Here is a 139,756-nt window from a genome sequence, read left to right as displayed (position 1 = left end):
CAAATATTTAATCAATGGATCATTAATTAGAAAAATGCGAATTTCTTACGTATGTCATTCAAATATAATAGGAAACGTATTGCCTTATCAAAGAAGTGGTATAGTCACTTGTTTTTTAAAACATTACAAATCTAATAATTTTAAATCTGAGGTGGAACGAACATTCATCACATTATTAAAATTCATCTAATTTAATATTTTATCTCAAAGAGTTCAATATGAGGAATAATCTTTGGACTGACATACGTGTTTATTCAAACACGGAAATGTTCTTAAACGATATCTTAATATCAAATATTATATTTTTCAGCCCAATTTAATGAATCCAGGAAGCGCTGCAGGAGTGAGTCAACTCCAGGCTCGTCTCACACAAAGAATGCCAAATCCTCAAATGGGCAATATGGTGGGTGGTCATCGACCCATGATGCCTCAGCAGGTTCTTACTTATTAGTCACATCTATTTATTTTCTCTTTTCAATTATGTTTTATTTCATGAAAATGTAGATGGTACCTCAGGGTGGTGTGAATCCTCGTATGTCACAAATGGGGCCTGGTGGAACTCCAATGATGTCCAGTGGCGGAGGAATAATAACTCAACAGCGAGGACCTCCTCCCATGTATATGAATGCAAATACGAGCAACGCCAACACTATTCTACCACCAGGAGGATCTCCCATGATGATGACTAATTCTCCTAGTAGTGGAGGTACGACACAGCAGCAGCAACAACAACAAGTCCAGCCACAACAAGCTCAATTTCTCCAATCCCCTATCAATCAACAGCAACAGCCGCCACAACAACAGCAACAGATGGGAAGTATGCTTTCTCCTGTTAACAATGCCAATAATACCAGGGGGTTGGCCCCTTCTCCTATGTCGACATCTGTTGTAACACCTCACAATGAACCTCCTGGCTCGGTAGAAGATCATCAGTATCTAGAAAAAGTAAGGGAGCTGGGCAAGTACATTGAGCCCCTACAAAGAATGATTGCGAAAATTGGGAATGAGGATCAAGTCAAACTCAGCAAAATGAAACGTTTAATGGACATTTTGTCCAATCCCAACAAGCGTATGCCGATGGAAACCCTTCTCAAATGTGAAACCGTTCTGAAACGAATTATTGTTGATGATAATATCGAACAGGATGGATCCACCGGAGACATGTTTACATCTGCAAACATTAATCCACTCCTTGAGTCTGTTGTTAAACTACATAAACAGCTTCAACAGCCCAATGCAAGTAGTGCATATGTTCCTCTCAATCATTCTCTTCAAAGAACTCTTGGAGCCCCATTGGAAACAATGTATGGTCCAGACATTGGTCCTCCTGTCTATACAAGGAAGCGAAAACTTCTAAGTAAAAAGAAAAGAGACGGAAACGAGTCCTCAAATATACCAGACGTACTACAAGGTGAAATTGCTAGACTTCAGCCTCATTTTAAAGTTAACTTAGACCCTGCAGAAGCATCAAGTGGAGCCCCTCCACTTAAACTTATATGTCAACTCGACGATCAAGATTTACCTCCAGTTCCTGCCATCAGTGTAACTATTCCTAAAAATTATCCAATTTCCTCTTCTCCCCGCCTTTTCACTAACCCTAGTTCTAATGAATATAAAATTACTCCTTTTTTTCAAATGGTTGAAGAGGCTCTTAAGGATCGCTTGGTCCGTATGGCTCCTCATCATACATTAACTCAGCTTCTTAATGCCTGGGAAATGTCAGTCAGAGCATCTTGTTCGCCAAATGCCTTATCTACTATTCAACAAGCGACAAAACAATCAGTGATTCTTGGAATATGATCAGTAAAGATCCATTATCTATTATATTTGTATTTATTTAAATATTATCTACGTATACAAATTATTGAAGTCTAATAAATAAATAAAACTAAGGTAAGGAAATCAACTAGTGAAGACATATTCTTATTAATTTAATATATTTAAGTTTTTAACATTAGATATTATAATCAGTTTACTATATAAATATCTAGAATTTAGGTGTTTCATTTAAGAGTTAGGAGACTAAATTATACTCGTTATTGCATTCTATTAGTCAAGATCTAACAGAATTTTTTATTAAGGATATATATTCCGCTAGATTAATTAAACAACTCTAAATTCCAGGACCATTCACAGCATTCCGGCTCTGCGATCAGTAATAAAGAAAAAATCATTTCATCCCTTCATAAATCTTAACAGATTCATAATGAGTTAATATCATAATAATTCTAAGTTCACATTTTAGTTTCTAATCTTTCTTTCTGTATAATTTGTTAAAATAATACATCGTCACATCATCATAGACAAAATCCAAGAAGAAAACTTTTTGCATTTGATAATGAGAGGGGGGAATTCAAAATATAATTTAGTCTCATGGTAGATAAGTAATTAATTAAGTATACTTTGGATGAATACCTGGAATCTTTGTTAGAGAGTACATTGATATGAGAAGCTTTGTTCGAGATTTTTACTAGTAATTGGTATAGCATTAATATAATGCAAGTTAATTAAATGTACCAATTTTACGCTATATGTCCGGACATCAATTGTTCTACGTTTTTAAAAGTTATATTTATTCTTTAGATTTGTGTATGTATTTTTAGAACTCGACTCGATCCACTCTATGGCTACATACGATAATTTTTTGATCACCCTTAGTAATAAGTGACGATGCTATTCAAACATCCCGTACATTGTACACACCAGATGGATAAAAACTAGCATTATTCTAGCTAATTTGATCTTTTCATCAGTAACTGCTGGTCACACGATGTGCCTCGCTCAATTGTTAAAATAACTGGTTCGAACTCAATGATTTCGAATAGGGTTAATAAATATTTTAAGAATCACTAAACCTCTGAAGGGTAGTCTCTTCCGGTTAACTAAAGCCTCTTTCTCTTTACAACACATCTTGTGAATTGTGCCTGGTATTTTGATTTAGTAATATAAAATAAATTGAAATTCTAAAAGAGGGAATAGCATCATGGACGGGGATATTGATCGTCGAGACCGAGATTTCGATTATATGTCTGATGGAGATTATGGAGAAGAGCCTGACTTTTCGGATCCTGAAGATTATAGTGATGATATCTGTGATGAGGAGCTCTTGGAAGATATTTGGGATCAAAAGCCTAAGGAGTCTGACGGTTTCGACTCTGTGATCGTTGTGGATGGAATCCCTTGTATCGCTCCTGATCGGCACGATAAGCTGAAGAACATAATTCGCAAGTTGTACTCCAAGTTTGGGAATGTGATCAATGAGCACTATCCTTTGGGGAGCAAGAACGAGACGAAGGGCTACGTTTTCCTTGAGTTTGACAATCATGAGTCTGCAGTGGAGGCTGTTCAAGCCACGGACGGAACTTGCCTGGATAAATCTCACACATTCCTTGTGAATCTCTTCTCCGACTTCGTCAAGTATGAAACTATCCCTGAAGAGTGGGAAGAGCCCAAGCCTGAGCCATATCAAGATCAAGGAAATCTTAAGTCATGGCTCTTGGACCAAGATGCTTGTGATCAATTCTCTGTCGTTTCTGATGGAGGCAAAATTGTATCTGTTATTAGCAACACTGTTCCGGAGGCAAAGACTCTTCATACTCGTACTCGATGGACAGAGTCCTTTATCAAATGGAGTCCACTGGGTACATATTTGGCCACGCTTCACTCTAAGGGTGTGGCGCTTTGGGGAGGAGAGGACTTTCATCAAATTGCTCGCTTCTCCCATCGGGGTGTGCAATATATTGACTTTTCTCCAAATGAGAATTACTTAGTTACGTTTAACGCTAGGGCTGTAATGGGCACTGAACCATGCATTGTCATATGGGAAACTCGTACACGAACGAATAAGAGAATATTTAATGTTGATGCCAGTGTTTTGAATGATTGGCCAATTTTCCTTTGGTCGCATAACGATAAATATTTTGCTAGGATATCAGAAGGGGTTTTGAGTGTATATGAGACACCCTCATGTGGTCTATTAGACAAGAAATCAATCAAAGTTCCTGGGATGATGAAGTTCTCTTGGTCTCCAACAGATAATATTTTAGGTTATTGGGTTGCTGAAGATAAGGATGTTCCTGCTCGAGTTACTCTTATTGAGATTCCTTCTCGTAAAGAAATCCGTGTTAAAAATCTATTTAACGTTGCAAATTGCCAAATGCATTGGCAAAAATCTGGAGACTACTTATGCGTGATGGTTGACCGCTACTCCAAATTAAGAAAGGAAAAGGGTCATAAATATGCTGGAATCTATTATAACTTTGAAATTTTCCACATGCGTGAAAAACAAATCCCTGTTGATGGTATCGAGATCAAAGAGACGGTTTCTGCTGTTGCCTGGGAGCCTGTCGGTGACAAGTTAGCTATCATTCATGGTGAACAATCCAACATGAATGTAAGCTTTTATGGAGTCAAGTCCACTCCTGTTTTACTCAAAAAATATGAAAGGAAAAGTGTAAACCATCTGTTTTGGAGCCCTACGGGCCAATTCGTAGTCATTGCTGGTCTTAGAAGCTTAAACGGAGTGATGGAATTCGTCGATACGTCTGATTTTACTAGCATGAACAGTGGAGATCATTTCATGTGCACGGATATCGAGTGGGATCCTACTGGAAGGTATATTATGACTGGCGTATCCTACTGGTGTCACAAAGTTGACAATGGTTATTGGCTTTGGTCATTCCAAGGAAAGATCCTTAAACGGTTTTCCATGGATCAATTCTATCAACTTTGTTGGAGACCTCGACCACCTACGCTTCTCAGCTCGGAAAAAATATCGGAAGTCAAAAAGAATTTGAAAAAGTATTCTGTTGTCTTTGATGCTAAGGACCGTACAAGAATGAGCACTGCTTCTAAGGAGCTCATGGAAAAACGACAAGCGAAGTATAAAGAATATGAAGAGTATCGCTCAGCTAAAATGGAAGAATACATTGAAATGCATGCTCAACGTCTTGAACTTAGAAATGGTATGGATACGGATAAGATTGAAGCCGAAAATGCAGAAATGGAAGAAGAAATTGTTGAATTTTTGGTTAAGGAGCAACAAATCGTTATGGATTAAATTGTTCTATGGAATCATTTTTATAGGAGCTTCATCGTATTTATAATTTAAGTGTAAATGAATCCTATTATGAATATATGAGACATCAACTAAAAGTTAATACTGTTCAATTTTATTGATGAGTAGGGGAAAATAAAAAAGTTTGCGTGCTTCCTAACAATTATTATACAATGAATTTGAAGGTTATTTACGATAGATACACCACGTGATAACGTGACTTGACTTGACCTAGAAATATCTTTTTACAAACGTTTTAAACTATTTGAAGACAATTAAGATGTTTCATGAATATGTATACATATTTCTTACAATTTTGTAAACATATAATTGGATCTACGCCTCCCTCATTAATTGTTAATCGCTGTTACAGCAAAAAATTAGCACTAATTTCCTCAAATGCTATTTCTCTTTAATTCTCGCTTGTAATAAGATAGATCCTGTAGTTAATTGTTGATACCAAAAAAAAAAAAAACCTAATATGGAGTAATTAATTTCTGTTGCAATTCATAATATTATATTATTTGCAGAATACACGTCGATTTTAGCGATACATGATTCTTCATAATTTTGAAGAATATTATTAAATTTGTCAAGCTACGTCCTCAAACCTGATATTTCTTGTAACAATTGATCCTCCCGCCATGTTTTTTTTCTACTAAAAACAATCAAAATAACTTACTTGTAAATTTGGAGCCTATTGATCTATTTTTGTTACGGTGAAAGTCATTTTAGTTTGTTAAAATGGTTTTTTTGTATCAAACTTGGCCATTTGTAGGTATCTTGTACCGTTATGAGTCAGAACTTGTACTTATTATATTTTAGAATATTTGGTTTGTGACTAAAAAATGTTTACACCTTCCCTTTAATCATTCTAAGGGTCAAAGATGTGTTCAATCAGGGGCGTCCGTAGGATTATATATATACCGGTGCGACGAAAAAATATTTACACTTTCAATCTAGAACCAGTTATAATAGGGTATGTCAATAAAATAAAAATAACTAAAATGATGTCTTGGCTACCCTAATCATCGATGAAGCCCCCCTTGGCAGCAATAATGGCTTCCAGGCAGCCAGGGAAGGCCTTAGACTCGTCATGCAACCAAAAAGTGAAGTCCAATGGGTTGTCATCTGCTGAGTAGGGGGGCCACATTTTCTTCGGCCAGAAAGGCAAGTTGTCTTCCTACCACGCCCCTGTCAGGATTTGCGATTCCCTTTTTTTATCAAAGATAATTTTGGTATGTTATGTTAGAAAAAATAGGGAAACCATAAATAATCGAGCACATCTTAATCATCTAGTGTATATATATTATGGACGAAATTTATAAATCTTATCTGCGCCCCTAGTGTATTATATGTTAATTTTATAATGAAAGTACATACTAGTAGAAAATGAACTTATGTATTCATGTCATGGAATGAAGTTATGTCCTAAATTGACTACCTTAAAAAAATCATAGAAATCCAATGTTCACCACCCACTGAAATTCTCAATCCAAAAAATAGTAGTAATGTAATATATTGATATTATGCTAATAAAAAGTAGAAAAATAAAGTTATTACAGTGTTAAGTATAGCCGTTGTAAGTTAATAATATGGGCATTATTTTGATTACCAAAAAAAGATGACACCAATGGATCCGACCCCGATTAAAAGCTCAATGGCTTTACAGTATCTAAAATAATGATAGATAGTACAAAAGCAGGATGATGGAACGAAATTATACTGATAGAAAATAATTATTTAATAGGCACTCTAACTATAATAATCTCGATCAATGGAGTCCCGGACGAAAAGTACAAAGAGGACGGTTAGTCTAAGGCAGTGGTTCTCAACTGTGGCTCCATGTGAGATTATATAAATTAGTGATTTGCCGCAAGCTGAATTTTACTACATGAGTATTTTCGAGTTTTAAAAAAAATCGAGGAATTACGAGCTTTACTCGTTACTCGCTACTTGCCTGAACACTCTAACACTTTTTGCTCCCCAAAAAACTGGTCTGTCAAAAATGTCATATTTTTAAAGTAAAATTGAAACTTGCCATTTTAAAATTTGTGTAGTTCTCTAGAGTATCTGTAACTGAATATATTATATATGTACATATAAAATGATCTTATAATAACAATACTACTAGTATACCAGGAGGACTATAATATATTTAATATAAGGTACTGATGATCATACAATTTTTTTTTCATAATTTATGTTTCATAGATTAATCTAAAATTAAGTTTAACTTATTTTAATCGTGGTCACAAGGTTAATTCAACAGTTTATATAGTCAATAAATCAATATTTTACTATAGTCTTGTTGTAACTTGTAACAAATTTGTGACACTCATTAATAATAATTTATAGAAAATTTAAACGTCTAAGTAATTCCAAGCAATGTCGAGTACTCCCGCTAGTCTAAAAAAATCAAACAAAGATTATTTTTAAGAAGAACTGGGATTATTATGAGTACAATGTAGATAAATCAACACAATTTCTTCCCTTGGAAAACATAAATTCTAAATTTTGCAAAGAAGGAGCAAAGTCTAGGAAGATTTACATTTTATAATAGGCTCGAAAAAAAAAAGAATCTCAATTTTTAAGAGTTTCGAGTAATACTCAGCTTTTTATGCCCACGAGACGAGTTTTGTTTTTTTTAACTCTTTTTTTATTTACTTATAAAACTCGAGTACCAATTTACGAGTTTTGCTAGTTGTTATTTCTATTCACATAATATTATAAAAATATCTTTATCCCTCAAAAATTAAATTATTAGGAGCCAATAAGAGAAACAATATGGATAAGAAATATTATCAGACTTTTGAACTACTCATATAATGGGTAGTTAATATTTAATGTTTAAGAGTTATTGATTATTCTTATAAATAAGTAACTTATAACTTTTAAAGCAGAAATGTGAGGTTATATTATTATTATATATATATTATAAATTATATATGGGCGGCTATACTGTATTTATTCATAAAGCACTAATAAATAATACGCAGCCTGCAGATTTCCCTACTGTTTGGTTGATATTATTTTATTCTTTAGTTCTCTTTCCTCCTTGGATCTTCCCTTAATTCAAATTGTACGGATGTACTGTATTAAGCTAAAACAGAAGCTTACCGAAACGCGCCTTTTAGTTTGAGGAGATACATGGTCCATAGGAACATGGACGGTCGTAGATACATATTTTTACCACGCAAGATGTCGCTTTTTATGATACAACAGAGACGTCACTCTGTCATTTTTCCTTATGCCGTATGCAACTTTTTCTTCCCTTTGCAGAGTTGACTTTTAAAAAGATGAATTTATGGAGCCTGCGTAGTCAGTTATGGAGGTTTAGTCAACACTTCTAGCGGACAAAAAAAGTATCGCCCTGACAGCTACATTTTAGAAATTATTGACCACGCGGCACTGTGCGAGTAGTAGTAGTACATGTTTGTCTCTCGCTCGCTCGCTCTCTTTACGTTTTTCTTTCTTTCTCCCCCTCTCAGCTCCCTTTATATTTCTTCTCTTGAAAGAATTAATAATATGCTGCTGAACAAGAAGAAGTTTTAGCAGAAAACAAAAAAACAAAAAAGAGTTCATAGTTTATTTAGAGTCGATTCTCACTTCTGTAACGCGAATGAATAAGAAGACTTAAGTTAGGAGTTAGGGTTTTTTCTTGTTGGGGATTTCGAGTTGGTTGTTGACTTGCTTGTCGTTGTTGTTGAGGCTGTTAGAGACAAAAAGGAGTGCCTTGTTTGGAATCCTTATGAATGGAACTCCTCTCGACATAGTTGTTAATAAACGCAAGCCTTCTCTCCTGAGCGCCTGATCCTAAGAAGAAAGAGCTGCCTCGCCTCCTCATCATGACTGCTCTCAACTCTCCTTCTTTGGTTCTAAATCGAGACCGTGCCCCCCGCTACTCCTCCTTCCCCCGACATTCCTCCTCCAATGAGAGTGAGTCACGATCCAAAAGCCTTTGCTCCAGACTCACTGCTCCGAATCTACAAACTCTGGAGGCTTCAGCAGAGGCCACTTCCTACTCCTACAACACTGGTCCAAGGATTAAGGGCGGCACCTTGAGGCCTGTCGATCCTCTTAAAATACCTCCGGAAGCACTTGCCTCTCAATTAACGCTATTAGGTAGTAGTAGTACGATCATCATGTCATGTATATTCTCTTTAGAAATCTCGAATCTGAACCCCCTGCAGTCATGTATTTCCTCCCTCACTCACTGCAGATTCGCCTGGAGGTCAGAATCAACATTTTGTCCCCATTTCTTTTTTCTTTTTTTTTACATTTTGTCATATTTTTCAACAAAAATAATAAGACTTAATTTCAACAATTCAATATACGACTTTTAGTAATAATAAAAGATTCATTCCCCGTCTTATCATAAGTAGTAATATATTGCTTCAAAGAGAACTTATTTTTAATATAATGCGTATGATCCGTCCAACGGAAGAACCGTTGTCTCCTCCCTCTTTCAATATCAATGCTAAAAAGTTTTTAATTTGTTATAAAAGTATGAATTACATATTTTGTATAAAATGATTGTAGCAGGCCATTTGACTGCAATCCAATTTTTTATTTTATCATAGATGTTCATATAATGAAGGCTATTTATTAAGGAAAGCAAAATTAGTATGTATAAATGTAAATGTATTTTCTTATTATTTCAGATGCTCCAGTATTTAATGCTATTGCTCCAGAAGAGCTTTCTTCTTGCTCTTGGACCAAAAAAAACAAGCACAGCGTGGCTCCAAATGTTGTAGCATTTACTCTTCGTTTTAACCATGTCTCTTTCTGGACAGTTCAAGAGATATTACGTTATGAGACTCCTAAAACCCGTGCTGAAGTCCTCTCACATTTTATTCGCCTGGCTAAAAAACTTCACGAATTAAATAATCTTCATTCTGAGTTCGCTGTTTTATCAGCCTTACAAAGTGCTCCCATCTATCGACTCAACAAGACATGGAATTGTTTGACTCGAAGGGATAAAACCTCTTTTGATAAACTCGTTGATCTTTTTTCGGAAAGAGATAATTTTTCGAAATTAAGAGATCATATGAATACTACCGCTTTGAGGCATAGAGATTGTATACCATATCTAGGACTTTATTTAACGGATCTTGTTTATGTGGATATGGCTCATCCTCATTCTGGAGGAATTGAACCACCTCAACGGCAACTCAAAATGAATAATATTTTAAGGTGATGATAGGATAATTAAAATTAAAAAAGTATATTATCTATGGTATAAATATGAATGGTGTATTTTGATAGATATTAGGCTAATACTTGATGATTCAGTCTAGTTTATTTGTACTTACAAATTTCTATCATTAAAAAAAAAACACAAATTTGCAATTACGCGCATACATAAGTCATAATATTCCTTGGTCTTCCTCAGTTCCCTTGTTTATCAATGAAAATGAGAGGAATTGATTTTTATATTTATTTAGACTTGTAATCATCATATATCCATATTAATCTTGCCAAGCCTGATACACATGATTGAAAATGAGATTAATGCCATGACCTTTAATGATATATATTTTCTATCTTATGTACATACAATCAATTATGTAATAATAATCCTAATTATAAACTTTTGATTAGTCAGAATGAAGTATACTTAATCTACTATTATTTATAATTATAGAATTGTGTCAGAGCTCCAGCAATCTAGTTACTCGCATCTACAATGCATTCCATTTGTTCAGCAGTATTTAAAGTAAGTAATTGTATTCAAATAATCAATTTGGTTAGTTCATTTACTAATTATGATTGATTTTTATAGGTCTATTCGCTATATTGATGAATTACAAAAATTTATTGAAGATGATCACTATAAATTATCTCTTAAGTTGGAGCCAAATGTATCTCCAGCTGCTTCAAGCTCAAGTTCTAAAGAGTCAGTTCGCACAGATCCTAATTTAATGGCGGAACTTAATCTCTCTCCTGCAAAGGGGAGTTTCCGAAACTCTCGCCCCTTTGTACCGGGTCATAGAAAGTCAAGATCGGATGGAGGAAGTATTTTTCTTGCATGTGGAGGTAGTAGTAGGTCTGGACTTTCAGATGAATCCTGGAAACGGACATCGGATGAAAAAATACGAAATTTATTGGATGACTCTCTAGTTGAGGATCCATCTCCTTGCTGGTTGAAACGGAACGATGATTTCTCGGCATCCAATTCAAATCTGCATATTTTAACCTCAGAAAAGCTTTGCTTAACAGATGTGAAAGAATCAAACTCCATTAATGGAGACGAGGATTCTACTCTCGTGGAAGCAGGGACTAAATGCACATTGCAAGTGAGTGTTTCTAGTACATTGTCGCCCATAGGTATAGCTATCTAATTCCTTGTATATGTATATTTTTCATCATTTCAGGGCATTATTAAAAGAAAAACATTGATTAAAGAGGGTCGTCGACCCACCATGCCAGTATGGCAGAAGTACTGGATCCAACTCTGGGGCTCCTCTCTTGTTTTCTATTCTTTAAAGAAGATGAGCAAGGGACTAGATCGGAGAGACTTCCGTACAGATCCATGCAAATATCAATCTATAGCTGGGTGGATCGTCATGGTCTCAGCTGATCCACATGACTGCCCTGCCTCTTTTCAATTATCCGACCCCTTTCGTAAAAACGTTTATCGATTTCGAGCTCCTAATCCAGAGATTGCTCAATCTTGGTGTAAAGTTCTTCACGATGGTAGTCGAAGAAATCGAAATGATACCTCATCTCCACCTGCGAATCTAATTTCCTTCGAGTAGTGAAGTAGCTCGCTCGCATTACACAACATGCTACTATACATGCCTCTACTACTATTCTAGTTCAATTATACACTATTTCCTTTCTTCCTATCTCCTTATAACCATTATGGAAGAAATGTCCTTTTTAACAATACCTTATTACATAGCTTTACCGACAAATTGAATACTTATGCTTTTTTTTTTCACTTTCCTACTTTTTAGAAAATAACAGTTAGTAGTCTTTCCCTCATTTGTTCGACATGGACTATTTTATGCGATGATAAAAGCAGTTTCTTTTTCTTTGTATATATAAAAAAATAATACTAAATGCTGAGCAACACCATCAAGTTGTAATATGACTTTAAAATTATAATTTAATAAATTCTGAGTTGTTTTTTTCCCCCCTTTCATTGCTGGACAATGACTTTAATCAGAGGTATGTCTACACCAAACACAGTATATTTATATATGAATTAAAATCCCCCCATGGCCTCCTCCTCAGCTCATTGTTTGAGCATATATTTTTATATGAAGGTGAATATATCGTACAAGTTATAAAACAAAAAGAAATACTGCTTCGTCTACATATACACTACCGAGTATTATTATTATATTTATATTGCTGAATGAGTAATTATTATTAGCAGTACGAGCTATACTAGTCTTTTAAAAATATATATATATATAATTATTTATATCCTTGTTATTTATTATAATAATAATGTCTTAAATTAAGTGTGTGCAATATTCTGTAGAAATAACGATCCACCATTTTCCTTTATTTAGGACTCCGTGTATCTATAATCAACTATATTATTACTGTGTCTATTAAGTATTGAGGAAGATTATCTCCAAGAAAGAATCCTCATGTATTTTAATGTCAAAAAGTTCTCTCTTTTTTATATACATATACTATACATACACAATACATACATATAATATTCAAATAATCCGAAGATGAACTCTCTCTCTCTCAACATCACGTAACATGTCTCCTGTACTATTTGTAATTAAACAAACAAACAAATTTTATGTCCATGTTATTATATTGTTCAGAGTGAAAAAAAACAAAAAAACGATTTTGGATTTAACAAAAAATATATATACGCATTGTAAGAAAGAATGTTTAATTTGAAGGATACGTAGGTACACCTCTGAGATGATATGACAATGTTATGAAAATATACATACATATTTGTATTCAATTCCAAATTCAACATAAAACAAAACTAATACTTTATGAACATCTATCGTTTAGATCGCTTCCTTTTTATCATATCCTTCCGTTTCTTAAAAGGCCTATTTCCTGATCGACCACTCTCCCATTTCAATTGTTTCAGTCCTGAATTGTCTTTATTAGAAAGGGCTTGAGACCCACCTGCATCGAGAGTCGTTTCGTCGTTTTCAATCATTTCCGCAAATTCTTCTGCAGATGCTAAAAGTGATTGGAAGCCGCTATCCCCTCCTACTCCACTCATGGAACGTTTCTTTCCACTTTTCTTTTTAGGAGCAGGTCCATCTTCCTCTTCAATATCAAATCCTTCCTCATCAAGCTCACTGGAATCACTTTCTGAGTTGGATTGGTCTTCGGATTCCATATCGCTTTCTTCCTCATCATCATCTTCTAATTCGTCAAATGAGTCATCCCCTTTCTTCTTCTTCTTCCCTGGTTTCTTAACTTCCTTACTTAAATCAGAAGCAAAGTCTATGTCATCGTTTTCTCCAAAATCTGTAGCCATCTTATCCAAATATCTATCAAATTCTTCTGAGGTAACTGAATCATTATCCCATGTATCCTCTTCCACATCCTTTGACTTATTGTCAGCTCTCTTCTTCAAGTATTTGTAAATGAAAAGCTCATCATTTGGAATTTTCGATTCATTCGTTTGAATATATTCAATATCATCAGGATGAACAAATTCCGTAGTTGAGTCTTTCTTAGCCATGGGATGCTTCTTGTTAGAAAGGGATGATGAGCTTTGCTTTTTGGGATTACGAAAGACAAACCTGTCTAAAAATCTAATGAGAGTGAAATCAACCAGTGGATCACCAGAGTAGGAAATAGGAGTATTGCAGCATATATTTGTTGCAAAAAGTGAAACAGAAGGATGGTAATGAGTATTAAGGTAATTTAACTCCCATAAATGGCTCATTTCAGCTCCAGCATAGAGAGGATTTCTAGAAAAGGGATTGTACTCCTTCGTTTTTGGTCTGGATGAAATATTTTTTGTATGGACCCAAGAACTAGACTTATTTTCCTTAACTTCATTTACCTCCGGTTCATAGTTTGTTTCTCCATCAGATGTCTCGACAGCGTCAAAGTAACGTTCCTCATCTTCCTCATCAAAGACATCCATGTTGAAGTTAGCCAATTCTCTGCTAAATAATTGGAGTTCAGGTCTGGCTTTAATTATTTCAGACACAATAAACAAAATAGCGCATGCGAGAGGTGGCTTAAAGGTACTACTACATTGTAGGAGTCTCTTAACAAAGGCCTTAACTCGTATAACCTCCGGATCTGCCTTAAGCGTTTTGAAAATTAAATTGAAGAAAATAGCTTGTTTAGATGATCCTACAAGATCATGGTCCAAAGACTTTTTGTATATAGCCGAATAATATCTTTCCTTATCTGCATCTATTTGAAACAAGAGGGATAATGCTTGAATGCTAATATTAAAGTTACTCATATGCACTACTTTATACAGAGTTTCAACATGAATCTCAAAATCTGAGTCCTTCATCAAATCTTTAGCATAAGGAAAGGCTCTATTTACTCCAGTTAGGAGACCTGACATCAGTTTTGAGTCGATTTCACCTTTATGGATTGAGGATTTAAAAAAAGAAAAGTAAATTTGGATCATTTTTTTCGCAATCTCTTCATCCTTTGATTCTGAGAGCATTACTTGACTCAAAAAGCAAATTCCGTAGTATTGAGCCTTTGGATTTACATTATTTCTAAATAATAGACGCTCAACCTCTTTCACAACAATTACTTTCATAGCAGGATGATGCTTACAAAGGAGGGTGCTTAACTGATAAATGGCTCTTGAAGCAACAGATCTCACAGGGTCTCCCAATTTATTGACGAGTCCCTCAAGAAGTATATTTTCCATCTCAGGATTTGCAATGAGAAGAGAAAGAGTTTTGGACATGCCGTCTATTCTAGTCTTTTCGATTTGATCCATGGATACTTCCTTCAAAGCAATCAGGTAACTCGAATAATATTCCTTTAATTGGGACTCAAAGTACCATAAGAGAATCAAACGATCCCTTTTTTCGGGAGAAGCGCAAGAGGCAATTGATCTAAAAGGATTTTTAAGAAAGGGTTTAAGCTTCCTTCCTGGAACTAACAGATGAGAGATGAAAAGATCCGTTAAAATATCCATGCAGAGATTCATAGGGCGTCTGCTCTTTGTATTAACATGGGCGATAAGAGCTTCTAAGGATTTAAAATGATGGACAGGAGACTCTTGAAGTCTGACAGTATGAACATTTAGCTTGTCTTGTAGGGTACCTCCGCCATGATTGAAAGAAGAAAGGATTTTCTCTGACCAGGAATATTGACTGGACTTTAATGAAAGATTTTTAAAGACTTCTTCCTCTTTCTGATGAAGCTTTGTCGCATACTTTAGCATTTTATCACTCCAGTAGTCGTTAAGAGGCTCTTTAATATTACTGGATGATGGATTGGTCACAATTTCTGTGCAAAGTTCATTGAGGAGTTCGTACCATTTGACATTATTTTGTTTGATAAGCACGAATTTCCGATCTGGAGGAGAGAGTTTACAAAAGGCTAAATTTCCATGATTCACAACGGCATTGGGCTCTTTTTCTTCTTGCACGGTAGTAGATTCAGGCTCAGCCTCCTCTGAATTCAATTTCTTTCTCTTATTTTTTGAAGATTTCTTCACCTTTTTCACAACTTTTTCCTCATTTTTGGAGTGTTTGGACTTCGGGGCAGATTTGGAGCTCTCATTGGATAAGCCAGAGTTCTAAAAACAAAAACGGATAAGACAACATCCTTTAATAGTATTATTGATTATGACCCTCTTACCTTCAGCAACTCCACCCAATCCTTTTTATCCTCCTCGGATTTGAAATCTCCAGTAAAATCTATGTCCATGGCCTCCTCCCCCTCTCCATCCTCCTCTTCCTCATGTTTTAGGGGCACCGTTTTTGTGACCTTGGCCTTTTTCGACGAGTTCATCTTAGTTCTTAAAACAACAATATTTATAAATATTCTATGAATTACAATTAAAAAATAAAAGTAAATAGATATGCCAGGACACGTGCTTATATTTATATATATCGAGTACGTATATGGCCGGTGCTCAATAAAATAAAAAGAGACATGACGTCACAGATTTATTTACTTAATTCTAGCTACCTATATATAGTATTACAAGTATTAGCTACTTAAATAAATATTATCTCTATCGTTGGATGAAGCATGGCGGGATTATTAACATCCATGTTAAGTAAAGTAATAAAGTAAAGATTCATTAGCTACACTTATAACATGCAGGAAAATAGTAGGTGACGCTTTAAACCTAATATAATCTATCCGAGTTTACAATATATAATAAATAATAATTTTATATCAATATATTGTCTTGCCACCAAGATATTCGGCTACACTCTATAATAAATAATGATATATATATTATAATAGTGTTTCTCAAATTGTAAAATAATAGATGTAAGTTGGAGGAAGAGGGGATAATCAGAGTGGTAAAGATGATATTTATTTGTTTAATATCATAATAAGTGAGCATAATATTAATATCTATCAAATGTTTTTTTTTTCTAAGGATCGAATAGTTAAAAGCTTAAATAGTATATATTAAATAAGTGTATTATAGCATGTATACATTTTTCATTTGCAACTCGTATGAAATAAAATACAGATAAATGAGCACCAGGAAGATTTTATGTTCTTAATTTAATGTACTTTCATACTTTTAATGTGCACTTTCAATAAAATATGACATTAAATACAGTAGACTGAGTTTAGTATCTATTTAATATTTTTTTCCCTTTTGGAGTAATCTAAATAGAGTTTAATTGGAAGAACTATTTAAGGGAACTATGTACAATTATATCGATATCGGATATATATGTCACAGTAGATATTGAAATCCAGTAGAATCGTTGATTCTCCTAGGAGGGATCATGATCGTTATCTGTCCTAGGACAGATTATGATTATGATGTCTCCTAGGAAAATCAATAATTCTACTAGTAGAGATTAAAAACCTATTCTCTCTTAGGACAAATTACAATTGTATTCAGGGAGATGGTAGCATTGAATGTTTGAAGAGGTTGCGTGTTTTCGAAATATGATGCCAAGTCTGACCGGTAATTTTATTCCCCGTAAAATTTATTCCTGGACATTTTGATTTTTTCCCCACTTTGAAGAAGGATATTTAATGACGTCGCACGGTTAATGTTTCTACACTAGTTTTTTATAGGGCTGTAGAGGGGGGGGCTTGGGAGTGGCCAATCGGAACTTAAGATGAGTGATTATTATCGATGGATGGGAGACAGATACAAATGATTGTTTATGGATTAGAAATGACGTCATGATAAATCTTTAATAGTGATTAGAAATAGAATAAGTTGATATTATTTATACATTGGGAAGTATAAGTAAATTCCGTAATTACTCCTCTTCTTCATCGTCTATTTGTATTACTACTCGCTCCTATTTCTTCTCATCCATCGACAATCATCAATTTAATAATCCTCTTTTCTCTTCTTTTCTTTCTTTTTCCACAATTCAAATCTACGTAAACAATTAAGCTAATTGCTCGGTCCCCTCACTCTCTTCTTCAGGACCACTTACTCTCCCTTGCTTCAAGCTCAACTCTGGATTAAATCCTACAAGTTACAACAATCATCATCATTCATAGGATAATGCTGGGACTAGTATTAGATTTCTAGAATATATCATTCAACTGAACTGTTTTAACAAAAGAACTGATTAACAAAAAAAATTGAATCTTTAAAAGAACTGAGTCATGAAAAGAACTTATTTAATAAAATAACTGAATCCTTTACAGATTATTCATATTTCGTAAATTCAGGTAGCAGTTCACTTGAGTCTACTCAAACTATTAAATGAAAAAATTCTTCCACAGCCGCTTCCCTGAGCATCGTAAATCACATATGGTATCCAAAAATACATCCTGTTCTACCAGTTATGCAGGTTTTCTTTACTAAAGATAATTTATTAACTAAAATGAATCCTTACATTAGTATTGGGTTAACTAAAACACAAGTTAAAGATTTTATTTCATTATTCATGCAATATGAAAGTTTTAGGATATAAGGAATATTGAACTGATCCCAACTAAAGTCAGCCAGCTTATATTCTTTAATATTAATTTGGATTCAATGCAGTTTGATCCAAATAAATACATAATCTGACTATTCAGGTTTTTTTAGATCAGTTTGAATCATTCTAAAAAATGCTAACAAATTATTTTTATTGGAGGGGGGTATTTAAGAAGTGATTCATGCAATGAACAAATCTTTTTAGTCAGTTCACTAAAAGGAATCACAATTCCCAGCATTATACTAAGCATAATTTTCACGAAAAAAAAGAAAAGAAATCGGCAATGAAAGAATAATTTTTGTACAATATTGCAATATATATACACTACCATAGAGGGGTATGACTTGTCGTCATACTTTGAAACACGCAACCTCTTCAAAGATTCATTACTTCTATATCCGTTTGTAAAATTGTAATTTGTCCTAGGAGAGAATAGGATTGTAATCTCTACTAGTAGAATTATTGATTCTCCTTAGAGAGATCAATGATTCTACTGGATTTCAATCTCTACTGTGATATATATATAAATATATATCTCTCTCTTCAAGTTTGAGAGCCATAGAGCTCTATTATTGAATATTGTTTGTTTATTTGTGACGGTGTTGCTGGGATGAGCTGAGAAATTCTACGGAAAGGAGAGTTCGAACAGTTGTATTGAATTTGAGTAAGACTGTTAACATAACTAACTAATTTTTTGTATCTATTACTATTAACTTAAACTCAGCTTTTTTTTCATTGATGGTTATTTTTATAATAATAATTGATTATTGTGTCTCGTCACTTATGTGTACTTATTCGGAGTGATCCTTGTGATCCCATTATTTGCTTTCAAATAGAATTGAAGTGATTTGGAAGTTATAGGCATGGAGATGGATGCCACCGCCGCCCCTGAGGGTTGTAGTTCTGAGACTGGAGCTAGTGGGGTGTTGAGTAGTGCAGCAACAACTTCTTCTGACGCCAGTGGGGAAAAGTCCGTGATGGCTTCAAATGGTACTCAAGGAACCGTGTCTGTATCTCTGCATCCGTAAGTTGATTTGGGAGAAAGGCGCTGGCTCTGGCTTCTTGTTTGATTACTCATGATGTATTGATTATTATTTGAATAGGCTTGTAATTATGAATATATCTGAGCATTGGACGAGGACAAAGGCGCAGACTGGCTCAGCCACACAGGTCTACGGGGCCATCATTGGGAAGCAAAAGGGTCGTGACATTGAAATCATGAATTCATTTGAGTTAGATTACAACATGATTGAAGAGAAAGTCATCATTGATATGGAATACTACAAAGCCAAGGAAGAGCAGTTCAAACAGGTCTTCACAGACATGGATTTCCTGGGATGGTACTCCACGGGAGAGCTCCCAACTTCCTCGGATTTAGAAATACATAGACAAATCACTGAGTTCAACGAAAGTCCCCTCTTCCTGCAAATGAATCCCCTTGCTCGACAAAGCGACCTTCCCGTCAACATGTATGAGTCTCTCTTTGATTTGGTTGGAGGACATGGAATGCTCTTTGTCAAGCTATCCTTCACCCTTGCAACAGAAGAGGCAGAAAGGATTGGATTGGATCATGTGGCCCGTATTTCTCGTGACGACGATGAGTCGAATTACTCGAAAGTATCTGAGCATGTAGTTGTTCAGCACTCTGCCATCAAAATGCTTGCCTCTCGTGTCAAAGTTATTCTAGAGTATGTAAAAGCAGTTCAATCTGGAGAACTTCCTCATAATCATGAAATTTTGCGTGAAGCAAAGGCACTAGCTGATCGGTTACCAGTACTTGAGAGTTCGCGTTTCAAACCTGAGTTTTACTCTCAATATAACGATGTTGCACTCATGACCTACCTCGGATCCATTCTTAAATCATCCAATAATCTTAATCAATATGTCAATAAATTAAACATCTTGTTTCCTAGGCAAGGGACCTGTCGGAGAATGAGAGGGATATTTTTCTAAAGAAATTATAATTACTGAGTTAAAACTATCCTATCTATCTATATATGTATACACACTCACACACACAAGAGACTTATTGACCTCGATTGTTTTATAAATATTCGTTTCAGCTCTATACTTGATTTGATATCCATCAAAGCATGGAGACGTAGTGAATCCTTCTTTCATTTCCTCCATAGAAATGTAACTTCGAAAAATATGAAATAAATTAATATTTTCTAAGATGTATTCCATCTTCTTAATTTTTATTTAAATAAGATCTCGTTTCTTGTCGAAGGTTCGAGATAATTGTCGATAAACTACACATAATACCTAATAGTAATATATATCACGTTCGAATTCTTCTAAAATATGTTGATTGTGTTATTGATGAGACTTCCACAAAATGTGTCTACTGCCTCTTTCAGTAGAAAAAAATAAATGGCGCTAGAAGAGTAGCTCTAAAACCTAGGGGCCATAGACTTTTATTTTACATTTATATCATATAAGTAACCAAGTAAAAGACTGGTATTTTTTTCGTCTGTATTTGATCTAGTTATTTTTGAATGGAGTACTACTCTCTGGAAGTAAAATCAATGAGAGCTCATTGATGAAGTGTGGTATGGATTAAAAACATTGAGAACCTCTGTGACTGAACTGAACTCAAATGTATTGCTACAGTTAAATTGTTTGTAATATACGGTTAGAGATATATAGTGCATAGTATTAAATTCGAAATCCTTTATTAATAAAAAAAATAACAGTGTTAGGTGCAAGATTGAAGATCCACCAATGTCTAAATGTACTTGGATTATGCTAATCTTAAATATCTTGTAACAATTAGTAAGAAGATACTGCTTATTACTAATTAACTATTAATTCTATAGAGGCTAGCATTAAGAGTAGTTACTTTTTTATGAACTACCTAGCTATTGCCTATGCTATGTGACATACCATGAATGAGAATCATGATTTTTATATAAAAACACCTAAGGTTGATGACGTCAACAACTTACAAGTGAAATGGAATAGGTAGCTACTGCTGTTGGCTGTCAGTTAGCTGTAAACTGCAAAAGCAACTTAATTATTACTAATAAATAATAATTCATTTTTTGGGGGAGTTTTGGTCATCATTCATCTTTTCACTCAGTGATGTATTTAAAAAATTCATTGATTGTCTTGCTTCTAAGGATTGGATTGTGTTTTGCTCAAGATAAGGCTCAAACAGTGCCTTTAGAGAAAAAACTAAATCCTTATCGTTTTAATGGATCTGCCGTTCTGATGCAGCTTAGTGGCCCCTTAAGAGTCCATTTCTACGAATTAAATCCACAGAAAAAACTTGGAAGTATAATAGAGAGTGTGGATATAATTACGGACGTAGTGCCTATTGTTACTTCATCCTCAAGTCCTGGAGACAATTCTACTATACTTTCAAGTATTAATGTTGCCTACTCTGGGATCCAGTGCCACGGTAACAACTGAGATTTTCTTCATTTTATCAAATATTTTAATTAATTTTATTATTATTAAATATTTATATTTGCCAGGTTTAAAAAATAATGCATCTCTTCTCACTGAAGTAACATTTAATCTTCAATTCCAACTTGACAAAATTAAATGGACTCTAATTACAATTTCTACAACAGTCGAAGGTAAAGTACTAAACGGTTCGACCCCTAAGCCGATTTCGGGTAAAACGGTTTTGAGACCATACATCAAGACTGGATATACCACAAGTGAAGTTGATAGAGCCTATGGGCGAGGATACACGACAGGTAGTCCTTCGAAGAAACTCTCTTGGTATTGTAATAAACAAATATTTACAAGTGATCCTAGCAAGCAAGAAGTAGGCACCCTGGTACTTGGTCTAGAGTTTCCAGGATTACTAGTGCAACCTTATGATGTTGGATCTTTAAATGGAACACAACCTAGATTTGGGTATAGTTGGGACTGTGATCCACTTATATCAGCAAAAATATGGGAAATATTATTCATCGTCCTTATACTTGTTCTGATATTCCTTTGGTCAGTAAATATGATGCTAAATTTAAATACACCAACTCGATATGATGATCCCAAAGGGAAGCCTTTAAGTGTTCCTCTTCACGAGTAATCACACGAAAGGATTAATCTCTTACAAATTATAGTAATGATTGTATTGCACAGTAATGTTATTCTGTTATTGCGGAACGGTCTACTAGCACGGGTACTCCGTGCTTTAAAAAATTAACTTATTTACAAATATAACATATTTTCTAGAAATTATTTTATTTTATAATTTATACACAAATAGTATCTGATCCTATTTGGAAGAGAAAAATCATGTATCAGCATTCAACACTGATTGAAAATGAATAAAAATATAGATAAATCAATAACTTTTTTTTTTCTATACTCAATGCACGCATTTTTTTCGGCTTCTGACTATAAACTTCGATTGCAATCAAATTCATTTAACAGGTTTAAAGGGATTGTGACATCAATTAATCATCATATTAATTATTTCAAGTATTTGAACTTATTTGTACTCTAATATACATCTCATGTGAATTACACAGTATAAGTAACTAAAAAAGAAGTGGAATAATTAGGAAAAAACTGGAAATTTTCTGTAATTGGTAAATAATTATAATTAATCAGTTCTCAAATTAATTAAATACAATTTTAGTTGCATGGTGATCCATTTATAATATAATAGATGGGTAAATAGACAATACTTTTATAAATAAGTCGTTTAAAAAGAATAATTTCCCCTTGAAAGACACTAAGACTCCAATTTGGGAACCACTGGTCTAAGATATTCACAGCACAAAACCGAATAAAGACTATGAACATGTATAGTGTGTGCTTATGTATGGAATAACTAATTCACAACTTCACTTTAACCTAGCCTTAAAATTGAAAGATATGGAGGGCAACAAAGTAAAACTCCATCAAAGAAGGTCTAGATAGGCCCATCATGTTGATAGAAAGCGTTTTGTCTACTTTAGTGTCTATATTATGTCTATTTTGACAACTGTTCTTCGCTATGAAGGATAAACTAGCATGCATTCAAGTCAATAGTAACCCGCGAGGATGTCATTATTTGTCAAATGACTAATCAATCAGTTATATAATTGTATATATTGTATACATATTCATAATTACACTTGGTTATTAAGTATAACTTATTACTTAGAGTTAATCATTAGGGAGGGAAAGCAATTAAGAAAGGGGCTATCTGACTCTAAAGTCAGCAGACATGCATGTGAACGTCGAGAACTCTTATTATTTATAACATAACTAAGAGAAAATAGGCATGGATGGGGGAGGAGTCAATTAATAAGAGCTAGCCAGGGAAAGAAAGTGAATCAGCTACTCAAAATGTGGGGGTTGGAGAAGTACAATCGAATTGGTCAAGTAATTTATTGAAATCTTGGTTACTCTGGTTCCTTAATTCCCGTGGAGGTGCTCTTTTTGAGTCTAATACTATCATTCATCGAGTCATCACATGAAATGGGCTCTTGGGCAAAGGAATTCTTAATTAAGAAATACAAATTAATATGCACATTCTATAAAAATAAAAATAAAGAAAGAAATGACAAGTAACGCACGCCCATATGAGTAATCTCAATATTACAATGCCGTATGTATGCGCTCCTCTATGTTGATGCTGATTGAGAGATGCACCAAAGTTACTACGCTTACTCCTTCAGTACATTTAACATTCTTTATATCGAGGCTACTTCAAATTGAATCAAATGTGGAAAGAAACAAGATAAAAGAGGAAGATTGAAGCGAGCTTCATAATAAATAAATATTAAACAAGAGTTTGATCAAAGAAGTTTGACGAACTATCATTTCATATTTATTTATTATTCCTAATAGTATAATATTATTAATCAATAACTAGTACTGTAGCACATGAAACATCATGTACTTACTTGTCCTCGTAGCCCTCATCCTTTGCATTCTCTTTAAAATCCTTAACGTGAACACGAGTCCTCAAAAGTCACTCTTCTACAGTGCCAATGCCAAATTTATCGAACAAATCCTTCAACATGCTCCCACGCTGTGTCAACCGTAAGTTCAGTCTCTGTCTTATCAATATTCTTGTTCGTTGTTTATATCTGTCCTATATATTAAATAATTAATATTTTGCATGCTATAGATATGTTCCCACACGGCTATGGGGATTCAGTGGACATGTGCAAACGATTATTCAAGGAGTTTTGAGTCAAATTCACTGCCCATTTCTCAATGGAAAGCGCTATTATTTTAAGCATATAGATGGTACAACAGTCACATATGATCTCTATCCCGCAGCAGGGCAACACGTTCTAAACCGTAGTCAAAAAGAACACTTCTATTCTTTAATTGAACTCTTGCTTCATCTTTTATTATATTTTATTAGGTGATTATACGCTGGCTATATGCCCAGGGATTGGGAACTCGAGTGATTCCGTATATATTCGACGGGTTGTTCAAGAAGCACAACTGGGAGGATATCGAGTTGCTGTTTTAAATCATATAGGAGTCCTTAAAAATGTACCAGTCACATCTCCTAGGATATTTAGTTACGGTATTCAAAGACATTTAATTAGCCATTTACAAGACAAACTCTCTATCCTCTTTTTCTTCAGGTAATACAAATGACTATGAGGGTATGGTTCAGGACCTAATTAGAAGATTTCCAGGAACTCTTATGCTATCTGTAGGGTTCTCAATGGGTGGTAATCTTATTACAAAATATCTGGGTGAAGAAGGGAGAGTGAAACCTAAAAATATAATCGGTGGGATCTCCATTTGCCAAGGATATGATGCAGCCAGGTATGCTTTTAAAGAAAGCTCTTTTAAATACTTGTTTTATAAACACTGAATGTAAAATGTAATTTTTACGTTTTAGAGCGTCCAAATATATGCTGGACTGGGAAGGATTTCGCAGATTATATTTATTCGCTATGACTGAGAATATGAAAGCTATTCTCCGGAGGTGGCAAAAACAGCTATTTACAGAACAAATTAAGCGAGAAAAATGTATCAATGAGAAGGATGTATGGTACTCAGCAACCCTCGTCGATTTAGATGACAGCTATACAAGAAAATTGTACAATTTTGATAGTGTAGAAGCATTTTATAGAAACAGTAGCTCTGTTCATTATTTTGGCGGGATTAAGGTCCCCATGATTTTTTTGAATGCTGCAGATGATCCCATTGTTCCACCTCCATTGACTGCATTAGCAAGAAAAGAATCAGGTATCATCGTTGTTCCATGTTTATATATAGAGTAGACTAACGCTTATATACGACTTAATTAATATGACTACTTTTATCTTTTTATCATTTGTCTATAGAGAAAAATGAAAAATTTATCTTTATTGAGCAAAAACATGGTGGCCATCTGGGATTCTATGAAGGAGGTCTCATCTATCCAAATAATGTCACGTGGTTGGATCGTGTTCTCATTGAAATGGCCAATGGGATGACTCAGGTTCATTCATCAGACAAAAATTCATTCGTCGATGAGATTGATTTAATTCAAAGTTCCTCATCTTCAGATACAGATGAAGATACAGATTTATCAAGCATTTTAGCCAATACGAGTCCTAAAAGTATTCGATTTATTCCTTTGAAAGAGAAAAAAGCTATCAAATTAAGACATAATGTGAACCGTAATTTTTTCTAATCTTTTCATCTTTCTTAAAAGTTGTTTTGATTGTTATTTCCTCTATCCCCCCCCCTCCCCACCTCTTAATTTAATTATTTATCCCTCTATCTTTATATATTTTTTTCTATCTAAGATTGTTTAACATTCACAAAAATAATGTCAGAAAATTGAATTATTATCTATAAATCCGCATTCTACATAATATATTTCATAAATCCTTCAGTACAATTTTGTATCAGAGTAACAAATATTATAAATAAACTTGAGATTATGTATTTAATTCTAAGTAATTATAAAGATCATTAATTAATTATCTACTTAATCAAATGACCATTATTCTTTATTATCATGACTACTTTTCTACGCAGCATCATCTACAGCTGTCAGTGTAAATATTTTCTTTGATTCTGTTTCATCTTCATTCAATCTTTGAGGTGGAGTGATGATCACGGTAGAAACACAGGAGCCCCTCCGTGATTCAGAAAAACTTGGCATTTTTCGTATAATTTTGCTACTATCATCCCTAGTATCTCCTCTTCCTGGCGTACTAAAAGTTTTGTTTTTATCCAATTTCCCCTTTTCGATATCGTAGGGCTTATTATGATGAAGGTCCAATTGATTCATAATATAAATTTTCTTGAATTTATCATTTTCGAAATTGGTAGTTGTGTCCTGGAGGATTAGTTCCGTATCACTATGGCGTTTTTTTAAAAGAAAAGATGGTGGCGGAATTCCTGCTATGATGAGGAAGTCTGGATCCATACAACCTTTTGCAAAACAATACATAGCTCATTAATTATCATGTTAGGTTTCCCATTTTACTTACATAATTATAACCCCAAGCAGATGCAGTGACACTCATATAATTAATAGTTATCTACATTCTTGACTAATTAGTCATTAGTATTTACTATATAAAAAAATTTGATAGTTATTTAGGGTCGGTTTTAGCATGAGGGGGGCAAAGTATAATTTTTCTAAAAATAAATATCTTTTTTTTAGAATATAATTTTTATTTCTTAAAACGACTTAAAAAAAGGTCAATCCTTTTTTATTTTTATGTTCTTTTTATAAAAATGTCTTTTACGCATATATATTTATAAATTACAGGGGCGTTTGCAGGGGGTGGGATAGAGGGGCTGTAGTCCCCTCCCCCAAAATTAAGGAATTTTTGCTTTTACTTGATTATTTTTGTCAATTGGGAAAATGATGCAGCAGAGCAAAAAATTGAATATTTGATTTTTTTTTCAAAAAAATTTAGTTTTTGTGAATAGCGGTGGATTTTTGAATTTTTTCTCCAAAAAATTTAATATTTGAATTTATTTTTTCTAGAATATTTTTTTACCAAAAAAAAATAATATTTGATGTTTGAATATCTCTACATTGAGTCTTAACAGATTTGTCGTCGTAATAGGAATCCCTGGTCATTTCTAAAGACTCGAAGGTATCTCACTTTCACATCAGTTTCTTTTACCTAAAAACATTCAGGATTATAACTTTTGGTTGACAATATTATGATAGTTAACCTTAATTGTGTAAATGCCCTCCTAACAATTTGATGATTATTAGAAAAAATATTATTTTCTCTATTTGTATACAAAGTGCTATCATTTATATTTCTAAGTAACACTATAATTCATTTTTCTATAGGAAGTGTATTCTATTACAATAATTATTTATTTACAAGTCATTTGTTATATGAAATCGAGTCAGCCAGCGAGTGTTTTAATATTAGGTATTTAATGGGAATTGAGTGGAAAATCGCAGTTAAATGAGACTAAAGTTCGACTTGAGTACATATCCACTCTTTCTTGTATACTTAAAGGAAATACTGTTTAACAAAAAACTAAATAGCTATCTTACCCATAATGAGGGAAATTAACCAAATTAGAATGGATGTAATCGTGGCAATGTCAAAGATGGTGAACCAAATATAGGAGAATTTTATAACTAGTGCTTCGCAATAAGAACTTGAAGTTTTATCGTTCAACTCAGGGTGAGAGGAAAACAAAAGGAAACTCCCATGGAGGTTCCATATAAAAATGAATAATATGAATAAGTACATAGTGGAGCGAGCCATATTAAGTCCAGCGGGTGCCTTGGGTCTCTTAGTCCTTATTGAATAGTATTTTATACAATAAGTATCATGAATATGTTTATTTATTTGTCGTATAAGCTACTTACCAGTCAACATTTCGAACAGCAATGACGAGGGAAATTCGAACCAAGACTATTGTGAGACCCGCAATTCCACCAAATAGCAGATATCGAGGCAGTCGCTCATCTAAAGGACATTCCTTTTTATACATGAGTCCAATTACAACCATTGCAACATTGAGAGGTGTGGTAGCAAATATGAAGACAGAGAAACCTGTAGCTAGGTATTGAGTCGAAGTATCCTCAGGTCTGTTATTCAAAACGGAATCACTTTCGTGTAGACTCTCTATCATTTTGTGTTTGAGTAATACTCTATCCCTTACATATTATACAAACATGCTTTGTATCAAAACGGAAATTTGTCAGGAAGAAAAAATATATTTACAATATTCAAGTATCAAAGTATTACATATGCATGCAGCAAGGGATCGTTAAGTATGTAAGTCCTAAATTGAATTCAATACACGAATACAATCAATTCAAATTGGGTGACAACATGGGGAAATGCTTTTGTTAATGTGAATTATGTGTGTTACTAGAATCTACATATTATTATGAAGCAATGAAATCTAAAGTGAACAACAGTTTATCAGATAAAATAACGAATATATTTCAAAAAACATCATCACAAATATAAAAAAGACTATCGATCCATGCGCGAATAATGAGGTTAGCATCTTGGCTTAACTTTGGAAGTATTTTTGTTTCGTATAATGAATTCCAAGGTACAACAGGAAATCCAAAGTAAATGAATCCTAAATCTGTTGCATTCGTGTTTCTCCCCTAATTACATAAAAAGAGATAATATAATTATTACAAAAGTAACCTTGAATATGAGTGTATTACATGGAGTAAATCCACATCTCTCAATGAAGAGTTAAACTCCAAAACATAAGTTTCATGGTTGCAATGAAACTCGGTGTTTATAGCTTGATGGAAATCAATGTTTGTTTCTTCATATAAGCTGAGACGATTAAAAATAAATTTCGAAGGTTGGAGGAAGAGGATATGCGTGTCCACCAATGGAGAGGGGTTTCCGTCTATAAAAGCTCTGATAATTAATTTTGATGAATCCTATATGTTATTACATATTAATTATGTACTATGTAAATAATTTGGTTAATAGTCCATTTTCTAAATAAAAATGAAATATTTTGAATAAAAGAATGGAAATGTCTTTCTAAAGAATATATTTACCAAATTTTCGGAAAAAAGAGCACTGCATTATGACTTTGCATATGATAAAACAAGGATTCGAAATTATGTTTAAAACATGAGACTCATTTTTTTAAACATTAAATTCAAATTTTGAAAAAAGAAAAACAACTGCCCATACATTTATCTTTACCTGAGGCCTAAATCGGATCAAGAGTATGAAATTTCTACTACAAGCCGAGGGGAAAATGTTTTTAACATTTACCAGGGAGTACAAGAGAAGAGAAATTGAGGTCTAACTTGTTTGTTTACCTGCATATGTAGTCTTTATCAATTATCATAATTCTTTTCAAATGTTTTTCGCTCCTTTTCACCGTCTATAGCTTCAATTATTTTTGGTTCATGATACATTTTTTCTCAAGATATAAAATTAGAAGGCATTAATATCATCAAAATGATGAAACGGATTTTTTTATCGATATATCATTTTGATGTCTAAGATTGTCATGCGTAGAAAATATTTTTACTTAATTGGTGGAGTGGGGGGTTAATAGCTTCCCCCACTAAGCGATCAATACCCTAATACAATTACTTTAAATTAGTTTATCATATTGATATATACATATATCAATTCTTGTATTTACATAATAAGTAAATATGTTTTTATATTACATTTTGAGAATAGGCCCCCACCCACAAACTCAATCCATGATAATAATTCAGAGAATATTTAATAATAAAATACCATCCCAATTTTAGGGAAGGAAATTGCGAATGCAAAATAAAATAACATTAGTCCAGGGAATATATTATAATTATACTTAAATTCCCATATATTTATTTTGTAATGCATTTTTTAAATCAATTTACACCAAAAATAGGTGAGAATTCTTCTTTTAGAAGGAGATGTTGACATCTCCACGACCTATTAAATAATGAACAAAAAAGATGAAAGAGCACAAGCATGAACCGGTGCATTTACTTTTTTCTTTAGATACCGTCTTTCACATTCGTAAATTCACCCACTTCATACTTAAATATTCCCTCATCAAGAAATAGTGAATAATGATAATTGATAGTAGGTTCGGAAAAAATATAACCCTGCTCAGGTAGCAACTACGAATGATCTTACACTCGTCTAATGTTATATTTTTTACAACTCTATTTTTATCCATCCCAGATATTCAAGGGTTGTACAATAAGTGAAGGCCAAGGTGACTATTATAATTTAAAAAAATAGATTTGTAAATATTAGTTTATCTGACTAAAAAATACATATTTCTTTATCTCCCTGGTACAACCTAGATTCTAGAAGTTAATTTCCAATTACTAACCTCTCGTAATTTAAGAAAAGATGCATTGAGCCTGAAATTTGAATATGAAGTCCATAATTTATCAAATAATATGTCTATAAAATATTGGCTGTTTATAAATATTTATGGAGTAAAAAAATAAATTATGTTAATTTCTCATTCTTACCGTAGCAATTTTTTGACCATTTTTGCGAGGCATCCTCGTAGAGTTCTTCATTAATTGGGAATAGAGGATATCCGATAATGAGAGAATTGGTCGGCGATATGTGTTTTTTGAAGAATATTTCTTCAATCATATTTTTTAATTTCATCAAAGGGATTCCTTTTGAGTCTATGAGTGCAATCCAAGTGAACGGGAGCTGAGTAGCATAGTGCCGAATTCCTGATGTCCTAATTTTTAAAATGTTCTGGATAAGAAATGCATAACTGACTTCGTCTGTTCTCACTTATCAATCCACTTCAATTTATCTTTAGGTACATGAATGAATTTACCACGAGAGGACTCCCAACGTTCTTTAATCACCAAAGAATCCGTGTCCATAGAACTTAACAAAACATATGAAATTGGAAAGGAAGAATCTTTGAAGTAAGATTGCATCTTTAGCATAGAGGCGAGTGAGGAGCAGACCTCAATCTCATTTGTGGATACCCTAGAGTTAAATACGAGTATAATTATAAAAGAGCTCGAAAATATAACCAAACTTTCTTACCAAATTAAAGCATAACTATATGGATTTGGATATGAGTACTCAAAATCCGGAAGTTCTCTTACTCTAGACAAGACGATGTGCTCATTCAACTCACTGTTGTCTGAAACGTATACACTTCCTTCCAGGACTATGTTCTTATACCACCATTTCTTGAATTGAATGAATAAGTTCTTGATTGGAATGTTGTACGCAAAGAGGATGAGGAGCACCATAAGGATGAGTCCAAAGTAGATTCTTCTTTGGAATGAAATACCAAGAATTCTGGCCCTCATCGTCACCTGATAAGATTTAGTCTTGTGTACCCTGAGACTAAATTAAGTAGCTTATGTAATGCATACTAATAAAAGCATATTCTGAATATATACTCGTCCTACAAGTGATTTATGCTTCAAACAATGGCTTGTAATTAAAAAGAGTTTTGAGGTGTCAAATTACTGAACGATTACAATTCCATGATTATAATAGTACTAATAATTATTTTTGGGGGGAAATTGTTCCTTCGTCTACTTTTGCCTTGAAGGAGATTTACCATCCTCAACTTTCCATCAGTTCTTACAAAAGATCCATTGATAAGAAGAGAACTATAGAGAGTATTTTTGGTCGAACATTGTCGACTTTTATATGTACAATAACGAACGATCAATTATGGGGATTTCTGGTACTCTCTTCATTGGATCTCTCAACCTTTCCTCTAAAAAGATATAAAAAGACGATAACCCAATATTAACTACTAGTTAAACAATTACGTCACTTTTCCAACTAGTGGATCGCACTCTTTGTTATTTAATAGTAGAAATATATACAGGGTTCGGAAGCAAAACGTGGACTGAATCCCTGATTTTAGAAAAATGTCATTAATTTTATTTTTTGATAAATAATTTTGAAATTTTTTTTACAAAACTTTGAGACACGACCTTTGTGAACATGTTCACTCAATATGGCCGCCCTCAGCTGTAATCACAGCCTCCCCACGGTGGCAGAAAGCCTTGCAGGAGTTGATGATGAACTTCTTGGACAAGTTGTTCCACTCGTTCACAATGGCGGCCTTCAGGGAGTCCACGTTCGGGTGAGATGTCCACTCTCCAAAGTGCCCCACACATAAAAGTTTAACGGGTTCAAATCCGGCAAAGATGATGGCCACATGTCCTTGGGCCAAAAATCAGCCATGTTGTATGTGCAGAACTTCTGGCATTTGGCCGATGTGTGTGAGGTTGCACCATCTTGGGTCCACACATAGTTGTCCTCTGGGTAGGGGGCCTTGAGCCATGTCAGTATGGTGAGCTTCAGCACCTTGTAGTAGGCATCCTGGCCGATTTTCTCCCCAGCTTTAAAAAAGAAGGAAGGCATCTTCTTGCCGTCAGACGCCACGACCCCCAAGACCATTGATTGGGTAGGATGTTTTGTACGGAAAACCCCCTTGACCTCCTCTGGTGATCTCACAAGCCAACGGTCGTTCGGACGGTTGTAGACCTGGTCCAAGGCGAGAAAATCTTCTCGTCAGAGAACATTTTTACCCTAGATCCATTTGCCTTGATCCACGCACGAACTTTCTTGCTCCTCTGCAGTCTCCTTTCCTTCAGAGTGTCTGTCAACAGGTGGCGTGGGGTCATTGTGTCAGAGAAAACCCCCAAGTCCTCCTTTACAGCCTCCTGATTGTCCCTCGTCCACGTCAAACTCGTTAGAGAAACGATTCATGGATTTTGTAGGATCCTCCTTAATCTTCTTCTCATATCCCCCAGAAACTCAGAATCCCTTTTCAAGTTGTGTCCCCCACTTCCTCCTTTCCTTGAGAGCTCTTTTCCATCCTTTTTCATTTTGGCCACCTTGAAAATGAGGCTCCTGGAGCATTTCACAATGTCCATAATATCTGCCCTCTCAATTTTGGCATCCAGGAGGTCAGAGATCATCCGCCCTTTTGCTTCTTGCTCACTCATGATGAAATATTTAAAGGAATGTTTATTATTGTTTACTTATGCAAAAAGGAATATGCAGGGAAAAATTACAAAACCTCTTCTATGTTAATTACATAATTAGTATTTATTAACAGTCCAGTTTTACTTCAAAATCATGTACAGCTTAACTAAATTTAATTTGAGTTCAACAAATTAACGTTATATCAGTGCATAAATAAGTAGTGGTAAGAAGAGACTATTATAAGTTGTAATTTACAACATATAAATAAATAGCTGCCAAAACACATTTATTTTACAATAACAATGCACATTAACTATGAATCTGGCCACCATCAGCCTCAATGACATCCTGTAAGTACCTCTGGAACCCCTTGTACATATTCTTAACGTAGTCCTTTTTTATGATCCTCCACTGCTGATGAACGGAGTTCTTCAGGGCATCAATATTCGGGTGGTGGACATTGTAAGCACTCTTCTCAATTTGCCACCAAAATGTAGTAATTCAGTGGATAACGAAACGATATGTATCCTCTTATTTAAGTGTAACCTTTTGATAAATTTAAACAATAGCAGGTATATAAATCCTTGTTGTGTTAAAATTTGACACGTCTAAGTGAATCCAACGCGGAATAATTGAGACAAAAGCAAAAAGTGTATCGAGAACAAGGTATTTGCAGAGAAATACCTCGAGTACTATTTGGATGAGTTACAGAGATGGGAGCATACCAGGGATAAGTAGAGTTTTAAGGAGAGTGTTGAAAATAAAATTAAGAAAAAAATATCTTGTATCTTTAATAGGTCAAAAAATTTTTAGACCAACCTCGTAATACAATTTTCTACAGAAAATTAGTACCTCAGTACCCAAAGCTATATTCCTAGGTATGTTCTAGCAGAAGATACGATTTCATCAGACAGTAAGTATAAAAAACAAACACATTTAACTAAATAATATACCTATACATAGTTACACTGTCTATAATATATGTGTACAACAATTAAAAAAATATTAAATTAAATAAGATGAGACGAGATGTGACGAAACGAAGACAAATTTAGAAAATGGTGACAAAATCGACAATGCTATTAGTCTGGGAGCTTACCCCAGAAGATTAATGGGCATCTAAAGCTATCTGGACTACATGCAGATGAATAAAAAATCGCGCCGGCTCCAAAATGGCTTTTAAAATAGATGAGTCATTGTTTTCAGTAGTGAAAAAAAGCTAAGATACTATACTTATAGATTCAGGATTCCTATCGTGGCTGTTAAGTTTAAGGTGATGGTATGGAAGTACTGTGCCCCCAAATGCCGCCAAGGTTATGACGGCACTCCCAAAAATATATTCATAGACCCGACCAAGTATCCACTAGTGACCTACAACTCCAGCTCTTAAACGAGCGGCAGGAAGCCTTGGAGCTTAAAATGTTTGGGGAAGAAGAGGCGCTAACTGTTAACGAGCTGTGTGATGAGTTGTCACTCGAAACATTGCCGTCGGGATTTATACTAATTAAATCGCCCAAATTGGCCCTTGTTAAGCCGGAAGCGACTGAAGGTAGGGGCCTTGATATTAAGGCTAACCTAGAAATCCAAGAAGACCTTACATTTCTAATTTTTCATGGGCATAATACGCTAAGCAATAGTTCAGTCTCCCACTGTCTTACTACAAAGGCTAATTTTTCGTAAAATCAGTAATTGAAGAAATCAACATTGGTGCGTATTTAGGATCAAAACAGTTTTTAAATAATGAAGAGACTTATGAATTCATCATGGGCTTATTGAACAAAATACTTGCATCCCCAGATTTGGATCCAATTCATTCTTCAAAATTTTCCTTCATTGTAGAACAGATAACATTACTCCTCAAGAAACCCAATAGATGGAGATTTTCACCTTCACTTCTCTCTGTTTGTCTTCTGTGGCAAAATGTTGGTACGGCCTTCTATGATCAAATCTTTAAGTAAAATTACCTTACAGTTCCATGTCCCAAGTATCGTAAAACTCTGTCTACTGCAATTACCGTAGAAACTGGACTACTGTCATCCGTAGTTAAACATCTTGGAACAAGAGAAAAATACTTTAACAGCAGAGAGCGTAATGTCAATCTTATAATTGATGAGGTCTACTCCGCAGAAAGAGTTGAGTTTGTTAGAGGTAAGTTCTTGAGCTGCGAGAACAGCCAAACAATTAAAACGGTCCTTAAATTTATGATCAAATCCATTCGAGGAAACAATATGGATGTGGTAGCACTTATACTAGTTTTCAAATTAAACGCTGAATTCCTCTACATCAAATATACTCTAATTATGAAAACCCTCTATCAAATCGGATTGATCGTTGTGACCGTATTAATTGATAACCACTCAGTCAACAGGAAGTTCTTCGCTGATTTTCTTTGTGGTGATGAGCTCCAGAATTCAATTACTCACCCATACAACATCAATAGAAAAGTTCATATCATCTTCGACCCTGTACACAATTTAAAAAATATTTATAACTGCTTCAAAATGCAAGAATACTTCAGCATTCCCCTGAACCGTCTTGGAGTTAAATCATCATTACACCCTAACTTTGCTCATATCAAAGAAATCCACCAGAAAGAGTCAACATTTAAAGTAAAGCAATCACACAAGCTCTCTCTCAAAGCCACCCATCCAACAGCTCTTGAGAAGACAAACGTGAAGTCAGCAGATGCTATTTTTCATGAGTCCACCATTGGAGCTCTCAAATTCTACGCAGATAAAAGACCAGATTTCAATGACATATCCGAGTTAGCTGAGTTTGTCTGGACTATATGGAGCGTTTTAAGTGTAAAAACTTCAACGGTTGGACAGAAGAAAAGAGATGCAACCAGAACACCGGTCACTAAAGAAAACCAGCTTGGATTGTCCTTCCTCAAGGAGTTTGCAGACTTTCTCTGACTGCAAAAACTTTTCTTGCAAGTAAACACACATGTCTAGCTGTAGCAGATCTTGCCGAGCCTTTACTGATCAAATAAAAGGATAATTTCGTATACATCTTGCTTGTAATGTTCCAGTCTGATAAGATCGAAGAAAAGTTTGACTGGTATAGACAGATTAAACTTTTATATTAGTGTTCGACAAATTCATGAGGCAGAAAAGAAGATCAGGATCAAATCTCTCATGAAATTTAATAGCATGACCATATCAGAGGTCAAAGATGTGTTGGTAGATCCTGACGTAACAAAATCGGATACCATTTTTACAGATTGTCAGCCTTCAGATCTTGAAACAATGTCCACTACAGGAGAAAGCAATACATTATTTTTTGTTGCAGCGGGATATCTTGCATACTCTCTCAAGAAGAAAGTCAAATGTATGTCATGCAGATCATTTTTAGCTGTTGACGATTCTCCACTTGACACTGGTATTAGAGTTGTGGTAGAATCTAATGAAGAAGAAATTAGCCTCAACAGGTTCATGACATCATGAGCAGATGAGGTATTTTGGCTTCAACATATATATTATTTCTCAGATGCCTCTATGCTCCCTCTCTGTTCCCCTTCATCACCTGGCAGCCAGAAGAAAAGAACTGCCTACTAAACAAACCAAGAGTTTCTTTCGTATATATATTCCATGAAAAAATGCTTGATAGCTCAGAAACTACAATCGAGACAATAGTTGATACTGTGTGTGATCAAGGCTACAAATGGGCAAGCATTCTTGGCAAGATTTCACAAATCCTCTTCAACGTGATGTACAAAACTTTGGTTTCTCAACTTAATGACAATATCAGACAGGAAAGCAGAAAAAAGATCTTAGGAAAACAAGTTAAAATCTAGAAAGGTTGCCAAACTTTAATTTGAAAATGTTTAATTTAATTAATTTTTTTGATGTAGGCATCTATTTTTCAAATAATTTATGTAAATTATATTGGTGATATATTGCAGCTTATTTCGTTTTGAATTATTTTTATCTGTCCTATTATGAATAAATATTTATAGATTTTAACTCATACAATGTGTATTGAAAAACATTGTGTATTTTTATTAAAAACGAACATATTTGTTAACTTCTTTTAAGCCATCCATTGGAGCCCCCGTTTTCTTGTCTGTTGTCCAGATGCTCGAGACGTCCATGGAAGATTTCACCACATAAGGTATAGAAGGTTTGACCCCCCTGAAATTACTTACCTCACATGGAACATTGATTTGTTTTTGTCAGGCTGACGTGCTTGAAAATAGCCTCTGGACAGTTTTTATAATCATAAGCTACATACACAAATCTTGCACCAATGTACAGTACTATGTCAGGGCATCATAAAAGAACTAAGACTGAAAACAAACCCCTCCAAAAAGTATCACTACCCCCAAACCTAAATTAAAACAATAGGTTGATTTTGCTTTATCAGGACATTATAGCAATCCCAATCTCACCATATTTTCAGTAATAAATATAATGGCTATAATAAAATAAAAACAGGCTATCAGAACGGCCGTGTTCAGCCGACAGATAATTGTCCACACTGCTTCCGATTTTACCAGAGCCGTTGCAAAGATATGTCCAAGCATCACCATAAGAGGTGACTCCTGATTATATTAAGAGCTTCACAGACAAACAGAAGTTGAAGGGCAAGTAGGAAGATGTACCCACCCTTCATGGCACATAGGGAGTGCATCATGTCGAGGTTGTGTCATGGGGACGGATCAAGTGAGAGTATGTTAATGTGTGGAGAAATATGTATTTGGTTGATAGTTGGGTGTGTGATAGAACTGTGTGATTCTGCAGGAAAGAAAGAAAAGATAGGCATTCATTACTCATTAGATATGTTCCCATAACTCTTCATAACTTTCTTCACCAACTGAACAGTTCGCAGTTTTCAGCAGAGGACTGCGTTCTCTTTGTTTGGCTGACAAGCAATATTCCTTAACTAAGCAATATAACTAAACAAGAGTCGGCCCTCAAACCGGTGTGACCCTTTAAATGGGCCACTGAAGTTATGTGGATAAAGCCCTATTTAGGATGGTATTTTTTGCCTATTTCAGATGTGTAACATCCCTAACGCAAAAATGTAACATCTGTAACGGCAATATTATGTGATTTTTTCTTTACATCTGTAACTCTGGGTATTTTACACATTGGTGATCTTAAACATGGTGGTAAAGGACTGCCATTCAACTTTTAAAAATATATGAATCAGTCCTCAGCTTTCTTTTGTTTGTACTTGTTCAAAAACAAGTGGAACCACACTTCATTTAGATATGTCGTTTTCTTCTTTCTGTACATCTCACTCGCCAACTTTTCAACAGCAGCAATAGTGGATTCTGACTCCGTCTGATTCAAGCTGACTGTGCTTCTTAGTTTTTCTGGAGGAACTTTAGTGGTCTTATTTTTCCCTTTCCATTGAATGACGATACATAAGCCCGAAATCATGAAGGCAGGCAGTGATTTGGAGACTGTATCGCCAAGTGGTGCTGAGTTATGCTTATATATCGCTGACATTGGGATTTTTATTATGTTCTGATAAAACATTATCAACATATTGCTTTTTGGAGAGGTCTGATTCAATTTTCCTGGACATAAATTTGTTGTCAATCTTGATTTTTTATGATGTCCAGACATAGTACTATTAATTGGTGCAAGTTTAGTCCATGTACATTCTTGTTAAAAAATCGTCCGGAAGCTATTTTCAGGGGGTCAGGCTGATTAAAAAAATCAATCTTCCATGTGACATAAGTAATTTCAAGGGTCAAACCTTCTGTACCTTATGGCCCGGAAGATTTCACCCCATAAGTTATGGGGTGAAATCTACCGTAGCAGGCTCTGGGACTATATACTTTCCAACTATTCAATAATTGTTGAGAATCGACATCAAAGTAATTTCTGTCTACATCATTGCTAGTACTAATACTTAAATAAGAACATTTTTTAATTAAAATAGATACTAAAACTAACTTTTCGACCCATACATCACAAAGAAACTTCAATTCAGATTTATACATAATACCATGACACAAAATTGTCAAAACGATTAGTCTTAGTAGTTTATATATATTATAAGATGAATTTAAGAATTTAAGTTTTTCGAAGGTGTATCTACAAATCTTCATGAACTTATAATAAATATTTCAGACTGGATTTTCGGGAAAATTACTTAAATACACTGAAATATAGTACAAATATCAAAATGAAATACTTTAATATGTTAATTGTTTATAATTTTTAATATATATGTTATTTCAATATTGAAAATCAAACAGAAGGATCCTAAATCTTATCAAAGTAATATCAACGACATACTCCAAATAGAAAGTTTCAAAATACTGATGCATATAATTCCTTTCTTATATTTAAAAAGATATCGAGATATATTAAAACTTTTGATTATGATTATTAGAAGAGACGTATAACGTAGAAAATCCATCAGATCTTTACTGTGTTATTCAACCTTTTTTATGATAAACATGACAATTTACAAATTATTTTTTTATTTTCCATAGCTGTTGTCATTTTTATTTAATTATGGAAGACAGAAAAAATGAGTATAAAGTAGTAACTAGTGCATGTGCTCATGAACGACAAAGATGAACTATGAGGGCTTGCTCGGGAGTTGTCAGTGTAAATCCTTCTTGGATTTGGAGTAGAATTCTTATTAATAAGAATAAAAAGATTTTATTCCTAGGTCCTCAAAATGGTAGACATCAACAATGCTGACGTCACATGAAAACGCTCTATCGTCCAATTGTCTTTATTGACAATATTGACCTACTACCAGTTAATTTTGGTTCTTTTTTCTTAAGGAGGTAAGGTTGATAGAGTCTAAAAAATTAAATCTTGATATTTTAACATTTTTTTTTTGTAGGGAAAACTGAGCAAGAGTTCTATTGATACGAGTCCTAGAATATCTATTTGAATAAACGCATTTCCTCGAATATCACTTGTTTAAATTATGTTTTTATAATTTTAACGCTAAAAAATAGTACATAGTTCACAACTTGATAAACTTTAAAAGGGAACTTTGAAAGCTGCAAATTCCTTTCAATAAAATTAGCCCCAGTGCATATAGATTATCGCAAAAATGGAGCATTGACTCATGTGAGACTAATAGTAAGTGAACTGAAGTTATCATCCATCTCTAAGATAAAACATATAATAATAAATTTAAATACCCTAAAGATAATCAATATATATACCTTTTTTTTTTTTTTTTGATTGAACAACTAGTTTTGGTCTCCCCTACGCACATACATATTATAATGATATGTCTGACGTCATGAAGTAAAAAAACATGAAGCTAGAGATCGTCGACAGAGCACTGTTAACTATATCAAGGTTCAAGGAGGTGTTTTTAATTTAAAAAAAGGACTCTAGCTAGTATTTAGGTAGATAAATTGGATATATTTAGTTCCTGTGTATGTACATACTTGGGTAAAGATGGTCGAGACGCGTGTTGGATCAACATTGATGTGTTTAATTCATTCCCTCTCGGCTGCCTCGGATTCTGGTGAGGAGCGTGAAGAGGAGAAAAATAGACTCGAGTCCCGTTTTAGAGACTCTGACAATTGTTTGGAAGATTTAGTTATCCATAATCGTGTGGATCTAACATTAGTAACGAAATCCTATGCCACTGTTTCCCGTCAAATTGGAGTGGCAAGACGGAATATGCGGAAAGTGAAGTCCGAATTGATTGCCTGTCGTCAACTCCTACACTACAAAAGGGATGAATTAAAACGGCTTTGGTTGGATGGCTTTGAGCAGAAACACGTTTTGTTATTGCTTGAAAAAATGTAATATATTTAGCATGTATAGAATATAATATATTCAATATTGATATTTAACCTTATTATTTTTCAGTGAGACCATTAAGGAATGTCCCGATCAAATTGAATTACTCATATCGCAGAAAAAGTTTATCGAAGCCACCAAATCCATTGTACAACACCTTAACAGCTTAGAAAATGAATTGAAGAATGTTGAAGGACTAACAGAATTAAGGGCGCACTTATTAGCTAAAAAAGAAGTAATTATTTGTACATATAATTGATATTGTATTAGGGGGGACTCACGTTAGAAATACTTTTAGGTGTTGTATAAGATATTGCTGGATGATATGTTGCATCAACTTCATGTGGAGTCAACTTTTAATATTTTGAAATTGCGTAGACATACTTCAGTTCGTGATGACAATCACTTTCAACGTTCCTTATTTAATTCTAGTAACAGGAGCTCACAAAATAAACCGCATCAGGAGCCTTCCTTTAAACGCTCTGCAGATCAATCCAAGACGTGGAAATCGTTGATGGATCATTCAAACTCTCTATTGAAGTATCTAATAGGATAAGTATTTGAGACATCTCCTAATGATTTGTTGTTATTTGAAGTGGTCGGCTTTTATCAGTATCAGAGGAAGAGGAGTGGATGCAAATGTTGGAGAATCCTCTTAAAGCCAGTTTAGTGTTTGGTCCAGCTAATGCTTTAATAATTAATGTAGAGTGCTTATCGCAACTAAATTTGTTACCAAGGGCAATAGAAGTGGGTGAATATTAACAACATTACATGGGGGCTTTGATTAAAATTGCATTTTATTTACCAGCAACTGAGATTGGAAATTTGCAACGAATTGCAATCTATTGTTCGTAGGACAACCAAATATCTATTCGAGCATAATGTTTCCCTCCAAGAGGATAATTACCTTTTTTCAGAACTCTTTAATGCAATGATTGAACAATTTTACTTAGTTGTCGATGGATATCGCTTGCTCTCAATAGCTTCTATAAAGGCCTCAAATAGGAACAATATTAGGATGTCTAAAGTAGATACAATCGATGTATGGACTAGTGTACAGTCAACAATTCAGATGCTTTTAACAGACTATTTGGTATTTAAAGACAAGGATAATAGTGATCATTGTACAAGTCAAGGCAAAGTACATTTTTCAACTGAGCCTTTGGGAGGAGGGGGTGTCAATTATCACTTTTTGAGGAAAAAAAATCAACGAGTGAAGAAGTCATCCCTATTCAAGTTTGGTAATTCGTCTACAGCGTTAGGTTTGAATGATTATCTTCGGGAGCAAAGAAATGTAAGACAAACTTATATATTATTTAATCCTTCCTTTCAATTCAACACAATGATAGGAACATTTAAATCTATCAAGAGAATTATTTAAAATTCCGCATCTTTAAAAAGATGCAGTTACGAGTCATCTATGTATTTCCTAATTTATCTGCTGACCAATTTTAAGTATGTTATCAGTGTTAGACTTGAGTCATGTTCGAAAGTATTGACTAATTTTTTTAACATAAAACTTCAGCTCTAACTTAAGTAAGATAGTGTTCATAAAAAATCTGATTTATAATTTTTTTTTTCCCCTTATAATAATATATAAAAAATATGAATAATTGAGTTCACTATACCATTTATATTTTGATAGTTTACGTTTTTTGAGGGTATATACGGAGGTGGGCAGAAGTATTTACACTACGCTTTAAAGATCCATAATTTATACATTTCTTTATTGAGCATAGTTCTTTTACAATAATAATTTGCAACATCTAATTCTATACATTTTTTTACTCGATGTGGTTACCATTTGCTTCAAATACAGAATCCAGGCGGAAATGGAAGGCCAAATACGCGCGGATGACCTTGACCGTAGTAAAGGGGGCACGTTTTACTTAATGGGGCGCTTTAGGGAGAAGAGATGAGGAGTCTTATTAACCTTCCTCCTCACGCTCAAACCACAACTAGTGATAACAGGGGTTGAGATCTGGGCTGTTGGAAGGCCACTTTTCCGCCATGACAACTTCGTCAAAATACTTTTCCAAGAATACAATTGACTTCTTAGACACGTGAGCTGGAGTAGAGTTCTAAATCCACATAACTTAGATGTTCGGAGGATATTGAGAGGCCAGCCAGGACAGAACAGCTATTTGAAGAAGCAATTATATCCCTCTCTCCACCCTGAATTGCTTCATCTTCTCTGTAAGGAGGTGTCGGCGACCTTTGACCTACGAGGAAAGATTTAAGCCCTCCTTGACCTCAGGGCCCATGGTTCTCCTGCTCAAACTCCCCCTGTTTGCGTGCATTGAAATATTGACGGCTGGGTTTGCCATGATGGACCTCTTCAGGCCGCATGGAGCATGCTGGATGGCCCTACCATCTTTTAGCCGTTTCACTACATTGTACACCCTTGTCTTATTGTACTTTGTAACGCGGATGATATCCTTTGGAGCGTTGCCGGCAAAATACAAATCTTGGATCACTTCGCATTGCTGCTCTTGGAAGGTCATTTTTAAGATTGAGAGCTAAAAGGTTGCAATAAATATTATTTATAGTTGTTGCAGCTACTTAGAAACAACAATAATCATTAAAAGAAAGGACGCAATAAAGACGTACATCTAAAACAAAACTTGTGTAAATACTTTTGTCCACCTCTGTATGTAGGTTTTGAGAGATTTTGTATCGATGATTAATATTGGTAAAGTATACTAATAATAAAATGCGAAGAATGTGATAATTAATGTTTAAAAAAACATTTATAAACTGTAGTTAAAAAGAAAAGAAAAAAACGCTTTAGAATACATTTTTAGATCAATAATTATCCCAATACTTTGAAATACCCATAAAAACCCAAGTCATACCTATGATATTAGTTACTCTTCCATTATATTTAACCATCATCAGTAGAAAAAGTATATTTTAACATTAGTGTATGGCTCGCAGGGTTGGTTTTAGCACTTGCCCTACCCCTCGCTCTTGACTATGGTCCCGTACTGGATGGATATTTTTTTTTTAATTAAAAATTATACATTGATAAGAAATTTCTTCAAAAAAAGATCCGTTTTAAGAAAAAATTAATTTTATAAGTTATAAGTTGCTAAAAAGTCGTTTGACGAAATATGCATACCATTTATTGAAAAAGCCGCCTAAGAAAGGGTCCTTGTTTTAATTTCTTAAAAAAGTGATTTTTAAAAAAAAAGGGCTGTTCATTTATTTTTTCACAAAGTCCCTCTCATGAGCCGCAGTTTTATATATTAGAAAATTAGAGGGTCCCAACACTTTTGGATACGACTGTATATTGTGTATTTTGCCGGAATGAAATATTTAATTTAGTTCAAAAATGTTTTGAATTGAAATTATTTTAATTTCAGGACAGTAATGGGAAGAACATGTTAGTTTGTGCGCCCAATCCCCACAATATTACAATCATCTATGCTTCACTAATGGAATTTATTAATGAAATTGAAAAATCATTGAAATACGATTCGGGAGAACATTGCACACTTTATACTTTCCTAACTGACTTTGTCAAAGATGTTTTTCTCTTTCAAATTAACTTTGACAATATGGATGATTTAAATACTGCATCTAATGCGTTGGATATATGGGAGTTTGAGAACAATATCGATACTCTAAAAAGTCTTGAGAGTTCAAAACCTATCTTAGTCAGTGCTATAGTAATTAAAAAATCGGTCGACAAGCTTTACAAGTACATGAATACATTGTTCCTATATGGACACCACTTCTTTAATAATATTTGCAAGATAATGATTCAATATAAAGAGATTTGCCAGGCTGCTTTCGATGCGTTAGTTCGAGTTGACGGTAATTTAGTTACTTCTGCACTTCTTGCTAATGATAAAGATTTGTCTCAACTAATGACATCGTTTCCTGTTTGGAATAAAAATCAACCCATAGACTTAGGCTCTCTAAAAGATGTGGAATTAATGTCTAAAGAAGAATTAATTTTATTTAGACAAAAACTTGGAAAATCCAATGTCACACAAAACGAAATTATATCTGATCCCAGTAAATTTAAACATTTAGCCATGTTGAGTGAAAGTCTTGAATGGTTTTCAGAGAACATATCTGGGATCTGTAATGAATTAAATAAGGCAAACTTGTACTCTTCTTATTCAATATCTGAAAAGTCGATTCAAAAGCTCAACACAATAACGAAAGACTTTGGTGATCTCTCACGCACTTGCCTCTTAGTTTTGCATATAGAAGTCCGTATCCACTGCATCTATTTCCTATCTCCCATATGGTTCGGTTCTAATGCAGGTACTCAATTCCAAGGTGGTCCGGAATCTACTGATCCTAGTTCGGAAATCATTCGTTTAGCAAAGGATTTGACTTCGACTGAGGATATTGTAAAACCACTTATGGGGAATATAAAATCAAGATATGTATTTGAGGGACTCCTATTCCTTATTGGATCGATTTTGATTAGTTCCGTTGAACATATTAAAAGAATCAATTCTAACGGTATTAAGAAAATGAGTCGGAACTTATTTACCTTACAGTATATTCTATCTTGTAACATTGCTGGACATGGGGAAGTTGCTTTGGAACACGCCAAACAATATTTGGAATTATTGGATAAAACCTCCGAGGTAATTATTATAAAATAGTTTATGTTCATATGAAATATTTTCATTTTAAAAATATAAAAAATGTTTTAGGAAATTATGAACAGTATTGTTGAAAAGGGTTCGGTATTTACTTATGAAGAATATGAAAATGCCATTAAACTACTACACCGAAGCAACAGGAACAGTGTTAATAGTGAAACAATATCATATGATTTGAAGAAATTAAAGGATGTTATGAAGTTTGGTGCTTAAGCCATTTTCAAGTTAATACATACTTATGTACATAGATATAATTAATAATATAGGAAATACTCATTCTATTGAGCGATTAAATATTATACATATGTTATTTGAATAGCAAATTGTTTAAGTTTTTGTTCTTTTTTAATTTATTAATGTATCCACTAATTGTTTTATTTTTTTAAATAGTAAAGAATTATTCAAATTTAATAATATATAGAATGGGAATGGGTCACGGGTACATCTGCCTTTTCTGAGAGGGATTTTTATAGGGCGGCAAATTATGAAAGAATGAATAACTTTACAAATACCATCAACACAATTCAGAAAAGGACTCATTTGTGTATGCTGTAATTATTTTATGCAAAGGTTCGCGGTAAACTATAGATTATTTATTAGAGTGAGATAGGATTACAGTCATATTATCAGCTTTTATATGAATAAATCATGCTGCACTACAAGTTACAACATTGTCACTTCACTTAAGGTCGTATTCTCTGACAAAAAAAAAATAAAAAAAGTTAGACGTAAGTCAGGAAATATAGTATATCCATCAAGATGTAAAAGGTTTTTGAACTTAATTTCATCAAAGGTAATTATGATAACTTAAGATAATTCTACAGCACAACAACAAAACATTTAATATTGATATATTTTCCATAATTAAGGAGTGGATAAGAGATCAAGTATTCCAACAGAGTCAAAATGAGACTTCCTGAACATGTAAAATACATCAATATATTCTAAAACAATTTAAGAATGAATTTATGCGTAATAACGTTATAATGGTTAATTAATACATCATATCAGTTTTTCTTTTTCTTTTTGGAAGCCAGACTTGAATCACTTTTGGCATTTTCTGCCTCGAATGAATTGATGATCTCATTTTGAGTTTCAGGTCGTGCAGGAGCATATCGAGAATATTCCATTGTGTATTCTCCCTTACCTTGAGTTCCTGTTCTTAGCTCCGTTGAGAATCCAAACATACGATTAAGAGGTGACTCCACAATCAAAGTACACCATCCATCCTCTGAATAAGTGGTTGTCAAAATGACAGAGTCTCTCTTTGTGAGCATGGAAAGAACTGAACTTTGGAATTCAGCAGGAGCAGAAACTTCGACATTCATGATGGGCTCAAGAATTTGCCATTTTCCTCGTTCATAACATTGGGCAAATGCAAATTCCGAAGCTTGGAAAAATGCCCATTCCGAGGAGTCTACGATATGGTGTGCTCCGTCTTGAAGGACCATTTGAACTCCAGTGACAGGAGATCCAACAAGTTGACCCTTCAAACATGATTTTTCAAATCCCTTCCGAACACCTGGAATAAACTGCTTAGGAACATTTGTTCCTGTTGTGACATCTTTAAATGATATTTTAGTATTATTATTGGATGGGAGAGGTTCTAGGTAGCCAATGACTCGTGCATATTCTCCACGACCACCTGATTGTTTACGATGCCAATAATCGAATTCAACCTTCTCCATGAGTGTTTCTCGAAATGCTACTTTTGGTTTCCCCATTTTAACTGGACAATTATATTCCTTCTCCATTCTTTGAGCGTAAATCTCCAAATGAAGTTCCCCCATACCAGAGGCCATTGTTTCCTTTGTATCAGTGTCATACCATATCTAATAAAAATCTTACTATTGTGTACACAGTCAATGAATATGCAAAATATAGACTTACTCTGTATGTGGGATCCTCTTTGGTAAATCTCCCCACAGCTTTTGAAAAGGAATCAGAATTTTTCTTCTCTTTGGGTTCAATAGACATAGAAATGACTGGATCTGGAACAAATATAGACTCCATAGATATATTCTGATCTTTATCAGCAACAAAAGAATCTCCAGAACTGCAGTCAACACCAAATAGAGCACAAATATCTCCAGCATAAACTCGATCGATATCTTCCATTTTATCAGAATGCATTTGAACCAATCGACTTAATTTAGTTTTCTTCCAAGTACGAGTGTTGTACACAGTATCTCCGCGGTTAATTGATCCTTGATATACTCGAACGTAGGTCAGCTGTCCAAATTTACCCTTCTCCAATTTGAAAGCAAGACCCACGAAGGGATTTTTATTACTTCGTTCCGGATTCATTTTAATTTTATAAACCTCCGACTCACCGGTGGCTTCATTTACTTTTGTTAGAGAATTATCAATAGCAAAATTATCAACTTCTGACGGATTAGGAAGATAATCCATCACAGCATCCAAAAGCGGTTGAATCCCTTTATTTTTTAAAGCAGTGCCCATTAAAACCGGAGTAAACTTTTGAGCAAGAGTTGCACGGCGTATGGCGCTTTGAATGTCATCAATATTGGGTATTTCCTCATTGAGATATATTTCTGCAGTTTGATCATCGCAATCTGCAAGATGCTCAATGAGCTTGTGATGATAGTCTTTTCTCATAGATACAAGGTCGGATGGAACGGAATCATAAATGACTTCCTCTCCTAGAGGCCCTTCAAAATAAATAGCCCTATCCTTAATGATGTCCACTACCCCTTTGACATGACTATCCTTTCCAATGGGTAGCTGAAGTAAAACTGCATTTCTGTGCAATTTGGAGCGAAGTTGTGAATGGACCTTGAAAGCATCTCCCCCCGTTCGATCCAATTTATTGATGAATGCGATTGAAGGGACTCTGTAGCGTTTCATTTGCCGATTCACCGTCATGGTTTGACTCTGAACTCCACCGACAGCGCAGAGTACAAGGACTGCCCCATCTAAAACACGGAGGGACCGCTCAACTTCAATTGTAAAATCCACGTGACCCGGGGTATCAATGATGTTCACGTTGTAGTCCTTCCACCGGATAAACGTTGCAGCGGATTGGATCGTGATGCCGCGTGCACGCTCCAGCTCCATCGAGTCCATAGTGGCTCCGATTCCATCCTTACCCTTTACTTCATGGATACAATCAATACGTCCCGTATAATAAAGAATTCGCTCCGTTAAAGTCGTCTTTCCAGAGTCGATATGAGCGGATATCCCGATATTACGCATACGCTCAAGGCTGTAAGGAGCCTTCGAAGAGAAACTCCGAATCGCTGATCGCCACATGCTTGTGAAAAGGAGTTAGTAATTAATAGTTATACAATCCAGGCTTGGAACGTTATAATTTATATAACATTAATAATCGGAGGAACGGACGGAAGGAAGAATCTTATTTTTTATTTATATTTAAGAAGTAAATAATAATACATTTTATTATTTACTACTTATTTTAATTGTATTTCTGTTCTTACGCTTACAAATAAAGTGTCAAAATAAAATTGAGTCACATGTTGTGCTTCCTTGTACAATACATATTCTATAGTGTGTAGCTGGGACTACTATTTTTAAGACTATGGCCAAGAGAGATTTTTAGCTAATAGTTATTTCTAAACCTTTAGTTATTTATTAATTATTACATATTACTTCCTAGTCCTAGACTAGTAGTATCAGAGCCCTATACATTATAAATTATAATACATATATATATATATCTTATAGGCTCTGAGTAGTATCAGTTTAAAAGCTCATAAATAATTAATTAAATACCTATAACCTATTATATCGATAGTGTCGGATTTGGAATGCAGGGGGAAGGGGTCTTGCGACACTCCCACTAACAGACACTCCCTTTTAGAAAATGTTTGCGATGTTCAAATAAATCAATCTCATATTCACTTGAAATATTTCCAAGTATTAATAAATTAACTAGGAGGTTGTCAATTGTCATCGAAAATATAAGACTTATTAATCTATGGATGTACTGTATATAATAAATATATTAATTTATTTGAGAATGAAGTAATTCATTTTTTATTTCAAACCAGGACCAAATGAAAAATCTAAATAAAAAGAATACCTAAAATTAATTTATGATTTAAAAAATGTATTTATATTTCCTATTATAAGAGTATGTATATTAAAAAATGTGAGGTATCACCTTGAATAATAGGTTCTGACTATAATAAATCAACAATGCAAATAAACTATGAAAGCTTCATGAATCAAATTTAACCTGATAATATCAATGTTCTACTTCACTACTCATTTATATAAAAGTTTTATAACTGATTTAAATTTATCATGAGACACATAAATAAGTCATGAATATAATTAATCGAATCCCTAAAAAATCATATCAATAAATAATAAAAGTGTAAACCATTAAACAACCCAAATAAGGAGGATTATTAATGCCTTATAAAAAATTAACTAGAAAAATGGTAGTAGAGAGCACTCAGAATGACAGGGGTTGAAAGGAGAGCAATTTTCCCAACGATTTTTAAAAGATATAGTTTTTTAAAACCCAAACGACCATGCCTCATTGTAGATATCATCTTTCGCCTATCATTAATTTGGTCATTTTCTCTTTGGATCCGTTGATCTACCTCCTTTGCGAGGCTTTTTAAATTATATTTTTCGTATAAACGAAGAGAGTCTTTTATCAGATCTTCAAAGGGTAGTCTAAGAGGAATCCGGCCCAATAAGGAATGTATGCTTGCCATATCCCTTTCGCATCTCTCTAATATCTCAGAACTGCGAAAGAGGACAAGAGCAGTTGCAAAATAAATTGACATTTCGGGTGGTTGAACCATGAAATAATCATAGAGGCGAACAACGTCGGAGTAGTCATTAAGAACATGTCCAAACCAAGTTATAACCCATGGAAGAGAAAAAATTGTACCCAAATCACTTTCTTCAATAAAATCAAAGAGTTCAGAGTTCTCTCTTTTTATCTGGGAGGAAATGACGGAATTATCACGTAATTAATTACTATTAATAACTATATTCATTATCAACTCACAATGGGATACATAAACTGGAGAAAATAGCTCGTCTCTTCCATTGTGGATGCCATAAAAGGCTTTAAATGACTCAAAGACAATTTTTCAAGGATGCGAAAACCCATTTCTTCTCCTACAACAAGCAGGAACGTGATGGCCACATCATGATAGCCTTGATAGTAACACAGCTCAGGATGAGCACCCAAAACACGTATAATGATGCGAGTGAGTTGTTCTTGAAGCTCAGGTCTCTGCTCGTCGGATATGCAGGGTGGGAAGCGTTTGAGAGATCTGAAGGAGAGATAGATAATAATGTATTAGAATTGCATATATATATTCCTTCATTCGGAGGACCTGTTAACGTCCATAACAACTTGATGATAGTCCTTATGATTGAGGATATCTTCAGATGTTGGAGGAACAAGGGTTTCCAACATGGTGATCCCTAAGAGAGCAGGCCAGACCTTTCTACGATGAGCATCATGAACCAGACCTCCCTCGGATATGGCAAGGAATTTTAATCCGTCTATGTTGCTTTCAAGGAGATATTTCTCCATTTGAGACACTTTATTCCTCTTTGTCTTTTTTGGATACTCATTGTCTGGAGCGACTACAGCAGAGATATGCCTCCGATTTCGGAGAAATGATTCTTCCACTCCATGTACCACCATCCTCGTCTTCTAATCAATATAATATAAAAAATATATATAAAAAGCCTTAATTGGTTTAATCATCCCATATTATTATGAAATATTATTTTATGAAACGCTAATAAGCTGAATTAACAATTGGATTTTTACAATTTCAAAATGACGTCATTTCTCAATTGACACCTTTCCATTGGTACATTCTTTAATATTTAGGACACAAGTTATGTACTTACATAGTGTACTCTAATATTATAATAAATAATAATTAATATTATTCTAATTTCTGACAACATTATCTAACTTTCATGCTAGAGATAAAAGACATAACGATTCCTTGAATATTGGAGGAATGCATTTATTATCTCTTACTTTTGAACCTAACAACCTCCATAATTTGAGATAAGTTATGATGACTAATTTATGAGGGTAACAACAATTGGTAGATATTACAATACAATATACTATTTGAAGGTTTTTGAGATTGTACAAAAATTTTTTATAATTTCATCATAATCATGTCTATTCAGGGGGCAATGTTAACGGAGTTCATCTTTCAAGAAAAAAAAAAAAAAAAGATATAATACATTGGTTGTAAATTGTTATATTAACTGTTGAACTTGTCAATCCTAAAAGATATAAAGTAATGTTTTGATATTCATATTGAAGAATTTAAAAAAAAAAAAAAAAGATCTAAGGTAGTTTTTTTTATTTATTTGGAGCAAGTCTATGAACTAGTTTGAAGATCTAAAAAAAATGTATGATTAAGACAATCACCAAATTGAAGTACGATTAATTTAACTGAGGTAAAAAGGTCTTAAAGATTATAAAAGTATTTCCATTTTTAGGCTGAGAAATGGTGAAAAACGACACTCTCCTTGATACCATTATAACTTATGTATCATTCATAGTGATAAGGAGTAACATAGCTCATATTATAGGAAAACGTTCATTCTTTTATTTTGAAAAATATCTATTCAAAAAAATAAGAATCTACAAGCACTTTAGTTCGATTTGGTATTTTTGAGTGATCCCATTTTTAAGGGAGGTGTACAATCAAATATTCAACATTATCTTATAAGGACAAAATATGAATACTGAATTGGTCAATGTCAAATCATTTATCCTCTTCGAGACACTGCAATTCTAATGGAATAAAATAAAGACATGATGTTACAAATGCAATTAACTAAAATATTAGGTATTATCCGAACATAAATATTATAATAAAATTTAAATATATTAAAAATAATAATGCAAAACTATTTGAGTAAATGGAGGGACAAATTATAAATATAAAAGTGTTTTTCAATTACTTAGATTGATCACGAAAATTTATTTATGAATTAGCACAAAAGAAGAGACCCAAGATACTTTATCCTCAACAAGAGATGCTCGAATTCCAATATTTACGAGAGTGTAAAAGGATGAAAATTTAGCCGAAGAAGAAAATCGAACAAAACTAAGCTTCATACTGGAGTAGAGTCGACTCTTTCCTTTAGAGGGAATCTATCCATCCATATATATAGAACAATAAATATATTGAATGGTTGAAACTATGAGGGGATCCATTTAGTTTCATATTTAGATCAAATGCTCTAGATGTGAAATATATTATTAATAATTTATGAATTATGTACTACAACAATGAAAAGCTATAGACATAAAACTAAAATATACTTCAATTTGAAATTGAAATGCCATTTTAATTAATAATTTTTTTGTTTGAATTCGAGCGTATTATGTTCTGATATTTCATATTATTAATTACGGGGGTTGACGTCATTATGAAGACATTGAAATCAAGGTCAATATTTTATGGTTAAAAATCAAATGGGAAAACCTAATAGACTTTGTACAATATTACTCCATTTTTATTAACAGCATCAGAAAATCTATTTGAAGTCACGTGCTACAATTAATATATCTTCTACCAAGACAACATATATGAACTGAAATAAAAACGTTTTTGATTCAAAAATCTTGCATAGAGTAAGTTTTTCAATCGGAGAGTGATTCAGATATTACCTTTAACATTTTCCTATAAGTCAATTACAAAAAAATTACCAAAAGTAAAGTCTAGATTGAACATTTTATCCGTTAAAGTTAGGAGTCATTTTCTTGGCAACTTTCAGATATCTCCGGTAAATTAAAGGTATGACCCGGAAAACTTTAGGGTTTTGTCTATAAACTGTCAAAATTTTATAAAATTATTTCAGCTGACGTCGACATATTACAACTTGCAAAATTTTTATTTTTAATAACATATTCAGTTTGATGGCCACAAGACATAGCCCATAGGGAATACATTTGTCTACGAATAAATTTTTTTGTCATCTACAAGTCTTATTAAGAAAAAAATCAGTTTAAACAGCTCTAATACATTCAAAATTGAAAATTAACTTTTTAAATTGGTGTTTTATAAAAGATTAATTCTCGTCAACTTCCGTACATTTCTGGTCAACTATGAGCAAAAGTCAGTAAACTTTAGACTTTTAACTATCAATTGGCATAATTTTATAAAATTGATACAGCCATTATTGGACTGGTGTAATTTTGTAACCTAAGCACAATGATTGATAAACAAACATTAAATATGAAAAAGACATTGAATGGAAAGTGTGATGTCCAGAGCCCTATTAAAAGAAATTTCCCCAATTGAGGTTAGCCTGTGGGACAAGTAGCTAACAAATGTTAATTAATTATGGGTATCCACTTCCAAGCAATCGGACTCTACAGCGAAACCTGTTATGATGGACGAAATGTCGATTAAATCAACTTTCGAATATGATGTCGGTGACCAATTAGTAAGAGGTTATGATACCCTTAAGCCGTCAAATGATGATTTGACCACACATGCTCTAGCATTTGCATTAAGTGGAGTCAAAACTCGTTGGAAGCAGGTTGTTGCCTACCATTTTACTGGATCGAGTTTCAATAAAGAAGATGTCCCCTTGGCTTTAAAGGAAATTGCAATTCTGCTCATAAGATTGATAAGTCACTCACATAACATCAGATATGGGTCTTTGTATTAAAGGATTTTAGAAGGAGTTAAGAATTTTAATCAATAGGAATAACAAAATTCCTAATGCCATCTCTTCCTTGAAGGATCTTTTCATTTTTGCTGATGTTCCTCATCTCTTAAAAAAAATTACGTAACCATCTTACTAACGGCCAAGATATCACACTTGCAGCAGACATAGTATCTACGTATAAATATCTACGATATCATTACAGCCCTTCCAAGATTTAATACTATTCCAAAGAAATTGGGAGCTCAAAATCCAGCCTCGTCTTTCTCCCAAGAGTATTAATCTTGGAAATTTTGAAAAGATGAAAGTTTCATTTGGTTCAGACGTTCTTAGTCATGCAACTGGAAGATTATTGGTTGATAAATTTGATTATCCAGAATCTTATTTAACGGCTGCTTGGTTTTGTGAGCAAGTTGGTCACAATTTTGCAAATCTAATAATGTCTATGCCAGTCGATTGATTTTTTAAAATTTTTCTATTTGATAAACAAAGTCTTAAAGTTTATATTATCATATCATATTTCATTGACTTCAATAGCTTTTTTTAAAAGACGAATTATAAAAAGTCGGATTTAGATGTATTTGAGCAATTAAAACAAAAAAAAACAACAACACAGAATTGTAAATCGGTTCTTTATTAATAGTTAGCTGAAAAAATAAAGAGGAAAAATTAAAATTTGAGAGTTATTAGCGATAGAAAAGTGTATATGTTAATTTATTTTAGAAAAAAACAAGAAAAACCTCTAAAAGGGTTATGACCATTTTATTGTGGCGTTCCCAAAGGTTACAATATATAGGAATCTGTTATTTATTATTTTAGTAGTTGATAAGATAATATTCAAGATAACGATGTCATCAAGGTTTGTAAACACACATATATCGATCCTCCTTTTAATATCGTCGGCTAACTCTTAAGTATATACCACCAGTGTCTAGCATATTGCCGACACCTAAAGGAAGTTTCCTATCGTCTACTGTTCGACACCCAACATAAATACAGAGACCTATTTATAGGGCTCTGCATAAACACACTTGTTTACCATAATGAATGAATTATTTTATTATTACAAGATTAATATCTATTAAATAAATATAATATTATTTGAATGAAACTGATGCAACATAATCTTGTATGAACACGAACTGAAGTTGATAGTTGAAGGGCAAATTTATCAGTTTAAATAATTAATTCAATTATTTTTTGACGATTTACTTTAGAAAACCTTTTATCAAATATCTACTTTGATTTTGAGCTGTGAACGTGAAGTGAGTCCATGATTTTCGCAATAAAAATAATTTTTGGGAATTTAAAATGCTACCCCAAGATGGAAGAGTTCAATAAAACACCACGTGATGTTGATATAAAACTACGGCAACGACAAACTATTACTCTTGTATAATTATTTATTGGATATAAAGATCATTAAAGTTTACCAACAGGAATTTGTCATAAAGAATTATGTTTATCTCCGCAACAGGTTGGGTGATTGAAACTTGTGCTCCTCCAGATAATAGTGAACTCATAGTCATTGAATAGGCATACTACTAGTAATCAAATGACAAACATGCAACTTGGAACTCCGGCAAGTGATATAAATATATTGATATCATTATTAATTATTATCTTATTAGCCTAACAGGTGTTTTCAAACTCATGTTCCTCTTTCAATAATAGTTAGTAGTCTTAATTGAATAAGATACCAATGAGATATGATAGATGAAATTATGTAGACGTGTTCGGTGTTCAAATAATGACATTTTCAATTGAAGAGTGAGAGACAGAGATGCTCGTGCCAATTCGAAAACTTCGTTCAACTCTACCTTACTTACTTGGATTATTTGCCTTGTTGACTTGTTTAATTAAATTTTTAATTGTTCCGCTCTATCATAGGAAAACTGATTGGCATGACTATGATCTCATGGCAAATGAGGCATTGCGGAATGGAAAAGGGGAACATGGGCTGCCTATTATTGGGATTCCCAAGAAAAAAGCATACTCTGATAACGGATTTAACGGAGATGTATCGGATCTCATTTCTATTCATCGTTCTGTACCGGATATTAGAAATCCAGGCTGTAAAAGTAAACGCTACAGAGCCTATCTCCCCCGTGTGTCCTTTGGTAATTATCACATAAATTATTATTAATTCATTGATATCTATTGTCATTCAATCTTTTTTATTTTATTTAAATAAATATATTACTAATAGTGATTCCATTCCATAACGAGCATCCCTCCGTCCTCTTTAGAACATTTCACAGCATCCTTCGTCGTGCACCACGCTCTTTGATCAAGGAAATTATTCTAGTAGATGATGCTAGCACACAAGGTATTTAATAAATTATATATTCACAAATTCTGAATTCAAACTTCATAATATGTTAATAGCTTCCATCAAACAACCTCTAATGCATCACATTGCCATATTTAATCTGTCTGAGGTTGTAAAAGTAGTTCGTCTACCCGAAAGAGGGGGTCTTATTACAGCCCGTCTTGCAGGTGCAAAGAAATCCCTTGGAGATGTCATTGTATTTCTGGACTCTCACACAGAAGCAAATGCCAATTTCCTTCCACCCCTTTTGGAGCCTATAGCAGAAGACTACCGAACTGTTGTTTGTCCATTTATTGATGTCATCGATCATGATACATTTGCGTATTCGGCTCAAGATGAGGGTCGTCGAGGTGCTTTTGATTGGCAGCTCTTCTATAAGAGACTTCCTCTACTTGAGAGTGATTTAAAGGATCCCACAAAACCTTTTAATAGTCCAGTAATGGCTGGTGGTTTATTTGCCATTTCTGCTCGATTCTTTTGGGAGTTGGGTGGATATGATGAAGGACTTCAAATATGGGGTGGGGAGCAATATGAACTATCCTTTAAAATTTGGCAGTGTGGTGGTAAATTGGTAGATTCTCCATGTTCTCGTATTGGTCACATCTATCGTGCATTCGTACCTTTTTCATCAGGAGGAAAAGATGGTTATATGCTCCATGTAAATGATTTTTTTCATTTGTCTAAAATAATATATGTAATAATTATCTTATGTATTTATTTTTTATACTGAAAAAAAAAAAAAGAATCATAAACGAGTTATCGAAGTTTGGATGGATGAGTACAAGGAATTTGTTTACAAAAAAACTCCTTCTTTGAAGAACATAAATCCAGGAGATTTATCCAAACAGAAAGAGGTTCGACAACGCCTGCAGTGCAAATCATTCAAATGGTTCATGGAAGAAATTGCTTTTGATTTAGTCAAGCATTACCCTGCAGTTGAACCTCCTGATTTTGCAAGCGGCTTTATTCGCACAGTGAAAAATCCAAATCTTTGTATAGGATCAAGCAATGAAGGACCTCACTCCAAGTATGTACTTTCTAATTAAGTATATATAATTATATCATAATCATGTTTATTTAATATTAGATTAATTGTAACGGAGTGTAGTCATGAGTTTCGTTTATCCTTTCGAAAGGACATGCGGTTCAAGTTTCTTGAAGGAGTGTGTTGGGATGCTGGGAGTTACAATGATGGTTCTCACATAGGTACTTACTCATGCCATGGACAACAAGGAAATCAGCTATTCAAATATGATCTAGTAATAATCTTTTTATCAGTCATTTTCACTATGATTTTTTTTTTTTTACCTCTCTCCAGAAAACCAAGCGAATCTTACAAGGCGGGAATAATCGATGCCTGGAGCATAGTCCCATAGATAATGATCTAGTCATGAAAACATGTGCAGATAAAATTTCTCAACAATGGGTCATGACTGAAGTTAATTTAAAACTTTTGAATAAGTGGATATAAAGTATTCCAGACATACACTCACTGACTAAGATTGAACCAATTTTTTGAATTGGTGCTATATTTTTACTAAAACTACTGAAATTAATCATTTGTTGTTATTATGTAGGTATATACTATATAATATTTAGTAGGTATATACAAATAATATTTTTATTTTGAAACTAGTGATATAAATATTGTCATATCTCTTTGTCTGAATAATCACATGAACGTAGAGGCTAAACTAAAATTGAGAAAAATAAATGAAATTGACATAATAAACTACATTTTTTTCTTTGTCTATATCCAAACTTTCCCCAAACTACAAAAGACAGAGGTTATTGTTTTCTTTGCTCCTTCTCTTTAAAACAAGCTATCCCTACTCTCCAAGAGTCATTTTGCTACTAAATTTGTCAAAAAGTCTTACTAAGCATGTACTTCTATTCAGTATTACTCATTACTTGGGCACTGTAATTTAATTTATATTTTAATAAATATTGCAAAAACGCCTTAACTACGTACCTAAAACAAAGACATTTCATATTAACTATAAGAATTCGCAAAACACGCTCGCCCAAGTGACAGTTATTTTCTTCATAATATTACGCAGCTGAATGTTCGATGGCCGGAGACTACTAAAATGGATTGTACAAAGTTAAAACTTGATTCTATTTTGACTTGTTCCAGTTTTTGTAGGAAACCATGTGACATCTGTCTTTCATTAAAATAACTTTAAATCAGCTGGAAGGCCAAAGCTGCTGCTTGAGCAAAGCAGAGCTAGTTGGAAGAAGAAGAAAAAGAGTGCGAGTTTATTACTATATTTTCTTGTTCGAGTATTTCTTTTTATTATTTGTACTAAACAGCAGCAGCGTTCTGTCCATACACTCTACTTCAGCTTCTCACTAGCTACATTGATACAATGAAAACAAAGAACTCTGATGGGCATGCGTTTAAGAACATGAAATAATAATAGGTCCATGTAGTTTTTTTTTTGCGTGGAGATCAATAAAAATGACGCAGTAAGTAAGCAAATTAAATCACATTGAATTGTGCATAGATAAACGATGTTAAAATTGGTGTAATTTATTTAAAGACATTACGAAATTGGATCTGTAAATACGTAGAAAGAACCTAATTATTTGTGGTTGTTGGTGAATCCATGTTGGATGTGTATTTGTTGGCTCAAAGGCCCTTGTAGTACATGTCATATTTGTTCAGCTTTAGATCAGGAAGGGAAAAACTGAAAACCTGTGGATATTTTGTGTTTTTTTAATTAATTAATAACTTTAAGGTACGTATATTATACATCATACGGATGATAAAGGACTCTGCCTTCCTCTAGTTATTGTATTAATCCAAGTTAATTGTGTTTATATATTCTCTGAACTTATAGATGAGTGACTTATCGGATTTAGATCGACTCCACACTCCTTACTCCCCCCTCATCTGTGGAAAAGATGATGATGAAGGTGAAGAAGAGGATTCCGAGGAGGAGGAATGCCGTCCTCCAAAGCCTCCTCCAATCGATAATGTAATGATTCACATGGTACCTGAGGGAAGCAAGAGTCGTTGGAGTCACATTGACGACTTGGATTCCTTTTTTAAGCAAGTCTACGAGTATCATCAAAAGAATGGCTTCTCTGTCATGATTCTCAGAGTAAGAGAGCACCCATTAATTATAATTATTAGTCATTATTTAATTAATCCTTATTATTTTATAGGAGTTTATGGAATTGATACAATTTGCTTTCATCGTGTTTTTAACCACGTATTTGTGGCATTGTATAGACTATGATTTGCTCTTCAACAAAAAGCCGCCATCATTATCGTTTGAAAGAGACAAAAAACTCAAACTTTCTGATTGTGTTTATTCTTTTGGAGTCTGTATCCAATCTTTTACGCTGACCACATGGTTTTGGCTTTTTATTTCCTTTTCATTCTGGACTCTACGTGTTATTTCCTTCTGCTATAGAATTTTCCAATTTTGGGATATTAAATCATTTTATAACAATGCACTTGATATTGGAGATGAGGAACTTCATTCCGTGAGCTGGATTGAAGTTCAAAAGCGTCTTGTTGAGGCGCAAACAAAGCACTCAATGTGCATTCACAAAGAAAAATTATCAGAATTAGATATATATCATCGTATCCTTCGGTTTAAGAACTACATGGTTGCCATGGTGAACAAGGATTTGCTTCCCTTTTACTTAAATATTCCCTTTATTGGGGATACCATTTTCTTCTCACAGGCCCTCAAATTTAATGTGGAATATCTCTTATTTAAATCGCCTTGGGCACCTTTTGATAAGTGGCATTTAAAAGAGGACTATAAGCGTTTACATAAAAAGAAGGAGCTATCAGAGAGCCTTCAATCCAAAATCCTTTTACTTGCTCTTCTCAATCTCATTTTGATGCCTGTTATTCTCTTATATCAAATTGTAAGATTCTTCTTCTTTTATGTAGAGCTCGTAAAAAGAGAGCCTGGAACACTTGGGGTACGAAAATGGAGCCCATATGCTCGACTCTACTTAAGACACTTTAATGAGCATGACCATGAACTTAAAACTCGTTTGAATCGCGCGTACAAAGCTTCAAATACTTATTTGGATGGCTTTGTATCTCCAGTTTTAGCTGTCATCGCTCACAATGCTGCATTTTTCACTGGGTCTATTCTTGCAGTTTTTATTGTTCTCACTGTTTGGGATGAAGATGTTTTAAGTGTCGAGCATGTACTCACAGTCATGACTGCTCTGACTGGGGTTGTAGCTTTTATGAGGCTTTTCATTCCGGATGATAACCTTGTTTTCTGTCCGGAAAAGTCGCTCACATCCGTTTTGGCTCATATCCATTATTTTCCAGTGTCATGGAAAGGAAATGCTCACACTTCTAAAGTTATGAACAATCTTCAGAATCTCTTCCCCTACACATTTGTATTCCTTCTACAGGAAATCATTTCTCCTGTGTTGACACCATTTATTCTTATATTTTATCTAAGGCCTAGAGCACCTGCAATTGTAGATTTTTTCAGAAGCTTCACGGTCTCAGTCACTGGGGTTGGAGATGTTTGCTCTTTTGCTCAAATGGATTGCCGTCGTCATGGAGATCCACATTGGCAAGCTAATAGATCTCCTGATGGTGGGTTGAATGAAGAAGGACTTCACCATGTTAAAGCTGAGGATGGAAAAACTGAGATGTCATTGGTTCATTTTGCATTGACAAATCCAGATTGGAAAATACCAGAAACTGCGGAGCCTTTCATCAATGCCCTCAAAGAACAGGCGGGTAAAGATGCAGAGCTACTCCCCACTCTAGCCGAAGAAGAGAATCCTTTATATAACTCCTTAAACTCCCTTAATAATGTGGGTGGTATATATGCAAATTTGGCATCCTCCACGCTTTTGGATATAAATAGCCATCAACATCACCAGGGTACTTCTTTTCTACTTGGAGCTCCACAGGGAGCCTCCATCATAGCAGAATCTTCTCAAAAGCCTCCACCACCCCCTTCACTCCTTTGTTCACGAGTAGTTGGAGGCTCTTCCTCTCTTGCTCCTCCACCGAATTTAAGACAGGACTTACGAAGATTGGGTTTAGAATACACTGCTGCAGACATGTCCTTCTCAGCCCTCTATCTTCATGAAATGCATTACAGAACAATAACTAGGCAAAATACTGTGATTTCTGGAGGACGCCGAACCTCATTCAATGAATTAGAAGAGGAGAGCGAAATGGAAGGGCCTTTAATTCAGGATTTAAATAACAGACTTGTAGCTTCATCCACCGATTCCTAGCAAAGTGTATGGATTCGAAATTGCAACATGGGTTTAGAAGTATAATAAACTTATTATAATACAAATCAAATTATTTATTACATATAATTATTTCTTTCATTATAAATAATAACTAATAATAATATTATTACAACCATTATTGCAACTAATTTCATGCTGATAATTAATTATATAATTTAATTGTATGTATGTATTTAAGATCATATGAGGAAACTTTTGTTATCTAGTAATCTTGTGTGTTTTAATTATGCTCTTTTTTTTTTTTTTTTTTTTTTTTTTTTTTCGTCCAAATACATATATCCGTATGTTTCGCTTGTATGATAGCACTTTCCTCAGAGATCTTACTTAACAACAGATCTGCTCTGGAGTTTCTGTTACTCTAATTGCACATCATTGTTCTTTTTTTATTTGTACACTAAATAAAATACGTTTTGAATATATTATAGTTACTTATACAATACATTTTCTGTCTTAAACATCCTTGTGTCCTTAATTATTTGATTTAATATTCAAACCAATGTTCTCTTGACCCCTAATGCCCTAATATGAATTTTAATAAGACACAATGTAACGTAGATTTCCCCGTTTAAGGATAATATTTTTCCCACTTTGCTGGGGAGAATAATAAAAAACTAACTGGCAAAGTTCGAGGGTCTCGGGCTTTTTTAATTTCGAATAAAAATGTACTCAATGATTTGCATTTTCCCTGTTTCATCAAGCATAACATTAAATTTAACTCCAGATGAAGTGATATTTTTTGAACAAAAATGAGTATAGATTTGATAAAACGGGAGAAACTGCAAATCAATGAGCACATCTTAGACCCCTTAAATTATTGAAAGAAAGATGCGTAATATTTTTTAATGATAAACCAAATACTAAAAAAAATATCAAGCATGTATAAATTTTGACACATTGCATCATATTTGGGACAGTTCAAGGTGCCTTAATATTGTTCAATTTCGATCTAAAAATATCATTTTGCCAAAATAAAATGGAGGATATTACGTCAAAATGGCTTGAGAGGCCTGCTACTTTGTCAAAGTTTGTTTTTAGATTGTCCCTCGTGGAAAAGATCTTTGAGCAGGGGTTGGGGATATTAACCCAAAAGAAGGATGATCTACTGTATATAACTATGTTCTTAATGAAATATGACATTAATACAGTGGGTTTATTTAATATCCACTATTTGATTAAGGATGAAAACAAACAAAATATCCGAAAGAATAAGAAAAATAAAATAAAAAGATAGTATCTATGTACTTTTGTTCTCCCTTAAAATAATTCAAAAAAACATTCTTTTAGTTTCTACCGATCGAGTATTAAGAGCTTGATAATATATTCTTGTTTCAAATAATAAGTATGTATTTACTCATCTTAGTTTATATTTTTTATTGTTAAATAATAGTGAAAGTCACTCAAATTCGGTATGATTATCTACCATCCGCTGGTCATCCTCCATACCCTTCTGAAGAAGTTGTATGTTCCTCAGATTTAATCATATCTACTCGAAGTTCTTTGACTTTGAGAAGTTATGCTGGTCTCTAGAAGAAAGCTCGAAAATTGTGTGACCCCTAATAATGTTCATAATTATAATATCGAAGCAAGTTTCACTTTACCTTTAATTGTAAGGAAAACAAACCGTCTTAGTCAATGCCTTAGGGTGATACAACACATTTTATTAATAAACCTAGGTAGTATATCTTAGGGGGAAAACATTGAATGCTTATTCGAAAATTAGAGGTCATTTTTGAAAAGTTCAATAATTGTAGAAAGATAATTATCCTTCTCTGACGAAGGATCGCCAAGTTCAATGAACTACATACCCATGTACTGCTAACATATGTATCCATTCCTGAGAGGATTTTCGATATATTATATCTGTAATATATGTAGTCTTATCACCATTAGACGAGAAAAAAACAGGCAAAAATCTACTTGTTTCCATGTGAGTGTATGTATTTAAGATAACTTAAATGTCATTTTTTTTTTTTTTGTCAATAATGGCAATCATATTTTATCAGTTATAAATGAAGTATTGACATATTATTCGATAATTCAAATCCGATTCAATACATAATATATTACATATAAGATTATGGTTAAATAAATATATTTTTGATAGAATAAATTAGACTATTACAGGGTTAAAACACCCCTTCAAATTTCACTTGAAATCCTAGTAAAAATAACAATATTCAACAACTTTTTTTCGCTCTTGGATTGATATAGTAGTTTCCCGATTGCTTTTACCTCGAAAAACACGAAAATTACATTTTTAATCCGAAATTTTCGCTTTTGTAGTCTACAGTGAGAAACATATCATATACTACCAATAAACCTTGATAGTTTCATCAAATACAAAAATAATTTTTTTGCAACAAATCTGAAATAACTTTTAAAATATTAATATTTGTAAGGTACTCTTTTTTATAATGGAGTTGTATATCTTCCCTTTATAAAAAACTAAGTACCATTTTTATTATGGTGATCAAAAATGAGATATTTATTAGACTTCCAAAGAAAGGGTTCATTTTTTCGTCATCTCATTTCCTCCGATTAAAAAAAAAGATACAAAAATAATTAACATATTTTTTTAATCTGGAAATTGTTATTTTCCCGCATGTTTTATACTTTTATATTTGATTTAGGTCTTTCAAGGCGAAAAATAGCATCATGAACATTTTCAAAAAAGTACTGTATAATTCAATCACAATTACAGAAATTTCGAGTTACTCAAGTATTTTCTTTTTTCAAAGACCAAAAAAAAAATTGAAATTTTGTAAACTAGTGATCATCACCTAAAACCCTAGTCTAGCCACTATACATATAATTTTTATCTTCACCTTAGCTGAGCATCGGCCAAAATTTAGAAAAAATATATCTTATCTTTTCTTTAAATTAAAGACATTTTTAAAAATGTCGACTGCATTGTCGATTGCATAAGTAATTAAAAAAAACCTTTAGACAAGCTCAGAATTACTGGAGGATATTGAACAAAACCTCGTAAATACAAGTCTCCTGAGACAATGATTCCCAAACTTTTTGAGGCCAAGGCACACCAAAAGACAAATAAAAATATCTTGACACGTATTTTAATTAAACCATTCATTTAGATTATTATAAGCTATTGTAAATCATGTATGGTTGTCACAAATCGCACGGCACACTTGAAAATGCAATATATTGAATTTAATTGGATCATACAGATTTGTCAAATTCAATTACACATATAGAAGCGAAAAAATGAGCGTGAGCGCGCACATTGCTTTAAAAAACGAGCGGGAGCGAGCTCAGGATTTCTTGAGAGGACTAATATCCTGGAAACTTTGTCTCTCCATTATCGGGACAATATTAATCAATTCCTATTAATTTTATCTTCATAGATTCATTTGATACAGGCCTTCATATCATATTGTATGCAAATTGGTAATTTTGGCAATATTTTTCCGAATTTAGTTAATATTTATCTTATAGGAAAAGCAAGATAACTAAATATTTTTTATCTCCATTCTCAGAAATGAATTCGAATAGTTTTGTAAATCTTCATATACCCAATGAAGAAAGTACATAGAATCATATTTGGTATCAATTGGTAGTTTTGACTATACAAATCTCTTTTGAGAGCTTACTTTCCAAATAATATAAGATACTTAATTAGAAAGTCAGCAACAATTGACACAATTTGAGTAATATATTTAGAGGAATTGAGATTTTATTTGAAATAGAGTAAATTACAGCAAATTTATGGATATCAAAAATCATAATTTGTATAATACATTAATAATTACAATTTTAAAGTAACAATCACATTAAATCATAGGAGTACTTTTTTTTTTTTTGAAGTAATTAAGCAACAAATACAAAAAAATCGATTAATTAAAACAAGATTTTAAATAATAATTAGTTAGAATTGAAGTATCAGAGTGAAATAAATATGTATACATTAGAAACAAACATAAACTAAATTATAAACGTAAAAATGAATTAAAATAAAAAAAAGGAAAATGGATTATTAAATATTTACTGCCCTGAGTAAGAGGGATATTAAATACAAAATTTAGCTCAAGTATTATATCGAATTTCAAAAAAAAAAAAAAAAATTATAGCCATATAATACAAATAATAATTTATATATTAATTTGAATTTCTTCATTATTACCAATTTGATACACTACATAGTACGTAATTTGGGCTTAAATGTGGGGATGAATACATTTATGAATTTATTGGGCTTTGTACATGAGTATTAAATATAAAATTGGAGTCAAAATTTTCTTAATCGAAAATGTCTATAATCAAAGTTAAAGAATCTACTTGCAGCACACTCAAATTTGAGTTGAAAAAATTATAACTGTATTCCTCACACATTAAATGTACATTAAATGATTACAACTAATAAAGTACATACATATCCATAATTGTTTAAATTCAACTACTTCTCGTAGTTTCATTTTCCTTCGAAATATTCTTATACATACTTCCTTTATTAAGACCCTTTGGTCCTTTAGCTAGGGACTCTTGATGCCCTTTAACAAGATGATTCTTGCATCCGGACAAATGATTAGAATTGGGACCGGAGGCTAGACTATTGTTAACTCCTTTGGCATGAGATGGATCAGGACCATTCCATGTGACATAGTCCTTCCTATTTAAATTAAAAATGTAATTGATTATTCGATGCATGATAACTTTCCCTATGTCTTACAAAAGAAGTCCGTCATTTGGACCTTTACAAAGTGCTGGATTAGGACCTTTTGCTCTTCCTGGGCCGTCCTCTTGAGTGGAGGTTCCTCTTGTAACACTAAGAAATAAATGTGTAATAACTAATTAATTTGATTAAAAAATGGCTGTAATAATTACGTTGAACAATCTTCAACAAGATTCTCTGTGCTTTCAATTCTGGATGATCTTTTTTCTCCCCTTTTTGAAATCCTTTTTAGGCGAAGATGGAGTTGTTATCTCAAGAGACTTTCGATTCGGCTTTGGAGATTTCCTATCAAAATACCAAATCAATGGTAATTTAAAAAAACAAAAATAATGATGAATTAATTACTTTTTTTGTTTCTCCTTGGCCTTTTCCAACTCTTTTGCCTTCTTTCTTTTTAAATCATCTTCTATCATTGAATTAATCAAATTATTTGCTTGTTCTTCATCATACAAAACCGACTCTAGAGCCATAAAAAGGATTCTCTCGGGAATGTCGAAGCGAGTTTCATAGGTCTCAATCATCTTTTTACGAAGCTCCACCTTTTCTTGGTCCGTTTTAATGGGAGGTGGTTTAGGAAGAGGTGTTCTTTTCTCAGCAAGACGTTCTTCCTCTTTTTTTACGTGCGCTAAGTCTTGGAGCACCTAGTAAGGAATATGATTTGTATTTTAATGTAGACAATCAAATAAAAAAACTAACTGGGAGTATCTCTTTTAACATTCCCCATTTTTATGAGACGATCTGATGCTTTCTGGACATTGTTGTCTGAATTGGAAAGCACATCCAGGAGTACATATTCTTCCACAGAAGGAAATACACTTTTTAAATACCTATAAATATGATTGCATTATTTAAATGATGTATAATAAAGAAAATAAATTTTATTTTTATCTACGAAGGATAATTTTATTTAGTGAAATATTAAGTGGCAGTATTACTCATTTTTTCAGGGACCTCCATGTGTAAATACAATCCCTCTAGACTACAGATTTACAAAAATTGCTACTTTAAAAAAAAAAAAAATATTTAGTTTTTTTTAAATGAAAATATTTGGTCTTGTAATTTTACCATTTTAAGAAACTTATTTTTTAATTATCAATTTGCCACTCTCTGAAAATATTGAGCGGCGTGGGGAGGGAGGGGAAGACAGCTACCACTGGAAATAGCCAACATTATTGTGGCAGGAGAACCACTGGGTCTATGGTGCTCTATTTTATAGGGTATCATAAGTTGGAATACTGCGAAATTAGTAAAAAAATTGAAATAAATTACAAAAATGTATTAAAAACAGTCATTGAAAAAACGGAAAGGTCTTTTATAGAATAAAATAAGAAGTCATTTTAAAAAAATCACCACTGGAAATAGCAAACATGTACCCAAGGGAACAGTGAAATAATTTAACTCAAAGCAGCACTCTTTACATATTGTTAATTGTACACATTTAAGATTATATACCGATTTTGAAGTTGATAGTTTGAGATGTAGTCTAGCATATTTCTAATTGAATTTTTAAAATTGAACAAAAGCCAGAGATGGTCATGTTCGGCTAATAATAATATGTGATGCTAAGGCTCCACAACTACAAAATACTTTGGAATAAACTTCCTTTGAGAGAAAGATGTTTGTTCATACTTTGTACATAATATTGGAATCAATTAGTCTCACAGAGACATTAAATATAATTATTGCTATCGATGTTCTGCACAAGTTACAATTACTTATTTAATTACAACATCTATTATTTTAATTTTCTTTCGATATTCCATTAAAATTACTTTTTACGAGAAAAACAAGTCTGAGCATTTGAACTTTATAATAATTAATCTATTAAATGGTCAAAAATTACACCATTAGTACATCAAACATCCAAGGAATATTCAATTGTTGCATTATCTTCATCAAAATAACTCCAAATTCTTTATCTTACTTTTGAGTAATACCTTGTAAAGACACTAGTTGTCATGGGCGACCGCAAAGTATATATTTATTTTTTTGGTGGGAGGGGGTGTTTAATTGTTTTGTTTTTTAAATTTCTATTTTAAAATTTTTGAATTTTTTTCTCAAAAATTTACAGTTTATCACAATAAGTTTAATTTTTTGGAAAAAAATTTCAAATATTAAATTTTTTGTGGAAAAATTTCCAAAATCCATAGTTATTCTCAAGAAATAATTTTTTTTGGATAAAAATTAAAAATCTACAGTTGATTCCAAAAAAAATTGAAAAATTAATTTTTTTTGAAAAAATTTATATTTTAAATTTTTTGAAAAAAAATAAATAAAAATCCAGAGTTATTCTCAAGAAATGAATTTTTTTTGGATAAAAAATTAAAAATCCACAGCTGATTCCAAAAAAAAAAAAAATTCCTTTTTTTTAAGGAGGGGGGTACAGCCCCTCTAACAATAAATGCTAATTATACTTATTTTAATTTGAGAACATATGGCAGAGTAAATGGACATGAAATTGTTTGGTATATGTTTGTTACAGCCATACAAATTATGCTTAAAAAGTGCTGCTTGTTCCTCAAAACTACATATTTTTTCAGTGTTCCCAAATAAAGTAGTTACAATAATCATAGTATCACTGCTCAAATTTTTTTAACTTTTTAATACATTTATAACTCAAAATTGGAATCAGGAAACCATACATGTGATACGAAACAACCAATGCAATCTTATATAACAAATGAGAAAATCCCAATTTTTTTTACTTCATATATATGTTGTGTACAAGTTGCAACTAGTATAATTAAATTGTACAAGTTCACATTTCTTCGTCTTAAAACTCAATGATTTAGAAGCAACGTAGTTGCTTCCAATTAGCAACTGTACAATGAATAATGACCCTATCATATCATTTTGATCTATTAAAATTACACGGCTATTATGTACTTATGAGTATTAAAACTGTGCGGTAGTAATACTTTATAGTTGTAACTTGTACACAGCAATATATACAACCCAGTATTTTATCAGGAGCGTCCGCAAGATGATATTTGGGGGTAGGAGGTTATGTTTTTTTTTCGAAAGAAAATGAAAAAATTGAAATTTTTGGAAAAAAAAATTGAAAAATTAAACGTTTTGGAAAAAAATATCAAAAACTAAATTACAATATTATTAAATTTTTTGGCAAAACATTTCAAAAATCCATAGCTATTCTCAAAAAATTTCAAAAATTAAATTTCAAATATATAATTTTTTGAAAAAAAATTCAAATATTAATTATTTTGGAGAAAAATTTCAAAAATACATAGCTATTCTCAGAAAATTAAATTATTTGTAAAAAAAATAAATTTTCAGATATTAAATTTTCTAGGAAAAAGTAAAAATTTCTTTGTGCAGGTGAGGGGCTACAGCTCTTACAGCCCACCACCTGCGGACGCCCCTTTTATAGACATATTTTGGTTTTTTATAGGCGTATTATTCAAATTTGAAGGATACTTTACGATACTTAAAATTTTTATTTATATTTAAGAACTTTTGGTTGATTTAAAATAATTATTTTTGTGCAAATATGGTTTTTCTAATAAAATCGGTCAATTTTTTATTCTTATATTCTGACAATCAAAAGTGCAATTTGCAATGTCTCCAAAAGGTTAATCATAATAGTTTTTGATAGAAATTGACGATAACTTTTCCAAAAATACAAAAAAAGATCGGGCTTAAGTGGGTTGTACTGTATAATTTTTAATACTTTTTATCAGTTCTTTTTAAACCATTTCCAAGTTCTTAATTTAAAATATAAAAAATATCATTTTTAATTGAATAAATCAATCTGACTTTTTGAGATTCTAAAATTGGGTAATGGAAGTGAAAAAGGTTAAGAATCACTATTCTTAATCAAGAATCTTCAAATCGACTGAATGGATTTTTTATTCTATTCGACAATATTTTTTTCTTTTTTATTCAAAAAGAAGTTTTAGTTATTTTTTTTAACTAATTAATATTCCAGATCAGTGGCTCTCAATTTTTTTACAATGTGCAACATCTGAGGAAATATTAAAATCTCCAATTATTCTCATTGTGACCCAACTTTGAATATACAATATCGGTGTTTTAACCTATTCATCATGCGTACCATAATTTTGAGAATCACTGTTCTAGGATTCCATATTGTTGTTATTAATCTACATTTTGTATCCTTTCCGCAAAATGTTATAAATTCCGCTTACATTACACGAAGATTTCCGATTTATATCCCTTTTTTGACAGACATTTCCATGGTGTGACTCCCTCCCGATGCAACGGGCCTGACTTTAGGTGATATTCCCCAATATCTTACGCTTATTGTTTTTATTAGATTGATGACAAACAATGTTTTAAAAATTTTGAGCAGTGTAGGTATGATTTTGATAGAAAATAAATAATTATAGAGAAAGAATTAACTACGTAAACAGAAAGGAAAACAGATACTGTACAGATTCAGAGGTGTTTGCAGAGATCCTGCAGACTGTTACTGATATTATATCAAACTCAAGTGCAATATATAAGGGAAAGTGCAAAAGTGGATACATCCCATGAGAGGCGGGAGTGTGGAAAGACACCCTTTTTCAATAATCATGAACACATTTTGATGAACCTTTATGAGAAAAAACAATCAACAGACAAAGAAAGCATTGTTAATAATTAATAATTTCGTTAATATACATAGCATGATGCTACAATCTTTTAAAAAATGAAAAGGTATGTTAATTAATTAATTAATATATATATATATACATATGTGTTTCTAGCCACATGATCACTTAGGACAAAACAAATATAAAACAAAACTCACTGAATATCTATTTTATTTTTGGAATTACATTCAAGTAATTTAGAGATACGCTTTTCATCAGCTGTGAGTTGATTAATTGTAGGGATTTCTAAATAAGAATTACTGAAAATGAAATAGAAATGAACTTAAAAATTTTTTTAAAAAATGTATCTACATATAAATGCGAGTTGCAAGTATATCATGCAATTAATCATAAATAATTATAATAAAATTAAATAACAATGATGAAACTAATTGTAAGAAGATAAAAAGGGGAGAAGAAATTAAATTATAAAAGAGAGATAAAAAAAAGAACTATTAATTAATTATTTATTTTTATATGACATAACCGAAGTTTCATTTTAGGAGATGAATGCGGACGGGGAAAGCTTTTAAATAAAGTTCCACCTCCTCCACTCCCGATTTGAGGAGATCCTATACACAATATCGAATTATCAAAACCCGAAGCCGCAGAGCCTGGTCGAGGGGTTGGATAGCCAGATGAAGAAACAGAGCATCCATCTTTAATTCCCATGATTGGAGTGGTATTGCTATTGTTGTTGTAGTAATGAGGCAGAGAGCCTGTCATTGTTATTCCTGCTAAAACACCCGATGCTACTCCAGGCAAAGTAGAGTGGCGATTTGGTGGGGGTGTGCCATATAATCCTGAAGAAGGGCCAGGAGTAATAAATGGATGCTTAGCGACTTGCAGTGCACTTATAACGACTGCTTGTGATCCATGATACCTATACAATAAGTATGGATTCGAACAAATTTATGGTTGTTAGTCAATGTGCTTAAGTAATTAGTGCCAGTCAGAAGAGGGGTGGTAAATAATAATTAATATATTCAAAAAGAAAGTAATATTATTACGCATCATGGATCTATAAATTTAAAACTCACTTCTTCAATAATGTTCGAATATGATTCTCATCCACCGTCGGAAACATAGAAGCAATATTTTTAACAGGAAGATCCGGATCAATAAATGAGCTTTCAACCTCTAAAATATCCGCCAATTGACTCGTTTCCTTATTATTTGTAATTGATCGTATACTCTTTGGAGAGGCAGCGTTGTTTATGGAATCTTCCACTTGAAGACGTAAAATGTTGTGTGGACTTGCTGCATAAGGATTCGAGGAGCCTAAAATTTGTTTATACAAACCATGATTATACACGCACGTATATAAATAATTAATTTACTAAAATATACCAGAAAAGTGATTAAATCCCCCAATACTACTAGATTGAACACCCATTGTTGGCTGAATTGCAGAGGAAGTTTGAATCACATGAGGACTTGTAAAATCCTGTAAATAAATACAATACAATGAAAAGGAAGATCCCTCTAGATATGAAAGAATAATTCAAAAATCCTAATGGATAATATTTAATATTATGTATGTTCATATTGGGAGCATGCAGAAACAGAATGGAACTAAGGATCGTCAGAATAGGTGTGCCAACATGCAGGATTTACCTGACTTGACGCCTCCCCACTAAATTCTGTTGTTAGAGCAAGGCTTTTGGGCATATGAACAACAAATTTTTGTGCTTGTGAACCTACTGTATTGGAATTTGAAGGTGCCGACGATGATACGGGAACAGGGATTTTCCCCAAGGGATATCCTTGAAGCTATAAAGTGACATCAAATAATATTATAGATAATATTCAATTGATATATATGTAATAAGTATAAATTGCACGGATTGAGGGATTAATCATTATGTGGGTCAATGTGTGACTTTGTTCATATTGCTAGTGGATCACAACTATGGTAATTGGAACATTTGATAGCGTATATTACCTGTATAGGAATATCGTGAGGATTATAGGAAGGGATTGTTCCAGCTCCTCCTCCTCCAGATGTCATTTTAGAGGAGGCAGAAACAAGGGAGGATGTTTCAAGGGTATGAGTCGGGAACTTATGCTCTTTGGAGGAAGAAGCTAGGGATGTGGGTTTTCCAATTTGTTGATAACGTACTCGGGGATCCTCCCAAGATGTGGACATTGTGTAATGATTGATGAAATAACTAGCAAAGGAAGAATAAAGGTAGGGATGAGTGATGAATACTAATCAATGCTTTAATACTCACTATCGTCCCGTTCGGGGATCAAATTTTGAATCCCAACCAGGGGGTAAAGGGCCCAATTCCTCAGTCTTCATTCTTTTTTGACAGATTTCCTCACTGCAACATTTAATATTACTTAGTTATTACTGATTAGTAAATACTATAGACTATAGTACTAATATTATTACGTATAACGGGAGGAGAATATTTTTCATGTATTATTACGCATGCTCAGTTTTTAATATTATTAAGGCAATGCAAGGGAGTTCTAACGTATGTATAATAAAATAAAGTATCTAGTGATACATTTTAGATCAATCACTCCTCATACTTAAGTGTTGCATTCATCTCATTATGTGTAATTATTATATAGTATCAAAATGCTTTGAAATTATCATGTTAATTAATTGTAACCTCGTACAATACTATTGCAATAGGAAAATAAATAAAAAAGGATTGGAAATACATTTGTTCTACATTTTATAACAAGAATAAAATAATTAGTAAAAAATTAATACTAATATACTTGATAGCTAACAAGTCTTGTATATCAATTGACAAGTATCATACAATTAATAATAAGGGATAGTTTTTTCCTTAAAGCTTTAAAATAAAGTAGCGCTACTCTGCGCCTGATAATTAGAGGAAATACAAGGTGTAGCGTTTTTAAATTTTTCAAAAGATGTCGCTTTTCATATAACTTTACATAGTTATTTTTCAACTGACGTGGTCAATTAATTAATCACTAAACTTATAACTATTAGAGATGAAATGAGTTCTACTAATATCTGGAGTGAACAAGGGGTCCCTTAACCTCATAGAGCTAGGGGAAGTGTATTTTTTATGGTTAAAAATCAAATGGCAAAACCTAATTGACTTTGTACAATATTAGTAGATTTTTATTTCAACAGCATCAGAAAATCTCTTTGTAGTCACGTGCTACAATTAATATATCACACACCAAGACAATATTTTTGAACTGAAATAAAAATGTTTTTGATAAAAAAACTTACGTAGAGTAAGTATTTTAATCGGAGAGGGATACAGATATTACCTTTAATATTTTTCTACGAGTCAATTACAAAAAAATTACCAAAAGTAAAGTTTAGATCTAACATTTTATCCCTCAAAGTTAGGAGTCATTTTTTTGTCAAAGGATTTACAATATATATAACGGAAATTTTAATAGAGAATTAAGAAAGAGAGAGAGAATGAAGGAGTTGAATGATGATTAATAATATTATATTAGACAGTATTGTGTCAGTGCCATTTTCATTTCATCGCTGAAAATTATTATTAATTTTCTTTTATATAATAACAGCGTAATTAGTAGCGTAGTTGTAAAAATACATTCTATCTGTGATAAATGTGATAAGGTAATTTATTATTACCTTTTCAAATTCACACTAAAATGTAGCTAGTTTAAAATTCGTTTATCTTTCTGGGATTAATAGAAATGATCTTTTCTTAATCTAGTAATCATCATTCAACCCTTCGATTCTCTCTTTCTTTCTTAATTATATATAAAGATTTTAAACCATAAAAAATACACATCCTCTACATGAGGTTTAATGATTGACATTTGGTTCACTCCTGATATTAGTAGAACTCATTGGCAGATTACACTGGAAATAGCCTCGTTTATTGTTCACATATGTTTAAAAATATTATTTTACCAATAGAAAATGCCATCAGAAATGTATTTGAATTTATGTATAAATCTCAAAATAGCAAGTATTGTATCTAATAACATTTGTAATTCAACATAATAAAATTAAAATTCCCACTATAATGTTTCAATTATTTTTCAAAAATCATCGGAGAATGATCAGCTTTACATCTTGAACATATATTCTATCTCTCAGTCTCTTATACTTTCATCCTACTCTGATCTTAGAATACTATTAGGAACCTAATATGGATGCGATATATATTCTTGAATATTGGGTATAATCTCAAAATGAAGATAAGAAGGGGACTTAAGATATATCTGTAGACCTGCTCTATACTCCTTTCGATCCCCTTTTCGATATCTCAATCATAATAATGAAGTAGTTCAATCAGGATTACTGGAAGATGAATAGATTTGAGACCTTTTGAAATTTGTTACTAGGTGCAAATCAAGGGTTTCAATTAACTATTCTATTCATTTCAGAATACGTACATATAATAAATTTACATATTATGAAGATGATGTATATTTGAACAACCCAAAATACTCAATCACATTTAGGTTGGATCAAACTATCAAAATCCATGACTTGGAACTATTGACTTGCTTATATGTTTCACTTTTTGAAGTATTTGTCTGCAAAGGATTGATACAATCTAAAAGTAAGAAGAAAAGTGTTTAGTTTCAAAAGTATTCGATTTGGAATATGCCATATTTACTTTTTTTTCCTAACAAAAATCAAAAAACATAAGTTTTGTTAATCTAACTGATCGGTTTTTGATTATGTATTAAACTATCATATCATTGCAATGTTTATATCGCTAATCAAAAATTCATCAAAACACTAATTAGATTATCTTTAAGGCTTCATAGCTCAGAGTTAGATCGAGTTACAGATATTTCATTTATATATATATTTCCTTAATAAAACCACAATAAAATTTCTTATATGAAAAATATTTATATCTGAGAGCAATAATTACAGTGCACCCTGTATACACGTTTGATGCTATATGCAAGCGGGTGCATATTTATTATATGCACCCACTTGCAATATTTCAGAAATACGACTACATTATTACTAAATCGGGTTACCACATCTATCGTGTGTGTAGACGTCTAATTAAGTGTTTATATATATATACGATAGATTTGGTGACTGGTCACCCGTCTTTATGTCAAAAATATGATTAAAAAATATACATAACTACAAACATTTAAGCAACATAAGAAGTGGGAAAAAAGGAAAAACAAAATTACGTCGATAAAGTTCCATGGTTTGAGATTAAAAAATAGGTTGCGTGATCTGCTGTACTTTAAATGTAGAGATGAATATTTTATTTGCTCTTAATTAGGTCTTAGCTAATTAGCTGATAGAATATTATTATAACCAATCAAATTTATTGATATAACTAAGCGCGAAATTCAAAATTATAATCATCATCAAAATAAAAATTGTTAAAAGAGATTAACAAGAATTTATTCCAGATATTTTTTCAACAATATCAATATTAAATAATTTAATAATAGGAATTTCATTTCTAGGCTTAGTGATTATAAGTTAGTTATAGTGAGTTAGTAGTTAGCATTAATTGAATGTATGATGACTCTGTTGGTGGATATTGTTTGTGTGTGAATAGAATACAGGCAGTGGTACTTCACGTTAGGGACACATGCATCATTAATTGTCTAGGACTTTCGCCCGGAGCTGGGTGATTGATTGAGATTAAGGTTGTAATTGGAGGTGCCAATGAAAGTTTTATGTTTGTTTCCCTTTCTACTAAGTTCTTTATCAATATAATATAATATATCTAGATATTTGAATAGTTTGTTATTATAACTTATAAGTATATCATTTCCCGGGAACATCCTCGATATACTAGAAAGTAATATAGAAGGAAGATGTCTTCACTTAAGGACGAGCTAAGAGGAATCGATAAACTCTCAGATTCTCTTCGAGATGTCGAAAGGGATGTTTATCTCCAATCTCAAATGTCTGAGCAATTAGAGGCGTCCATCAAAGAGCATACATCAAAAAAAAAATGTTTTACCAATTCCATAGAGAATTTTAAATCCAAACATGCAAATATCCTTCAATCCATTGAGGAAAAAGAGAAAATTCTAGAGTCGAATAAACTCTTAAACAAGTACTATCAATCGAAATGAAAGTGTAAGTATTTTCAATAATGAATTGTGTTTATTCGTAGAGTGGCTTTAGGAGAGATCCAACGACTCAAATCTCTTTTGTACGAAAAGTCCATAGCAAAGTCATCTTTTCTTTCGAATCTACAAGACAACTTATTGAAAATGGAAGAAATGGTAGTCTCAACATTTGGAGCAGATGCATTGGAAGGACATCACATCCGTGTTAAAAAGCTTCGGCAGAATATTCAAGAGGCCAAAACTACTCTGAAGAGGAAAGAAAAAGAATTTTCCTCCTTACAGAGTACATTTGAAGACATGGATGCAGAAGTGCAATTAAAAAAGGAAGAAATAGAATTAGAGAATGATTTACTCAAACTCCTTGATGAAAAGACACACCTTGAGAATAAAATCAAGGAATTGAATAAGAGTTCAACTCCTAAAAAGAAATTAGATTTGAATGTTTCTCTTGAAGCATCTGCTTATATGAAATATCCTAAATTGATTGATGGGTCCTCATTTTTCAAAAATTGCTTTGATAAAGTCAAATCTTCAAGTCGAATGAACTTAAGTAAACCACAGTCATCCATCTCATTGATGAATACAGATTCAGTAAGAACTCCGGAGAACAAAATCCTCACGATTGGCAATAGAGTTCCAACAACTCTCAATAATGATTTTGATAAAGAAGTAGCAAACACTATGAAGAAAAGTAATGCAATTGAATCAATGAAATCTGCTTCTCCGTCTCGTAACAACTTGAACTTTCATAAAATATCTCCCAAAAGAAACTCTACAAAAAGTCCTTATTTCTCACCCAAAATATTACCTTGCAAACTTCCACTGATTACTTGTGGCTCAACGGAAGAAAAGCCCCAAGAGAATGAACCACAGGAAGATTATGAAAAAGAGAATATCAGTAGTAAAGATGTTTCAATGGAGGAGCCTAATTCTACGCGCGAAGGAGAGAGTGATAACAATTTGGATGGATCAGTTGCCATGATTGATTTAGAGAGTTGTCAAGGGGATAAAGAGGAGGAATCAGTGATGTCTAGAGATAATCAGAATGACATGGTCTTTAATTTCGATTGCAATAAGGAAGATGATAAAATTATTTGGAACGATGATCCTAATAAAAAGAGTTCCAGGGCGAATTTGTGGGGCTCAGATTCTGGCTTTTTATTTGGTAATAGTAGTACTGGTGGTGGAGAAGTAGGAGGCAGTGAAGGTCTAACATTATTTTCTGCTAATGATCAGGATGATGATCCTTTGTCGGCAAATGGCTTTTTCAAATGAAGTGCGGTTTCCTTATATGTATAATGATGATATTATATTTTTATTTTACTCACTACTACCTAAGAAAATTAATGATAATATATTAATTCGACGATAATTAATTAATGTATGTACATAAATTTCAGTTATTAACATAGTCAAAAGAATATTGTACAACCTATATTTTCGCTTTTAAAACTGTATTAACTCGTTATTTTCTATAAAAGTATAGTCGTCGGTCTAAATTGAATTATTCAGTATATACAAGCTTAAAATATATATACATTTCTTTATTCTTTTTATATACATAAGAAAAGTTATGATGAGATTAAAAGTGTGGAATGGCAGTGTGTACGAAGTACGAATACAAATTGTTTTACAGAAATTCCATCTCTCGCTCAATTCCAACAAATCTAAGTTGCTCAGTGGGTCCATATCTATAGTCAAAGAAAAGTTCGTCACCGGCTTGTATACTTCTTTTAGCAAATATCCCTATTCGATGATCCCCGTTGACTTTTAATACTTTGGCGTAGCAGTTTGGGTTAATGGAATGGTTGGCAAATCGGATTTTATTCCCTTTACGGGTGGCATCCACAACATACTCATTGTTGAGATTAAACAAAAATGAACACATGTATTTATCATATACTTTTCCACGACGATCCGCCTCCTCCTGTGAAATAATTTCTCCACAATATTCGGAGATAAATTCATTCTTATAAGCAAAGTCACAAATAAAAATGCCCCAACCAGCAACATCCGAAGGAGCCATGAGTAATCTTTTGCCCAAGCCACGTTGGACATAAACGTTACGACATGTTATTTTCGAGGTGTCTTGTTGATCAGCACCGCATTTATTGCATAAATCAGGATCACATTCCCGGACAGCAAGGAAACATGGGCACTGTTTGGTATTACATGCAGCCTTACATCGACACCCAGGAAAGCGATTCGGACAATCAGAGTTACACATACAAAATTTTTCACAAAAGTATCGTGAAGAAATACATGGGCATGATGAATCACAGGGTTTGTTAGGATGGTCGCAAGGAGAATAGTTGTATACTTGAGAATGACCTGCAGAATCTTTGTTAAATTGTGTTTTGCGGCAGTGATTGAGCCATTGACTATGTTTTTTCTTCTTCTTCTTTTTCGGGGGAGTGTACTCCCTTAATCTAGACTCGGGATCCTCTTCATGACCAAGTAGTCCTTCTTTTGATGAATCCTTTTGTGCATATTCATATACTTGACGGCATGATTTGGTCACAATCGCTTGGGATATAGCACAATAGTTACCAAGGAATACTCGCACCAAAACTCGGAAAAGGGATTGCTCAGATCCCGCCCATACATCAGGATTATTACCGTTGAATGGGTTAATAGTTTTAGCCAGTTGATTATCCGTGATAACTTTACGGTCATTATTCTTTGAGTTGGAGGAACAGTCAGAGGAACGTCCATTATATTGTTTTTTCCCATTATTGATGCCATCTAGACTACCAGAAAAGGAACTTCTTCTACTGTCTGTCTTCTTTCCATTATGGGTACTGGAACGTGTAGTAGAGGAGGAGTCATTGCTTTCCTCCGAAGATGTTTCATTTCCAGAGTCCAGAGGAGTAACACTATTACTACTAAAGCTCTTCTTCTTTTTCATTTCAATTTCATCCAAATGTAGAAAACAATCGGGGCTACATGGCTCAGAGGGAGGTTTGAGCTCAGAGCCCTTCCTTTTCGTTGTTGGTCCAGGATGATAGGCTAATCGATGAAGAAAACAATCATATTTGAAGCACCTACGGCAGAAAAGCGTATGAAATGAATGCATAGTCTTGGCTCGAGGTGCTGACTCAGCATCAGGGCCATCAATATTGGGAGTACACTCCTTAGGGACTACAGCCTTATGCTCAGATAGTTCAGTGTATTTCTCTTTTATTTGATCAGGAGTTCCCATATCGGGAAAAATAGAGGCAATGGCGGCAAATAGTTTGGGGGAAGGCATCTTGCCTGCTGATGGATCTGTGAGTTGTTCACGGTGGTTTTTAGTTGTAGTAGTCGTAGTGTTATTTGGAGGAGGTGGGGGTGGTGGTAATTTATCCGGAGAGGATGAAGGGATCGAGGAATTGTCATTCTCCTCGCCTTCTTCCTCTTCCTCATCGGAGGAATCTTCATTGTCATCTTCTTCTATGCCTTCTTCGTCTTTATCGTAAACCTTGAGAGCTGTTACGAGATCCAGGAAGAGATCGTCGTCTATAAATCCTCCCTCTCTCTCTCCGTGGACTTTTCCATCGTAGTTTTTGATAAGCTCTTCTATAAAGGTGTTGTCTTGATCCAGAACTTCATCTCCCATGTAGGGAATGTTGTGAAGCACTGTTTCATCTTCTACCATGAAATTCTGTTGTAGAGGAGCCCAGCTGTACATGGTTGGAATTGGATTCACAGCATAAATTATCTAATGCAAGGAGACAAAAAATCATTTTCATTTTAATCCGTCCTAATTTTCTGAGAGAAAAACTAACAACTCACTTTAATGGGTATGGACTGAAGCTTCCCCTCATTGTCTTTGGCCTCTGCTCTTTTGATAAACTGGGAATGAGAAGGAGGATCCTCCGAGCAGACCCAAACCGGCTCAACGCCTCCTTTCTTATCCAACTTATTAGCATCATTCAGTATTCGAGGAAGAGTCCGATTCTTCTTCCATGCAGCTCGCATATCATCCTCATGTCGGTATCTTTTGGCAGCCCTAAGGCGTGCATACTCTATTTTTACCCGTTTTCTCCATTTCAGAGACATTACTCCACCACCAAATCCACCCAGAGAAGATTAAACACACAACTACCACTAGACTACTACTTCTACAGTTAAGTTATTATTTGTCCGTGAATCTTAGATTCCCCCCTCTTTACCGACAATGACGTCACACTTTACGTTTCTCTTTCTTTGTTTCTTATGCCCGTTGCTAGATATTCATATATATATATATGTATATAACTAAGTAACCAAGATAGCCTAGCTGTGTTGAGGAGCAGCAGCTAGCTCCATTCGGTTATATATTTCTGCTAGTACTTATCCAGAAGCATAGGGAAGACATTGTCAAACTATATATTTAGGACACAAAACCATTTCAATTATATTGTAGAATGTAAAGTTGACGGTTCAATATGTTTGGGTGGGGAATTTTTGTTGGGGTTTCATATCATGTACAAAGAGGGGGTTGAAAGTCCATCAATCTATTAGGAACCTCTAACATATTGCCTTAAACTATCATTGTTGGCTTTTGTATACAGAAATCCAATAATTTTTGTTATGTATTACAACTTTGAAAGTCGTATATATTGTACCATGATACATATTTATCTACCCATTAAGTACATGATAGTTGAAGCTTGTCAAAGTAAAATATTAAAGTGTATAATCAATGCTGTTTTAAAAAAACCCGAAAAATAGTGTAATAACATATAACCTATTTCTGTCTCCCCTAGACTCATTGTTATAATATATTTTATCTTCTTCTTTTTTCTATAATTCTCAGCCACATTATTTAGCCAACAATCCCTTCCACTTATAAAAACCGTTTAATTTCTGTACAAGGTATGTACATCTGTTTGATATAATTATGAATCGCATACAGGGTCCTATTGGCTGTGAATTATGAATCATAAATACCCATCATAATGTATTACGCCACCTCATCCTTTTACAGTCAATGATGTATTTAAGCACATTAAGTCCGTAAAATTATAATTATATAGGTACATTTCAAATAAAAAAATACAAAAATTAAGTTAACAAGTCACTCAAATCACAACTTTTCATGCCACTTCTTGTACTGATATCTATAAATAGGGACCATATAGTCTCAATTTTAAAAGAGAAATTGAATAAAGCATCCAATTAAAATTAGGCAAAGACCTAATGCTTTCTTGGTTGTTAGGGATTCTTCCCCAAGAATACGGCCAACTGCATAGTTAAATATAAACTTTGTTGAATTGGTAAAGGGAACTCCAACGTTGAGATCATTGAATTTGAGAAAAAATGAAGAAGAGAACGGCTCCTAATTGATTGATGATGTAGGAGATTGCGTATCCTTTGGAGTTCATGAGAAGGCTTCCTAAGGAGGAGGATTCTACATTACGAGAATAATGCTTCATCAAGGGCTCCGTCGATCCCCAAAAAAAATGCTGGTATAAGTAAATAGAGGAGATTCACGTTCATTGTTATTATATTTATATCAATGGCAATGGATATTCCAGCTTTCTTAATCGTTGTTTGAGCAGGCTGAGGAGCTGACCACTATTTACTCATAAAAATGTAAAAACATAATTATTAAAGACAATAATATCTACGTTCACTGAGTTGTAAGTGAAAAAGAAGAACATTTATGTACCTAAGCACTGTGACTGAGTTGAGTCTTATCAATCATATAATATATTATTGTTATTACCACTTATAATAAGTATCATGACTGCTTTACCCAAAGAAGTATTGGATCTAATTTGTGAGCGAAAGGAAAGCTACATCAAAGCCTTGAAAGAGGCCGTGGCCATTCCATCCATTTCCGCTTCCAAAAATCATCACAATGACATCCATAGAATGATTGAGTTTGTATCTGAGAGATTGAGATCTCTTGGGGCCAAAGTGGATATTGTACCCAATGGGTCTTATCCCCCTATAATTCTTGGGGATCTGAAAAGTATATACATAATAATTAATAATTATCATCCCATTAATTTAAAAAAAACCATCATTTAAATTTTACAGGTTCAGAATCAAATAAAACCGTACTTATATATGGTCATTTGGACGTTCAACCTGCATCCAAAACAGATGGCTGGGACACGGAACCCTTTGAATTGAAAGAAAAAGATGGGAGACTCTATGGAAGAGGTTCTTCAGATGATAAAGGACCTGTTTTAGGATGGATTCATGCTCTGGAAGCCTTGAAAGATGGATTGGGATACTTTCCTGTAAATGTCAAATTTGTATTTGAAGGGATGGAAGAGTCGGATTCTGAGGGCTTGGATGATTTGTTGATTAGCTTAAAAGATACTCCCTTTTTGAAAGAGGTTGACTTCGTCTGTGTGTCTGATAGCTATTGGCTAAGTAATTAATTTATTAGGTTTACCGAGTGTTTATCTTCTATTTATGTATGAATTGATATATCTTTTCATCCATTATTAGCAACTGATAAACCGTGCCTGGGATATGGATTACGCGGAGTTGTTTGTTTTGAACTATGGATTACAGGTGCCAAACAAGATCTTCACTCTGGAGTATTTGGTGGTTCAATTCATGAAGCTATGACGGATTTAATCGCTCTCATGGATACTTTAGTAGATAAAGATGGTAAAATAGGGATTGAAGGAATTTATGATGATGTAACAGAGCTAAGCTCTGATGAATCAAGTCTCTATACAAATATTCACTTCAATTTGGAGGAATACAAATCGAGCATCGGTGTAAATAAATTAATTACCAATAATGATAAGATGAACACACTTATGGCAAGATGGAGATATCCTTCCCTATCCCTTCACGGTATTGAGGGTGCTTTTAGCGAGGAAGGTGCAAAAACCGTAATACCTAAAAAAGTAGGTGGGAAATTTTCTCTTCGAATCGTTCCAAATCAAACTGTTGAGAACACTGTTACTTGTGTAAAAAAGCATTTAGAAAAAGAATTTAATAAACTGAATTCACCCAATGTTATGGAAATTAAATTTGATGGAGGTGAGGCCTGGGTGACTTCTCCATCTCATGCAAATTATGACGCTGCAAGAAAGGCTACAAAGGAAATATATGGAGTGGATCCAGATTTAACTCGTGAAGGTGGATCAATTCCTGTTGTTCTCACATTGGAGAATACAACGAATAAAAATGTTTTGTTACTGCCGATGGGTGCAAGTGATGATGGCGCTCATTCTCAAAATGAAAAAATTGATGTTCGAAATTATATCGAAGGAACGAAGCTCTTTGCGTCCTATTTGTATAAAATTGGACAGTAATTTCTATTTTTTGTAAATTTTATAAGTAATAAACTAGCATGCCCTCGTTGATTTGACATGGAATGATGCTAATACCTTTATAAGTATTAAAGTTTCATTTAATTAAATAAATAAGTGGCTATAGATACAAACAATTTTATATTTATTAATGAACATAATAATTCAAAGAGGTGGAAAAAAGTAATAATACTTCAAGTCCAAGTTAAGTCTCAGCTCATTGATCACAAGTACAAACCCTTGAATATTTTTATCGTGTCCTGTTTATATCTTCCGACTTCATTCAAGTTTATTTTAAGCTAATAAATCTGACTCGAATTGAGTTTTTTTCAGACTATAAAAGATAATTTATAGAGTACCTTATAGCCTTTGAAAAAAATTGAAATGACTCAGAAAACTTTCCTTATGTAAATATATTTTATGTTTTAAGCAATTCCACAGTTTGGGATGCTAAAAAGCTTGGGTTGGCAACTTTTTGCAGAGTAGGGGCAAACAGCTTTCGCTGCAGAATCATGTTGGAAGACCATTTTATTGAATTTATAATTGATTTTCCGGGTATTTAGAGACAATAAGGACTCAATATAATTTTATTTAAGCAATACCCTTATTTTTTTACTACAGGAATTATAATAAAGAAATCAAATATAAACACAATTTAAAAGAAAAAATCTATATTTTACTAAAAAAAAAGGAAAGTAGGAAAAATACTAATTATTTAATGAGACGCTTGGTTTTGCTTATTTTGTGATATTTTTTCCAAATCTGGTGAAATATTTGCCGATGACAGGAGCAAAACTTTTATAATGGTTATGCGGAGTTTCATAGTACCCTTTAATGTTAGTAACTTTCATTTTGAATTAGTATGCCTATATTTATATGATTGTCCATGATGAGATGGCGTGCCAGTAAAAATTCACTCGATGTTCGGTGGTTACCGACCTCTGGTATAAAGTGTTCGTTTTACTTATGTAAATTAAATCTCTATTAATCAAATAGAACGGTTGTCATATTTTTTTTTTTAAATGGTACAAAATCCAATAATGTTTTCAAATCAAGTCGAATCTTTGATTGTGAGATCAATTCGAGTCGCAAGTATCGAGGCTAAGTCATCATCCTTGCCAATGAAATATTTAATCAATCTACAGGAAGTACTTAAACACGTACTCTTTCATAGTACTCTGATTAATGAAGATTCTACCAAGATACAAGAGTCTCTAAGTATCTTGGATTCTACAAGAGAGTTGCGTGATCTTTAATTGCACGTAAGACATTACCTTTAAATGTCATGTGATCAAAAGATGTCACGTTCAATTTGAATTTGATCAAAACAACATTCGTGAAATTCAACATGAAGAAGGTCTTCGGCATCTTACGAAACAATTGGAAAAAGTCAATTTTCTTTGGATCAGTAGGAGCTTATGGTGTGAAATTTGGTCTGAGGAAAAAGGAGGAAAATGATTTGATGAAAGTACGATGCCAAGAAGCTTCCCTTATGGGTCAAATTACAAAGGAATCTCCAACTCGAATCACTGTGATACTGAACCCCGCTGCTGATTCAGGAAAAGCACGTAGTAAATATGAGGACTACTGTGCACCCCTTTTGCACCTCGCGGGTGTCAAAGTAAGTGTCATTCGAACTGAAGGAATGGGACAAGCAAAAGAAATCATGAAGATTATGAGTGATGCGGATGCAGTGCTGATTGCTGGAGGAGATGGAACCCTAATGGAAACAATCACGGGTCTTTTACGTAGAAAAGATGCAAATTCTTATGCCAAATCCATTGTTTTAGGTGTCCTACCCGTAGGAAAAGATAATAAAATGGCAAAAACACTTTTTCATGATCATTCCGGAAACGACGTGGACTTGATGTCCAGTGCGACAATGTCCGTTCTTAATAAGCTCTTTCGACCTATGGATGTGATTGAAATAGCCAATATGGATGAAGAAGATGAGAAGAAACTCTATGGATTACGATCCTTCCATATAGGTGCATTCCGTGATGTACACGAACGAAAAGAAAAGTTTTGGCTCTTTGGAAGCTTAAAAAATCTGTTTGCTTATGTGTTTTCCTACTCAACTTCCCAAAAGGAAATTAATTGGGATTTGAATGGAGTGATTCAATACTCAGAGACAGAGGAACTCGTCAAAGAGGTTTCAAACTTCAAAGAGAAAAAAACTGAAGTTGCAGAGAGTCCCAAAAGTACAGCGAGATGGCTCCTCTCTTTCTTTACAGGATCCTCAATTGGTAAAGCATCAGAAACGAGAGAAATTACATTTAAACGAATACGTCAGTGGATTTTACTACCTGTATATCAGGGATTAGAACTATTTGTTTCTACAGAGAATGAGGTTGATAAATTAGAGGCCAAGGAAACAAATCATATGTTAAAACTCCGCTTGGGCCCCAAGTCCTTAAATTTTTTGGATTTTGTTCATGAAGGATGGTCCAGAGAGAAAAACAATTCTTACACAGAAGATCTATATAGTAATTATGTCACCAAGGCAGTGACTTTCAATGCTGGTAAAATGAAAAGAGACGATAGTGGAGTTAAATTTTCCCTAGATAATGAGAGCATTGAGCTTAGAGGGGGATTGGAAATATCCATTCTCCCTAACAAAGTTCTCATGTTTTGTTCAAAGAATAATCATTTTGATTATGTCATAGACAGTGACAATGATAAGACCAGAATAATGAATAAAAAGAAGTGGATGCAGTCATCCATGGGACCCTCCTTATCAAGTCCTTCCAAATTGATTTAGAAAAAGGATCTTAAATGTTATTCATACTGTCTATAGATTGAACAAGCGTTTATACGATAATTATTAACTTATATTATGATTAGTAATTATTTGATTTTTTTTTGTAAGAATATACTTATATGAGAAGGATTTTTGTTCGATATCTCTTGCGCTTCTCTGATTATTTGTAAAAATAATTTATTATTCAATTAATATGGATCCCTTTATTTCCATTCAATTCATGTTTAGGCATTTCATTATTTATAATTTGAGACCCTTAAATGAATAATTATACACCTTTCCACCGACAAATAAAATTTAAAAAAAAAAAATATTAATGTTTGCTATAACTTTGTATACAATAAAGCAATTAATATTTTATTTTACATGGGAGCTTAAACATCAATGTTAAATTCAAACATTTTGTCTAAAACTTAATTATTCTTAATTTACGAAAAAATCAAAGAAATATTCAAATATCTCTCAAAGGTCTCAAGCATAGATAAATATATTAAAATATTCGATCCCAAGTGATATATTATATACTAACGGGAGTATCCGACATTGCTCGTAATTGCTAGGGCTCGGCAACAGACAACCTTTGCTTTAATTATATGGGTATGTACTCTCTTTTTATTATTATTATGACAGGCTGAGCTTCACTACACCCGCTTGTTGTTATTTCTTTTAGATCAAGTAGTCACGCAGTTCTAAGATATTAAACGAACACTAAAAAATGAATCCTCCACAGACAAACAAACTGCTTTATTAATATAGATAAATATTATATTGTTAATAAATAATACCTCACCTATTTTAAGCTGTTATGTAATATTTTATTTTCAACCTAGTATACAGATCGATTTTTCATTTTTCCCCACAGGTTTATTTTATGTTGTAGTTCTACATATATGATATATCCTAGATACTGACGAGTCTTTAAGAATCTTGCATATTATCAAGGACAACTAAAGACTTTATTTGTCTGGTATCCATCATTGATATATATTATAAATTATGATAATATATACTTGTTGTGTACAAGTTACGATTCTGTACAAATTGCAACAAAAATATGGAATGGATAATTTTAAATGAAGGATTTATAGTACTTGGTATGAGAATAATGCAATAATTGAATACTCCTTGGATGGTCCATATATTAATGGACTCATTTTTGACTATTTTAATTCAAATTACTACAATATAAGTAAACTGTATCAAACTATTAAGTTCAAATACCCACATTTATATAACTGATCATTATATAATAATCGTGTGATTTTAATAGATCAAAATGAAATGATAGGCTCAATTAATAGTCAATAATTAGAATGATCAAAATTGTAATTAAATCATGCATTTTAAGACGAAGACATTGCAACTTGTACAATGTATTAATACAAGTTGCAACTTGTCTACAACATAATTATATTATATGAGTTTTCCCGCATAAATAATAAACTTTATTAGAACTGAAATTGGTGATCACGTGCTACAGTTGTTTACCAGTACATAACATATAATGTTATTTACTGGAGTACTGTAGTATAATTGTACAACTTATTTATATTTTTTTGTACATATATACATATAATATATCTAAGTTCGTGAAAATATAGTTAATTCGACCGAATCAAGAAAATGGTTAAGATTCAAATCCAAAAATCAATTAACGACAACAAGAAAAATGTACATTATGTTCCAGTAGAAACTGAGGACTACGACGGTTCCGCTGAATCAGAAGTAAAAAACTATTTTGAAAAGAAGATTAAGATTGATGATGTTACGTCATCTGGAGATTTGACGAATACTCTTCGAGGATATCCATTGAATGGAAAGATATTTCAAATTCCGGAAGGGTATAGTGGACTTATCGTAAAGGACGGTTGTCGTAAAACGCTGAGTGTTAAAGAGGATAAAGAGGTTCGTACGATTGGAGAAATAGACTCTTTTTACTATTGGAACTATGACAAAAATGTTAACGCACAAGATGATGGACTTAGGATGGCCATGGAATGGCTACCTATTGCAAAAGCGCTTCATTCTGTCTGAATAACTGTATTATATAATTTCATATATTCGCAAATACTTCAATGAATTAAATCCTTATAAAAAATGGGTTGCTGTCTCATTTTGAATAGTTTAATAATATTTCCTGGATTATAGTACTTAAAACATATCCTCATATAGAGGGAATATACAAGCAAGTGCTTGATAATCATTACGTATTGATAATAGTAATTAAAGTGTATATACTTATAAATCCGAAAAGAAAGCAATAATATACCTTGATTTATACATACAATGAACTAAAAAGGTAACAATTCCTCAGTTTCTTTGACAACGAGGACAATTTGACCTACCATACTATGTATTAACAACTACAATTATGATGCTAATTGTAGAGTAGGTCATTTTGACATCCAGCACTCCTCCGTCTATACAGGATTATTATCCGTTCTTATCAGTGTTAGTTTGGTCTTAATCCTAAAAAAAAAAAAAAAGATTCGTTTTAGTAGGACAAAACATAAAAAAATTTAGTTTCGTTTTGTCTCATAATTCTCATGCAAAAAATACTCGATTAAGAATACATTTCGTCTAGTCATAGATGACGAAATTAACACTGATTCATACCCCTTCAAAAAGAGTGCTAATGTTCGAGTGTAGTTCTTTCTCAAGAAGAAACCTTGCTATGTCGTCCCAATGTATATCGATAGATTGTGTTCAGGATACCTGCAATGAAAAATTATATTGCAGACCGCCATCATCATCGTCTTTTCTTGAATGTAATGGAGATTTCTATGTTCAACTTCTCGAATTAAAACGTCGAAATGAAATGAGACTAAAGTAGAATACTTACGATACATAAATATTTTAAAGTATTTCTTTTTTTTTATTATAAATATTTATATATAGACAATTGGAACATCGGTTTAAGAGACGATATTCGGATGTATCTGTGGATAGATACATATATGGTGATTGTAACGGCTCCAATTCTACATCAGATGAAAGCCTAGAAAAAAGTGATCATATGATTAAAGAAATTAAATCAACAAGGAGGAATGAAGCCAAATCACGTAAAAGAAGGACCAAAAGTGCACCAGCATCTGATAAGAAACAAAAAACAATCATTGAACCATTTTCAATGACTGTCAGGTGATTAAATATTATTCAAAAAGTTTTTGTGCTTGATAAAAATTAAAATTTATGGTTATTTATAATCCAAAGAGAAGAAAAAAAATCGAAGGAAAAGAAACTCCTTCTGGAGATGAAACTGGAGCATGATTTGGAAACAAAGGAGGAACATGAGGATGAAATATTTCAAAGAAATTTTAAGGCTTCTGCTGTTCCCAAACATGTCAATAAGTCATTGTTCCGGAGCATGGTCTTAGAAAATCCCCAACGGTAATAATAATGCTTAATTTCAATTAATGTAATTAACAATTGGATATATTATTATGATGTTCAAGATATGGTGGAGATAAAGTTTCCAAATATTTGAATTCAAATGAAATCCAAAAGTCCAAATCCATGTCTGATTTGAATCATTTTCATGCAAAACCCTTTCCAACCCATATATTTACTAACTATGCCTACGAAAGAATGAAAGAAGCTGAAGAATATCGCAAGATTCGCAGAGAGATTCGACAAAAAGCCCTCCTTAATGAAGCCTCATATCCATCAAGGATGAAGAGTGAACTAGAAGCCTTTAAAGGGAAATTAAGAAAGGTGAAATTAACTAATAACAATATAGTTAATAAGATTGTATTAAAAATTTACAATTGTATCCCTCTCAACTAGAATAACAGCAGAGAACCAATTAAGCGAGTCAGAATGAAAGCTATCCGCTCACATAATGTTCCTGATTTTGACTATCTCTATTCCAAATTTCAAAAGGCTTTAGAATTAAAAAAAATGACGGGTAAACCAATAACTGTGATTGAACCTTTTTCTTTTGATGGAAAATATCCAAAAATGGGGACACATTCCATTCCGAGAAGTAGCCAGTACAAAATACCAGAATGTAAGCCTCCACCCGTTACTATTCGTCCAAGATTAGAAGATAAGTCTACAAATTCTACTCGACTGAGAGAAATTGCAAATCGGAATCGAATAGAATCTTTAGAGTACGAATCTAAACAAAGAAGAAGAGTAAAGAAACAATTGACAATGAAGGAAAAGGAATTTCGTAGTCATCCAGAATGGAGTAGTCGATTTTCGGTAATGTATATTTTTATTTTCTTTACCTACTACAAGATCAATTAATAAAATACATATTATTTACTACCTATTCAGAGTAACATAGGAACGAAAGAGGATATTCGTATACGAAAAATTCAAAGAATGGAAGATGAGAAAGAGCGAATGCTTGCATACAAAATGGAATTGAAGAAAATTTATAATCGAGTCAACAATCGTCCCCCTTTATTTGTACGTCAGTGTGAAGTAAATAATTTTTATATAGTATTTAATATTTATGATCTCTAACAATTATGATTATTTAGTCCGGAGTAAGTAGAGTCGAAGACTTTTATAACTCTGCTCTCAATCGAGAAGGTCTCACGGAGGCAGAGATACTTCAATTCCTATCTGGGAATCAGAGATCCATGAGTTATGACAATATTCAAGATGGAAATCAAGCAAATTTAACATATTCCAGATGCTCCATGCATTCACGCTCAAGCTATTCTGACTCTGCCTCATTAAAGAGCTTTGAAGAGAATGGGATGGGGCCAGGGGATGAGGAGCAGGACTTTTGTAGGGAACACTATGCATTTTGTTCTCTGACAAATAAATAAATTTTCTCTTATGTAAGAACTTCAGTTCGTTTATTTTATATCATAGGTGTATAATTATTAAAATAAAATGTTATTTGGTTGTTTAAAAAAAACCACCATAATCACTAGTTAAAATAATAAATGTATATCATCTATAACGTTCTCCACCTTACACAAGATATAAGAATTCAAGTAAACATTGATTATTCACTATATTAAATATTAAGGTATATAATACTGAATATAAATATTTAAATTTAAAATTTGGATAAAATTTATCAAATTTAATTTGATAGTATGTATAAGTAATGGAAATGATTGAAAGGAGAAGACAAGACTGATTATTATATAGAATGCTCATCTTTAATTCGCTCCCAAGTGTTTTGAACTTCATGAACAGGTACCCTAATAGAGTTGGACTCCGTGACTACCTCACTCAATCGGGACGCCATGTTACGGAGCGTGGAGATGAAGAGAACTCTATAAGCGAAAAAAACAGCATTATAATAATCTAATCACACTTGAATAAATACCGAATAGCTTCCTTTTCCTTGCCAGTGATATCCACGGAATGCGTCGATATTTTACGATTCTTTGATGGCATTTCTATTTCAAATAAATTTTTCCGTTGTCCTGTCAAATAATAACAAGATACAAAAGATAAATAATAACACGAAGTATGTGACGTCATAAATGGAAAAGAAGAAAGAATCGAATGGAGCAGCTATGGGGGTTCATAAATCCAATGTTAATAGACTAATAAGTAATAGCATTGCTTAAATCATTCTTAAATTTTTTACCCTATATCTTAAACAATTTTAAAATCTCAATAAAACTATTCCTTCCTTGATTTTTGTTCAGAAATTTAATGAACTTCCTTCTTTAAAAGCTAAACGTTACCTTTGGTGTATCTGCAACCTTTCCTTCAAAAAGGAACAGAAAAAGGGCCCGAAATCATCTGATTTCAAATAAATAAATATTACCAACTTTCATTTTATCTTTTGTACTCTCAGACTAACAGTCTTATTATTTCTTCCCCATTTTTAAAATGATTTGCATATTATTAAAATCTACATACTGTATTATAATATTGGCTGCTTAGTAGTATTTGATTAAAAGAGTAGTTAGTTATACATTTGTATTTGAAATGAAAGCCAAAATTTCTTCATAGAAATAATAAAATGGCCAACGGTGAGCCATGGACTTCTCGAACACCTGGACACCAAATTAGAAAACGCGTGCTCCAAGGGCTGGCTTCGAAGTTCACGAATATGTTATTTTTTAATAAAAATATATTAATACGATTTTTCAATACAGATTGTATGAGTTAAAATCTTTTAATATTTATTCAATTAATAATAGTTCAAGAATAAATTAGCTGCATAATATCATGAATATAATTCACATTAATTATTTCGAAAATAGATGCACACACCAAAAAAATTAATGCTGAAGTATTCTTGCATTTGGAAGCAGTTATAAATATTTTTTAAATTGTCTACAGGGTCGATGATGATATTAACTTTTCGTGTTGATGTTGTGGGCCTAAGTTATTGGAGTCTGTAGCTCACCACTACAAAGAAAATAAGTGTAGATCTTCTTGTTGATTGGGTAGTTATCAAATAATGCGGCCACAACGATTAATCCATTTGATAGAGGGTTTTCATAATTTGAGTATATTTGCTGTAGAGGAATTCAGCGTTTAATTTGGCAACGGAGATGATTGCTACCACATCCATGTAGCTTTCCCCAGCAGATTTGATCATAAATGTTAGGACCGTTGGAGTTGCTTGGTTGTTTCGCAGCCCAAGAACTTACCTCTAACAAACTCAACTCTTTCTGCGGAGTAAACCTCATCTATTATAAGATTGACAAAGAACATTGGACATTACGCTCTCTGCTATTAAGGCGTTCGATCCTTGTTCCAAGATATTTAACTATAAATGACGGTAGTCTAGTCTCTACTCTAATTGCAGTAGACATAGAACTTCGATATTTGGGATATGGAACTGTAAGACAATTCGACTTGAAGATTTGGTCATAGAGGGGTGTCTAACATTTTGCCACAGAAGACAAACAGGGAGAAGACACGGTCACAAATCTTATTAACTGTGGAGACTAAGTAATTTTTCCAATTAATCGGCCTAAAATGCTAAAGTTAGGAATAGAAATACCTTTGTGTAGCTCGTTTAAATGTTCAAGCAAATCTGGAGACAAAGATACCCCCCTTTTTTCCTTTCCAAAAGATAAGAGTATCTCAAAGAAATGGATACTACGAATGAACCAGCCTGATATCCTTACAAAATTATACGTCTTCAAATGGATTTGTGAACGGCTCTAAAAATTTTTTGGAGGAATTTTCGAACGCAGAATTCATTTTTAGATCAAAGATTAAAAAAAAAAAAAAATGAAAAATCTATTACCGAAATGGCTACTGGAATGATAAAGTCGTCTACAGAAATTCCTAAATGCCATGACATAGTTAATTTTCTTATTAGTCTCTATATTCATATTCGGCTGCACATACATTTACAAGAACAAACCAAAATTATAAAAGAGAGTAAAAAAGTTACATATAGTTTCAGTAATCGTAGTATGTTCATGAGAGAAACATCAAAATAAATATTTTTCTAAAAACATTTATTAATATTTTAGTATAATCTAAAGGATTATTCTGTTCATTTTAGATTTAAAATTTGGTATGTGTTGTCATTTTTTTAACTACAAGCAATTGCTTCATCTTCTATAATTTAAGACTATAATATAATATAAATTCCAGTTGATCCTCTGACAGAAGAAATCAATAATTAAAATTAAATTTAGAACAAAAAGTTTATAAAGCAACAGAAATTTAAAAATATTGTATCAAATAATTGTCGAATCTAATTTAAAATAGAAAGTCCATAAGAATAAATATTTAATGAAAAATGTAATTCTTTATTGCCATAAAACATTTATTTAATGTTATGTAATTTGAATGAGTTGTTTAAACTAAAATGAACGTACTATATTTTAAGAAAAAATGATATTATTTGGTTTTATCTACTTTCAATGTAATGAATTTTTAAATGAGTTTTATGGCCTCAATTGTAGTCACATAAGATTGACAAAAGGTGGCGCTCAGGTCTATTGTCGTAACTCTAATTATAGGGCTCTGTTGTAAAGTCATAATTTAAAATCCAGACTTAATTCATTGTAAGGCAACACAAATTAATTGAATATATTAAATACATGCAATTAAAATTCATATATAGTACACAATGATAAACTTAGGACTATTCCAAAAAGTATAAAAAGCAAAAATACTAAACTTATTTGATATTAATATCTATAAAAGTAAATAATTTTCAATACTTATTTTAATTGTTTTGAAACTTGATGATATCCTTGCTTGATACTTTATTATTATTTAATTATTTAAAAAGACTAACGTTAATTTGCATAGAGTATATATTAATGAACTATCTGTATGTAAGCTTAGATTAATATTTTTTATGTATATTATATATTTTGCCATTTTATTACCTAATATAAGAGTAGTGAATAAAAGAATAAAAGATTATAGCATACATATTTTCTTTACATACATGAATAATAAAAACCAAGTTGTAAATTTACCTTATCTGTCTAAGTTTTCTAGTTTTCTCCGATTAGCACTTGCGTTCTTCAGTTTGAGCTTTTTATTAAGGCTATTTACTCTAATTCAAGGTTAATAGAAATACAAGGTTATACCATAATGTGTTTACGACTGATGTTTGACTTCCACCACGCTTTTAATATTGACGTCATAGTGTATGAGGGGTTGCGTGTTTTGTCAAAATCTGTTTTTCTTCCCCAGCAGTCGGTACTAAATATCAAATTGAAAATTATAGCAGTAGTGATGTCATAAACTATGAGTGGTTGCGTGTTTTGGCAAAATCTGTCTGTCTTGCTCAGCAGTCGGAACAATACATCAGATTCGAAATTCTAGCAAGCCCGATTACATCATGGTCTAACCTTGTATTACTATTACATTGCTCTAATTATTTTCCTTGTTTTCACAAAGGATATGATGATTCTTTGGGCCACTTAGGATATAATTCAATTAAATGATTATGCTGCCTTTCAAATACGTTTGGGGTTTTTGTCAATTACGTCTTCACGGTTACAATCAAAAGCTTTGAAATGTTTTTCCAGACAATGACAAAATTTCAAAAACTCATACGAAATGATCGTAATGCCTCCCTTAGAGACAAATTCAATCCAAGGGCTCGACGCTTTTTCATAAAATCCGAAGTCATATGTCTTTTCCCCTAGATTTGGATGAAGATCTTTATTTTTTTTTGCCAAAAACCCTGCAATATAATCCAGACTCTGATCTGAACAATAATTGGAAACTTGAAATTCTTCTTCTGTAATTACTTTTTCGGCTTCAAGAGCTTCAAGAAGTCCAGAATCTTCTAAAGTTTCCTAAAATTGCATCCTCATTATACTCATTTTCTTGTATATTTGACGAAAAGAAGTCACTCGTTATTGATTTCGTAACTATTTCGCCATCATCCTAATCATTTAACTCCTCTTTAACAGCTGGATTTCTTAAGACAAGATCATGATTTTTTTCAATTAAGATTACTTTTATTCTTCTGAGGGCTTCCACTAGGGATTGGATGAGTATTGTTTCCTGCGATGGCATGAATCCGTGAGATTATATTCTCCAGACAATCTTGATTTAGATAAGTGGTAAAAATGAATTTCACACAATCATCATTGATACTTTGAAATAATAATATCCTTAGGAATATCTCTGGAGGATTTGGGTTAATCTGAACCGTGAGAAGCAAAGGGAATATGGAGTGAGGGGACTGCATCACTTTTTAATTTCTTCTTGGCCTTTAAGTCAAGAAGCTTAGCCTGAAGATTTCGCTCAAAATCATTGGATGTAAAATGCCTATCACAAATCTTGGTATTCTTAATATTAATTGGGTCTTTTCTCCTACAGACAGAGATCCAAAGACGATGGAGCATCAAATTTTTCTGAGAAAATGTAAAATACTGAGACAGCAGGCCATGGCACAAACACGCTTTGAACCTCGAGATGGACCCATTTTTGCTAAACAGATCCAAATTAGTGCACTCCATTTCAATGAAATTATCTGAACTGCCGCAACGGTAACGTCACTACGTCAGCTGAGTCAGCTAACGCCAACCATACTGCCTTAGAAGATCCTTGTTGCCTCGCCTTTATATATATAGATAAAGATGGGCTGTTTGGTCATATAAATTACTGTTTTTAGATTAAAAAAGGAAAAAAGTTGGTAGATTTTTCTTTATTACTTTCTTCTTTTTTCCTTTATTATTTATTAATATTTCTTGTACAACATCTCCCTCTAATAAAGACTATATTAGCCGCTTACCTTAGTGCAATATAGAATATCTTAATATAATTAGTTTTATTAGTTAAGTGACTTAAAAAAGTTCCACCTACCCCTGGATTGCAATTCATTGGATCTGCATCCATCCATTTTCCCTAGGAGTTTAAATTTTCCATTAGGATATCCTAGCCACACGCCTTCTGATCGCCTCTTGCTGTTCTGTTCAAGGGATCTCGTCTATGTGCGTCACTCGGTGGATCTCACTTTCTGTAATGGAAGGATCGTTCATTGTGTAGATGCCCCTTCCCATCACGGTCTGTGATAGTTACTTCTGACATCTTGAATCATTGCTTCTATACTTAAAAATACATAAATTCCTCTAAATCTTCCACGGAATAATCGTATGTTGCTATAAGTAGGTAGGTTACAAAATCAAAAATTTCTGAATCAAGGACTTTGAATAGGTTCCTACGATGTAATTTGAGTGTAGAATTTTGATGATACAAAAAAATCTTCTATTTGTTGGATAAGTACTGAGTTATTCCACTTTTTCAAAGCTGAAAATTGAATTTGCTTCTCATAGCTCAACAAAAAATGCCATCACTTGTTCTTTTGAATTTAATGTTTAAAAGGTACATAGATACCACATCCTATATTCCACCCCTGTTTACATTTATTTCACTATTTATATTCCAACGTAACCTTTAATTAAATTAAAGAGGTCATAAATTAATAAATATATTATTTTATTTAGCATAAATATCTAAAATACAGTGGGTAATAATTTTTTTAAATTATAATTAAAAATATATAACATACGAACACACTTCCTTATAGTATGACATCAAACCTTCGGTTAAATGTTTTTTTATAAATGACTTCAGAATGCCTTTTTCATATTTCATATTTTGTTTATCAATCATCGTGCCTAGGAAACAAGATTTTACCAGTCTAATAATAGCTAGTCGATATTAGAATATATAATTTTATAAAATTATGCCACTTGATAGATAAAAGTCTAAAGTATACCGAATTTTGCCCTTAATTGAATGGAAATGTCCGGAATTTGAAGAAAATTTATCTTTTTTAAAACACAAATTTAAAAAGTGAAATTTCAATTTTGAACGTATTAAAGCTATTTAAAATGATTTTTTTAAAAAGAGTTGTAGATAATAAAACAATATATTAGTAGCCATAGACAAATGTATTCTCTATGTCTCCTAGCCATCAAATCGAATATGTTTTTAAAAATCACATTTTTGCTATTCCTATAATGTTGATGTCAGCCGGAATAATCTTATAAAATTTTGATAGTTTATAGACAAAGGCAAAAAAAACAACAACATGTTTTCTGGATCATACCTGTAATTTACCGGAGATGTCTGTAAGTTGACGATAATTTAGCTTTTTTAAAAGACGAATTTTAAAAAGGTAATTTTGAATGTATTATACATAGGTATTTAAACAAAAAAAAAAATTATTACACAAAGTTGCAGCTGACATAAAAATGTACTCGTAGCTTTACATAAAAATCTGTTTTGTATGTCTTGTAGCCTACTAAATTTGGGATTACGAAACATCATTTTGCAAGTGCAGTAATGTCTACCTATGTCAGATGAAAGAATTTTATAAGATTTTCCTTATTGATAGAGAAATACTTAAAGTATTCTGCGTAATATCCGTATTTTATCGGAGACATCTGGAAATTGACAAAAATTAACTTTAAATAAAAAAGAGAAAAAAAGTCGATTTTGAATGTATAAGAGCTATTGAAACAAAAAATATTTTACACAGAGTTGTAGCTCGGCTAATGAAGAATAGTTAGCTGAAAAAAACAAAAAAAAACCTCTATATGAAAGTATGCCAATTTGATTGTGGCACCATCTATGTTTGTAACCTACCTACTATAAGATCTAATGAGCTCCATAAAAAGACAGAATAATCCACTGAAAGCGCAAGTGAGGAACAAAAAGAGTTCTTTTCGTCCATCCACTGCTCCTTCATATAAATTCTGAAGTTCTTTTGGTCTTAAGTCTACTCTGCTTCGTCTCTTACTCTAAGATAAATATTTCATTTATAAGAGTCCTTCAGTTTCTTTGATTTATATAACGCAGAAATAACTTATCTCAATCACAATTCCATTTATAAGGTGGAGTTTGTGATGTATAATCTGTATGGATAATTACCTATATAACCTGGACCCTTGACTTTTTTATTACATGTGTGCCTCATTGGTGATTGGAAAACTAGTAGGAGATAATTCTAGACTCCTAAGGATAATTTGCCACTCTTTTTTCGATAGTTTTGTCTGCATTGCCAATGCACATTCTATTTCTATGTATAAAAATGTCTCATTACATTTTTTATATATATAGTGTCTCTAATAATTTGTTGAATTAACCATACTTATTTAACTTACTATAATGTTCATACGTTATGATACTTTAATAACTTATCTTAATAATGTTCCTTATTTCAATGTAACGATAAAGACGTCATATTTCGTAATAATTAATATTTCTATATAATACCGTGCTTCGTACAAATTCAAATAAAGTAAATAATAATTATATTTTGAAACATTGAAATTCCCTACTCATCGTGAATTGAGCTCTTCAATGTTGCAATATTTTAATCTCCTTTACAAGGAAGGAGTCGAATCTGCTCTCTTGAGATGGATGATCAAGTTATAAGTCTTTTTATTCGATTTCTTCTATCTGGCTGTGGTCCTATCTCTTAGAGAACATATCTGAAGACTTTTCATATTTTTTTTTTCATCAAAAATACAGGCCCTGATTTTGCAGTTGTAAGTTAAGTTGTATCTGGATTTATGAACAACAAAGAACAACTGCCCGAATGGTCTCAAAGGGGGTTTTGCTTCAAATGTCGAGGAAGGTGTTTGTCCAACATCCGTTTCTTCGGGTAAACACTTGGGTATGCTCCATGCATTCGAACATCTAGATGTGGAATTTATTTAAGATAGTTTTAAGTCTTTTAATTGTATTTGAAGAATGTAGGATGAATACAGATTTTATTGCTAAGTGTTATCCGTTAGTTTTTGATGACTCATTGACAATGAGTCATTGTATAACATTTGATATTAGCGACTTTAAGAGAATAAATTTAGGAGATCTCAATGTTAATAGATCTATAATATAGAAATATAAAAGTTATTTTTATGAGTTTCACGAAGTAAATCAAGTATTCCTGAATTTGAAAATTTCGACTACTTTTTATGTTAACTGTTTTAGTGCAATTTGAAATATAGAAGATTTCATTTCTATAGTAGAACCACCTGATATTCTATCCTCCAAAACCGTAACTTTAGTAAAAAGTACAGGGTGTGTGGACAAAATCTGCCGCTTCCAAAAACAACAACTACAAGCTTGTTTTATAATATTTATTGATAAAATAAAAACGAATATCTTTATTGGGATATAGAGCAGCTATCTATTCAATGTAGCAGCCGTTGGGCTGTCTGACGCCTGTAGGACTTGCACCTTAAGTCCTCCTTCACACAAGCCCTCACGGTCCACTCGGTCTCGCCCAGGTCCCTCGCCATGGCTCTTATGGAACGTTGGGGATCCTCGTCGATGATATCCCTGACCTTGTTGATGAAGATGACGTCCCGGAGAATCCTGGTGCTCTTCTCCTCCTTCTTCTTCCTGTCAACAACGTCCTACAGGTCCAATGACTCCTCCAGCTGCTTCATAAGACTTCTGACCGTTCTAACTGGCATTGATAGAAGGCCAGAGATGTCAGCATTGCTTAATTTCATGTGATCACTAAGCATAATCTGAATAGCAGCGCACCTACGATCTCTTTCATTGAATATAACGACTTTTTTGGGCACTTAAAATGATGCTATCGCTACAAGTGGTAAACAATAACTGAAGCCTATGACCCGGGAAAAATTTTAACACCAAAAACAGACGGATCAGACATCAGCTGATGGAATAATGTCGTCTTTAAAATGCGGCAGATTTTGTACCATCTGTCTCGCTCCCGTTTTTATACATTCACTCGCTCGATACCCATGCCTATATATAGGCACCTTGTAAGCATTATTATTTATCTCCTCTTAAACATTCTTCCAATTGTCAGGGTTACCATGTTGATTTTCAGTTTTTTTTTAATACGGCCATTCTATACTGAATTTTCATCATTGGTAATTATTTACTAGTTGGGAAAAATTGGCTAACTACCAACTGATTTTTTGGCCCTTTTCTTTTTCTTTTTATATGAACGGTTACGTGATACTATAAAAGTAACGGCGGGATATTTAATATAACCTTTACCCCCTATTTTTCATATTTTATTTTAAGCTATCTAGATAACAATATACGCAATATTGAATGATTATTTGAATTTAAATTCAAATGTACCTCCTGTAGCTATGTATTTTTTTGAGTTTGAAAATTTGTGATAACGTACAAAATTCAGACTTATATAATTTATTACTAAGAATGGGATTTTCGTAGAGAAAAATCACAGCTTTTATACAAAAAGAAACAGGGAAAAAGCCCCTAAGTCATTTGGTACAAAAAGGAGAAATAACTAGTATGATTTATGAACATAACAACGACTCGTAACAATTTCTCACAATCTTAAATTAATCAATTTATTGACTTATCCTAAATTATATTTATCCTCTTACTTAATAATTTCATTTTATACCCAGACAAATTAAAACTAAATTTATATTACTTTCGACATGCATTTTGCATATATATATATTTTTTTTTTTACAAAAGTTTAAAAATAGTTTTTATTTCGTATGTAATAATAAAAATATAATATTTGAAGAACAATCATTTGTTAGTTGGAATGCAGTTTGGCAATGTTTTTGTTGTTGTATGAATGATGGCAAATATTTTATCTTCAGTAAGCTATGAAAAATTCTTCATCACAACGTTGAAAAGTTTATCGACTATTTTAGGAAAATAGGTAGAGAAACAGTGACCAGATTTGCAAGTTGTTGATGGTTTTCCATAGGATATTGAATAAAATAAAGGGTAAATACTCAATTACTGTTACCTATTAAAAACTATCATAGTAACCTCAACTAAAAATATAGTGATTCTAGAATATGAGTACATATAGTGTAAACAAAACTGTAAACATAATAGGAATCTGTAATCATTGCTAAAATACTTAAACGTATCTCACTTCTGCATAAGTTTCTACGAAGTTCATTTCCAGTTGAAGGTATTATGATAACTAACAGTAGTTGAGTATTTACTTTTATATTTTTCCTGATTTAAGGTCATATCATAATTATATATATTTTGAGAGATGTGCAGACATAGCAAGTTTTTGATAATGATTGTGATATATATCTGACAATATAAATACTATTCCTTGCTGGTATTGAAGATCCTCTAGAGAAAGTTTTATAGCGGGGAGATTTCCCCGAAATATTTTCAATTTCCATATAATATTTATCTGCTTTCAGGGATAAGATTTTTGAAATTATTCTTTCTTCGGCTTTGTATGGATCGACTTGAACGAGATGAATTGTGTCAAATAAGGAAACTATTTACGTTTCAGTAGTATCCTTTGGATATTTGTAGAATCATTTTTTTATTTTAGAGGCAGATATCTTAAATTGATTTATGTACCATGCTAACTATTTCTTCAACAGGCCATTCCTGTTGTTGTAAACCATAAAACCGTTTTATAAGTGTAGGAACTCCGCTCTTAAGTTTAAGGATGAGAGCAACAACGTCCATGTACTTACCCGAGGCAGACTTGATCATGAAGGTGAGGACAGTTTTAGAATTTTGATTATTTGTAGTTCTACAAATTTTCTTCTAACAAACTCTACTCTTTGGGCCAAATAAATATCGTCAATCATGAGTGTTACATTTTTTTTATCTGCTCTTCAAGCCTCTAATTCGTGGTTTTAAGTACTTTGTCGTGGACGAAGGTAATCCTGTTTCTACTGTAATCACATTGGATACGGTCCTAAGATATCTGGGAGACGAAAGTGACAGAGCATTGGACGTATATATTTGCTCGTAGAGGCCAGAACTGACATTGTGCCATATCAAAGCCACGAAAATTAGTCCATAAGAATATCTTCTACGTTTAGGCTGTTTTAAGAGATTTGCTCCATTATAAAAACGAGCTTGGACGATTGAATTTGGTCCATTTCTGCAGAGTTAGAAAAAATAAGGAGCTGTTCACAAATGTTGTAAAATTGTTCTTTCTCTGTCTGACCATCCGTGGAACCCAATGTTGATGGCTTCTGTGACAGAGTTAATTTTATTTTCTGAATTTATGCAATGTGATACTAAGATCTTATTTAGCTCGATGTCGTTACAGAAAATTGTGAAAGAGAGATCTTCTTCCACCTCCAGGCAAGCTGCAATGTCAAGCCCTTTCATATCTGAATTTATTATTTTGACAAGTGCAACTTTTGTAGTTTTAAGCAACAAGAACCCCTAGGGCAATGATTCCGAAGAGTGTTTGTCATAGAGATCTTGTGCCGAAAGAACGGTCTCTTCCATGAGCATTGCATACCCAGAGCTTCTTGTCTTTCATTCTCCAAATGTATTCTATTGGTGCTAGTTAATGCCTGTGTTGGTCTTGGAGGTAGTTTGCCAGATTCGGCCACTTTGATGGGAGGGCTTCCTCTTTCAACCACCTGTGAATATATATAATCTATAAGTATTATTGATTACTAAAATTACAAGGGAAGACCTTGCAATATTATATTAAAGTGCATAATTTAGAACGTGAAGGGAATCGTTGGAATTATTTTCCTTTATCATGGGATTGATCAGTAATAAAATCAGTCACTTTAAAATGCAGACTGCATAGTCTTGAATTCACTGTTGGTGTCTAGTAAAGCGTATCTCTTGGGATGTCCCCAAGCCATTTGTTTAGAATTTCGGAGTCCTTCATGGGGAATTTGTGAAAGCTCACATCCGGATCCTTAGTAATGCCGTCATAGCTCTACCTGCATCCAGGAGCAGAACACTTGTACACCATTATTTATTAACTAATAAGTAATTACAAAAAAACAAAAACTTTGGTGAACCACCTTTTCCTTTATTTTAATTTATAAAGCAATTTAAGAATGTATCAGCCTCCTCGTGTAGAAAAAAAGTCAACACGATTTTAAGACGCACTTCCAGTTGTTTTTAGTATTCCTGGAATAAATATAACTAAAATATTTAGCCTACCCTAAAGCTAATTTTAATGTAAAAGGCTATTTATAGCATTCATTTATTTTCTCTCTCCAAAATCACATATCAAGCACCTGATATTAACTAGGATCTTAATTCAGTACAACCATATATCTCGCTCCCACCTTCTCCTTGCTTTTTCCCCCCTTAGAAAGATATCAACTCTCTATATATACAATGCAATATCAGCATGTACTATAAGTGTAACCAGGGTACTACCACATTTAAAACGTCACTATATTAAATTTGGGATTTATAAAATATATTTATATGTCTCCGACTAAACTATTATTGGAACCTGTACTTGCTGCTCCAATATGTCATAAAAAATTAGCCCAACGATGACGTAACCTATTAAATTTCTGACCCAAAACAAAAATTATCCTTTATAAACAAAAGAAGAATAAAAATTTTCTTTTATAAAAACAATATAAATAACGCATCTTTGCAAGGTTGTGCCCTTTTCAGTCTAGCGGTTCAAGCTGTTCCGGTTCTTCAATTGCAAGAACTGGAATCGAGAAAGTCGAACCGAGACCGTCAGATATATGGCTTATGTGTCTCGGTTCTTGTCCTTATTTTCGTTTGTTGTATTTTTTGTTAAATTTATTACCTTTTAATATTACATTGCCATAATTTTATGTAAATGAAAAACGTCGTTACTTTTATTGTATCACGCAACCTTTCATCCAAAAAGGAAAAAAGTTTTCCAAATAAGTTAACTATACCAACTGCTATTTTTTTCTTAAGTACTACGAAACTATTATTGCCATATCATTTCTTCCCAATTTTTACAATGAATTCAGAATTGCATATATACTTAGTATAATATATATATATATATAAATAATATTAAAATCACCTTGTTTTAAGTACCATTTTCAAACTGAGTCTGTACAAAAAAAGCCCGAGACCGAAGCCGTTGCAATGAAAGAACTGGGACCGATATAACTACTGAACCTGAACTAGGTACAAACTTGCACATCTGTAAATCCATGTCAATTTCCCATAATCACATTTTTGTTTTATATTTTTAGTTGAAAAAGTCTCAAATGCCGATACCAATATTGGGACCGAAACTGCTACGAAAATATTTGTATCATGACAGCACAAATCAACATAAGATGTCATCTCATTGAGGGAAATATATATGTTGGGTACGAAACAAATTCATATAAGTGTTTCCACTCTTCAATTTAATTGAAAACTGCCATGTAATGGTTTGTAGCTTGATGTTGCTTTGAGAAATTACTGTTCTTCCACATAAATAAATTATATATCTAGAATGAAAAATAAGTTATCGATATATTGTCAATCTAAAATCCCGAATTTCTTTTCATAATATTTAATACTTACAAGTAGTGTTAATGATGGGATAATTAATTTTATCTATTCAATACGTTAAAATTAGGTATTATTCGTATGGCATGAAGTTCGTTCCTTCACATTGTCGACAAGAGAGAAATCGTTTCACCTGTAAAGCAACCGGCAGGTCTTATATATATATATATAAATATAGGAATGCAACCATTGTATACAGAAGTTATATTATATACCATAAAGCAGTAGTCTTTCAAAAGGCAATACACGGGAATGTTACAAGTTTAAGAAGAAATGAACTGCATGTCATCCCGTAACTTATCTCATATTTTGATAACTGTTTTTGTTTCCACTCTCATTTCATTTCCGAATCCTGTCATTTCGGAGAACTCTATTCTCAACTCCGAATCCCTTTACCGTGTTTTTAAGATAGAAAGAGAACTTTTCAAAGTTCTTCAAGAGAGGCAAAAACAACTTCAAGACTCTCTAGAGCTTATTAAAGAATATACAAGAGATGTGGAGTCCCTATACAGAAATGAGGGGTGTTGGCCTCTTGAATCTTGCATTGAATCCAAGATATTTGAGCAAATTGTGGGTAATCCTATCTACAATTATCAAGTTCTTCGTCGGCTTATTGTAAATTGGAAAAACACGGAAGATTCTCTGAAGAAAATTGATATTAAGCGTAAGTCATAGATCTAAATATTTAATAAAAGTTTTCATAAGTGTCCTCATGAGTTATGAATAATAATGAATTATAAATATGTTGTATTTATTTAAAAATAACAGAAATCATGACAGACATTAAAAGGCTAAAAAAGCGAAATGGCGGACTTCCAGATGGAAAGGACCTTCAAACTGCAGCCAAGGCACTGAATCGAATACATAAGATTTATGATATTAATACAACAGAATTTTCAAATGGTAACATATTGGGCCACCAAACCTCTGCGAATCTAGGACTCAGGGACACTCTTTACCTTGGAAGGTAATTGCAAAATATGCATAGAAGATTAATTAGTAATCCTGTGGTTAATATATGTATGTTTACAGATTTGCAGCAAACACGGATTATCCAGGCGTAGCTCTAAATTGGTTAAACACTGCTCAATCTCAAGCAAATTTGCATCCAAATTCCTCTGAAGAAGCACTAAAACAAGTTAAATTAGCCTTAAGACAAGTTAATCGTAAATTATCTAAAAAACCGAAGTCTATGGGTGATAAAGATCCATACATCCTAGGAGCTATTCCAGATAAAACAGAAGATCCAAATTTAGTGATAAGTAATACGGATCGAAGAAATTTCGAGGCTCTATGTCGTGGAGAAAAACTTATTTCTTCGTTCGAAGAATCCAAACTATACTGTTATTATGATGATCGAGGTGTATTTGGATTAAAATTATCTCCCCTAAAAGTAGAAATCAACCATAGAGAGCCACATCTTATTCTTACATTCCACGACCTTTTTACTCAATCAGAGACCCATGATCTAATAGAGTCCGTTAAATCTGATCTAACTTCTGCGGGTGTTGGAACAGATAAGACAATTTCAGATATGCGGATATCATCCCATGTATGGATTCCAGACGGGATGTTAAGTATCGTCGACAAGATTTCAGAAAAGATAGAAAATGTTATTGGGCTACGCAGTATGGCACAACTTGATCCCGAAGCAAAGAAAGAAGAGTATGAAATGCTTCAGGTAGCAAACTACGGGCTCGGAGGTCATTATGATTGTCACCACGACTCCATGTTCATTTACAAAGAACCACAGTTCATTCCTAAGAGTGTGGAGGAAACACAATCCCCTTATATCACAGGGGATCGAATGTCTACCTTTATGATTTATTTGTCAGATGTGAGTATTCATTCCTTGATTATTACCATAATTACTTCCTTCAAACTCCTTGAGAAATGATAATACTTAATCAACATTTGATATAGGTGCAAAAGGGTGGAAACACAGCCTTTCCGCGATTGGGTGTTGCCACATCTCCACGCAAAGGATCTGCTGTTTTTTGGCACAACATTAAGCGGAGTGGACGATCTGATATGCACATGATTCATGGAGCATGTCCTGTTGTTATGGGCTCAAAATGGGTTGCTAATAAATGGATTCGTGAGGTAGCAAATATTTTTAGGCGACCTTGCATCAAGGATATTGATCATTAAAGTCTTTCTGGTACAAAATAGTATTATATATTTTTGTTCATGTTTAAATAAATATCATTTCATGTACATATAAATATTCGTTATTTTGTATAAGAGTTATAATATATTGTCTATGTAGAGCTCTTATAATTTTGTAAACGAGTGTGCGTCTCTTGATGAGAGATGTAAAGAAGATATTCTTGTAAAATTAATACAATATGTATGTAGTAGTATTGTGAATTAAAGAAACACTTTTCTTTAAGATAAATAAATAATAAATTGTAAGTTAAGTAGTGAAGTATTTTAACAGAATTTCCTTTGGACTGAGCGCCGGCATACGCTTCTGATGAAGCTTATTTAAATACTCATCTCGACGTTACTCATCAATATAATCCCTCATAAGTCATTGTAATACAGCTGCATTTATTCTGCTCATCATTTCGACAAGAAATTAACGCTTGGCAAGGTGGTATCGTCCTGTATTCGTTTTAAGTTCACATACCCACACTAACTTACTATAAAACAGAACAACCATAAAAAGGTTGACGGTTCCTCGGTAAACGTCAATGTGTTTTCAATCTATTATTATTATTACCTTTGTACCTGCATGCAATGGGGAATGAGTATTCTTCTGAAGGCATGGATACAATTGAGGCTCCAAGTATAAGCATGAAAAGGTACACTTAAGTATGTTTATTATATTAAACTATTGATGGGGAAAGTTTCATTTATCCCTAGCATCACCTAAAATTTATTGTAGTTCATTTGATATCATCATGTACATACATATATAGTTTATAGTTAAAAGGTTTGTGGAAATACATACACAGAAGATGAATGAATCCTGGATCTGTGAAGAGCCTCTCTGGAATCAGGTCTCTGACTCCTGGAAAACATTGGACCATCCAAATGTATCATCCTGTTTCCGCATTTTTTTCTTTCGGCTCATATTTCCCAACCTATGTTTCTTCTATGTCTGGCTTCCCTTTGAAGTTCATCCAATCTATTCATCACGTGACAAGGGGATTAAGCGATCTCTACTCGGAACGCTCAAAGATCTTTTTGCTTTTTTCTGCGTGTCTGTAGCTATTTATGATGTCATTCACGAAGCTTTTTTCAAGCCCAACTTCCAAGTATGTAGTACTCTTATTTAATTAGGCATATCATTGTTTCAGCCTCTTTTTTTGTTTATTCACTAAGATATTGGAGATTTTGGATCCTTCGCTACGGATCCTCACCTATACCCTAGTTCTTGTACTCAATTTTTTATACAGGGTAAAAGGAATGCGGATATCTGGATTTCTGTGCAGGTTCTTCTTTGTAGCATTGTTTTCCTTTGGGATTGATCTATACTTAATGTACGAGGTCATGACCCAATTGAAACTAGAGGAACTGATGTCTTCCATCATTCACGTAACCTTGCTACTCCTGAATGTATTAGCTCATTTTTGGCCAGAGCCTCCTCCACGTTACTCTGAGTATGTTCGACTTGTTGGAGTAGAAGGCTGTCATAATCCATCACCAGATACTCAATGTGGATACCCCTCATATATATTTTTCTCTTGGATGAGCTCCCTCATGTGGAAAGGCTTCAAAAGGCCTATTAAGCAAAAAGACCTTTGGGACTTTATTCCCTCAGTGAACACTGCTCTTGTGAATCCACATTTTCTTAAACATTGGAACAAAATATATACACAGACCAAGTTTAGTAATTATCCTACCTCTAAATCCCCTAGTATTTTTCCTGCATTACTACGCTCCTACTGGCCCCTACTCTTAAAAGGAGCCTTCGCAAAACTCCTTCATGACCTACTTCTCATATGTTCTCCTATGTTACTACAGTATTTGATTCTCTTTAGTTATTCACCAGACATACCCCTTGGGCAAGGGATCGCACTCTCAGTGATTCTCTTTGGAAACAAGATTCTTGGCACTTTTTTCATTGCAAGATATTTTTTCTACATGGTAACCGTTGGTATGAAGTTAAAAACCTCTATCACCTCTCTAATTTATCGAAAAGCTCTACGAATACATTCTACAAGAGATGATACGACAAGTGGGGAAATAGTGAATCTCATGTCTGTTGACGTCCAAAAGATTGTGGATCTTATGCCACTCCTCAACACCATTTGGTCTGGACCCCTACAAATAATTGCAGCAATATATTTATTGATCAACACTTTGGGCTATAGTGCTCTTGCAGGAGTGCTTGTCATGTTCCTGCTCATCCCCATAAATGGATTTATTGCTGTGAGAATGAAAAATGCTCAAATGAAACAGATGAAAAAGAAAGACGAGCGAGTTAAAAAAATGAATGAGATACTTCAAGGCATAAAAATTATTAAGCTATATGCCTGGGAGTCTAGTTTTTCCAAATTAATTAGTTCCATTCGGTTTGAAGAAATTAAGCTGCTCAAACTTTCATCCAAGTATTTTGGTTTTATGATGCTCACCATTTCAAGTACAACCTTTTTTATATCTCTCTTCACATTTATTGTGTACGTTGTCTCAGATCCAGAAAATCATATCCTTGATTCAGAAAAGATATTTGTTTCCATTTCTCTTTTTAATATACTTCGGTTTCCCTTAAATATGCTTACTCATGTCATTGGAGGGATTGCTTCTGCCTCGGTCAGTCTTAAAAGAATCAATAAATTCCTTGCCTCAGAAGAACTAGAGGAAGGGATTTTAGTTCGATCAAATTCTCATGACCATCAGGCTATCTGTATTCATCCTTCTTCCTCATTTTCATGGAAAGGATCTTCTGAGTCTCTTTTCAAAGACATCTCAATGGATGTTAATAGAGGGAATTTAATTGCAATAATTGGACCTGTAGGGTCAGGGAAGTCTTCACTAATATCAGCTCTTTTAGGTGAAATGCTATTTACCTCAAAAGGTACAAATCCAGTCGAAATCCATGGATCTGTAGCGTATACACCACAGAATGCCTGGATGCAGAATGTATCAGTGAAAGATAACATTTTATTTGGAAGAAAGTTTAATAAGAATTGGTATGATGAAGTGTTAAAAGCTTGCTCCTTAGAGTCGGATATGGAAGTATTTCCCTCGGGAGATTCAACAGAGATTGGGGAAAAAGGAATTAACTTGAGTGGAGGGCAAAAACAAAGGGTAATATTTGAACTTATTTGATTTTCTGATTTAATTAAAAGTGGGATTCTTATTTGCAGATAAGTCTTGCCAGAGCAGTTTATTCCCAATCGGACATTTATTTCCTTGATGATCCACTGGCAGCCGTGGATTCGCATGTTGCCAAACATTTATTTGAAGAAGTCATAGGGAGTAACGGACTTCTTCGAGGAAAAACCCGGATATTGGTTACACATAATCTGTCCTTTCTTCACTTAGTGGACGAAATCTATTTTCTCAAGGATGGAGAGATAACTGAAAAGGGGACATACAAAGAACTTATGGAAAAGAATTGTGATTTCTCTGAATTGATATCCAATCATGCCAATAACAAAATAACCAATCAATCAGACTCTGAAAAGGTTATGGAAAAAATAAATGAGGAGGGAACGAAACAGCCCATTGAGACAAATTTCAAAATTTATGATGAAGAAACTTTACATACGGGACAAGTTGGAATTCGAGTCTATTGGTACTTTTTATCTAAAATAGGAATGCTGGCCGGGATACTTGCCTTTTCGTTTTTCATTATATCACAAATTTTAGCGACGGGCTCCTCTGTTTGGCTTTCAGTTTGGTCGGATGCAAAAAACAACACAGATATATATTACCATTTGGGAATCTATGCGGGTCTTGGAGTCTCCAACATTTTTATATCAACAGCAGGTACTCTTATTCTGTCTCTCAGTCTTCTGGATGCATCTCGAATTCTTCATGGGACATTGTTTCAATGTATAATCAAAACCCCAATGTCATTCTTTGATACAACTCCTCTTGGGCGTATTCTCAATCGGTTTGGACAGGATATTGAAGTTTTGGATACTAAAATGAGCTTTTGCATCTTTGGATCCATCACTGGTACTTTTGCTTATATTGCAACCGTTACAATAATAAGCATAAATGTACCCATATTTATTATCCCAACCCTGGCCATTTTTGTCGTCTATTTTGTGATTCTAATTGTAAGTCTTAGTTCTTCTCGTCAATTAAAGCGATTGTCATCTGTAGCAACATCTCCTATCTATTCCCATTTTGGAGAAACACTCTCTGGAATCAATACAGTTCGTGCATATTCCCTCGAAAAGGCCTTCTATTCTGAATTCGAGCGACGGTTGGATGAATATCAAAAAAGGAATTTCCCCGTCATCATGGCCGATAGATGGTTAGGCATTCGTATAAACTTAATAGGAAATTTCATTATTTTTGCATCTGCACTATTTTCTGTACTTTCAAGAGATACCATCACACCTGTAATATCAATACGACTGTTTGTATTCTTAACCTCCGTTTTATTATTTTAGGGTCAATTGGGTCTGAATGTGTCCTCTTCTCTGGCTATAACATCCATTTTAAGCTGGGTCATTCGAATGTACTCAGATCTTGAAAATAACATTGTTGCTGTCGAACGAATCAAGGAATATTCAAACAAGGAGAGTGAAGCACCTTGGGAGCTTGAAGAAGATTTAAAGTTGAATTCCAGTTGGCCTTTAAAGGGAGAAATCACAATTAAGAATCTTTCATTAAAGTACAGGTATGAGTATTTGAATCTACATATTAAATATCAGATGAAGGATTCTGACGTATTGTACATTGTATGTTTTTTTTTTAAATTTATATACAGAAAGGATTTAGATTGGGTGCTCAGGGACATCAATGTTCATATTTCTCCGGGAGATAAAATTGGTATTGTAGGAAGAACGGGCTCTGGAAAATCGACTTTAGCTCTAGCGTTATTTCGTCTTCTTGAAGTCAATTCCGGGCAGATCACCATTGATGGAGTGGATATAAAGAAGATGGGCCTTCATACTCTTCGAAGTAAATTAACGATAATTCCTCAGGATCCCACTCTTTTCTCTGGAACTCTACGCTTAAACTTGGATCCTTTTGGTCTCTTCAAAGACATGGAACTCATTGAGTCATTAAAACATGCTTATTTACAAGATTTTCTCAAAGAAGACGGCCTAGACAAAGTAATTGCAGAGAATGGAGAGAATATTTCCCTGGGACAAAGACAGTTGATTTGCTTAGCTCGTGCTCTTTTGAGAAAGAACAAAGTTCTCATAATGGACGAAGCTACTGCTGCTGTCGACTCTGAGACGGACAAGTTAATACAAAAAGCAATCAAGGATAATTTTAGAGATTCAACAGTTTTAACTATTGCACATAGACTACAAACTGTTCTTGATTACTCAAAGATTATTGTTATAGACTCTGGTTGCATTATTGAATATGATAGTCCAAAAAATCTCCTCAGTGATAGCTCCTCTACATTTTATAAAATGTGTTTAAACTCCGGGATTAATCAATGATATTTGTTTGTAAATCATGATATTATTTAACTTATTTTTTATTTTTTTCTATTATATAATTAGTCAATTAGGAGCTTTTATACATTATACATTGGATAAGTTTTTGTATATTTGTATATTCAATCACGACTTCTTTTCAACACACTATGGTTTTACGATTAAAATAAACTCAATTGTTGAAATATTCAAGTCAGCAATACAATTATTCAATAATATCTTAACAACAATTCATTGAATTATTATATTTTATTTCGAAAACTCACGCAAAAAAAGAAAATACATAAAAACGCAACCTCTCACTCAGTTTTTAGAACAGTTAAAAAATACTTGTTTAAAAAAAAAAAGAAAAAGTATTTAATCTCTTTAATAAAAGGAATGCAAAAAACTGTTCAATTAACTTTAGCTTGTTAACTTTGGTATGCTTGAGGGATAGTTTTTTGCGGAAACAGACATAAATTGAATAGGTTGAGTTATTTAATATAATATCAAAAAGTAGACCTAACAGAACTGCAGAATTAAATTCTCAAGATCAGAATATTTATCCTAAGTTTACCTAAGTTTTTATTTTTTTTATAGCAAATACATACAGCTTTAATTTAATAAAAAAAAGTTCAGTTTAAAAATTAAAAAATAAATCAAAATTCTGAAAAAAGCGTCATTTGATAAATATAGTAAAAAAATATTGTCCTCTAGAATAAGGGTAATAATAGAGCCCAGCATTTTTTTGGAGGTAAAAGGACTAACAAAAACTACGTGCCTCTAGGGAGTGGGGTAAAGAAAAGAACCACGTAAGTCCACATGGGCTGAGGCTAAAAATAATATGGAAATGAACCACGTGGTTATTGAATAAGCCTTAATTGTGGTGGTGTTGTAGACTAATAAATTAAATAATCCGAACATAAAAGGGATTGGACTTAGTTTGTGAAGAAAATATTTAAATTTAGTCGATCAATCTAGATAATTATATAGTTCAAATAAATATTAATAAATAGTTTCAAATAGTATCGTTATTTTATTAGTTTTAAACATATTTTAAATCCTTTTATCCTCGGAGTGATTTAAAATTTTGAGTCTACAAAACCTCGACACTCATAATGATATTAAGTTTACTAAGTATTAAAATTAAGACGTTTTTGAGCGTGATTCTAATCGTAATTGTCTAAAATTACGATTTGCTCCTGAATGTTAATAAAAACGCCCGATTCAAATACAAAAGACGACCCATGGAACCAATGTTATTATAATAAGAGTTAGTCAGCAATGTTTTCAGTTTTATCTAAAAATTACTAGCATAACGGGTGACGTCATACCCAAGATAACTACATATAGAAAATAATTTGAAAAATATAAATATAGCGTTAACAAATAAGGATTCAATGCGACACACAAATTTAAATTACTACCTTTTTTACTTTTTAAGTATAACATTTACCCAATCAAATGCGCCCAATGACATCACCAGTGAACGCCCTGTAGATCAGCATGAATCACCACCAAAGAAGTTTTTTTCTAAAGTGTACGGTTGGTAAATTTGTCATTTGGCAAAATGGCTTTCGACAATGTGTCCTAAAACCAAATCAATTAAAGGTTCCTAACTACTAATAGCTAATTTTTTTGGATATCCCACAAATTTGAGTACGAAGCATATAACTGACTCAAATGTGTAAATGGAAGTTCAAGCTCTACATATGTCTATATTAAGTCAAAAAAATATATTGTGATTTTCCCTATTCTTGAGTTACTTCAAAATTGTTTTCATGTTGCTGTACCGTATATATATTTTATTTATGAGTGTTTTTGAATTAAAATCTTCCCAAAAAAAAAAAAAAAATTGCCTTTATCTAATCTTTATTTGCTATTTAGCACATAGGAATAGATAGATAATAACTCATAAAGTATATAAAATTCTACTACAAAATAAAATTTTCTAAATAAATGATTAGAAATAATACTTTTTACGTACATATATGAATTGAATATGAAGTGAATAAAATTGCATTTTTCTCGACTAAAACATTTGAAGGCAGAACATAAAAGATTATAATAGGTAAATGGAAGGTTGTGCCCCGTTCAGGTTCAGCAGTTCTACTGGTCCGGTTCTTCCATTTCAACAGTTTAGGTCTCGGTCCTTTTTTATACAGGCTCAGTTTGGTAACAGACACTCAAAAGAAGGGCGTTACTACATAGAAAGTTCAGGCCCAGAAAAATTTTATTAGATACAAACATGGCCGCAGCTACCTTAAACACAGAGTACGTAGTGTCCCAAATTCCAATCAGGGACAAGCCTGAAAACTAAGGTTTCTTAAGACAATGGTTTTGAAAGTGGGGGCCAAGAAGGGAGGCAGAGGGAGGGGCGAAGGCAGATGGAGAATTAGGATTGGTTTCAGTCTACACACACATAGAACACATGTCTTGTATAAAGGGGCCTCGTCTAAAAATTTAGGGGGCCTTGGCATAGTAAAGTTTGAGAAACCCTGGCTTAAGAAATATTATAGTTATCATATTATAGGGACCTGACAAGCTTAGTAGCAGACCTGGATCCATGATCGACTCCCGCCCTACCCTCTTTTAATTACACTTTCGGTGCTTAAAACCACTTTTTCAGATCCATATGAAGCCCGTAGCTATTTGGAACTCAGATACAATTATATAACCCTGGCCATGTATAAAAAAATCATTGAATAACGCTACAATTGCACAATCCACAAAAAAACTCAGGAAATTGACTTATTGATGCTAATTTATCTTTATAGTACATATATATATATTGTATTTTCTTTATATACTCTATACAAGAACAAAAGTACAAGAACCAAGACCGATAAGCAATATGTTGCTGTCTTGGTTCGAGTTTGTCGGTTCCAGTTTTAGCAGTCCAAAAACTGGAACTGCTAGACTGATAGAGGCACTACCTCGGGTAAATGTGATATCAGATAAAATTCTTAAATTTCCTTATTGCTAATTATTTATTAGGAACTAGCAGAGAGTGTCCGTGTTGCAGGGATGAATAGAAGGGAATTGCAATAAAGAATAAATGTAGAAGAAAAGAGAGAAATAGGGATATAGAAAGAGACAGAGGGGAGAAACAGAGAGAAGAAAATAGATATAGAAAGAGAGAAGGGAAATGAGTTTTTATTTCTGTCAAAAACAGCCTCTCAATGACTTCAGAGACCCAAGAAATATCATTGGAACATGCTTGGTTATTTTATACATTTGTTCAAAAAAGTCCAGGGAATTGTTAAAGAAACCACAAATGTCAACTTTAATGATTAAAATTTATTTTGTCGTCTACAATATAATCTCCATTGGATGGAATACACATATACCAACGTTTTTTCCAGTTCTCGGAATATTTTTTAAAGGGACTTTTTGGGATAGCCTTTAGATACTTAGACGTGTTTTATGTATTCAATGGACACAAAACGGGCTCCACGGGTTGGCAATTTAAGTATGGGGAACAAAAAAAATGTTACAGTGAGCTAAATCAGGTGAATATGATGGTTGATCGATGGTATTTATTGCATGTTTGGCTTTGAATTGTTTTTAAAAAAATATATTATTTTGCGTCTCATACCCAAATTTTACGTCAGAATGGTACGAACCGACTTGTGAGAGATGTTAAAGGAGATGTTATCTCCCTTAACGATTTTTCAACACAATTTCCTTTACTTCGTCAATGTTCTGTTCAGTGGTTCTGGATGAAGGTCGTCCAGAACGCAGCGTCTTCGACGATCTCACATGCCTCCATGAACGATTTGTACAACTCATTTCACGGGTTTTTGAAAAAACTGATTCACCAAAAGCTTTTTCTCATATTTTCAACGCGTTAGCACATGAAATTTCGTTTGCAATACAAAATTTAGGGGAAACTCTGTGTTCAATAATTTTGTTCATTGTAAAAATCGTGGAGTTCTAGTGAGTTAGACTGACTTATCCAGCTGTTGCAAGTAAACTGGTTCACAGATAGCTCTCGAACTGGGCTTCATAATGAAAAACAAGTGATGCCGACCTAGAAAAAAAAAAAGTTTTTAAATTCCTTCAGCGAGGGTAATTTAAATTAACAATTCCGGGTACTTTTTTGACAGAATGTACGTCTACTTGCTAAATTTCCGACTGATCTGTTCTACCGTTTTGGATTCCATGTGGAATAATACTGAAAAACAGACTTATAAATATATATAAGAATTATCTCGCAAAGTACATAGGTAACACTAAACAAATCTTAAACAAATTTGTGGTATGAGTTAAGATACCCAAGGATGTTAGCTATAGTTTAGAACATTATTTGATTTATGAAGCTTATATTGGCCCCAATATGGCTCCTGTGAACCACATCTGTCAAATATTTTCTTGCAACGATACATTTTGGCAACTTTAAGAGCAATTTGTGACACACCCAAAGGGTAAAAAAAGCATTTGTTCATAGAATCTGACAATAATTATTATTTGTCCAAGAATACAAATGTAATCCATACTTAATTTTTGTAAATATCCTTCTAGTTTGCTTCTGTGTTGAGAGGCCACGTAGTTTGCAATTCATGTCATTTGACTTTATGCTTCTTCAGTAAAGTATAAAATTGTGCAAAAAAAAGGGAGACAAGATTCTTAAAAAAAAAATGTTATTTTTTTTACTCCTGTCGATTCTTGCTGTTTTTTTTATTATTAAAGACACACAAATATGAATATATAATAAATATATATTTAAAAAAAAAAAAAAAACTAGGACAAAGAACTCATCGAAGACCAGACACTCCTTCTTCAGGGAGTGGCTCATTCAAGCCCTTTTTTAGTAAGAAGAAAAAAGACGGTGTGTTATGAATTGAAGTCTTGTTTTTTATTCTTCCTCCCTGGAAAATGCATCATTATTCTCTAACTGCTTTCACTCACAAAAGAACCTTTTACAAATTGCGAAAACGAAGAAGCAATTCTTATGTTGTTTGAGTGTTTACCACGTGCTTCCTAGGGATGGGCTCTTCTCCTCTTATCGACCCTTTTATATTACCAGTTTCTATGAGTTGGACTGAAAATATACATGGAGAGGTGACAAAGTATTATATTAATTCGTCAAAGTCTATGTTGTTCGTAGATATAGTGAAAAATGCAGTCACAAATAAAGAAAACTTTTTATTAACCTTCTCTTATGAACATACGCTATGGATTTATATATATATACTAAATAAAGTCACCTTTTCCCCGGAAATATTATTTTATTAAACCATGTAAAGGCATGCTTTTATAAATTCATGAAAAACAATAAGAATCAAACCTTTATTGGACACATTTTGATATTTTGACAAAAGAAGTCTATTTTTTTTTAGAAGAAGTAATCTTTTTTTTTCATTTATAAGGTTAAAATCAGGGATGGACAACTTCCATGATAAAGAAAGCCATTTTTTTTTCAGCACTATCATTGAAAGGCCGCATGCCCATTTTTTTAAATCATTATAAATTATTATTGATCTATTTGCGGGCTGCACTGAGTGAGGACGAGTGATGTGTGCGGCCCCCGAGCCGCCAGTTGTCTAAATTATGAATATGTGAATTTGATTAGATTTGGCGCGTCCTAATACAATAGCCTATCAAAAAGGGGGACACTCCACAGTGTGTGTGGGGGGGAGTGATACAACTTTACAGGGGAGGCCATTTTTAAATTTTGGGATCCCTACCCTACAGATAAACTATGAATTATTAAAAAAAATTAAACTCTTTATTAGGTTAATTTTACGCTTAACCATTAAGCATACTTTAAGCTTTTTTTGATGCCATGTATTAATTGTGAGATATAGCTAACTAAAGATGTCTAGTAAAAAACCCTCAGAACTTTTTACTTAACCTAAAATTCATCTCTGTCTCTTCCTTTTATACGAAGTTATTTGGAATGATAAACGCTGCTCCTCAGAGACGAGAAACTTCCATCGCTATTCTCTAAAATTAGCCTCCTCCATTATCTCAAATGTGGATGACTGAATAACATAAATTCTGGTTCTCACTTCTCGGCCTTTTGACTACTTGATCAATCTGTAGAAATAGTATAACTTAAATAATTATTGAAAATAGCCAAAAAAATAATAGTTCTTATTTGGAAATACAAATAGAGCAATGCGCCCAAAACAGTTCGTTTAATTGGTTCGTGAAAATACTCTTTGGTTTTAGTTCTACAAACTAAGCCACCCTATAGAACAGTTTTTGCTAAATGACGTCATCAGAGATTTCAAACAATATCTTTACAAATTTATGAATGGATACGAAATTAAGAATCATTGCAAACTATTCACGTACATGAAAGAGTCCTTAAGTTTGACATCAATTGGTAAACTAAGATACTTCACTGTCACATAAGTAAAACTGATACTTTTTGGAGGACTTGAAGTAGGACAGAACTAATTTTAAGTCACATATTAAGGACCGACCGATACAATCATAATTAAAATTCTATTTTTGCAAATACCTATGAATGGCGAATGCATATATTTTGTCAGCTGTTTCTCCCTTTCTAATAGTTTATTTATGGGAATCGATTAGCCGAAGGGAGTGGTGTAAGAACGCCTAGTATGCATCAAATGAAGAATGCCTCAATCTTTTCTCCTAATATAATATTCACACCATGTGATCTTTGTTGACTCTTGTAATCTTTCCTGTAGGAAAAAGAGGAATAAAAAATACCATAATTTGTTGATATTTGCTCAATTCTTGCCAATTGTGGAAACAGACCAAACTTATATCTAAAAATGAGCACTCCAAACTCTTGGAGGGTAACTATAATTTTTCATTGTTGATTCATTAGTTTAAATTTTGCTTAGAAAATAAAATTTATTTAATTTTCATGTTATTACTAAACCCCTCAGTAATCATAGGTCTAAAGGGCACATTTAACATTGAATGATTCTTAAGAATACTTTTTTCTTCTTCAAATGAGGCTCTTTTTCATATCACGCGTAAATATATTAAAAAAAAATAAGATTAATAACTTTTTGATTTTGAATAAATTTACAATACGTACTTATTCGTATAGTTGTTGTTTGAGACGGCAATCACTTTTTGATTTATAGCTCAACCCCTCTATCTAGTCTCGATTTTTTTGTGTTTTGGGTATAGAATAAACCCCCCCTCCCCCCGAAAATGGGCATCTCCTCTTAGCCTAACCAGGTTCACGATGTGGGTACAATTAAAGAAAACACACACACAAGTTCTATTATACTCATATATATATATAGATTAGACGTAGAAATGGTAACTTCTTGTAGAATTTGGTTATACAAGTTACAACTTGTACAAAACACATATAAACTCCCACTGAATCAACAAATCACTCAACCTATCTAACTTTTAAGAAATAAAATTAAAAAAAAGCAAATTATCGATAGACTATTGTATATGTGGTCTGTCAACACAAATGAGAGCTAGAATGATTTTTCTTTATATTGACTGTGGATTTCATTTGTATTCTTCGACAAATTATATTCATTAACGCTTTGGTTGCGTCACAAATTGCACTTAAAGGAGCCAAAGTGGATCGTCCCAATAAAATAGTGAGAAACTAGTTAATTTAATATTTTGAATGGGACCAATATAAGTCTCTTAAATTAAAGAAAGGTTCTAAGCCATAGCTACAATTCTGAAGGATCTTAACTCATCCCACAAAGTTGAATAATATGCCAGTTATTGACTTAGACCTGTCAATAAAATATTGTGCTGCACTGAGTAGTCCATTAAAATATAAACACTTTATATTTTAAACTTTATCAAGACATAATTTATTAATTAACAATATAATTTCATCAAAATTAACTTATTAATTAATGTAGCAGCCCTTCGCGGCAATGATGGCTTACAAGAGGCAGAGGAAGACCAAGTTCTGAGGCCCTAGGTATATAGATGATGGATACTGCAGGCTTTCCTCGAAATGCACTCAAAAGGTGTAGTCAAGGGGCTTTGCTTCAGGGGGGTAGATGGGCCAAAAGTGTCAAAAAAGATCTCAAAACTACTCAAAGATATATGCGCAATATTTCAACAATAAAAATGGAAATAAAATCATATTCAATAATAATATGTGTTTCGTTATCATCATCAGCCATGTTTACATTTGATGTGATTACGTAACCTTTTTCCAGAGCACATTTGGGTCAGAAACAATATCCTTCAATAACAAGTATGTACAATATACATACATACTTTAAAAAAATAAAAATAAAATTTGTTATATAACATTAACGACAGGTAAGATTCAAGTTGAATACAACGAAATACATCTACATACGTATGTATGTAAATGTAGTTGTTATAAAAAAACATACATATTAAAATAACAAGATATATTGAAGGTCACAACTTACTTTATTCATGGTCTTTTCATCATTCAAAAAAGCAGGCGACTCCGCAGGTTTATTTTTTATTAAATTTCAAATATTAAATTTTTTAATCCACAGCTGTCGACAAAAAATAATTTTTCGTGGAAAAAAATTCAAAAATAAAAATTTTACATTTCAAAATCCACAGTAGTTCATAAAAGAATGTCAAAAATTTAATTTTGGAAAAACATTTCAGAAATCCATAATTATTCAGAGAAAATTATTTTTTTTGGAATTTTTAATTATACAAAAAAAGAATTCAAATATTAAATTTTTGTGAAAAAATTTCAAAAATTTAATATTATATTTTTTGGTAAAAATTTCAGAAATTAAATATTTATTTTTTCGGAAAAAATTTCAAAAATTAAATTTAAAGAAAAAAGTTCGAATATTACATTTTTGAAAAAAAAATCAAATTTTAAAATATTTAAAATTCAAAGCCGTTCAGAAAAAAAATTAAATTTAAAATTTTTGGGAAAAAATTTCAAAATCCAATACTGTTTTGAAAAAAAAAATCAAAATTTACAGTTGTGTTCAAATCAGGTACAAAAACAGTCTGATTAGACTGCGTTACCTGGTTCTAGGGTTCTCACTCTACAACAGCTATAACAAGTTTAGCTTATTCTATCATTCTACCCCGTCTGATAACTTTCTGTCTTTTTAACCCCTATGATTTCATTACCCAAGCATTTTTTTAAAATTATTACACTACATTGCAACTTGTTTCTCTGATGTCAGGGACGTCCCCATGGGATGGGCGGAGGGGTTGTAGCCCCCTCGAAATATTTAATATTTGAAATCTATTTTTGAACTTTTTTCGGACTAATTTAATATTTTAAATTTTTTTATCTTAGCAAATTGTGTAAAATCGCATTACATAAATATTTTAAATAAAATCCAAGCTTGACACACCTCTCACCCCTTATTGGATGATCACGAATAGGACGTGCACAGAGCTCAGTTACTTTGTTTTGTCTTTGAGAAGTACGTCCTCAAGATCGTCTACAAACCACCTGCCGTTCATGGGACACCTTGGCTTCAACGGATATCTTCTCGTTCTAAACGAGGTGCAGCCTGCTTGAGCGACATCAGGAGGCCCAAAGAACTTACTGGACTAGTGTATCTTAAGAACCTGAAGAAGCCCTGCTTCACCTTTAACACGTAGTAATTGTACAACCGGATCTGATGTGGAGGCCCTGCGGACCACTCCAAGTCATTGAGTTGTTCACTGATGGTGATCTGTTGCTTCACTAAGAAGTTCATGATGCGATTCCTGGTGCCATATCTGTTGTTTCCATTCTCGAAAGGCTTCCCATCAGTGAGCTTCTTGGGGTATGATAAGACTTCATTTCATGATGATTTAATTTTATATATAGTTTCCTCCTCTTTTCTCTCATCAGAAGTGCAATGATTTATAAAGAAGTCAGTTCGAACTCATTAGAAAAACGTATAACATTCGTTTTTGATATTTAAAAAAATAATATTAAGATTGAATTGAATGCGCTCATTTAGACTAATGAATGGAAACATGGATTAAAAATGACTTCAAGTGGGGGGGAGGGAGACTCATTTTAAACCTCAAATTATATCTAAAAGATACGTTTATACTACAATATATGTATGAGGACGTAATTTCCCAGAGCGAATCTTTTCAGGGCTAAGCTTCATGGTGTGTAACATCCTAGAACCACACACACATATGGTAAATTTTACCTGCCTTAGGAAGGGATACGATTCTATTGGATGCAAGTGTTTCTTGTATACACATCGGGCCATCAAAGAACTCTGGTAAACAGACATTCCCTTCTTGGGGCTTGAGAAACAATGTAAAATAATTATAACTCGCCTGAAAAACACAAAGGATCAAAGTTATATCTCTGACTTAATTGGGTTTTCTGGAAATACTCTCTATAATCTTGTATATTATAATCTTGGCTCAGTGCATGAGTGTTTTGTTGCTATTGAGAAAGATCCAGAAAAACCATTTGATAATTGTTTTATAAACTTCAAATAACATAACAATATATGTATCTGCATAAAAAAGGTTGTTTAGATGAGAAGTCTATCTTTTATTTTTGTCAAAAAATGGACAAATCGAAATTAGGGAAGAAAATTGCAAAACAACTGTTTAAGAATAATGGAGAATAATGTTTTCTAAAAAATAACGTTTAACTGGTTCAATTTTGCAAATTTTGCCCGAAATTATATATACTAAAATGTTCTGAAAATTGAAAAGATATGGAAGGAATGATAGAGTTGCATTTTTTTTTTTACAAAATTTACGTTTGATAACGAAAAAGAGAAACACTATGAAAATAATTGAAAAAATTATTCAGAAAATGACAGATATTTCAGTTAAACATCAATTTTTATGAAATGTAAATTCATATGCAAACGAATTTCCAACTTTATTTTATCAACGAATCCTATTTTCAATTGGAAATCCATTTTTTTACACCTGAAAAAAAAAAAAACTGAAAGTACAATTTTCACCAATTTCTTTTTTTGCCCATAACTTTTTTGATTTTGAGTAAATTTAGGAAATGTTCTTATTCGCATAGTTATTTTTTGAGACACCAATCACTTTTTGCTTTTTAAATCATCACCCTAACTCGTCTCCTTGTGCTCCAAAAAAACAGTTTTTGCTGATTGTACGTAAAAAAAATAGCAAACTTTGTCGAAAAGGTAAAAGTAGTTGTCATTCAAAGAAAACATTTTTTTTTAAAGTGAAGATAATTTCACTTTTCATCATAAGGTATTTAAAAATAAGTTTAAAAAAAAAAAAAAAAAAAAGGTCAAAATTTAGTTTTACCCTCCCAAAGAAAAATCCTAGCAAAAGCTATGTCATAGGGGAAAAAATGAATGAGAACTCACACAAATATATGTATTAATTTTGTTGAAATTCTATTGTTAATTAATAAATTATATCTTTTTGAAGTTTAAAATTCAAAGTGTTCATACAGATCTTAATGATGGACCACTCTGTATTAGGATGGCGGAATGAGTGCATTCGGCCTGTAAAAGTTAACTCCTCTTAATTGTACAATTTACTAATGCAATGAATAACTTGTAAAAAAATTTTTAGAAGTTAATTATGTATAACTGACGTTTTCCCTAAAAGCCGTTTTCAAAAAATATCGTTTTAAATCAAACAGAATAACAGCTTCGTGTAGATGCGATCCCAAAACAAATAAATTTTATCCTTTTTCTTTAAAAACGTTAGGCGACATTCGTTTGAGGCCTGATTTTATGTACAAGCTCCTTTTCAGCGGCATATTTATATAATATATATCACAAGGTGAATAATTCTTTGAGTGTGATGACGTTCCAATACTTTGATTAAGGGGCTTCGTGGAGTAAGATCTTGAGCCAAGGAGACCTCTTTCTCCCATCATACTCTTTGTCAATGTTAAAAACGTGAATCTATTATTCTTGATAATTTTATAATGACGTCATTCATCTTGTAATGTATATTATATGATAATGTCCATGTAATTAACCTCACTGAACAGAATCTAAACCAAATAAATCCCTCTCAAATAAATGTCCCTAATAAGGCACTCACTGGAAATAATGTACATTTGTAATGAACAAATATATAATAAGTCTTTTAAAAATGCTTTTTAATAATAATTAGATGCATATTTCGTTTGATAATGATAAGGATTATTAAGAATAAGTATATCACAATAATCTTATAGGAATTAAGGAAATATGGATTCATCGTAAGATGTAAAACCTCATTACGGGATAATGGATTAAATATAAAGTATTGACTTTTATTTAATATATCCTAGGATTTTTTTAAAAATTAGACCTAGTACTATGTAGAGATGCATTTTCTATTTCAATTTTCTTGTTGGTTTGTTTCGAAGAGTATTATTTGAAGTAAAAAAAGACAGAAAATATGAGAGATGCAGTAGTTCCAAATTTTCCTAACGTCGCGTTAGGTCCAATTTTAACGCCACATCTTTACGAAAACGGAAGATTATTATCCGTAAATATAAGGAATAATGGCTAAAGATTTAGAAATTGCTGAGATTCCAGTGAGCTTAAAAGAATAAAAAGTGTACTTTGGTCAAATACAAAATATTTGAGTTCTTTTGAACCTTCAGCAGAGAGGTGGTATAACTTTCATCTCTGTTAGAAGATATTTAAATTAGTATAAGAATTACCATATTTTTATGACATTGATGTTTACATTTACTCGGATTCCAACAATTTTCACTTGTATAATAATAGAAAATATATTCGCAAATATGAAAGCAGGTCTGTGTTCGCAGGGGAGTGGGGATGGAGTGGCTATCGTTACATAAAATGATCGTTTGATCTAGAAAATTTAAAAAAAAAACAGTTCGGTCTGTCTTTTTTAACAAATAAAGTTATTAGTTCAAATTTTGTCTCCCTTAAACAATTTTACTCTTAATTTTTATCCCCGATTTGACACTCATATATAAACGTTTGTCAACAATGCCATGAAAATTGCAAGTCACGGCCCATCCCCTCCAAAATAAAATTCTGAAAGTTTTACTGAACAAATTAATTATTATTTTGAAGTACTTTAATATAATATTAGTTTTGTAGAAGGTGCTATAAATTTTGGGCTGTACAAAAAGGATTGATTTTAAGCCTCATATTATTAAGAACCCATAAAATCCCCACATAAATCTTTTTTTTTCCTTGCATGTTTATAGTTTTGTTTACGTTCAGGATCCTGGAGGAATCTGCCAAAAGAGACTGTCATCAAGATGTGCTTCCGTTTTTGAGGCCGAGTCGAGGGCGTTGTTGAGGCCAAAAGTGGATTATATTGAATAATACTACATTTTTTATTCATTTGCCATTTGTATTTATTAAAATCTGTTTAAAAAAATCGTGTTAATGGTTAAATAGAGGTTGTTCCTTGTAGTTAAAAAAAGGGGGATGGGTTAGTTGAAACACAACAATTTTTGTTATGTTTCAACGAACTTTTCTCTATCACCCTTTTGCAATAACTACTAATTAGCGTTGCATTAGTTACAGTTCTTTGAGGGCGATGACTACACTCTCATCTTGAACAGTGACTCATTTTTTCGAATTTACGACCTCGAAATTATTTTTTCCATGTAAATTAATTTCTTTTGGAGCTCAAATATTACTTTACAATTTAAAATACTTTTTATTTGGTGGAATAATAATTATTTGTCGTTAATTTAGGAATAAAATGAAGTTAATATTAGTGTTTAAAGTCAAAGAGTAGCAGAGTAGCAAGTTGAAACAATCAAATTGGAACAAATTAAAATGTACGTTAGACTATTCCGTTTTCCGTTTAATATTTTACACCAAGATAAGCAATATGCTAGTCTCGTTTGTTCAATGACTATAAACTTAAATTTAGGGTAAAGTTTTGCCTTGTTATTAGTGATGGGACGATTCTAATAAAAATAGAAATACCCATTCCGATTCTTTAATATTTTAAATAATAGTTAAAAAAATCAATTTGCTATGAGTGGCGTCCAAAGGATATTATTTTAGGGGGCTTAGTTTTTGGAATTTTTTTGAAGAAGTTAAATTAAAAGTATTAAATTTTAAGAAAAAAAATTCAAATATACAATTAATTTTATATTCAATTTTTTTTTCAAAAATCCACAATTATTTCATAAATTTTCAGTTATTCACAAAAAAATTAGGGAAACATTTCCAAAATCCACGGTTCTTTACAAAAAAGTAAATGTTGTACAAAAAATTTCAAAAATCTCGAGCTGTTCTCAAAAAAAAAAAAAAAAAAATTGGAAAAAATTAAAAAAATTATATTTGTAATATAATATAAGAGTTACATTCTGACAGATCTCATCAATTTTGTCGGATGGACATGGCTTTAAGCGGTGCAATTACACAAACTCCAACAAATAAGTTTATTTGCAATAAAAAGGGGCACCTTTGTAATATCAAATGCCATAACAGCACAACATGCAACTTAAGTAGTTTATTTGGTTAATGTGTTTATGTTTAGGATATATTATGTAAAAATGTTTAGGTAAAAACATTAGACATTTTAAAAAAGATGATTTTTTGAAATGATTACATTTGATGTTGAAAAATATTTTTTAACAAGTTTGATGTTTTGGTCTATTTTGAAGACACTAATCCAATTTATATGAAATATAAAACCATGCAGTTCGAATATTATTAAATAGGATCAACGATTCTAATGCAAATTTTATTACATCACTACTTGTTGCTCTTTTCATACTGATATACCCACATTTTATCACGTTCATTCAAATTGCTCACCTTTTTGGCCTATATTTTAGTATTAAAAAGCACCAGAGTTCTGCGCGGTTGAAGAGGAACTGCATGAAGGCCATTAACTAAAAAAATGTTGAAGCCCTTGAGTTGTTTGAATAATGGGGGCCTTTGATGCTCAGGAAAGCAGTGGTGGTGGGTAAGGATCCACCTTTGGACCAGCAGTTCACTTGCAAAACCCATGGATGGGGTGTATTATAGGATTTTAAAAGGGGTTTTTGATGCTTAGAGAAGCGGTGGTTGTGGGTAATGATCCACCTTTTGTACCAGTGGTTCACTTGTACAACCCGTAGGCAGGGATATATCATAGGATATTACAAGGAGTCCTTGATACGCAGGATAGCGGCGATAGGTTTTGAACCCCCCTGTTGATAAGCTGTTCACTTGCATAACCCCTGGACCAGGGTGTATTATAATATATTAGAAGGGGTCCTTGATACTCAGCATAACGATGGCGATAGGTTTTGATCTCCTTTAGGGACCAGCTTTTCAACTGCACAACCTGTTGGCTGAGGTATATTTTGAAAAATAAAACGGCGTCTCTTGTGACCATTTCTTATCATGCAATACTTTGATTGTCTAAATAGAATATATATTTCAATAAAAATGCACTAGATTATCAAATTGCTTGCCATAAAATGGTTTAATAATCAAATTACCCACAATTATTTTACCTGAATATATAAATGAATGGGAAATGACATTGCCCGCTCTAACGGGCGTTTTGCACATTGCTTTTAACACATGTATTGAACGACAAATTCATTCATGATTTTTTTTAAAGCTTTAGATGCCGTTTTCTTTCTCTAACCTGCATAGTCTCTATTTAGCAGTTTATCAATTAAGGTATTCGTAGTAGCAAAAGGGTGAATGCATTTTTTGTTCCTTTTAGTCTTAAACAACATCAATAAAAGAATAAGGAGAATTGCATCTACAAAAATCCAAGAAATAATTTAAAATATTACATACTAGGGTTTCTCTCAGAAGATCACGTTTTACCGGGATTTATCAGGGTTTTACACTTAGGGTAAATCCCCATATCCTGTGTATTTCAAAATTTGACCGTATACTATTGGGTTCATTTAGTAATAAATGATTAACTACAAAGCAATATGTATAATTTTTTTTTGCATGATCATGTCGGTACTTCTATTGAATCTCGGAACCCTTCCTCCAATAAGAAACTGAAAAAAGGTTAGCAGCAGTGTGCCAATTCTTCCCCACTATGGTACAGTTAGTGACTAATATGTAGTTGTGTGTAATTACACACGTTAACTTAATAGGAGCTCATTTTAATTGTCAGTAAATGATTTGTTAACTGCTCCATATAAAACAAGGTCAGAACTTCGAAAGACTCAACGTAAAAAGGAAAAAAAAACAACAACGTTTAACGTGCAAAACAAAGAACAGACAATTTTTTTAAAGATATTATGAAACAGAATACATCTATTGAACAAACACATCAGAGGATGTGGTGAGCTTGCAATCATGGCCGAGTAGGGAACAGGAACAGAGACCAAAGGCAAGCTTGGATATCCAAAAATGGTATGATAATAGGTTTGATTAAGGTTGTTGTTGAAACCAGGATCAACAACGACAGGAGGTTGACAAACAGGGAGTTGGACTATGACATATTATGGGTTAGACCAGAAGGAGACTTCAAGTTTAATTTTAGATAACTCTTCTACGTTTTGTACGTTCTGCGTTTATTACATTCGAAGTTTAGTCCTTCTACGTTTAGTCTTTCGACGTTATTTCCGAGCAACCTTCCATATCGGCACACACTTTCCTTATTTGAAATATAATATTGAAGGACTATGAGATGTGTCATCTTGGATGTGTTTGTATTTCCCAGGAACTTGACATTTATAATTTGTTTTCCGGGAAATAAGAAACCGCAGTACATACAACTATATCTACTATAAGATATAGTTGTATGTTTGTATGCCTGCTAATAAAAACGCATAACCAAGGTATTTATTTAAGAAACTGAGACAGATAGAGGCCTTAAACATAAAATAAAAGTTGTTTGGAAGTACGAGTTACATACCTACAATTATGTTTCATTCTGATCAGAGCAGATTCCTAGGCTCTTGAGGGAAAGTTTGTTTTTTGGTATATAAGTTGATTTTTTTTCATAATATAAGATCGAGTCCCCGTATCTTAATTCTTTTAAAGGTATGCGTTGTAGATTCGAAAATAAACCAACAAAATTTAAAATCTAAAAAAAACAAATTACTGTACTAAGGGAAAAATGTAGAACGTATATTGAATACGAATTAAAAAAGGGAATTAAAAAAAAAGGATTAGAAAATTTGTTTTAGTACGTTGTCTATTATTATTTTGTCTATCGACAAGTTTCACTAAATTCTGGAGTTATTTAAAGAATTAATAAAATATATAAATCGGGTACGTCCTAGTTAAATATGATATAATACTCTTGTATAGAATAATATAAAGAACTGCATTACATACATCAAAAATGTAATAAACGAATAAGAAAGCTTAATTTGACGGATTGTTTTTCGTATTATTTTATATATTAGGTATGTTAACAAAAGTAAAGGGCACCAACGAACATTTTTTCACAAGGGAATTATGTAGCTCTACCATATGATTCATTTTCAAACCGGTTCTTGAACGAATGTTTGATTATTGAATGATTATATGATTTGATTACTTTATTTTGGCAAAGTTTAACAAAAGTTTATTATACTTATTGAATTTAACGTTTAAATAAAAATCCACATCACTGCCCAAAAAATATTCAATACCGTGAGATATAATTATATCATAACGTCATTTAAGGTAGTGCCTTCAAATTCTTGTCACGGATAGCTTTTATGTTTCGACTCCCGAGTCTCTTCAGTTAACTTGTAGGGTTATTGAATACATTCTACGTAAGTAGTAGGGGTTTATCGATTATCCGCCCAAATTTCAGCATACTTTATATTGGCCATTGATCCGCAGGTCGTCCGCAAACTAGGGTAATAATTATTTAAGTTGAATAAATTTGATTTCTTTCCATTTATTGCAAGGCCTTTGATATAATTGGACAATGTCTCCTTTTAAGAAAAGGCAAATCCCTGAAAGTGCTATTAGAAAGACTGGAACCGCTAAAACGTTTATTTGTCAGCATTTTAACTCATTTCCAAAGTCAAGCCAGGATCTTAGAAATGGATATATTCTTTATGTCTATGTAACATCCGGAAACTATAGTGTAATGAAATCTTCACGAAAGTTGAAGGAAATATACAAAGCAAGATATAGAATATCAAAAGATTTTTGTTTTATTTTGCTTTTAAACGGATTGTCTTACGGATATACAAAAAATGCAAGAAACTTTCGGATAAAAATATGATGGCAAGATTCTCAGACGGATGTAAGTAACAGTTCCTTTGGTCGCCTAACGCTTTTGAGGCTATAAATCCTTCTCAGTATACTTCAAACTTAAATGGCCCTCAGAATTATCTTTCTCAAAGTGCCTCCAAAACAACTCAAAATACCTCCAAGTTAAATGAATCCCAAGCTTCTCTTTCCCAAAGTACCTCTAAACCATTCAATGAAATATTTGTCTCACTTTCTTCACTCCAAAAGAAAAAAACAGACTTAGAAATTTTAGAATAAAAAAATAAGGCAAAGTCCGAAAGATTGGAACATTCCATTTATAAAGATTTTAATAACCCTACTTGTTTAACCTAACTTCATGTTCTAGCTGTGCTGGGCAAACTTCCGACCGGGAAATGGATGAAGAAATTTTACAAATCATATGATAACCAATTGAACTATCTTGATGCGATTCAAATAGTTAAAGAAGTTGTCGAACGATTAAAAAAGAGTTTATTACATATCGGTTTTTAAATCAAATAATGATTTCTTTGGAGAACCATTAGTTATGGAGAGCACCTTTCGTAAACTTCAAAGAATTAAAATTAATTATTCCTTCAATGATATGATGACAGATGATTCATTTCTTCCACAATAGTTGTTTTAGAGAGGCAATATAAAAATTGTATTTTGAATCAGACATTCATAACTGTTCTGAAAGATTGAAGGAAGAAATTACGTCGGCAAGGTGCCACAACATGGACGCTAAAGAACTTATTGGTATGTTTTCAGCAACAAAAAAATAATCTTTAAGTGCTACTATGGACTATGTATCATGTCGATAAAGAGCTTCAAAGAATGGTTCTATATATTATTTAGAAAAGATGGATACTCCACTTAAAGAAGATATCATAATAAAAAGTGTAAAATTTGCAAGAATGTACATAAATATTTAATAGTTATGCAATAAATTAGTATTTACTTATTTGTAAATAGAGATTATTATTGAATTAATAGTTATTAAACTACATAAATAATATATTAATATAGATTTCTAGAATTTTTATTTTTTCATTAAGTTTATTTATTATTAACAATAATAAGTATACGTTATGTTTATCATGATTTGTGACATCATATTCAAATTTACAGCGCCAACTAGTGTTCAAATCGACGAAACATACAGATGTTGCTCATAAATGAAGAGAGAGGCTTACGAGAAAAGGCTTTAATTTTTTGGAACGAAAAATTGTAATTACTCGGAATAAATCCAACCAATTAAGGTAATTTTTGTATCATTGCATTATATAGCTAAAATTATATAATTGATATTATATAAAAAAATACAAAAATATGTTGTTTTGATTTTTTTTGCTAACATAACTATATAAAAGTGAGATTGTGTGTCTGTGTAGATGTCCTTTATACGTTCCCACACCGTTGAACTTAGGGACCTGAAATTTTGCATGGGTTCCTCTTTTGAGCGCGGACGTGCTAAGACGGAGGTGTCGATTTTTTGGGTATAAGGGGCGCCTATTCCCAAAACACAAAAACCGTTTTTTGCAGCTCATGGAGACTATATAGGGGTTTGAGTTATTTTCAAAAAGAGATCGGCGTTTCAAACAACAACTATATGAATAAGTACGTTTTCTAAATTTATTCAAAATCAAAAAAGTTATGGACAAAAAAAGAAATCGGTGAAAATTGCAATTTAGTTTATTTAGGTGCGAAAAAATGAACTTGCAATGGAATATGGGATTAGTAAATGGAATAAAGTTTGTAGAAATTTTCCTGGAGATTGGTTTGCATATAAATTTGCCTAATAAAAATTGATGTTGAACTGAAATACCTGTCATTTTCTGAATAATTTTTCTATTTAATTTATTGTTTCTCTCTTTTCCCTCCCATTTCTTCATCTAACGTCAATTTTTAATATTTTTAAAAGAAATGCCACAAAACGATACATTTTGGACATAAATTTTGAGACTCAAACTGTGACGAGAAATATTTTCAATTTCCGGAACATTTTGTTACGTAATTTTTGCAATATTTGCAAAAATGAACCAGTTATCGAGGTTTATTTTTTCGACAACATTATTCTTCATAACTTTTTTGTTTTTACATGTACGAAAAAAATATTGGTAGGTTTGTGTTTCTTTTACAATTCCAATAAATGCTATTAACTATTTTTTCCAACATAAGTGTAAAAATTTTTTTTTCCAATTTACTTCGCCAATTTCGATTGTGGATTTTTTTGAAGTAAATAGAAAATAGACTTTTCATCTAGACAATTTTTTAGATGCATATATTTTGGTATGTTATTTGAAGTCTATAACACATTATTTTTTATATATTCATAATAATAATCCTAAGTTTACAAGAGTTTATAAGAGTAATTTTCTTTTTCGAGGGGAAGTTGCTATGATGAGACGTTGTAAATTACCTTACTTAACCGGATTGATATATTCTGAAGAATCCAAGAGAAATAGAATTAGAGCTATCAGGATCTTTTTCGAGAACAACGAAATATTATTATTATAATTATTAGTATATAGTAGTATTTTCTGAATAATTTTTTAAAATTTTATTAATTAATTTGAAGATTTTCAATGTGATTTCCCTCTCCCCCCTTAAGCCGAGCAACGCCGGGTAATCCTTAGTTAATATATCATATTAACCAGTTAAAAGATAGAAAATCTTTACAAAAGGTTAACTAGCTTTCTTGAGGTGTTTCGTGGCATTTATTTCAAAAAGTCTGAAATACAAAGAATTACTTGATAAATCAGCTGCAGTGTTTCTTTCTAGCTTTTTTCTATCCAGTCTAAGATGAGCCCGGAAAGAGACAACATAATCTAAATATCGGAACTCCTTCATGATGGGCGAGTGTGGCAGAATGACAGATTCTTTGCTTTAAGCAATGGCGAGTGCATGAGGAGGATTTTTGCAACCACCAAGAAACCAACCAACGTCGTTGGACGTTGTGGTATTTAACAGGGCAGGAGCTCCCTTCATCATATTTCCAACCGGCTACTACCTCACTGTGGCTTCCTTCATGGACATTCTGAGGACAAAGTTCACCCCATGGGTGAAGACAAAATTTCCATATGGCAATTTGTTGCTAAAGAAGGAGGACCCACGGCCAAAGTGGTCCATAATTTTTTCAAGAATAACATGGACTTTTAGTTTAAGGAGATGTGGCCTCCACAATTTCCTAGGTCTACACTTTGCCTTCAGACTGCACATTCAGTAAAAGCCTATAAAGTTTGTCGCCCCAATATTGAAGCATTGAGGGGCTCTTTTGACGGGCGGTGGGACACTATGGACGTCAACTTCATAAATAAGTGCTACCATTCCTTCTGGAGGAGGCTAACAGCGGTCATCGAGGCTGAGGTGTGTTAGATTGAGAAAATAAGTTATTCAATATGTCAATATTTTATTTAAAAAAAGTTTCCTTAAATTCAAACATGTTGTGACTCAGAAATACATCTGGATAAAGGAATTCCATTCATTTTTAAAGTTTGAAAATACACACCCGTATATTTTAAGTTGTGCTATATTTGAGTATTGTTCGAACTGGAAAAAAAAACAATTTTTTTCTCTTGTTCGGATTTTTTTTTTCGAATTTTTTGAAAATTCGAGTTCAATATCATCATTTTTGGACAATATTTCGTCCAGTGTCTGAGACTCCTCCTGTTTTACTTACTGCGCTACCAATATATCTTGTACCCTTTGTGCTCAAGATCCAGAACTAAATATCTATCACAGAACAAAAGGATTCACACTGATTCCTCATTTATGTAGATGTACTTACCAAATCGGATACATTTTTAGATAGTCCGTAAGGCAGGGAGTCTACAATTTTAGTGTAGTGGGGCCCTCTACGTTATTTACATAGCTACATTGTCTGTTGTTAATTATTGGGAATCAATAGGGAATCAACAAACAAAAAAAAAGTATTATGCTTAAAGTGGCACCACTGTAGCTAGCTATACATCAAATTGTGAACTAGTCTTGGTACTTATTTTGTTCAGGATAACGAGTATCAATGATCCTAGTTTTCGGTTTTTGTCTGGAATTACAAGACGGGACTGATTTAAAACACTTATAATTTTAACTAATTCGATTTGGACCGTCCTTGTTGTAAAATTCAGAATGAAAAAATAGGATTTTTTTCCGGCCCAACATCATACTGAAAGAATTGTTCCACATTGGTTTTAGAAAATATCATTTTGAGACGAACTGAAACAAAAAAAAAAAGTATTTATCTGTCTAAGTACTATGACTAAATTAACTACAAATATTAGTACATTTTCTCTAATTTGACGGTGCAGTCAGTTTATTCGTAAAGCGGTACGGGAATTTATTTAAAAGTAGGGGTGTTGTTGTGTTGTGTGGGTACTTATTTAATCCGTCAATCCCAGTATTAGTTCACTATCAGTTCTTGGGACTGGTCCTTAACTGTCAATCCTTGGAGTTTCCCCCAAAGAGTCGAGGGTTTTATAAAACCAAATAAGTTATATGGTAAATGAATTAAAGTCATTGGACATTTCTTCCAAAACATATTCCTATTTTCATTATAAAACAATTCAATACAAACATATTCAAAATTCACTCCATTATTTAATTTATTCTATAACTCGGAGTCATTGAGGTAAAAATAAAAAGGGTATTGGTGAACAATTATTTGGCAGAAAAAAATACGGGGTTCTATTTGGACGGATTATAGTGTTGGGAGCATCCCTGAAAGAAATGTATAGAGTTTCAAGGAGTCTTTCTTGAAAAATAAAGAACAAAAATTCAGCTAAAATGTTTTGTATCTTTGTTAGGTAGGAAAGTCTTCAGACTACCCTTGTAAGTCTAAAGAAGAAAAGGAAATTAAATAAGAAAACTAAATATTTCTGATAGCAACATACATTCAAAAATCAGTGCTTTAAAATGAATGCAGATAATGAATTAATGGCCAGGATTATACAAAATAATACATACTTATGTATATATACATTGAATATGACCTACATAATATTCCTTAAGAAAAAGAAAACTATAATACACGTTCAGTAGCGGGCGAAGAAGGGGGAAGAAAGGGGAAGGAAGCAAGGGCCTGGCCATTCTTGCCTTCCCAGGACCGAGGAAAGAGAAAAAAAGCAGTTGACAACACAAAAAAGCATTATTAAATATTCTATGTAGTCATGGGACGGGTGGATTATCCCCAGATCTTCCATGTGCCTAGTGTTAATCGATACTAGTATGTACACAGATTAAGGCGAGAACCTTAATAGGGATATTTGCTTTTTTGTGAACATTTATGAAGGTCCCGAATTAAGAATTAATTATATTTTAAATATTAAATTTGTTGGAAAAAAATTTCAAAAATCCATTGCTATTCACAGCAAATTAGATTTTTTGGAAACAAAAAAAAGAATTAATAATTAAATTTCAAATATTTAATTTTTGGGAGAAAAATTTCAAAAATACATAGCTATTCACAATGAGTTAGATTTTGTAGAAACAAATTAGAAAAATTATTTTTTTTTTTGAAAAAAAAAAAAAAAATAGGTAAATTAAATTTTTTGGAAAACAAATTTGAAAAATTCAATTCAATTTAAAACATTAAATTTTTTGGGAAAAAAATTCAAATATCAAAATTTTAAAAATACACCATTTAAATTTAAATTTTTTGTGAATAACTCTGATTTTTTAATTTTTTTCCCCAAATATTTGAAATTTAATTTAAGAATTTTTTTACAAAAAAATATAACTTTTGAAATATTTTTCCAAAGTAAAATCTTTTTTAAACAAAATTTAATTTTTCTGAATAGATTTGAATTTTTTCAGAAAATTTAATTTTGCTCCGGTTCATAAGTTGATCGCTTGACCTTTTCGAAAAGAAATCCTTAAAGTAATTTTATTGTTTCTGATTAATTTTTTTTCCCAAATCCTTCATTTTGGGCGAGGGCTACAGTTCTTACAGCTCACATCAGGGGCTTCCCTAGGAGGAGTATTTTTAGTGATTTCAAAATTAAACTTCATCAAATTTTTTTAACTCCTACAATCAAAACACAATAAATCACAAAACCTCTTTATTATGAAAGGGAGAGTTATTGATGTTCGAAGATTATAATATGAAAAGTTCTTAGAAAAACCTTAGCTATATATACCGTCCAAAATACACATGATAGATGTATAAACTGACCTTAATTAGCTAATAACATAATGTATCATGCAAAAAATATTCAAATATTCATCTGCAATGTTCTTACATAATATTATATGTCTTATCTTTGACTTTAACATTTTAGGGAGAATATCAATTTGTAAGGGGTCTTGTTTTTTGTATTTAAAAAAAAATCCAAAAATTAAAATTTTTGAAAAAAATTATAAGACCCATTTTTTATAAAGTCTACAGAAAATTAAATTTTTTAAATTTTTTTTAAAAAAAATTACCATTTTTGTAAAATATTTTAAAAATGAAATTTCAAATATTAAATCTTTTGGAAAAGAATTTAAAAAATTCATAGTTATTCACAAAAATTTAATTTTGGTGGAAAAATATTTGAAAAATGAAATTTTAAATATTATATTTTGTCAATTTTTATTACAAAAACCACAGAAAATTAGATGTTTTGGAATATTTTTTAAACATTACCATTTTTTGTAAAATATTTCAAATATCAAATATTAATTTTTTTCGAAAAAAAATTCAAAGCTATTCAGAAAAATTAAATTTTGTTTAAAAAAAATTGAAAAATTTGTAGCTGTCCTCAAAAAATTAAACTATTTGAAAAATAAAGTTTCAATTATTAAATTTTTTCGAAAAAAAATCAAAAGTAGCTATTTACATAAATTTACAATATTTTTATTTTAATTAATTTTGGAAAAAAAATCAAGTAAAAAGGAAAAATTATTTAATTTTCGGGAGGATATAGCCCTTCCAGTCCCCCTCCCCCCTTGTGGATCCATAGTGTTACATATTATATTATCTAAATAACATAATTTTTGATCTTCCGGTAATCGATAAATAACTATTTTTTTCTTATTCGACAAAATAGCAGATTTGTCATTTATATAAGTTATTAGTGGGGATTTCCAATAATAATCAGGCTAGCTTTCTTGACAACATTTAGGGTTGCAAAATTCCGTGAATTTTCAAAGTTGGAAAGCTTCTATTTTAATTTTCGAGGAAAAATGGTAATTTTGGAAAGCCTCAAATAATTAAAAATAATATGGTGACGCCACTGTATCGAGATAAACAAAGAAACTAACGAACCAAAAATCCTATTACTATGTGTGTATGTATTTTGTCTTAATCTCTTAGCCGAAAGACGACACCAATATTCTTTGCTATATAAACAATCTACTACCAAGTCACTCAAAAATTTCTCAGTTTGACATATATATGACAACATTGTTGACAAGCCCACGTGATTTTTAATAAGGTTTTATTTTTAAACAGTACATGTAAAAATTGTATTGCATTCTGACCGTTAGTTTAGAGGTTGCAGTCGTCTTAGTGAGCCATGTTTTGTAAGCCATACATTTGAAAATCCTCAAGGCAAAAATTTAAAATGTCTGCTCTTTTTCAACCCATAAATACTCCTATAATACAACAACTATCCCACGTAGTATTTAAAAAATTATCTGAGAGTCTTATGTTCGTTCGTCCCGCTGGGAAAAACAATGATAATAACTTCAAAAACGAAGACAGATGCTACAACCTTTAGATTTAAATTAAAATAAAAGTTGTATAGAATTCTGAGTTCCGTAATTAGGGCTATGTTTTATTCTGATCAAAATAAGGTTACTGAGCTCTGGAGGGCAAATTTGTTTTTTCACTGTTGATTTTATTTTTTCATATAACACGATCGATTCCACATGTCTCAAAGTTTTTATAAGAAGGGATGGGTTGTCGATTCGAAAATGCACCAAAAAAATTTAAAATCTAAAAATACAAATGTTAAGTTTCAAATATTAAATTTTTTGAAAAAAAATTCAAAAACCACAGCTATTTGCAAAAAAAAAAATATTTTGGAAAAATATTTCAAAAGTTATATTTTTTTGTAAAAAAAATTCTTAAATTAAATTTCAAATATTTTGGGAAAAAAATAAAATTAAAAAATCAGAGTTATTCACAAAAAAAATAATTTTGTAGAAAAAGAAATTGCTAAAATTAAATTAAATTTAAAATTTTGGAAAAAAAAATAAAAAAAAATTTCAATTATTAATTCCTTGGAGAAAGATTTCTTAAATCGACAGCTATTCAAGTGCTCCAAATCCAAAGATTCTTTTTTTCAAAGAGTGGAAGTTTTGTTTCAGATTGTTTTTATGAATACATCTGAAATTTTTTGTATATGTGATTCTGGAAAGTTCATTCATGTCCCTCAAACTTAATAATAATAATTTTTTTGGTGATGGATCTAAATCGTTTGTAGGTTTAATCAGGGAATAGTATATGACATGGAATCACTACTATTTTTTAACTTCCTTTATTTGACATCCTAAATGAAGAAAAGTGAGGAAAATGTAAATCAAAGAAGAGAAGAATTGCACAATTATTTAATTTTTTTTTTTTCTGTTAAAGGAAATACAATACTACTTACATAAATAATCAAAATCATTTATTTAAT

At 32.6% G+C, this 139,756-nt stretch overlaps 23 protein-coding genes, 1 long non-coding RNA gene and 1 pseudogene across 39 annotated transcripts in view; 16 read left to right on the top strand and 9 right to left on the bottom strand.

The window, feature by feature from the left end:
• Window positions 1–1,906, top strand: part of MED15 (mediator complex subunit 15) — a 3,333-nt gene extending 1,427 nt beyond the window's left edge. For both annotated transcript variants that reach the window (XM_040709642.2, XM_040709637.2), the window contains exons 2-3: window positions 311–436; window positions 505–1,906. In XM_040709642.2, the coding sequence (XP_040565576.1) occupies window positions 311–436; window positions 505–1,800 (1,422 nt within the window). In that variant the 3' untranslated portion in view covers window positions 1,801–1,906. The remainder of the gene's footprint in view (window positions 1–310; window positions 437–504) is intronic.
• An 80-nt stretch (window positions 1,907–1,986) lies between these two features.
• eIF3b (eukaryotic translation initiation factor 3 subunit b) lies at window positions 1,987–5,159 on the top strand. Its single transcript, XM_040709631.2, has one exon. The coding sequence runs from the start codon at window positions 2,984–2,986 to the stop codon at window positions 5,057–5,059; it is 2,076 nt and encodes a 691-aa protein (XP_040565565.1). The 5' UTR covers window positions 1,987–2,983; the 3' UTR covers window positions 5,060–5,159.
• Window positions 5,160–8,545: 3,386 nt separating this feature from the next.
• LOC121115349 (ras-specific guanine nucleotide-releasing factor RalGPS1) lies at window positions 8,546–12,366 on the top strand. The gene is made up of 5 exons (XM_040709576.2): window positions 8,546–9,181; window positions 9,721–10,252; window positions 10,704–10,775; window positions 10,842–11,355; window positions 11,434–12,366. The coding sequence occupies exons 1-5, from the start codon at window positions 8,905–8,907 to the stop codon at window positions 11,815–11,817; spliced, it is 1,779 nt and encodes a 592-aa protein (XP_040565510.1). The 5' UTR covers window positions 8,546–8,904; the 3' UTR covers window positions 11,818–12,366.
• A 509-nt stretch (window positions 12,367–12,875) lies between these two features.
• On the bottom strand, window positions 12,876–16,151 carry LOC121115339 (CCAAT/enhancer-binding protein zeta). The gene is made up of 2 exons (XM_040709565.2): window positions 15,851–16,151; window positions 12,876–15,788 (listed from the first exon to the last, which is right to left on the bottom strand). The coding sequence occupies exons 1-2, from the start codon at window positions 16,001–16,003 to the stop codon at window positions 13,044–13,046; spliced, it is 2,898 nt and encodes a 965-aa protein (XP_040565499.1). The 5' UTR covers window positions 16,004–16,151; the 3' UTR covers window positions 12,876–13,043.
• A 2,183-nt stretch (window positions 16,152–18,334) lies between these two features.
• Window positions 18,335–20,313, top strand: CSN6 (COP9 signalosome subunit 6). Of its 2 annotated transcripts, none has more exons than XM_040709624.2 (3): window positions 18,335–18,796; window positions 18,969–19,156; window positions 19,236–20,313. In XM_040709624.2, exons 2-3 carry the CDS (start codon window positions 18,996–18,998, stop codon window positions 20,083–20,085), a joined length of 1,011 nt encoding a protein of 336 aa, XP_040565558.1. In that variant the 5' UTR covers window positions 18,335–18,796; window positions 18,969–18,995; the 3' UTR covers window positions 20,086–20,313. The 2 variants fall into 2 exon arrangements, with proteins under 2 accessions (XP_040565558.1, XP_040565551.1); XM_040709617.2 differs by having other exon boundaries at window positions 18,485–18,796; window positions 18,857–19,156.
• Window positions 20,314–21,097: 784 nt separating this feature from the next.
• On the top strand, window positions 21,098–22,442 carry VhaAC45 (Vacuolar H[+] ATPase AC45 accessory subunit). Its single transcript, XM_040709627.2, has 2 exons — window positions 21,098–21,535; window positions 21,612–22,442. Exons 1-2 carry the CDS (start codon window positions 21,217–21,219, stop codon window positions 22,175–22,177), a joined length of 885 nt encoding a protein of 294 aa, XP_040565561.1. The 5' UTR covers window positions 21,098–21,216; the 3' UTR covers window positions 22,178–22,442.
• A 926-nt stretch (window positions 22,443–23,368) lies between these two features.
• Window positions 23,369–26,033, top strand: LOC121115361 (abhydrolase domain-containing protein 2). Its single transcript, XM_040709586.2, has 6 exons — window positions 23,369–24,126; window positions 24,215–24,390; window positions 24,458–24,625; window positions 24,687–24,873; window positions 24,950–25,299; window positions 25,398–26,033. The coding sequence occupies exons 1-6, from the start codon at window positions 23,978–23,980 to the stop codon at window positions 25,727–25,729; spliced, it is 1,362 nt and encodes a 453-aa protein (XP_040565520.1). The 5' UTR covers window positions 23,369–23,977; the 3' UTR covers window positions 25,730–26,033.
• On the bottom strand, window positions 25,898–28,262 carry LOC139905104 (uncharacterized). The gene is made up of 3 exons (XM_071887547.1): window positions 27,896–28,262; window positions 27,575–27,825; window positions 25,898–26,478 (listed from the first exon to the last, which is right to left on the bottom strand). The coding sequence occupies exons 1-3, from the start codon at window positions 28,159–28,161 to the stop codon at window positions 26,072–26,074; spliced, it is 924 nt and encodes a 307-aa protein (XP_071743648.1). The 5' UTR covers window positions 28,162–28,262; the 3' UTR covers window positions 25,898–26,071.
• A 191-nt stretch (window positions 28,263–28,453) lies between these two features.
• On the bottom strand, window positions 28,454–33,000 carry LOC121115372 (uncharacterized). Of its 6 annotated transcripts, none has more exons than XM_071887525.1 (7): window positions 31,793–32,963; window positions 31,047–31,737; window positions 30,783–30,986; window positions 30,503–30,726; window positions 30,358–30,431; window positions 28,715–28,942; window positions 28,454–28,651 (listed from the first exon to the last, which is right to left on the bottom strand). In XM_071887525.1, the coding sequence occupies exons 2-7, from the start codon at window positions 31,316–31,318 to the stop codon at window positions 28,481–28,483; spliced, it is 1,173 nt and encodes a 390-aa protein (XP_071743626.1). In that variant the 5' UTR covers window positions 31,319–31,737; window positions 31,793–32,963; the 3' UTR covers window positions 28,454–28,480. The 6 variants fall into 6 exon arrangements, with proteins under 6 accessions (XP_071743626.1, XP_071743631.1, XP_071743628.1 ...); XM_071887530.1 differs by having other exon boundaries at window positions 28,715–28,919; window positions 30,358–30,388; XM_071887527.1 differs by lacking the exon at window positions 31,793–32,963 and having other exon boundaries at window positions 31,047–31,355; window positions 31,421–31,555.
• A 7,138-nt stretch (window positions 33,001–40,138) lies between these two features.
• On the top strand, window positions 40,139–45,738 carry Sec8 (Secretory 8). Its single transcript, XM_040709557.2, has 7 exons — window positions 40,139–40,701; window positions 40,769–40,934; window positions 40,998–41,239; window positions 41,296–41,446; window positions 41,508–41,993; window positions 44,065–45,309; window positions 45,379–45,738. Exons 1-7 carry the CDS (start codon window positions 40,349–40,351, stop codon window positions 45,538–45,540), a joined length of 2,805 nt encoding a protein of 934 aa, XP_040565491.1. The 5' UTR covers window positions 40,139–40,348; the 3' UTR covers window positions 45,541–45,738.
• A 160-nt stretch (window positions 45,739–45,898) lies between these two features.
• On the bottom strand, window positions 45,899–48,857 carry mEFG1 (mitochondrial translation elongation factor G 1). The gene is made up of 2 exons (XM_040709560.2): window positions 47,218–48,857; window positions 45,899–47,159 (listed from the first exon to the last, which is right to left on the bottom strand). Exons 1-2 carry the CDS (start codon window positions 48,598–48,600, stop codon window positions 46,335–46,337), a joined length of 2,208 nt encoding a protein of 735 aa, XP_040565494.1. The 5' UTR covers window positions 48,601–48,857; the 3' UTR covers window positions 45,899–46,334.
• Window positions 48,858–49,400: 543 nt separating this feature from the next.
• On the bottom strand, window positions 49,401–51,172 carry LOC121115316 (TBC1 domain family member 20). Its single transcript, XM_040709546.2, has 3 exons — window positions 50,670–51,172; window positions 50,336–50,606; window positions 49,401–50,267 (listed from the first exon to the last, which is right to left on the bottom strand). Exons 1-3 carry the CDS (start codon window positions 50,984–50,986, stop codon window positions 49,740–49,742), a joined length of 1,116 nt encoding a protein of 371 aa, XP_040565480.1. The 5' UTR covers window positions 50,987–51,172; the 3' UTR covers window positions 49,401–49,739.
• A 4,293-nt stretch (window positions 51,173–55,465) lies between these two features.
• On the top strand, window positions 55,466–58,058 carry Pgant6 (Polypeptide N-Acetylgalactosaminyltransferase 6). Of its 4 annotated transcripts, none has more exons than XM_071887483.1 (7): window positions 55,466–55,576; window positions 55,626–56,114; window positions 56,204–56,323; window positions 56,383–56,984; window positions 57,070–57,353; window positions 57,414–57,585; window positions 57,645–58,058. In XM_071887483.1, exons 2-7 carry the CDS (start codon window positions 55,778–55,780, stop codon window positions 57,795–57,797), a joined length of 1,668 nt encoding a protein of 555 aa, XP_071743584.1. In that variant the 5' UTR covers window positions 55,466–55,576; window positions 55,626–55,777; the 3' UTR covers window positions 57,798–58,058. The 4 variants fall into 4 exon arrangements, with proteins under 4 accessions (XP_071743584.1, XP_071743586.1, XP_071743593.1 ...); XM_071887485.1 differs by having other exon boundaries at window positions 55,469–55,576; window positions 55,634–56,114; XM_071887492.1 differs by having other exon boundaries at window positions 55,477–55,580; window positions 55,669–56,114.
• A 398-nt stretch (window positions 58,059–58,456) lies between these two features.
• Window positions 58,457–62,043, top strand: Atg9 (autophagy-related protein 9). 2 transcript variants are annotated; one of them, XM_040709522.2, is made up of 4 exons: window positions 58,457–58,795; window positions 58,870–59,067; window positions 59,170–59,433; window positions 59,498–62,043. In XM_040709522.2, exons 3-4 carry the CDS (start codon window positions 59,170–59,172, stop codon window positions 61,565–61,567), a joined length of 2,334 nt encoding a protein of 777 aa, XP_040565456.1. In that variant the 5' UTR covers window positions 58,457–58,795; window positions 58,870–59,067; the 3' UTR covers window positions 61,568–62,043. The 2 variants fall into 2 exon arrangements, with proteins under 2 accessions (XP_040565456.1, XP_071743582.1); XM_071887481.1 differs by having other exon boundaries at window positions 58,761–58,799.
• A 3,857-nt stretch (window positions 62,044–65,900) lies between these two features.
• Window positions 65,901–73,287, bottom strand: LOC121115287 (uncharacterized). Its single transcript, XM_071894124.1, is given in 12 exon segments — window positions 65,901–66,215; window positions 66,276–66,371; window positions 66,431–66,488; window positions 66,490–66,563; window positions 66,624–66,919; window positions 66,973–67,105; window positions 71,379–71,774; window positions 71,932–72,172; window positions 72,242–72,338; window positions 72,596–72,664; window positions 72,837–73,062; window positions 73,126–73,287. Coding segments are annotated over 12 exon segments (1,974 nt in total). The 5' UTR covers window positions 73,197–73,287; the 3' UTR covers window positions 65,901–65,998.
• A 2,961-nt stretch (window positions 73,288–76,248) lies between these two features.
• Window positions 76,249–78,435, top strand: LOC121115256 (uncharacterized). The gene is made up of 2 exons (XM_040709462.2): window positions 76,249–76,920; window positions 76,981–78,435. Exons 1-2 carry the CDS (start codon window positions 76,676–76,678, stop codon window positions 78,209–78,211), a joined length of 1,476 nt encoding a protein of 491 aa, XP_040565396.1. The 5' UTR covers window positions 76,249–76,675; the 3' UTR covers window positions 78,212–78,435.
• E(z) (histone-lysine N-methyltransferase E(z)) lies at window positions 78,229–81,177 on the bottom strand. Its single transcript, XM_040709451.2, has 2 exons — window positions 80,711–81,177; window positions 78,229–80,636 (listed from the first exon to the last, which is right to left on the bottom strand). Exons 1-2 carry the CDS (start codon window positions 80,975–80,977, stop codon window positions 78,567–78,569), a joined length of 2,337 nt encoding a protein of 778 aa, XP_040565385.1. The 5' UTR covers window positions 80,978–81,177; the 3' UTR covers window positions 78,229–78,566.
• Window positions 81,178–82,470: 1,293 nt separating this feature from the next.
• On the top strand, window positions 82,471–84,317 carry LOC121115275 (cytosolic non-specific dipeptidase). Its single transcript, XM_040709486.2, has 3 exons — window positions 82,471–82,877; window positions 82,946–83,287; window positions 83,366–84,317. The coding sequence occupies exons 1-3, from the start codon at window positions 82,646–82,648 to the stop codon at window positions 84,184–84,186; spliced, it is 1,395 nt and encodes a 464-aa protein (XP_040565420.1). The 5' UTR covers window positions 82,471–82,645; the 3' UTR covers window positions 84,187–84,317.
• Window positions 84,318–85,488: 1,171 nt separating this feature from the next.
• Mulk (acylglycerol kinase-like protein Mulk) lies at window positions 85,489–87,737 on the top strand. Its single transcript, XM_040709474.2, has one exon. It carries the CDS (start codon window positions 85,532–85,534, stop codon window positions 86,942–86,944), a length of 1,413 nt encoding a protein of 470 aa, XP_040565408.1. The 5' UTR covers window positions 85,489–85,531; the 3' UTR covers window positions 86,945–87,737.
• Window positions 87,738–88,567: 830 nt separating this feature from the next.
• LOC121132095 (uncharacterized) lies at window positions 88,568–88,978 on the top strand. Its single transcript, XM_040727543.1, has one exon. It carries the CDS (start codon window positions 88,568–88,570, stop codon window positions 88,976–88,978), a length of 411 nt encoding a protein of 136 aa, XP_040583477.1.
• A 278-nt stretch (window positions 88,979–89,256) lies between these two features.
• LOC121115241 (uncharacterized) lies at window positions 89,257–91,862 on the top strand. 2 transcript variants are annotated; one of them, XM_071887479.1, is made up of 7 exons: window positions 89,257–89,773; window positions 89,843–90,085; window positions 90,158–90,334; window positions 90,400–90,658; window positions 90,731–91,150; window positions 91,226–91,360; window positions 91,435–91,862. In XM_071887479.1, the coding sequence occupies exons 1-7, from the start codon at window positions 89,535–89,537 to the stop codon at window positions 91,726–91,728; spliced, it is 1,767 nt and encodes a 588-aa protein (XP_071743580.1). In that variant the 5' UTR covers window positions 89,257–89,534; the 3' UTR covers window positions 91,729–91,862. The 2 variants fall into 2 exon arrangements, with proteins under 2 accessions (XP_071743580.1, XP_040565376.1); XM_040709442.2 differs by having other exon boundaries at window positions 91,226–91,375.
• Window positions 91,744–92,377, bottom strand: LOC139905060 (uncharacterized). The gene is made up of 2 exons (XR_011779531.1): window positions 92,241–92,377; window positions 91,744–92,187 (listed from the first exon to the last, which is right to left on the bottom strand). It is a non-coding gene; the product is annotated as an uncharacterized lncRNA (long non-coding RNA).
• A 10,749-nt stretch (window positions 92,378–103,126) lies between these two features.
• LOC121132094 (uncharacterized) lies at window positions 103,127–104,187 on the bottom strand (annotated as a pseudogene).
• Window positions 104,188–105,810: 1,623 nt separating this feature from the next.
• On the top strand, window positions 105,811–108,009 carry LOC121115230 (prolyl 4-hydroxylase subunit alpha-2). Its single transcript, XM_040709430.2, has 4 exons — window positions 105,811–106,253; window positions 106,358–106,556; window positions 106,622–107,426; window positions 107,513–108,009. The coding sequence occupies exons 1-4, from the start codon at window positions 105,863–105,865 to the stop codon at window positions 107,738–107,740; spliced, it is 1,623 nt and encodes a 540-aa protein (XP_040565364.1). The 5' UTR covers window positions 105,811–105,862; the 3' UTR covers window positions 107,741–108,009.
• A 73-nt stretch (window positions 108,010–108,082) lies between these two features.
• Window positions 108,083–113,390, top strand: LOC121115202 (multidrug resistance-associated protein 1). 4 transcript variants are annotated; one of them, XM_040709404.2, is made up of 6 exons: window positions 108,083–108,396; window positions 108,521–108,852; window positions 108,920–110,848; window positions 110,908–112,116; window positions 112,168–112,397; window positions 112,488–113,390. In XM_040709404.2, exons 2-6 carry the CDS (start codon window positions 108,553–108,555, stop codon window positions 113,173–113,175), a joined length of 4,356 nt encoding a protein of 1,451 aa, XP_040565338.1. In that variant the 5' UTR covers window positions 108,083–108,396; window positions 108,521–108,552; the 3' UTR covers window positions 113,176–113,390. The 4 variants fall into 4 exon arrangements, with proteins under 4 accessions (XP_040565338.1, XP_040565330.1, XP_040565354.1 ...); XM_040709396.2 differs by having other exon boundaries at window positions 108,095–108,406; XM_040709420.2 differs by having other exon boundaries at window positions 108,266–108,396; window positions 108,514–108,852.
• The last annotated feature ends 26,366 nt before the right edge of the window (window positions 113,391–139,756 follow it).

Source organism: Lepeophtheirus salmonis, chromosome 1, assembly GCF_016086655.4.
Source record: "Lepeophtheirus salmonis chromosome 1, UVic_Lsal_1.4, whole genome shotgun sequence".
NCBI lineage: Eukaryota > Metazoa > Arthropoda > Copepoda > Siphonostomatoida > Caligidae > Lepeophtheirus > Lepeophtheirus salmonis.
The sequence above is the reverse complement of the archived record's forward strand: the minus strand, read 5'-3'. Positions and strand labels throughout refer to the sequence as shown.

Excerpts from the sequence above, each read along its gene's own strand:
- eIF3b (XM_040709631.2), top strand. The coding sequence starts at position 2,984 with ATGGACGGGGATATTGATCGTCGAGACCGAGATTTCGATTATATGTCT.
- LOC121115349 (XM_040709576.2), top strand. The coding sequence starts at position 8,905 with ATGACTGCTCTCAACTCTCCTTCTTTGGTTCTAAATCGAGACCGTGCC. Across the intron at positions 9,182-9,720 it reads CTCTCAATTAACGCTATTAG|ATGCTCCAGTATTTAATGCT; the intron begins GTAGTAGTAGTA and ends TTATTATTTCAG. Across the intron at positions 11,356-11,433 it reads GGACTAAATGCACATTGCAA|GGCATTATTAAAAGAAAAAC; the intron begins GTGAGTGTTTCT and ends TCATCATTTCAG.
- LOC121115339 (XM_040709565.2), bottom strand. The coding sequence starts at position 16,003 with ATGAACTCGTCGAAAAAGGCCAAGGTCACAAAAACGGTGCCCCTAAAA. Across the intron at positions 15,789-15,850 it reads ATTGGGTGGAGTTGCTGAAG|AACTCTGGCTTATCCAATGA; the intron begins GTAAGAGGGTCA and ends TTTTGTTTTTAG.
- CSN6 (XM_040709624.2), top strand. The coding sequence starts at position 18,996 with ATGGAGATGGATGCCACCGCCGCCCCTGAGGGTTGTAGTTCTGAGACT. Across the intron at positions 19,157-19,235 it reads GTGTCTGTATCTCTGCATCC|GCTTGTAATTATGAATATAT; the intron begins GTAAGTTGATTT and ends TTATTTGAATAG.
- VhaAC45 (XM_040709627.2), top strand. The coding sequence starts at position 21,217 with ATGTATTTAAAAAATTCATTGATTGTCTTGCTTCTAAGGATTGGATTG. Across the intron at positions 21,536-21,611 it reads CTCTGGGATCCAGTGCCACG|GTTTAAAAAATAATGCATCT; the intron begins GTAACAACTGAG and ends TATATTTGCCAG.
- LOC121115361 (XM_040709586.2), top strand. The coding sequence starts at position 23,978 with ATGTACTTACTTGTCCTCGTAGCCCTCATCCTTTGCATTCTCTTTAAA. Across the intron at positions 24,391-24,457 it reads AGGGCAACACGTTCTAAACC|GTGATTATACGCTGGCTATA; the intron begins GTAGTCAAAAAG and ends ATATTTTATTAG. Across the intron at positions 24,626-24,686 it reads TCCTAGGATATTTAGTTACG|GTAATACAAATGACTATGAG; the intron begins GTATTCAAAGAC and ends CTTTTTCTTCAG.
- LOC139905104 (XM_071887547.1), bottom strand. The coding sequence starts at position 28,161 with ATGATAGAGAGTCTACACGAAAGTGATTCCGTTTTGAATAACAGACCT. Across the intron at positions 27,826-27,895 it reads GCTGTTCGAAATGTTGACTG|GACTAAGAGACCCAAGGCAC; the intron begins GTAAGTAGCTTA and ends CTATTCAATAAG. Across the intron at positions 26,479-27,574 it reads GTTAATTTCCCTCATTATGG|GTTGTATGGATCCAGACTTC; the intron begins GTAAGATAGCTA and ends GTTTTGCAAAAG.
- LOC121115372 (XM_071887525.1), bottom strand. The coding sequence starts at position 31,318 with ATGAGGGCCAGAATTCTTGGTATTTCATTCCAAAGAAGAATCTACTTT. Across the intron at positions 30,987-31,046 it reads TATAGTTATGCTTTAATTTG|GGTATCCACAAATGAGATTG; the intron begins GTAAGAAAGTTT and ends ATTTAACTCTAG. Across the intron at positions 28,943-30,357 it reads CTTTTCTTAAATTACGAGAG|GATTCATCAAAATTAATTAT; the intron begins GTTAGTAATTGG and ends AATAACATATAG.
- Sec8 (XM_040709557.2), top strand. The coding sequence starts at position 40,349 with ATGGTCGAGACGCGTGTTGGATCAACATTGATGTGTTTAATTCATTCC. Across the intron at positions 41,240-41,295 it reads CATTCAAACTCTCTATTGAA|TGGTCGGCTTTTATCAGTAT; the intron begins GTATCTAATAGG and ends TGTTATTTGAAG. Across the intron at positions 41,447-41,507 it reads TGTTACCAAGGGCAATAGAA|CAACTGAGATTGGAAATTTG; the intron begins GTGGGTGAATAT and ends TTTATTTACCAG.
- mEFG1 (XM_040709560.2), bottom strand. The coding sequence starts at position 48,600 with ATGTGGCGATCAGCGATTCGGAGTTTCTCTTCGAAGGCTCCTTACAGC. Across the intron at positions 47,160-47,217 it reads AAGAGGATCCCACATACAGA|ATATGGTATGACACTGATAC; the intron begins GTAAGTCTATAT and ends GATTTTTATTAG.
- LOC121115316 (XM_040709546.2), bottom strand. The coding sequence starts at position 50,986 with ATGGTGGTACATGGAGTGGAAGAATCATTTCTCCGAAATCGGAGGCAT. Across the intron at positions 50,607-50,669 it reads GTTGTTATGGACGTTAACAG|ATCTCTCAAACGCTTCCCAC; the intron begins GTCCTCCGAATG and ends TCTCTCCTTCAG. Across the intron at positions 50,268-50,335 it reads TCCAGTTTATGTATCCCATT|ATAAAAAGAGAGAACTCTGA; the intron begins GTGAGTTGATAA and ends ATTTCCTCCCAG.
- Pgant6 (XM_071887483.1), top strand. The coding sequence starts at position 55,778 with ATGCTCGTGCCAATTCGAAAACTTCGTTCAACTCTACCTTACTTACTT. Across the intron at positions 56,324-56,382 it reads AGATGATGCTAGCACACAAG|CTTCCATCAAACAACCTCTA; the intron begins GTATTTAATAAA and ends ATATGTTAATAG. Across the intron at positions 57,354-57,413 it reads AATGAAGGACCTCACTCCAA|ATTAATTGTAACGGAGTGTA; the intron begins GTATGTACTTTC and ends ATTTAATATTAG.
- Atg9 (XM_040709522.2), top strand. The coding sequence starts at position 59,170 with ATGAGTGACTTATCGGATTTAGATCGACTCCACACTCCTTACTCCCCC. Across the intron at positions 59,434-59,497 it reads TCTCTGTCATGATTCTCAGA|GAGTTTATGGAATTGATACA; the intron begins GTAAGAGAGCAC and ends ATTATTTTATAG.
- LOC121115256 (XM_040709462.2), top strand. The coding sequence starts at position 76,676 with ATGTCTTCACTTAAGGACGAGCTAAGAGGAATCGATAAACTCTCAGAT. Across the intron at positions 76,921-76,980 it reads TCGAATAAACTCTTAAACAA|AGTGGCTTTAGGAGAGATCC; the intron begins GTACTATCAATC and ends GTTTATTCGTAG.
- LOC121115275 (XM_040709486.2), top strand. The coding sequence starts at position 82,646 with ATGACTGCTTTACCCAAAGAAGTATTGGATCTAATTTGTGAGCGAAAG. Across the intron at positions 82,878-82,945 it reads AATTCTTGGGGATCTGAAAA|GTTCAGAATCAAATAAAACC; the intron begins GTATATACATAA and ends TAAATTTTACAG. Across the intron at positions 83,288-83,365 it reads GTCTGATAGCTATTGGCTAA|CAACTGATAAACCGTGCCTG; the intron begins GTAATTAATTTA and ends ATCCATTATTAG.
- Mulk (XM_040709474.2), top strand. The coding sequence starts at position 85,532 with ATGAAGAAGGTCTTCGGCATCTTACGAAACAATTGGAAAAAGTCAATT.
- LOC121132095 (XM_040727543.1), top strand. The coding sequence starts at position 88,568 with ATGGTTAAGATTCAAATCCAAAAATCAATTAACGACAACAAGAAAAAT.
- LOC121115241 (XM_040709442.2), top strand. The coding sequence starts at position 89,535 with ATGACGAAATTAACACTGATTCATACCCCTTCAAAAAGAGTGCTAATG. Across the intron at positions 89,774-89,842 it reads CGAAATGAAATGAGACTAAA|ACAATTGGAACATCGGTTTA; the intron begins GTAGAATACTTA and ends ATTTATATATAG. Across the intron at positions 91,151-91,225 it reads AATGGAGTAGTCGATTTTCG|AGTAACATAGGAACGAAAGA; the intron begins GTAATGTATATT and ends CTACCTATTCAG.
- LOC121115230 (XM_040709430.2), top strand. The coding sequence starts at position 105,863 with ATGAACTGCATGTCATCCCGTAACTTATCTCATATTTTGATAACTGTT. Across the intron at positions 106,254-106,357 it reads GAAGAAAATTGATATTAAGC|AAATCATGACAGACATTAAA; the intron begins GTAAGTCATAGA and ends TAAAAATAACAG. Across the intron at positions 106,557-106,621 it reads GACACTCTTTACCTTGGAAG|ATTTGCAGCAAACACGGATT; the intron begins GTAATTGCAAAA and ends GTATGTTTACAG.
- LOC121115202 (XM_040709404.2), top strand. The coding sequence starts at position 108,553 with ATGAATGAATCCTGGATCTGTGAAGAGCCTCTCTGGAATCAGGTCTCT. Across the intron at positions 112,117-112,167 it reads CAAGAGATACCATCACACCT|GGTCAATTGGGTCTGAATGT; the intron begins GTAATATCAATA and ends TTATTATTTTAG. Across the intron at positions 112,398-112,487 it reads AATCTTTCATTAAAGTACAG|AAAGGATTTAGATTGGGTGC; the intron begins GTATGAGTATTT and ends ATTTATATACAG.